The following is a 144,179-nucleotide window of genomic DNA, read 5'->3' on the forward strand; positions in this document are numbered from 1 at the left end:
GAGCCATAAGAGTCATAGAGAATCAGGGCCCCTTTCAAAACTGATGCCCACAACTTCATTCGTGTGAAAATGTAAAAAAAAATCTGGAACCTTGCTTTCCGAAATGAAAGCTTCTTATTGCTGTCTTCAGGATACAAGCTACCTATGGGTTCAATATCGTCAAAATCGATTCAGCAATCGAGTCGTGAAAAGGTTACAGACAGACAGATAGATAGTATTAAGCAGATGGATTAATTTTCTTTTAATGTTAATCATGATAAACTTTCCCCTCCAACTAAGCGTAAAAATTGTGCTAGGAGTAGGTATGTTAATAATGCAACGAGTGGGGTTTGAACCAAAACCTTTCGGATTTCAGTCCGCTCGTCAACGGTTGAGTTATTGTGGTTTAATTGTTGCAATCCAAATTGCATTAAGGGTTACCAAAAAGTTAAAACCTGATTCGCAAAACCCTCTTATCAGTGCCGGCGATGAAAATTAAGTATTGAAAAGGTGATAAATTCCTCGAGGCCAAAAATGAGATTGCGATCTCAACGGGTGTACACATATGGCGTGCAGTTGACATAACCGGCTGTAAAATTCATAAGTAAGGTAGTTAAACGCAAAAAAACGGTTAGCAGCGAGCAGACTCTCGTAAGCAGGGTTCCGTACAGTACCTACGTACATGTTATCAGAAAAGCATTGGTGATCTAAGAAAATTCATCCAATAAGCTTATTACCTTTTCAGGGCCCATCCGCCTAACTGATTTTGATGAAAGAAACAGAAAATATGTAGCATCCCGGAGAAAGACATGAGCTACTTTTAATCCATGAACATCAAAGAGTTCCTACGAGATTTTTAAAAGCCGAAATCAACGCGGATAAAGTCGCGGATATTATTTAAAAAAAGGTCAAATGCGAATCAGACTCGCAAACGAAAGATTGACTCGAGCTCGAATTTCATATGAAATAACACTGTTTTTGTGTTGTTACCATAAATTCACGGTTTTCAGATTTTTTCCTTTACTTGTGCTATAAGACATTGCTATCTGCCTTTCATGATCCTAGGTCATCGGGAAGTAAGTGCTCGATAGATTTTGATTCCCTTTAACGTTATTAATAAATAAATAAATAAATAAATAAACTTTTATTTCAGGCCATTAGACCCATAATTGTGTTAGTATGACAAATCACTTAAACTATGTTAGTAGGTACTTATTTCTAGCTTAACAACTAATATATCTATATATAATCTATAACTAAAACTATAACTAAAAAGCCCGAGGGAGCCTTTTGGCGCCTATGTGCGCACCCCCCCCCAGCACCTCCAGAGAGGACTATCTAGTTTTCTGGCCAATGCCAGCATTTTATTAACAGACAGCAAACGAATTGTCAAGTGATTCTAAAAGGGTTTATTTTTCTCTGGACCTATAAGGAATCCTAAAAAACGGGTGCATTGGGTGACGTATGACAGTGGTCAAGAATCAAAATGTAACTAAGGCGCTATTCCATAGACCAACATTACATCGGGGGACCGCGCTAAAGAAGAATGAATGGAAGAGTGCACTTAAATACTTCGGTTCTTCATATTGTAATACCGAACCCTAAAAACACCACCCAGCGATTACAAAAAACACCAGTCAAAGGGTTCAGTTGTTTTCAATAAAATTGAGTTTTGGGAACTCGTTTATTTAAAGATCCATATTATATCACGCGTTATCCCAAAGTAGGGAAGCGTGGCAAAAAATGACGTGAAATCCAAGCTTAATATTATAAAGAGAGAGGAGAAATGTTTTTGACATTATCCTTGGCACATAAGTTCAAGAAACGTACAAAGTAAGGGTTGAATTCTTTTTCGGGTAAGTATTAGGTTACTAATTTTTTTTTTAGGAAAGTTTATCGCGGGCATCAGACACGATTCTCAAAAGCGGTGATAGCCTAATGGTTAAGACGTCGGTTTCCTAACCATGGGGTCCGAGATTCGATCCTGCGCACGCACCTCTAACTTTCCGGGGTTATAGGCGTTTTAAGCAATTTAAAACCACTTGCTTTAATGGTGAAGAAAAAAAAACATCGTGAAGAAATGCTTGCCTCAGAGTTCTCCATAATGTTCTCAAAGTGTTTGAAGTCTCTAGCACATTCTGAGAGGAGAGCCATGCTTAGTAGTGAGCCGGCACTGGGTTGACCATGATGACTGAAAAGTACTAAATGTCCAAACACAAAGTCCTATACGCAGGCTAACATAATTAAGTATACATTTAAACCTAAATATTCATACTGTTGCGGTTTGAACAGACGTTCTAAACAAACAAGACACAAGCTGTGCCGACTTCACCGTTATCTAAATTTTAACATTTCACCAAAGATAATTAAGTGAAGTATAGAGTGACTTTCAAGAGCATTTTCATTTATTAAACCTCATACAAATACTATAAAAAGTCCTGACTCACTCACTAACTGACTCGTCAATGTCCAGCCCAGTTTTTTGGAGCTAAAAAGCTGAAATTTTGCAGGTTCCCTTTATGAAATAGTAAGGCTAGATTTTTCAAAATCCCCAAATGAGGGAAGTCACGGGCGCTGACTAGTTTAATAAAGTATCATGCTTTTACTAAAGCTATTTATTCAATGTTCAAATCACGAAAGTGAAAGCAAAATGCAGCATTATTTTCTAAGCTTTCGATTACTGATGCCAAGCATTTCGAGAAGCAAATTCTACTGAGAAGAGGTAGGAAGAAACTCAACCGTTTCCTCTTTTCGAAATTGATTGTCATAAGTTAGCGCATTTGAGAGAAGTGAAAAGTAGCCAAGAGGCTCTTTTTACATGGCTAATTATTATTATTTTTGTCACATTATTCTGTCTGTCACTAATATTAAGTTCAAATATCGTTGCATTTCACACTCCTCACGAGATAAGTGAAGGAACATTGGAGGAACATAGAGCCATTATAGACGACGCGCTGAGAGACGCCGATGACAGATGACGGCTAAACTCTCGGGCGTTGAGTAATGAACTGGAGTCCATTACTCATTACCATAGATATATGATACCTAGTACCTACTAGATACATACTTACAGTTTTCTATGTTGAATGAAAATAACTTCATGTACCGAAGTTCACCGAAGAAGAAAAAAGAAATGTGACCACTTATTTCATCAAAACATAACAACAATGATTTTAGCCCATTATTCAATACACTGATTTACTAAATACTAGATATACATTTACGTGAAAGCGTCTGAAATAAATAAGGTTTAGGAGTTATGAATTATGATCGTAGCTTATTCGGCTCTGAGAAAAATGTTCTAACAGCAATTTTTAACAAAAAATTAATAAATTTCACAAATGCTAAGTAATTACCAAAACAGTTGATAGGTAATTTAAAAAAAAATCCCAAAGGTAGCAACTGTTCCAAGAATCATAAACTCAATGCAAACTTAAATAATATTCAGTGGTAAAGTACTAACCAACTTTTGAAAGCTTTTAAAATATCTTTTTGGACACATTTACATTTCTAAGTAACTATGTATCTTTGGTTTTATATCATTACTCATTACCTTCCGTGACTTGCTTTGTGGCTTTTATTTCAAAGCACACACTACTGTTTGATGACTTATCGCCACGAGTGCTGAATACAGATTTTGTGGCCGTGTGTCTATTTATTATTGTTGTGTTGGTAGTCAGAAGCGTCATTTGTTTAATGTTTGCTACAAATATTTGAATAATGTAAATAAAATATTTAACAAGTATAAATTAAAACTTTATAACACCCCCGACAAGTGAAGGTTACAGTAACTAGAAAAGAGCTGATAACTTTCAAACGGCTGAACCGATTTTCTTGGATTATAGCTAAGAACACTCTCGATCAAGCCACCTTTCAAACAAAAGAAACTAAATTAAAATCGGTTTATTAGTTTAGGAGCTACGATACCACAGACAGATACACATATCTGTGTATCTGTGTACCATACGTCAAACTCTCCTCAAACACCCCTCTTTTTGGGTCGGTGGTTAAAAAAAGTTATGCATGTAACCTGTACGCATGGTTGAAGTAAAACTAAACGCAAGCGTGTTGAATTTTTTGAAAATGAGTGAGCAAAAGGTTTTGCTATACATAATATATATTTTATTTTATTCCTTTATTTGTAAACAACAGCGGTACAGTTATTATAATTTTACATTTTAAACTATATAAAAATAAGGCCAAATGGGTTTACAATACGAGTATGATTACAGTTAACATAAAAGTGATTATAAATTATAACAGAACTAAGCGTGTGTGTGTGTGATAATAATAAGAAAAAAAGTAGAGCTTTTAATATAGAGCTGAAAGTGACATTTGTAATAAAATTCATAGATTACAAACTATGTATAAATAACTAAGGTACATTAGTGTATAATAATTCAATGGTTTGAACTAAAATTTGTTGATATCTAAAATCTCTTATAACTATATTTATTTACAAGAGGACATGATGAAATAAGCATAGGTAGGTTCAAAAGTATTCATCAATACAAATAGTATTATTTGAAATCTTCATAACGGTACGCCCACAAAACATCTGTACTACAGAATTATTAGCAAAGAAATCCTCAAGTATAATGCATTTCGTATTGCTCGAAAGTGAGAGAATTATCGAACCGATAAACGATACGTTAATAACAGAAGCTGATCTGATCCTTTGTGCCCTTTTGTTACAGTGGAACACAATGCAGTTGTAAATTTTTGGGTTCTTAACTCCACAATGTTCTCGTCATCAATCTATGAATCCGTTGTAACTTGAAGCGGGGTTGGGAATGGGATCTTTTGTACCTGCTCGGCTCCTCAGCCCTTTGTGCTTTACTACCCCTGACATGTGCGGGGCTGCGACAAAAACTGCCTTGTGCAATATCTGCCCTCCGTTAGCTAAAATGCAGCTAAGTGTAAAAAAGTAAGTTTCGAGATTTGGACGAAAATGTTACTATCTGGGTTCTTATTCTAAGGTTCCTACAAATAGTTTAAAAGACTGAAAATTGAACAAGTGTAAATCAAAAATTTATAACACCCCCGACAAGTGAAGGTTACAGTGTCTAGAAAAAGCTGATAACTTTCAAACGGCTGAACTGATTTTCTTGGATTAGCTAAGAACACTCTCGATCGAGCCACCTTTCAAACAAAAAAACTGAATTAAAATCGGTTCATTAGTTTAGGAGCTACGATGCCACAGACAGATACACAGATACCCTCTTTTTGGGTCGGGGGTTAAAAAAGAAACGATCAATGTAATACTGCAATTGAAAAACAATAATGGAATAGAATATAAAAGAAACTAAGGACTAGTTTAAGTTAGAAAACTAGTAGGTACTCGTATATAACTGAAATTAGATAACTAAGACAACTTTTTTTAATTGTCCAACGGGTGTGATTACCTTTAACCTAAGGCCTAACTTTTAGCCCGAGCCTCTCCATTGTTGAGCTATTGATATTGTATTTGGCTGCAATATGTTTTTGAATTTTTTTGTTGATATTTTTCCAGTTTCGTATAGATATAGCATAAAATCATGCTGCACTAATAAACTGGAATGTAACGAACTGCCTAATATCGTCACTTATCTTAAAAAATACTACAAACTTTAGGAATGCAATTCAAAAATTAAGTTGTTTAAACATTTTCAACTTTAAAAATGGTGTCAAAATCTAAAAATTGACCGTGCGTGGCTTAGCTGCGTTTTTAGTAAACGGACGCAAAATATCTGCCTCGACGTCTGCGATGATGTGAAAATAATACGGAAGAATGTACATCGCAATATTACGTCTCGTATTCCCTCCAATATTCCAGACGGGAAGATTTTAATCTCGCCTAAAACCTTTTCGTAGTATCCCCAGATTTACGGCTAATCAATGGAAATTGGACTTTTTTATCCTAATGCTAGGTCTACGAGAGCGTACATGTTTAAAATTCTTGTTCCTTCACAAAAATTTGAAACAATATCGAGCTTTAAGCTAATTTTTAATGCAAATATTACAATAAAGCTTAAAGCTAGTTATTCTTATCTAATTACTGTATAAATCATACTCATGAATGTTGCCAAGAATATTGGCTCAATTAAGATTGTTTACATAGGTATAATTAAGCAATTTGAGAATTGTATGCTCCCTTATATGATGCTTGATACTCCAGTATGCATTAGTATAGAGAACCAGTTGGAGCATTAATATTAGGTCTAAAATCAGGAAAGTCTATGTTCCACAAACCCCATTCGCAGAGCCCAAAACTATTAAAGTTCCTAAGTATGAGAGTGTTATTAGGATCCAGACTCTTGATTTCTCATATTTCCTTAAAAGCTTTTCTAGTACCGCAGTTTTACGGCTAATCAGGCAGGAGCTTCAAGTTGTCAATAATTTGGGTTATTTTTGGAAATGTCACCCGCAACCTTCGTTCCACTTACTCCTAACACGTCGTTTCTCCCAAGCCCTTGACATGCATTAACACTTAACTGACGTGCACTTTTTTCTGTCTCTCCAGATGTGAGTGTGTCATTAAAATCTTCTATGGCTCCAAAAAGATCAAAAGTTATCTCCTCAGTTGGAGAGACTCCCTTGTCCCCTTCCCCTCCATTCCCAATTCCCCTCTGGGCTCTGTTTGGAACGGTTAAGGCAGTTGAATCGCGTCCACGGCGGGAGGAGGACGTGTCGGTACCACGGGAATTTTCGTTCTCGAACTCGCGTATTTGTGGAAACTGTTTTCATTGGTGTCATTTGCATACGTGAAGTGAAATCTGATTAAGTTACGGTGTGATGTGAATTTGTACTATTTACCTCACTAAATAAATGGGATTCGGTGAATAATTAGTGACTAATTTACTAGTGTTGATTACCATTTTGGATTTTGTTTCTATGGTGTAAGTTCTATTTTACATTTCTGTCTCTATGTAATTATTTATTTGTTAATGAATTAATCAGATAGACTCTTCATATTCACTTCACTGAATAATTGGGTTCGTTGACTTCTTTTTAAGTCAGTATATTGAACTGTTAAGAATGTTTTTTATTTTTAACCCCCGACCCAAAAAGAGGGGTGTTATAAGTTTGACGTGTGTATCTGTGTATCTGTGTGTCTGTGTATCTGTGTATCTGTGTATCTGTCTGTGGCATCGTAGCGCCTAAACGAATGAACCGATTTTAATTTACTTTTTTTGTTTGAAAGGTGGCTTGATCGAGAGTGTTCTTAGCTATAATCCAAAAAAATTGGTTCAGCCGTTTAAAAGTTATGAGCTATTTTCTAGTTTTCTTGTAGAAAAGAAGGTTAGATAACCCTTAGGTTCATAATATTCAAGTGTCAATTGACAAATGTCAAGCTGTCAAGATGGACGTTGCCTAGATATACATAATTATTTATTTGAAAATGATTTGTCGGGGGTGTTGAAAATTTTTAATTTACACTTGTTACGATTTAGGTATGAACTAGAAGCTTTCAAATTTCAATGTTGTGTTTCCTTACTTCGTCTCTACCTATATTGTCATCTATTTTCTCCCTTACTTTATGTATAACTAAGTAGCTGTTATTGATTATCCAATCTTGTATGAATATTATTATATAAATAGGATTCGGATTGTGTTAATAAGTTATTATTATTTAGTGATTTTGTCTAACTTTACGTTTTGTATTTCTCTACTTTCCATCTCTACAAATTACAATAGTTAAGTAATGGTTGTCTGATTGAATTGATTGAGTTGTTCGTAAGTCGTAACGGTTATTATCATTTCGTCGCGCCGTTTTTTATGTAGTTAACTAGGAAGTACCTACTTACTATCATGTTCAATAATATCGCTTGTGTGTTATTTTGTTTGTTACACTACTTTGACAAGTCTAAATTGCTTTGTTTGGTTATGAGCTGGTAAAGTTTCCAAAACGTCAACTCTCCCGGCTGAATTAAAATATTAGAATACCTATTATGTGTTTTTTATGATTGTAATCTCTGATTTTACTTGTGTTAGTCCTTAGGTCAAATACCTAAAACTGCTTTGTTTCACTTAGAGTCTCTTCATGTTTCCTGTTGAATAGAGGCTTCTTATTATGCCCATATTTGATCAACTACTAGTTTTCACACAAAGTGATTGCCATCTGAACTTTGCAACCGGTTGAGGGCAACAGTCCTGCTCTTCCAACTAAAGTTCACTATTATAACTATACCCAGGCCTGAATCCGGAAAGATGACCACAGCTCTCTACAGACGTAGGTAGATAGGTAGGTATTTGAGGCTGGGAATTTCAACCGGCAAACACGTGCTAGTTGGTAGGTATTTAGTGATTTAGGTCTCATTTCGTTTTAGTACGATGTCGCATATAAACTGATAAAGCATTTAATGATCCTAGCATGCCCTTTTCATCGTGACCAATGTTGTGGGGAAATCTGCATGCTTGAGAGTTCTCCATAATGTTTTCAAAGATGTGCAAAGTCAGTCAAAATGCAATTGACCAGTATGTGGAAGCCGTTTTTATTCTGAGGGGATACCCATGCTCAGTAGTTGCCCGGCGATGAGTTGAGATGATAATGATGAAGAAGAAGAGATGTTGAGATGATAAATGATAATGAAAAAGAAGAGATTAGTAGATCATCTTAGACTGCACCATCAGATAGGTAAGATCTCAGTCAGAGATAGCTAGGTAGAAGTACTAACTTGTCATTAAATAACTAAGAAGAGAGTAGTTTTTCTTTGAAACAGTTTCCTAGTAGGTACCTTATACCTACCTAACCAAACATAAAAAAACATCTCTCCGTTATAGGGCCTAAATTAAAGTATTGATTTCTTGAATAAAATTAAGTAAGATAACTTATTAACAATTCGTTTCTTAATAATACACGTGTTAATTTACACTCCAATTACGTACAAGCTATTAATATTTATGAGGCATCGTTAATTTAAATTCATAACAAAACAATAACAATCGAAATTTTTCGCTCAAAATATTACAAGAGCCGCTGACCCGAGGCAGAAGGCCGAAGCGCTAAATCATTCTTTTGTTCCCGTTTTAGATATTATTATAACACAATGTTATAACACTAAGATTTCGACAACGTACGTAAAATACTATGTCTTATTAACCCCCAACCCAAAAAGAGGGGTGTTATAAGTTTGACGTGTGCATCTGTGTATCTGTCTGTGGTATCCTATACTGATGAACCGATTTTAGTTGAGTTTTTTAGGGTTCTGTACCTCAAAAGGAAAAACGGAACCCTTATAGGATCACTTTGTTGTCTGTCTGTCTGTCTGTCGTGTCTGTCAAGAAACCGTTTTTAAAAAGGAAACCGAAGGGTCCGTTTTTCCTTTTGAGGTATGGAACCCTAAAAATCCAGCGTATGAATTATCATAGGCACAAAATGAGCTTCAAACATTTCAGTACAAAAATATTTACTTCTACTGTTCTATCGTTCTACTAACTTTTTACTTATTTCTTTTTACTTAGGTACCTACACCCTTTCGGATTACTTACAAAACATATTTTATTGAAATATTTAGTTCTTCGGTTCTTTCGGTATTTGGCTACCGGAGGGAATATCGAAAAAGATTTGGATAAAAGGGAAATCCTTAAGTTAATAAAAGATAAAATGTCGACTTAGACGCTTCTGAAGCCTGTCCTCGGCTTGGGAGGATTATATTGTGCGACATAGCCGATAAACGTAAAAAGTTAAAGTATTTTTTCGTTATCTGGGATAAAAGGTAAGCAAATTGCAGATAATTCCTCACTGAAACGGTAAGCAAGATACCTACCTAGCGTGTTATCTGAAACAAATAACAATTTAGATTTTAGTGTAATACCAGGTGTAATTAAATGAAAAAAAAAAAGAAAATTATAGAAGACAATTTATTGAGCTTTAATAGTAAAATCTTTAATCATTGGTTTGGAAAGCAAATTATATTGAGAATAATTAATTAAGTTAATTGAAATTGTACCTATACGTAATTACTATTTTAGAATTACTCAAAATGTAGGTATGTCGAAGCGCAATGGCATAAACTGGGAGTTGGCCATATCCCTTAGGAATATGGCTAACTCCCGCGATATGTTAAAAGAAGAACTCAATTAGACAATTTCACTAAACAAATCTAGTGGTATCATAGAATGCTGAGCATAGTTCAGTGACTATATAGTGTACCACCTGATAATATTAAGATACAATTTTAAAAAATCTTTCTTTAAGTAAAAAATAGTCTTTTACGATGGTATAATTTGCTTTTTAGTATAAATAATGAAAATAAACAACACAATAATTCTTAAGTATGGATTGATAACTTTGTGACCGAATTTCTTATCGTTGGCAGAACTCTATAAATCTTATTTTATCAAGAAATAGTTCTCCGTTACAATTCTTATTATCAACTAGCTTGTGCGGGCAATTTGATATTATATTATAATTATGAGGTACGGAATCCTAAAAATATCTACAATTTCATGTTATGTCAGCAATTTAAAAGGTAGTGCTAATTTTAGCGAATTCACAACATTCAGTTTCGTATCACAGGTCAGGCAGGTCGCAGTAATAGACGACCCAATTTGATTGCCACCGACCACCAACCATGCGACGACGTATTTGGTAATTTGATTATAAATGTCCCGTACTGGCCTACAGACTCCCAAACCTAGATATTCAGGTCCATAGTAGTACCACAGTACAAGGAGAGACAATACTCCGCCTTTGATCTCGGGGGTAAATGACGACCACAACCACTGCCACAAAAATGCCATACTCCTTCTAGGTTAGCCCGCTTCCATTTTAGACTGAATCATCACTAACCACCAGGCGAGACTGCAGTCAAGGGCTAACACGTATCTGAATAAAAAAAAAGAAAAAAGGACTTTCAGTATTGTATTGTAATTATATTACACTAGCTGATGCCCGAAACTTCATTCCCTCTAAGAATCCCGTTGGAAATCATTGATTTTCTGGGATAAAAAGTATCCAGGGTATAATCTATCTCCATTCCCAGACAAATCCCTCCAGTAGTTTTTGCGTGGAGTAACAAACATCCATACATGCATACATACAAACGTTTATAATATTAGTAAGATCAATCCCACCAAAAACATTTCATGTAAAAAGTTAGCCAAGACTCACAAGTTCATAATGTTTTCACTGTTAAAAAGTTATGAGATCTCTAGTAGAGCCAAGCCCCTAGCTGAGCTTAGATTTGTGCTGGCCATGGGACCTATCCCAAGTCCAAAGTAATATAGCTCTTAAATGTTCTTGACTATATCACATTTATAACAATAAATAACAAATCACTCTACTTACAAGCTCTGATTCTACAAACCCTATATTTTGGTAAAAAAAAGACGGCTTGGCCGTTTAATAACTTTTAACGTTTAATATGTTATGTCATGTAATAGTTTTACGAACATTAAACGGCCAAGCCGTACTTTTTTTACCAAGATATAGGGTTTGTAGAATCAGAGCTTGTAAGTAGAGTGATTTGTTATTTATTGTTATAAATGTGATATAGTCAAGAACATTTAAGAGCTATATTACTTTGGACTTGGGATAGGTCCCATGGCCAGCACAAATCTAAGCTCAGCTAGGGGCTTGGCTCTACTAGAGATCTCATAACTTTTTAACAGTGAAAACATTATGAACTTGTTAGTCTTGGCTAACTTTTTACATGAAATGTTTTTGGTGGGATTTCATTTCTTTTTGGCAGGTGCCTTAAATTTTTTTTGGATCTATTTCTTGTAGGTACATCATTTTCATGGCCCACTCTCTATCGTTACCTCTTTTTTAAAAGCTTTTATTCAACTTGCAATGTACTCGTATGTAAGTATATTTGTTCGGGTGGAATCTTGCAACTCAATTTTGAAGCAGATATACCAAATTTCAGTCTTTTAGGACTTCAGGAAACACAGAGATACTTGGTACGTTTGATAAATCTGCCACGGACATCTTATCCTGTAAACTTTAGTATTCGAGCAACAGATTTTACAGATATGCATCTCATATACGAGGGCATGAAGGGGGACCCGATTTCTTAATTTATCTGTTGTTCATAATTCTTGAAATACCTACTTAATGCCAAATTTCAGTCTTCTAGGACTTCAGAAAGTACCCTAGAATTTGTGACTAGAGGTTTTGAATGTCGATAAATCTGAAACTATAAAAGCTAGACAATTGATACTCAGTACGTTTAATGAATCTGCCAAGGACATCTTATCCTGAAAATATCAGCATTCTAGCGATAGAATTTACAGATTTGCTTTTCTCATAAGAGGCGTAGAAGGGAGGCATTGCCAATTTCTTAATTTTCCTGTAGTTTGTATGCAATTTCTAGTCTACATACCAAATTTCAGCCTTCTAGGACTTCGGGAAGTACCCCAGAATTACAGACTAGAAGTTTTGACTGTCAATAAATCTGAAACTATAAAAGCTAGACAATTGATACTCAATGCGTTTAATAAATCTGCCAAGGACATCTTATCCTGAAAATATCAGCATTCTAGCGATAGAATTTACAGATTTGCTTTTCTCATAAGAGGCGTAGAAGGGGGGCATTGCCAATTTCTTAATTTTCCTGTAGTTTGTATGCAATTTCTAGTCTACATACCAAATTTCAGCCTTCTAGGACTTCTGGAAGTACCCTAGAATTACAGACTATGAATAGTGATGATCATCAGTGAGGGACGAAAACGGCGTATTTTAGGTATCAATAAATCTGTAACCATAAAAGCTAGATATTTGATACTTAGTATATTTGGTACATTTGCTGAGGACACCTTATACTGAAAATTTCAGCTTTCTAGCGCCATCCAGACCGAAGTTATGACGGGTCGAAAATACGGCGAAACACTCGAGAAAAAGGTACTACGTAGCGCCCCGGCCGCCGTTTGGCTCGTCTTGGCGGGGGCACTGCCGTGCCCCCTGATATCATATTGTATTACATCAAAATTGTACTACTTACAGCTTTTTGTCGTGTTATTTTTATGTTTCTTTTATGATGGTGTACAAAAAAGCATATTTCAATTTCAGTCAGTCAGTCAGTCTTTTAACATCTAATATACATAGTAAATGATAATATAGCTTAGACTGCATTACCAAAACCCTTCCATACCAATTCGAGTAAAAAGCTTACCTAATCTAAATTCTACCTTTACTTTTTACGACTTACACAACCGCCTTTTGATGGGAGCTCCTCAGATCAGATAAAACGCACCCATTATGCGTTTGGAAATATAGGTTAATGCGGCACACACATTATATGCTTAGTCACGTGGCGATGTTTGCAGATAGGAGGAAAAACTCTAATAAGGCGCCTTCACGAGAGAAGATACGTGAGAGATATTTGATTGTCATTGCCGATGATTTTTTGTTGTTATTTTTTTGCTCGAATAAGACGATCTCACATAGTGAACAAGTGTAAATTAATAATTTATAACACCCCGACAGGTTAAGGTTGCAGTAACTAGAAAAGAGCTGATAACTTTTAAACGGCTGAACCGATTTTTTTGGATTATAGCTAAGAACACTCTCGATTAAGTCACCTTTCAAACAAAAAAAAACTAAATCAAAATCGGTTCATTAGTTTAGAGCTACGATGCCACAGACAGATACGCAGATACACACGTCAAACTTATAACATCCCTCTTTTTGGGCGTTAAAAAATATAAGTTACTGGATATTTACTGAAACTATTTAATTTGACTCAATGTTAGTCTAATGTAATTAATTTGAAACGGATAAAAGCTCTTTGTTTTTAAGATTCTTTCTAAAACTTTTCGTTTAAAACTTTCTCTTCTGTTTCTCCTTATCATCGGTTTATAATGATTCCATCATCCCATAAAAGAGTAATCAATACAATTTACATTTGCCATTAGAATTATGTGCGCTGTTGCTACATCATTATCACATCTTATACCTAGCTATTAAGAAACGAACAAAAATGTTTAAGAGGGGTCTCTCCGTCACTCGCTCCATACAAACGTAGTTCCAATTTCATTTGAATATTAAGCAACCAAAGTCGATGAAATTTTGCAGACATATTCAAGAAACTAATAACTATGTGTGTGGTTTTCCAGATTTCTGTTAAAATATTCGGTTTCAAAGTTACGCGTTCTTAAAAATTCACATACAAATCTTTGAACCCCGTAATTTTAAAACTACATATTTTTAGAAAAATCTAAAACACCACTGACACAGATATTAGTTTCTAGAATATGTCTGCAAAATTTCATGGACTTTGGTTGCTTAATATTCAAATGAAATTGGAACTACGATTGTATGGAGCAAGTGACGGAGAGAGCCCTGTTAAGTATTACTTAGTAGACACTAAACATGATTGGGCGCTTACAAAACTCCGAATGCCTTATTAAATTACCAATAAAACCTTGGATTATAAGTGCAGCCCTACAGCTCTAAGCTATTCCATTATTTCATACGAGTAACTCGTACGAGTAGAGTGGATCGCGCGCCGAAGGCTGTTTGATCGTATGTACGTACGGCCTTATTTGTCATGAACAAAGATTAATATCTTTTATGATTGTATTCTAGGCAATTTTATACGTTACGACTTATCGTTTCGTAAAGCTGTTTGATATAGTGGTGATAATTAATTAGGTAACTTAAAACTACAAGGGTTCCAAACGCGCGATGGTTCTGTATAGCGGCCAAAAATCGTGTAGTGTAGAAATCCTTACACAGGGCCTATGTCCAATTTGTGGGCATCCATCGTTTGAAATGACCACGCCAACTCGAATAGAGCATGGTAGAGAAACTTGAAGTGGGAATGTCTTCTATCGATGCCAGTGTAGAATTGGTTATTTCTTAAACTGACAAAATCGAAAACGAATTATAGATAGGCAGTCTTTTGAACCAAATAACTCTTATTCAATAATAATATTTTGCGTGAACTTTATTTTGCTTCCGTAATCACTTAGTATATTTTTATCATCTTCTAGCGTTTACAAACTCTTGCAGGACTAGGCAGGTGGGTAGACGATTTTTTGGCATATCAGTGATACTACGGCTTTATATCAAAATCTTGTCGTGTCTTGTAAAAATCTCAAAACTATACACAATGCATTTTTTGCTCATCCTTATTGAATGTTTATTATGTGCCACTAATTATGATTTTTATGCTTGATAATTTTGTTGCCTTGTCACTTGGATCAGTGCCTTTTCTTAACAAGCTTCATATCCACTAAGGATTAAAAATAAGTTCTTAATGAGGCAATTAGGTTGTAAAAAGTGGGTATTAATTACAATTTAGCTGTAAAGATCAAATAGAACTGATGCTTTGGATGGCGGTAATTTTTATAGGTCATTATTTACAAAATTTAAGATCAGGATGCATTTGGAATCCTTGTAGCCGTAGGTTTAAGTTAAAGCCACCTGAACCCCGCGGCTCCCTGCAACTCGTTTGAAGTCGTCCGTCCACCTTAGGGGGGTCTTCCAACGCTGTGCTTCCCAGGTCCTTCAGGCTGTGCGAGGTCTCTATTGAAATCTTGGGAGTTGGGACCTAGCCTAACCTAACGTCTATCGTTTTTTGAACAATGTGCCCTGCCTATTGCCACTTCAGGTTCAAAACCTACGTTTAGCTATGTCGGTTACTCTGATTCTCCTACTGATCTCCTTATTTCTGATTTGACGTAGAGAATCTCCAAGCGTAGCTCTCTCCTTCGCTCGCTGAGTGACTCTGAGCTTTCTTATTTTTATTTTATTTTATTTTATTCCTTTATTTGTAAACAACAGCGGTACAATTAATATAATTTTACATTTTAAACTATATAAAAATAAGGCCAAATGGGTTTACAATATATGAGTATGATTACAGTTAACATAAAAGAGATTATAAATTATAACAGAACTAAGCGAGTGTTAGTATGTATGTGTGTGTGTGTGTGTGTGTGTGTGTGTGTGTGTGCGCGCGCGCGCATGTGTGTGTGTGTGATTATAGATATTAACATAAATATTATAATTCATAAATAGTAGTTTTATAATATCATAAATACATAGTTACATATTATTATTTTTCTGATGCAGTTTAATTATTTCTTTTTTCAATTGTATTTTGGATAGGTGGAAAAGGTCAAAATCTGAGTAAGTTTTGTTGTTATAAAGTCCAGAGACTGTTAATTAGTAATGAATACCATCACTTCATATTATTATGCTAAACATACGCGTATGTACGTACATAATGAACCTTTGTAAAAGCGAGCAACAGTGCAGGTAACTCTGTTAGCAAAGATACATTTTGCGCATTCAAAGGAGTTATAATGCCTTTGACTGACACTAAACTAACGAGACGTTCTATGATAATTATAATGTGAGAACCAACATGAGAACATATTATTATCCTTTATGCTAGGATCTAGCTGAAAATTGCGAGTTATCATAAAATGAGTTTGACACAAAGTACAAAACATTATTATGGCGTAAAAATACATAGTACCTAGAAGTAATGTTTTGAAAGTAGGTATGTAAATATGTATATTGAAATTTTAACTAAGACAGTATATTATATTGAATAGGCATAGGTTGACGTGTGTATCTGTGTATATGTCTGTGGCATCGTAGCTCCATAATGAACCGATTTTAATTTAGTTTTTTTGTTTGAAAGGTGGATGGATCGAGAGTGTTCTTAGCTATAATCCAAGAAAATCGGTTCAGCCGTTTGCAAGTTATCAGCTCTTTTCTAGTTACTCTAACATTCACTTGTCGGGGGTGTTATAAATTTTTAATTTACACTTGTTTTCTTGTAGGAATTTCGAAACTTCATTAATCTTGTCAAAGATTTGTGAACTGTGAAGCCGCACTTGGCCAACGCTAAGACTATGGCTCAAAATCCTATCCTTCTCTGTCTGAGCTAGGTACTCTTGACCGCAGATGGCTTGAAGATGATGAGGATGATTGGTTTATTGTAAAACGGCAAAGAGTAAAGAAGAATTCCTTTGCCTTAAATCCCTCATCCAAAGGCACCTCATTAGCTTTAGTCGGTAATTTTGAGACGTTATAAAGCACGCAAAAGCTGGGAGGTTGTTTACGAAGGCCGATAAGGACGACGGAAGTTCGCCTTATCTCAAATAAAACAAGCCTTTGGGACATACTGCTCCCGTTGCTTATTATATATGAAGGCAAATAGGCAATAAAGTCGAGCATTTTTGCCTACATAGCTAAACAGCTTCAACACGAAGGCCAAAGAGTCTGTGAGATAAAAAAATGGGGTGGTGGCTGGCAATACAAACGTCACAGATAAAATAAAAAATAATTGTGTCATGAGTTGGAAAGCATTTGTATCTTAGAATTTTTCCTTACGCACACGAAGTTTTATTTTTAAGACTGAAATCTGGAAGAATAAAGATAATTGAAAAGCTTGTGTTAGGAGTGGCAACGACAGTAGTGCGACCGGTGGGGTTTGAACCGCCGACCTTTTGGAATTCAGTCCGTTCCTGAGGCTCTTATTACTGATTCACTTGGTGATTCACTTAATGATTCTGTATTTATATGAGAGCTTCTGGTTATTTTTACTGCTTTCGATAATATTCAATTTATTATCATGATCTGATAATATTGTCTTATGCAAATAATTAAGTACTTTTTTGTACTTTTAAAGATCTGCAAGTAGTTATCTTATTTGTTTTCTAGATAAAACTATTTTAAGTATACCTACTTAGTTTATTTGACATAAAATTCTAAAGCTGGCCGTTGCTTTTATTTTAAGTTTAATATTGTCGCTTGGTTGGTTCAAGTGGCATTTTTAAAACTTGCTACTTTTATTTCTATTAAGGAAACCGAGTTTTCCAAACTTGCAAGTTTAAGCCTGCGGGATTTAAATATTGAAAAGAACTTGCAATTTATACCAGAACTATTCTTTCTTTTTCCGTACTAGTAACTAGTATTAGTTTGGTAAAAGAATTAAAAGTTAAACTCTTGGGGGTTGAAGTTTTGAAACATGTACGGCAAAATATTAAAAAGTGGAACCTACGATAGTCTAGTGGTTAGGACGTCCACCTGCTAATCGGAAGTTGGGGGTTCGATCCCGGGCACGCACCTCTAACTTTTTGGAATTTTGTGCGGTTTATGACATTTAATAGGTATCACTTTAACGGTGAAGGAAAACATCTTAAGGTAACCTGCATGCCTGAGAGTTCTCCAAAATGTTCTCAGAGGCGTGTGAAGTTTTTCAATGCGCACTTGGCCAGCGTGGTGGACTATGGCCTAACCCTTATCATTGCCAGGCCTGGGGTAGAATAACAAAGATTTTGTATGAGATGATTACAAAGAAAAGGCGTGATATCCTAGTGGTTAGAACGTCCGGCCCTTAATCGAAAGTCGGAGATTCGATCCCGGACATGCACCTCTTTTCTTTTCAGTTTGTGCGTTTTAAGCAATTAAATATCACTTGCTTTAACGGTGAAGGAAAATATCGTGAGGAAACCTGCATGCCTGAGAGTTCTCCATGTACTCAAAGGTGTATGAAGTCTGCCAAACCGCATTGAGCCAGTGTGGCAGACATGGCCTAAATCCCTTCTCACTCTGAGAAGAGACCCGTGCTCAGTAGTGGGCTGGCAATGGGTTGATTATAATGATGATATGATGAATTACAAATATCATCCGTACAAGGTAACTAGGTAACGTTGAACTGCTGAACTTTAATATTTACAATTTGCAAGCTTTCAGTCTAGGTCCATAACTCGTTAGACTAATGACTAGAAAGTTAGGCAAACTAGATTTTACGGCTAATTCGATTTACAATGACTGTTAAAGTCAATAACTTAACAACGACTTAAATTAAGGAAGCGTTAAACTACTTTTGGCATCACTAAAATCACAGTCATTAACATAATAATTTTATTATTGTTATAAACATCGGTTAAACATTCATTGTTTCCAATTAAGTATCATCATTAACATGATCAACCCGTTGCCGGCTCACTACTGAGAACGGGTCTCCTTTAAGAATGAGAAGATTTTCGGCCACAGTCCGCGGGTTTATGCCATACCTAGTTCGCCACGCTATTCCAATTGTTTAGCTATACTACGTCTTTGCCTGTAGGGTGGTAACCTGCCACGGCCGAAGCCTCCCACCAGACCAGATCAGAACTTTAGAAATTATAAAATTCCAAACCTCTGCCGGGAATTGAACCCGGGAGCTCAGACTAATAGAACCACAAAGCTTACCACTCGCCAGGGAAGCAGGGAGGAAGGAGTTGGCTCAGAAATATCATGAAGTCAGTCAGTCAGTTATTCAGTCTTAAAACGAATAACTACAATCTATATAATCTATATATATAAATCTTTTTAAAAAATTCCTTGCGACTTGGTACTATCCAACCTCCTTCCTAGAACTTCTCCTTTCAGCAAAGGTTGCCTGGTAGAGATTGCTCCAAGCAATAAGGCCGCCTTTGCACACAATTGTTTTTTTTCTGTTTTCTTCTTACTGTGTTGTTATCCTTTACATGTATTTTTGTGTGCAATAAAGAGTTTCTATCTATCTATCTATCTACACAGGCACCTACAAGTGTTACATATCTTCGCACAAATTTCAGCCGGAACTTTATATAAAGCTCCATGAATCACTTTTAATGCTGGCAATATATTAATGGCGTTTACACGAGCATTAATCAGCGTAATCTTTCAACAGTGTTATCTGTGTCGTTATCGCTCGGGTAATTATGAAAGGCTTCGCTAGGTGCTACTGTGCTATGTGCTGTCTGATTAGAGATTACAGGACCGCCCACGTTTGCTTACACTTACATCAAATTGACTATACCTACTCATATTATGTCGTTTATTTTTTTGGCTATTCACATTTTTGAATCATAAGAAATAAAATTACAAGTGTAGGTAAATTAAAAATTTATAACACCCCCGACAAGTGAAGGTTACACTAACTAGAAAAGAGCTGATAACTTTCAAACGGTTGAACCGATTTTCTTGGATTATAGCAAAGAACACTCTCGATTAAGCCACCTTTCAAACAAAAAAAAACTAAATTAAAATCGGTTCATTAGTTTAGGCGCTACGGTGCCACAGACAGATACACAGATACACAGATACACAGACTCACTGATACACAGATACACACGTCAAACTTATAACACCCCTCTTTTTGGGTCGGGGGTTAAAAACAGTTTAGAATGAGTTGTCTTAACAGCTTTGATAGTTATAATAGAAGAATAGTTTAAATAATTTTTGAAGTGGTGATAAAGAAAAGAATATCCGGCTGAGTTTGTTGTGGGCATCTTCTCAGAGTACGGCACGTTTGGAACCTTCGTAGCTTCGGTTTAAAGTTTACGTAAAACTATAACATCATTACATTACATACTACAAATTCTTTTCTCAACTTTGCAATTGTGCATTGTAACATGCATTGTGCATTGTAAGATTGAATCTTCCTGAGGATGCTCCGGTGTCGGACCGAATTGTGCGTCAAATGTGTTCTGGTGAATTTAATTGGTGTTCGGTGGTAGGGTGGTACTTGGTACTTGCTTTTCCTGCATGCTTAGCAGTGGGAGGGCGGGTGATGCATGTTGTACCATACAGGTTTGCCATTTTCAGCGGATTATATCAAATTAAGCTTTTGATTCCTTGTATATATCATGGACTTCCGCAAAATAACGCCTGCTTCTATAGAATAATTCCACAATTGACAATCAAAAGTCCGAAGTCCTAGAGTTACATAGTTTACCTATTACCTATACAAAGAAAAAGACTAGCCACGTATTATCTGTCGGCCGTTCACCATAAAGAATTTTTGTATGCCACCACTCCGTAACTAATTGGTCCCTTTTGGAACTTTGGGAAAAAAATAAACGAACGTGGTTGTGGGCTCGAGCAAGAAATGTTGTAAAACCGCTTTGAAATCTGTCGAACGGTTAAATAATAGAGTTCGACACAAATCGGTCTGGGATAGACTGGTTTATGTTTCGCCGGTGAATAATTTTGACGCTACTGGTATATAATTCTCGCTGGAATTTATTAAACTGTACAATCATTAATGGTAATAAAACTGTTGGTAGTTAGTAAGCGTTGTGAGCAGATAATTTTCGCACTACTGATTTGTAACTCTTTTTATCTGAGGAAGATTTTTATGGTATCATAACTTAACCAATGTTAAACAGGTGCAACAAAATAATGCAGATTTTCTTTTGAGCATGTGATTCACGCAAGAAATACTTTGTGTGTTATTCCTCGTTCGATTAGTGTGGTGGGAGGCTTCGGCCGTGGCTAGTTACCACTCTACTGGCAAAGTCGTGCCGCCAAGCGATTCAGCGTTCCAGTACGATGCCGTGCAGAAACCAAAGGAGTATGGGTTTAATGAAAACTCCCATACCCCTTTCAGGTTAGCCCGCTTCCATCTTAGACTGCATCATCACTTACCAGCAGGTGAGATTGCAGTCAAGGGCCAACTTGTATCTGAATAAATAAATAAAATGTACAGATGATTTCGTTAACTACTCGTAGGTATGTGTATAGGTATTGACTTTGTATTTTACCGTAGATGAAAGTACGTTTTCGAGCATAATAATATTAAGTAGTTACTTAACTATAACAAATTCTTTATTTTTTCTTACAATTTTTGGTATAAAAATCAAATAAATAAATAATGTCCACTAGTCGATAGATAAATATAACATCTTCATTTCAACAAAACACAGAAGAATATAAAATCGAAGAGTCTATAAAAATGAGCCATAGTCGAAGTTGTATTTATCAAGTTAAAATGTATCCAAGCAAACAAAGACTTTCGAAACTACATTAGTTAGTTGCAAAGCTATAAACTATTTTCCCTACAGTCATGATTTACTATGACTCGAAAGGTTTTCACAACGTTTCGTGTCAAAAGAACGCTTGACAATGCGGCTAATAAAACACATAATGCCTTCAAGGGACATGGTGTAAGAGCTAGTTACTGGTTTATTCCAAGTGTTTAAACCGGTCAAACTTTACACAGAGGTTTGCGCAGAGTTCTAAAACAAAATTCCTGATAATAGGTCTTAGTAGTGCTGCTATCTTTGTTCACGAATAACGTTTTGAAAAGGATAGCAAGATGAGTACACCTTTTAGATTCTACTTTCGAGTTTAGAACCAGTATGTGTACATACACGTATCTGAAATAGCATTAAACTTAATAAACTCTAAAAAAATGTAAAAAAGTTATGATAAGCATAACGAATCCACAACTCAATAGTTACTACTAATAACTATTTCGATGGTTTAAATGTTGATTTAAAAAAATACATGGTTCGTTGAAAGAGAAAGACTAGTGGCTAGTCTGTCGGCCGTTCACTACAGAAAATGTTTGTATGCCACCACTCCGTGTTGCTTTAAAAAACTACATGTTTCTCTACTTAACTATTATGTTTTATCTACTTACAGTAATCATTAATTTCTACACAACGAGTATCTGAATTTTCACATTGTTTATGTTTTAAATACTGTTAGATAAAGCTTTTTTTCCATCACTGGATCGACTTTTATTTACATACCTGGAAAGTAATATAGATCACTTTTTATCCTAAAATAAATAAGTTTCCATGGCATTTTAAAGACAAAACCACGCGGACGAAGTTGCAGAAGTTGGAATTAGGAGGTGAAAAAGTTAGGTTGATACAAACGTGCTAAACAAATCGGTCGCTATCTCTCCGACTAACATTGTAGGCTAGCGCGGGCCGGTTCTGAAGTAAAAAGGAAATAGTGTCCTTACCGCATTCAACACAGAATAAACGACTGCTGAATGCTATCGTTGAAATATGATCAAACTCTACGCTAACTAAAGTTACTTTGTGTTTTGTTTAGACAACATTTTTTAGATACCCTCATGAATAAGCTGTTGAACTGTTTTACTTAAGAGGGCTCTCTCCGTCACTCGTTTCCACTCGTTTCATACAATCGTAGTTCCAATTTCATTTGAATACTAAGCAACCTAAGTCCATGAAATTTTGCAGACATATTCTAGAAACTAATATCTATGTCTGTGGTTTTCCAGATTTCTGTTAAAATATTCGGTTTCAAAGTTACGCGGTCTTAAAATTTTCATACAAATCTTGGAGCCCCTGTAATTTTAAAACTGCATATTTTTAGAAAAATTTAAAACACCACAGACACAGATATTAGTTTCTAGAATATGTCTGCAAAATTTCATGGACTTTGCTTGCTTAATATTCAAATGAAATTGGAACTACGATTGTATGAAACGAGTGGAAACGAGTGACGGAGAGAGCCCTGTTAAGGTGGATTATTAGCATTATCTAGTACCTGTCGACTAATTCTCACAAATTAGTCGATACTAGAGCTAATTTCTTAAACTGGACCCTTTCAAGTAAAGATTTTTATAAAAACCTGTGAGGATGATACTGCCATTGTCGCAATCAAAATACCATAAGCCTACGTTGTCGTATTAGTTTACGAATTGCGAAAAAACCAAATTAAATTTGAATTTCGCGGGCAGACCCGTCTCATGCCCCTTAAATACATGACTTTGTTCTATGATTTGTCTTTTTGTTGTTTCATTGTTATGTGGTACTTTGTTTTGTTGCAATAAACAAACCTACTACTTCTATAAAAATATGACCATAAAATAATCTTATTTATAAAAAGCTTGCTGTAAGGCCGCTATTACACCTGTAAGTTTTAGTACCGTAACTTAAGTAATTTATTGACAACAAAACTAATGTAAAATATGTACTTAAAAGAGAGTTTACATTAGTTAATAGCTGTTATATCGTAAGTTAATCATGTGAATTAGGTATTTACGTGAGTAAAACATACAAGTGTATCCTGTCTTATGCTTTGCTGAATATCTATTTACAAGGCTCGTTACAAGTCAAAATGTACAGGTCAGTTATTTATAATTCTTATGATTTCTATGAAAATTATTTGGAAATCTCTACTTATTTGGAAAGTACTAAAACTGAGATGTAAAAAAAGTGAATGTAAGTTATTGTTTACTCATGAAGCATTAAAGGCTTTACCTACAGGTAATTGTTTTATACCAGAATTTCTTTCAAAGTACTCCTGCATTTGAAGTAAATGAAGCGATTTAAAAAGTTAATAACCGTACAAAAAGGATTCTTCACTTTTACGGAAATGTCTTGGTACACAGCCAATCCTTGTCTTCGCCTTTTGAAATGCCTTTATGTTCGAGCAAACATCAAACAGTTCTGTACAAATATTGGTGACCGTTTCACGTACTCAAACAAGGCGTTATTGTTTTAGGTGATGCGCGCGCGCATGTGAGGCGATGGCGCGCGGGAGCGTGCTGCTCGTGCTATGGGTGGTCGCCGTCGTCGCGGATAAACATGGTAAGCTCTTTGACTATACTTTACCTTTTTAGAGTTCCGTACTAGAAGGGTTCTAACGGGACCCTAATATACTAAGCCTTCGCTGTCCGTCCTCCGTCCGTCTGTCTGCCTGTTTGTCAGCGGTCTGTATCTCGTGAACCGTACCTAATAGGTAGAGAGTTGAAATTTTCACGAAATGTTTATTTGATGACGTCCCGGGCTCAATGGTGAGCACTGTGTTAAGTAGGAGGTCCCGGGTTCGATTTCTGACAGGGACAATATATGAATTTACTTGGTATCGTAGGCATTTAAGTCTGTCTATCAATAATTGTAATGTAGAATAAACACAAAAAAGCATAAGCGCCTTAAGGCTTTTTTATAACGAGTTTTTTCATCACCAACCTCACTCAATATCTGAGGGTGGAAGTAATTTAAAGATGCCGAAATTTCACTTAAAGTCTTAGCACCTAATCTCGAGTAAGATAAGGAGGTCGCCCGGCAAAAAGTACCCAGAGATAATTCAAAGATTTCTCTCGAGCAAAAACTTCGTAAAGAAATCTTTTTAGAGGGTTCTGTGTACACGTTTTATCTTCTAGAATCTAGATGGTTTCATTTATGCGATTTCTTGACGCAGAGCATTTCTGTATTTTTGTATTTCTAAATTTCTCGTAAGATATTCGACATTGACTGATCGAAGAGTGAATTTAATAAACATCTACTAGGTTCTAACTTTGTGTTTTCCGGTAGGACTATTGAAGATAACACCAAGATTTTTTAATTAATACCTGATACCCGCGACGAACCACGCGGACAAAGTCGCGGGCATAAACTAGTGATAGATAAGAGTGAATAGGTATCTTCTTTGTAAACGCGTCCCATCTCAGGTCACATCATCACTTTCCATTAGATGTAATTGTGGTGTAGCGTAGAGTCAATAAAAAAAGTGGAAATTCCCTTTGAAAACAATCGATGTGCCTAATATTCAAGATTCCCAGGGAACCCTAAAAGGGAAGAAGACGGTTTTTAAAAAAGAATGGGAAGATAGCAAAAAGTCACTAAATCGTGACGACCCACCGGCGACTTCCGAACACGACTCTCGCATTAACCATCTATAGAAACACAATCACCTAACGAATTACATTTTATTGTGTGAATACAAACTTACCTTTAGCATTGTAAGTTGTAACTTAGCTATTTGATTTTACTATAAGAAGTTACTTGTATGTGCAACAGCTATAGCTGCGAACACAAAGTCAATTTATTTAAAATAATTGCGCAATTATGAATGAATAGATAAATAAATATAAACAAATGAATACATATAAAAGAATAAATTTTCAATGTGTTCAAGAAAAACTTATACAGAAATTTTACCCAAACAAATTTTTATAGGTAGGTCAGCAAGTTGATAGTCTAGTCTAATATTTGCATCGTTTTCTTCATTTCCGAGAGTCGTGACCCCTCTCTATCTTCTAAATACATATATAAAAGGAAAAGCTGACTGACTGACTGACTGACTAATCTGTCAACGCACAGCTCAATGTGCTAAACGGATCAGGCTGATAATAATTGGCATGTCGAATTATAGCTATTATGTATAAGCTTTTTTTTTTTTGAATATTCAACCCCTAAGGGTTAGAACAGGGGTTTGAAATTTATTTCGTCCACGGGGAAGTCGATAGCATAAGCTAACTGTAATTATAAACCTGTTAGATTAGCAACCAGTGCCTATAATTTAGTAATCAAGAGTATACTTAGTTAAAATTAGCCGTTTTCCGAAAGCTGATAATGGAAACGCATTTATCTCGCGGCGCTTTTGTGAGTGAAGCATAGTATCAAGTGCATTCGAGCTTCGGGAATACGTCCCGGACGTTGATGAAGTGTTCTCATCAATAAGCCCTTCTCTATCTGGAGCAGCATCGGTCAAGTGTGAGATGGAGTACAAAACAACCTTTGATCAATAGTTATTTTCATTCGCTTCATTCCTAACGGAATTATGCACTAGTCTTTTTTTTAACCCCCGACCCAAAAAGAGGGGTGTTATAAGTTTGACGTGTGTATCTGTGTATCTGTGTGTCTGTGTATCTGTGTATCTGTCTGTGGCATCGTAGCGCCTAAACGAACGAACCGATTTTAATTTAGTTTTTTTTTGTTTGAAAGGTGGCTTGATCGAGAGTGTTCTTAGCTATCATCCAAGAAAATCGGTTCAGCCCTTTGAAAGTTATCAGCTTTTTTCTAGTTACTGTAACCTTCACTTGTCGGGGGTGTTATAAATTTTTAATTAACACTTGTTTAAGTCAGATTGCTTTGCTTTATTAATTTATCGGATGAATCAACCATCAATTTGACAGTTCTTTTATAAACTTAAAAGCATCGGGATCCACAACTCAGATTGGAACTTTCATCATTAATTTTAACGAAGTGGAATACAGCTTATCCAAAATCTCCTTTGGGTAAATTTCTTTATGACGTATACTAAAATTTATAAGCACTTTCGTCTTATCAGAGAAAATGGTCCTCTTTTAAATCACCATTTGCTTATTGGTTAATAGATCCTCTTAAAAAATCTTTAATGGATTCACTCACACATTTTTATCATGGAACATAACACATGCAAGCAATAACAAGTAATGAGTGGTGCTTAAAATGAATATGGTCGAATAAAACATCAACAGTAATGTTGAAGATAGGAGTACTCGTATCGGTCGTTATACCCGCCTGCATTTTGAGTGCATCGATAAAGTATTGGAGCTTATTATAGTTTTGATGCAGCTTCTATTTGGACTTTTATTTTGATTAAGATTCGTGAGACTTTCCAGTAAGTTAAAAATTAGTAACAGTAACAAGTGTAAGTTAAAAATTTATAACACCCCCGACAAGTGAAGGTTACAGTAATAACTAGACAAGAGCTGATAACTTTCAAGCGGCTGAACCGATTTTTTTGGATTATAGCTAAGAACACTCTCGATCAAGCCACCTTTCAAACAAAAAAAAAACTAAATTAAAATCGGTCATTAGTTCAGGAGCTATGATGCCACAGACAGATACACAGATACACACGTCAAACTTATAACACCCCTCTTTTTGGGCCGGGGGTTAAAAATACAACAACGAAGCAGAGATCTCTACCAGCACTCTTGGCAATGAAAGAGGTTGTAAAGCAAGAGGTAGGTCAAGAGTTTGTGATTAGTAGTTGAATTTTGAATCTAATAAGCATAGGTACATGTCTCCCAGCTGATTCAGTTTATTGAAATCTACTTTTAGGAAAAATAGTTAAACACCCGTGTCTGTAACTTTGATATATCTTCTCAAAATGGAGCGTCATAAAACATTCAAGGATTCGTCCGCATCCGCTTGAAGACGCCTCAGCCCTCACTCAACTCCGTGCAGTTACTCGTAAATGCACTTAACTCTGAGACGTAAAAAGATTCGCTAGTTAATGGAAGTCTCGGCTATTTGCTCATAACGTTTGCGTAAATCAAACGTTAGGGGCATTCTGTTGCAGTTTATTACAGCTGCATGTATCGTGACTTAATGGATGTAATGTTCATATTAAATTAATGTTTTTCTGTCGCACTTCGTAATATAATTTACTAGATGACGCTCGCGACTTCATCTGCGTAAATCCCCTTTAAAAATCTATAAAGTAGCTTATGGGTGATTCACTAACTCAATTTCTTATCTTTGACATCGGTTGGTTTTACATTGCTGCTTCACTGATCAATATTAACATTGCTTTCATAGAAAACCTTGAATAGATTACAAATATATATATCAAATGAGCTCCGTGGCTTTCATTCAGTGTAAGGTTTCGGTTTACAATTTAGAAGTTGTAGTTAAAATATAAGTTAAGTAGAAGTGTATTCAACACATTAGCTAACATGTTCCCGAGAGATTTTAAATTTCACACAAAAGCAAGGGATAAGCTCACTTCAAATCTTCGCTTCTTCTAAAAACAAGTCGACAAGGTGCAAACCCAAATCCGAAATTACCTTCGAAAATCTTTTGAGCATCGGAACCGGCGGATTCTCACCAAGTTGCAGAAAAAAACATAAAAGCCGACCACACCCACAAAAACTGCTTCAATAGTCACCTTTACTTTGTAAATGTAACACGATATATACAAAGAGTAGTCGAGTGCCAGTCAAGAGGTTCCCAAACAAGATAATCCCTTTGTTAGTCGAGTTATAATGGCGTCTCCGGGGAGTCTTCTATTATTTTCTGTTCCGTTCACAGCAGCTGTGGCGTGTGGAGGTTCCTATTTCAATGTGAATCGAGTTTCAATTTCTGTGCGCTTAGTATGAGATTTCACATCTCAAGAACTCTGAAACTTGTCAAACTAAAATGGATCTAAAAGTGAAGGATTTCAAGTCAAATATTCGGTATTACCTATTTTGATTTCGCAATGTTTCCGTTTGGAGCGCTGGTTGTAGATATATTTTCAAACTTGAGCATTATGGCAAGGCCGTTAAAGTCTATTTCACTACAACGTTTATCACTCGATTCCTATCAACATTGTTACGGAGTAAGATCTCATACTAAGCTCAACTATTCCTGCATCATTGAAGAGCGGCAGGTTAACGTTAACGTGTTACAAATTGGTGGCAAATGTGAGATGTGATGTTTTGTTTACGTTGCTATGTTGTTTTGACTGAGCAAGTCATTAATTACATTTCCTCATTTACCTACTAAAGCAATAGTGCTATAGAAGTGGTATCTATGGTACTCCTATATAATACTGTTCTTTTGAATTTAATTTTTTGGCACTTGTTTTTTTTTTTGTTGAACTTACAATATTTTAATATAATAGATATCATTAGATAAAACGATTAATTTGAAAACTAAAAGTGATTGTGTTTAACTGTTTGAAGGAATTTAATAGAGCTATTCACTTACTACTAACTTAAGTACTTAAACGAATGCTTTAATATCAAATTAAGAAAATCTAGTGAAAAAACTAAGTTAGTTAGTAAAAAACTAACTAGTTTAGTAAGAATGTGAGAACTTTATCAATTTCTATTTCTAGAGCCAGATTTAGTGTGCGACTATAAAATCACGTTGAAAGTGACTTATTTTTAATCATTATTTTTCAGCTAAAAACCTAAGCACAAAATGCCTAAAGGCTTTAAAAATATTTTCTAACTACCAACTCTACGTATCTAAACATTAATCAGTCCAATTAGTAGTTAATTTGCAAAACCAAAAAGAAACCAAATAAGATTAGAATCAGTGCGGATGCATGAAATAGAAAGAGATTAAAAAATCCATTAACGTTCCGACCAAACTACCATTGCATTTCATTAGCTCCAAGGAACCCTAATAGCGTCGATCCCATTCTTAATTATCCGAATGCCGGACAAAATGACAGGAGGCGGTCCCTTTCAACTCGAGATGACTCTAATCTTTCAAGCTACACACCTAAAAGTAGTCTGTGCTCTCGTCTATTACCTATTTTTAACCTCCGACCCACAAAGAGGGGTGTTACAAGTTTGATGTGTGTATCTGTGTATTTGTGTGTCTGAGTATCTGTCTGTGGCATCGTAGCTCCTAAACAAATAACCCGATTTTAATTTAGTTTTTTTTTTGTTTGAAAGGTGGCTTGATCGCGAGTGTTCCTAGCTATAATCAAAGAAAATCGGTTTAGCCGTTGGAAAGTTAACAGCTCTTTTCTAGTTACTGTAACCTTCACTTGTCGGGGGTGTTATAAACTTTTAATTTACGCTTGTTAGACCAAGTGGTCTTATGTTTTGGTAAGAGAGAGAAATGCTGTGTAAAGCTTCTCCCAATCGTTGGTATGAACAGCGTTTCTTTTTGTTCGGATAAGATGAAAGTCAGTTTGTTTTTAGATCTCGTTAGGAGCCCGCGGAATCCGACCATTCATCAGACTAACATATTTCTCCTCGCGCTGCAGCAATAAGGAATTTCTCCATTTGCATTCATTTTCTCCTTCCTATTTGGTCTTGTTGGACGGAATTTTAAAACTATCAAAACATCTTCATTTCATTCATCCGATTTCACGAGCTCTGTTCAGACACGAAATCGAAAATCTCTCCCTTTTTTTTTTCTTTTTCTTTGTTGCAAAATGTAGGATAGATACCTTATCACTACAGTGATCTCTTCCTTTTGAAGTTGTTAATACTTAATGCTCTAAAATTTCCTCTGTATAACTTGTAATAGAATGTGTAGTCATTTTTACCCGAATTTAAGGTATCCCAAACGAATCTTATTGTTTTTCCGTCCGTTATAAAATCCATCCTTATGCTTTCAATAGGTACTATATATTGTGTTCATATCCGTCCAATAGAACTTTGAAGCACACACAGATAAACAGACAGACAGGCAAAAATTAAAAAAAAAAAAAACAATTTTGGGCTTTATATCGAAACTAGCCTGACTACACAAATTTTAAACCCCTATTTTACCCCCTATCCCTTGGGGGTAAAATAGGGGTTTAAAATTAATATGGGGTTGAATTTTCAAAAATACATCCTTAGCACATGTCTACGTCATAATAGCGATAGTTCCAGTAGTTTGAGCTATGCGTTGATAGATCAGTCAGTCAGTCCGGCATTTAGCTTTTCCTTTTATATATTTAAGATTTAGATACTTCATCATACCATACAAAGTAATAGTTCATCTGATAGAATGTTCATATTGAACATGATGGAGCGACTTGTTAAAATAACCGTAGCTGTTAACGTTTTGAAAGTAAACGGTGATTGATCTTATGAACCTTCTTTGACGTTTTGAAGTGTTCAAATATTTTTCTCCACGTTATTTTGAACTTTGGAAGTAGTTCACGTATATTTATTTCAAATAAATACAATTTAAAATGAGTTAGCATGTTAAATTTATTGAAAAACATGCTAGAAAAGTGCGTCTAGTATAGATAATATATCATTATAGATATAAAAATTCGGACTGACTGACTGATTCATCAACGCTCAGCCCAAAAGCCTTGGACCCAGAAAGTTTCCAGGAAAGTTTTCCAATAATTTCCTTTATAAAATAGATATGAAATAAAGCCGAATTTTCAAAATTGCCACGGGAACGGTACATTGGAGTAAATTCTCGTATATAGACATTCTTTGATTCAATATTTAAATATTTTACTATGCTTGACAAAAAAATGTAATTCATAATAAATAGTGACAATATAATATTAAGTTAGTTGTTGTTATAATTATGTTGATTACCTACAAATTACAATAAACTTACTATAGGAAAACTAATAAAAAAATTAAGTTTATTAATTTTTATTTACATATTATCATCACTTAAACATAATGTAAGTGTATAAAATTTACAGCATGGCTCTTTACGACATAGCAACTAGTAGAAAGACCACACAGAAGCATTCCCCAAACAATATTAATCTTGTTACAAAACACAAAATTGATTTCAAGATCACAGCTGGAAGCTTCGTCGTTGCGTTGTTTATGGGTTATGTATAAAATTAAAATCAATTTTCGAGGCGCGCAATGGATTACGAAACTTTGGTTTTAAATTTATACTTACTTACGCAAACAGCAATGGTTATGCAAGCTAACAATATTATAGGTACTAAACCAGATGATTTGATTATTCCTAGGTTGCTGGATAGGGTGTCAAAAAAGTTCTAAAAATCTCCTATTTGTTAAACTTGCAATTAAAAATTGTGATTCGTAATATTATAGTTTAAGTTGATTATAAAGACTAAAAAATTTAGTTTACAGGCTTATGTTATGTTTTGCACATAATTGCAGTACCTAAGTACCTTAATAAATTCAAATTCAAAGTATTTTTATTCAATTAAACTTTTACAAGTGCTTTTGAATCGTCAAAATAATCTACCACTGGTTCGGAATGCCGTTCCTACCGAGAAGAACCAGCAAGAAACTCGGCGGTTGCTCTTTTAAAAGCTTGATTAAACAGCATTTCATATACCTACATAAATCATGTCGCTAATGTGTACTAGAATATCGTGCAAGAGCATTCAATTATGGTCCCGTAAAATTCAAATTTGTCGCACGATACGAATATTAAAAAATTCTCTTGCTCGTCAGTCGTCTCTGGCAGAGACCAAGTGGCCATATTTATTTATTATATTCGATTCATAGCTACGCCTGCCTATAATTAGAATAAGCACTTCGTTCAGTAAAAAATCGATCAAGTGCGAGTCAGACTCGAACAGGAAGGGTTCCGTACAAGAAATTACTCTTTTTTTCAATTTTCGAGGCGGTGATTTTGAAATTTTAAGTATTTGCTATTATAGCAGGAATAGAATTACACATTCTGTAAAAGTTTCAGGTCTCTACTTATTCACTTAGGTTCACGAGATACAGTCCGCACACAGACAGACGAAGGGACAGTAGAGTCTTAAGTTGAAATCTATAGAGCGCACTTAGACTTTGCTTAGACGTGAAAACGAGACAGATTTATGCCAGCGGTATAACGCTGTCTCGTTTCAACAGTGTCTTAAGTCTGAGCAAAGTCAAAGAGATCTATCCTCTATAGATCTCAGCCTTAGTAATAGGGGCCCGTTGGTACCTTTTGGGTACGGAACCCTAAAAATGTTGATCCGAATGATGAAACCGTAAATGAGTGGTTTTGTAATTTGAATCACAAGCAGCTTCACACGATCCGATGTCGATAAGAAACGGAATGTTCATTAACTTTAAAATATATTATGCACCATAAAGATATTATATATTCTTGAAGAAATTAACTTAATAATGTTAATTGAGTTGAAAACTTAATTGGACAAATTAGTTATTAATGAAGTCACAGAATTTCAAGTGATAATTTAAAAGCTCTGTTCGGAATTTGAAATCTCAGAGTCATTCAGCGAGATAGAGAGATCTATGCTTGGATTTTCCCAACGTGATCAAATCAGAAATAAATTACTCGAAAGTACATCATATCATCGGCAATGCGATTCTTCAACTTGTCGGAACCTAGGAGCAGCATCCCAGACTACTCAATAGGACCAATGTAAACAATATATTCTTGAAGAAATTAACTTAAAAATGTTAATTGAGTTGAAAACTTAATTGGACAAATTAGTTATTAATGAAGTCACAGAATTTCAAGTGATAATTTAAAAGCTCTGTTCGGAATTTGAAATCTCAGAGTCATTCAGCGAGATAGAGAGATCTATGCTTGGATTTTCCCAACGTGATCAAATCAGAAATGAGGAGGTCCGTAGTAGAACCAGATTGACCAATATGACCAATAACCCAGCGGGTTGCGAAGCTGAAGTGGCAATGGGCAGGGCACATAATTCGACCGATAGACTTTGGGGTTTCAAGGTACTGGAATGGCGACCTTGCACTGGAAAGTGCAGCGTTTCAAGACTCGCCACTAGGTAGACAGATGACATCAAACTAGTGGTAGGGAGCCGCTGGATTCAGGCGGCGCAAGACCGTGGCATGTGGAAGTCCTTACAAGAGACCTACGATGATGATCATGATGATGGAATAAACGAGGCTCAGTCAAATTCTTGGACCCGACATTTAATAGCATATGAGGCTTACCTACATCAGAATAAATAAGTATGTGACATGGGCCGAAATTACAGGAATATCGATCCGAACTCATGATTATAAATAAAGCCGAGCCGCTTAAAGCCTTCGTAAATATTGATGGGCGTTCTATTCTTGGAGGTTGGAAGACAATAACTTGATGGCGGTGTTATTTTGTTCAAGCTTCATTGCAGCTTATTTATATTTATTTTATATCCAGCATTTAGTAGGTAGATGCAATATTTTTGAAAATATGCAACACATTTTACACACATAATAATTACCTATCTATACTTAGATCTATAGATTTGTGAAAAGATAATATTTTTGCTTATAACACAATTATTTACTTACGTCGAAATGAAATGAATTATTTAATTATTTAACAACTTCTTCAGGCTCAAAATGTTGAATTCTCATAATCAGCTTGCGACATACACTTATTACCACCACTTTAGCACCGATTTGGAAAGTAGATTCTAAAAAGAGCTAGCACAATATTTTCTAAATAAAAGTGTAACTAAGTCTAATAAAATAACTAAGTATATTGTTCGAAAAAAATTAGGAAGATTTTATTGAGTTTACCAGGCTATTAGAGAAACAGAAAAATAAATTCAAATTCAAATTATTTTTATTCAGTTAAACTTTTACAAGTGCTTTTGAATCGTCAAAGTAATCTACCACTGGTTCGGAATGCTGTTCCTACCGAGAAGAACCAGCAAGAAACCTGAGACACATCAGAGAATTAGAATATTTAATAACGTTGATACGGTCGCTGAAACCGCAGCATGCGGTAAGGATCCATCGAAACAAATCCCATTAAGGAAAAATAGAGTCGAGAAGAAAATAGCGTTCGGTCCCTACGAAATCGGAAATAGAAACACACTGAACGGAAGTGAAACTAATTAAGTTATCCTCGCTTCACTCGAGTTGCGGTTTATTTTTGTGCCATTCCCCGTTCCAAATAATAATACAGTCCTTGAGGAATTACTGTCAGCACTGTTGTAAGAGTAACATACACTTATGTACTGATAACAGTTTCTGAGCAAAATTTTGACGAGGGTGCATAAATTTTGAATCGTTAAAATTTCGCCTTTAGTGCTTGGATTTAAAGTTTAGTTTTGAAGGGTAATTGAGAAGATTGGAAATGTATACAGTATCCAAATATCAGCTATGTTTTGCGTGTAAACAGGCGCGAGTGAGGCGTCAAACCAGGTGCGGGCTTTTGGGAGAAATCGATGGCGCTACTTAGGGGACGTATTATTATGACAGTTGTCATTTATTTCGAGTATCGCTGAGTCTATTAACACTTATTCTGTAATTAGACAACCTGGACCTCGAAGAATATCCAAAATTATTGCATTATTGCATATCACACCGACTATGTTGACAACAGGTGCTCTCAGAAAAGAGCCCAAAACTTTATACAGTTTTCATAGTTCATAGTTCGGGCTGTCATACAGTTGCCCATTCCAAGTAAATCTTATTTAATCAATAAATATTAAAGAATCATTTTCCTTTTGTTACAGATGAGCCAAGCTCAACAGAACCAGAACATAGTACAGTCGCTCCAACACCACCAATACCACTAAGGCCTGAATACGCACATCCAGCTGGCGTAGAAGCATTAGATCCATATAATTCAGAGAAGAACAATCCTCCGCCACATCACAGAGATTATTTAGAAGAAGATTATGATCATGAGTCTCATAAAGAAGATGAACATGAGAATAGAGATGATGCAGATGAACTGCCTTCTTTATCAGGAGATCATTTACTGCAAAGTTCAACAGATGACCTTCCAATGTTCTTACTAGAACCGCAACACGCTTATGTAGTTCGTAACAAACCAGCAATGCTAAGGTGTCGTGCAGCGAACGCCTTGCAAGTTTACTTCAAATGTAATGATGTACGTTCGGTTGGAAGTACGCAATTTGAGTTTGTTGACCCTCAAAGCGGTGTGAGGATTGTTGAAGCGGAGTGTAATGTAACGAGGGATCATTTGGACGAATATTTTGGTGGAGATGGGTTCTCGTGTACTTGCCACGCGTGGAGCAGTCGAGGAGATATAAGAAGTCAACCGGCTATTGTAGAATTAGCATGTGAGTATTTTAAGAATTTATTTTTGTCATCATATACTGTAAGGTATTGCCAAGGTTTTCACCTGCACATAGTTAAATCCCATGGATATTCGACAGCGGAAGGTTTTGGGATCAATTGCCAGCAGGGGCAATTTGGGAATTTTTATCTAAACTGTCTCTGGTCTGGTCTCGTTAAAGGCTGTGGCCGTGACTGATTACTACAGTACCGGCAAAGACGTACCGCCAAGCTTTTTAGCGTTCCTGTACGATGCCGTGTAGAAACGGATAAGGAATATGCGTTTCATAAACTACCATACCCGTTCCAAGTTAGCCCGCTACTATCTTAGAGTGCATCATCATTTTACCACCAAGTTAGATCACAGTCAACGACTAACATTTTATGTAATAAAAAAAATTACGCTTGCACGCTTAAAATACGATGATTATTATTGACACCTTAATCATTCAGTACGATGACACCAAACACTTTTTTTTGGTTTATAATTAGAATTATGTTACCGATTACATCAAATTATATCATGTTTCTCCAAACATGAACAGCAATAAAACCGTCAATAAACTGTAATTAGATATCGGTGTAGCTCTAAAATTCATATTTCCGGTGCAAACGGGGCGTGCAGCAACATTTCATCAAAACTAATAATTTGAGAGTTTCCGTTCGTTATTTTGGGCTAACCTACTTTTATCGCGCGTTCCACTGCAGTCGTCTCTGAGCCATAAAGGAGCCTGCCGCATGAAATCCTCGTATATTTTGATAAAACTTCAGTATTTTTAAAGGATTTTTGAAAGAGAGCCGTACTAAAAGTCGTCTCTATTTTTATTTTTGAACGCGGTTTTATGTACTTATGTATGGCAGGCGGGGGGACGGACGCCCCGCACTTCCGCATGTCACCTGCGCTATCCCGCACCTTGCATTGCATTTAATTTCAATTGTGGAAGAACTATGCAAAGATGTTTAAGTAGTGTACAAATACTATTTTTGCAACTAAAATACTCCGTAGTTTAATTTGAAAACATTGTACGCTCTTAGAAAAACATCTAAGTATATCATTTTAACTCAGAACTCGATAAGCAAACTTATGCTGAATTTTATTTACATTTTTCATCCGAATCTGTAATCAAGTGAAAAGCCAATTGGTAGTCACAATTCCCTTCATTAATATTCATTTCAATATTGAAGAGAAAATAACTAGTTCACAACTCCAATAAAACATTTTCAATTAAGCTTACGAACTTATCTCCTAACGACGTTTATTAAATTTACAAGAAACTTGACATAATATTAAATTATTTTATTTTTATTTCATAATAATATTACATTATAGGCCTATTGCGTGCTATTACTAGGTACCAAGTACCAACCACATCTTTGCATACGGTGATTAGGCTATGGTCTATGGTTAACACATCGACCTCTTAGGTATATTATTTAAATTGATATACTGATTACTTATATTGATATTATTCTTGGTAGGTACACAGTACACACCTCACAACAACTACAAATTTTTGGAGTTATGTGCATTTTAAGAAAAGCAACGTGAGAATGCCTGAGAATTCTCCAAAGGTGTGTGAAGCCTGCTAATCCGCACTCGGCCAGTGTGGCGACTTATGGTATAAAGTATAAACCCTTCTTATTCTGAGAAGAGACCTGTGCTTAGTAGTGGGCTGGCGATGGGTTGATCATGATGATAATAATGACCACCTAGAATCTAGACTAAACTTTTGAAAAATTCATATACATAGGTAATAATATTGTGAAGACCTGATGAAGCTTTTGGTACATAAAGAACGGACTTAACAGTAGGTAAGTAAACCATTGGCGATCAGTCTGAGCTGTCAATAGTAAAATGGCAAAAAATATAACTCAAAATGTAAAAAAACCCCGACACAAAAACCTCTATAAGAAAACTAGAAAAGAGCTAATAAACTTTCAAACGGCTGAACCGATTTTCTTAGCTAAGAACACTCTCGATCAAGCCAGCTTTCAAACAAAAAACTAAATTAAAATCGGTTCATTCGTTTAGGAGCTACGATGCCACAGACAGATACACAGATACACACGTCAAACTTATAACACCCCTTTTTTTAGGTTGGGGGTTAATAAAACTAGAAATCATGTAGAACAAAGATTTGTAGTTATTATTTTAAATACGAAATCCATTAAGCCAAGCTTCAATTAAATTCAATCTAAAATGGAAATAAATCTTCCGCGCTTTATTAAATAAACGTCGAAGAAGCCATTACATAGATTTATGTCGATCATGATTTAATATACTCGTACATGGATGATATTTAACCGCTTATTTTTCTATGGATATTAATTAGTCGTAAAAAATATTTACTATTTAAACGATTTAATCGTAAACGGTTTGATATTAGATGATTCTTTTTTTATAGCATTACATTATTCAATTATATTTGTGTATTATTTATGTATTTTAATACTATACATTGATGTCTATACTTGCACCATCTGTTGAAGAGGAAGAGATTGCTAGGTAGGTACTTAGCGATAAGGAAGACAAATTGTACATGCTTATATTTTTATTTTACTTTGTATATGATTTTTCTGTATTAATTTTGTGGTGTACAATAAAACTATTTTCATTGATTCATTGAGACATTTGAGAAGTATGGACTATATTTTAACAGGGCTCTCTCCATCACTCGTTTCATACAACCGTAGTTCCAATTTCATTTGAATATTAAGCAACCAAGTCCATAAAATTTTGCAGAAATATTTTAGAAACTAATTTCTTTGTCTATGGTTTTCCAGATTTCTGTTAAAATATTCGGTTTCAAAGTTACGCGGTCTTAAAAATTTTCATACAAATGTTTGAGCCCCTGTAATTTTAAAACTACATATTTTTTGAAAAACAAACAGACACAGATATTAGTTTCTAGAGTATGTCTGCAAAATTTCATGGACTTTGGTTGCTTAATATTCAAATGAAATTGGAACTACGGTTGTATGAAACGAGTGATGGAGAGAGCCCTGTTAAAATATAGTCCATACTTCTCAAATGTCTACTTTTATAATTGTTTATAGATATATATTTTGCAGAAATATTTTTACGATAGCATATTATCACATAGTTGTCCAGTAAAAATGTTGCACTTTACAAATCAGACTAAGTACAAGCGAACATTATTTCTATCATAATTACAAGCATTTTACGAGTTAAAATAAATTATCGCGTCCTATTTTATAACTTGTATCGATAGTTAAGTGACTAGCCATTAAAATATTATTCTTGTTTGTCGTATTATTTCTGATACCAATATCAGTAAATATGAGTTTATTAACAGCAAGCAAGCAATACTTTATTTATTTAGTTACGGAGTCGGTCGGTATAAATAATTATTATTTATTTTTCATAATAATGGTAACAATGTTGAATGTATACGTTTTGAAAGATAAATAGATAAACTAAAGGGAAGATAGGTAAAATTAAACTGGTACCTGATAGAGAGAAATCTAAAATCTTCTGTTGTTACCGCTATAACAACACATAATAAAAATTTGAAATAGTGATGATGATGAAAATTAAAAAAAAACGTGCTCTTTCTTGTAAAATGGTACGGAACCCATTGTGGGCAAGTCTGACTTGCACTTGACCGGTTTTAATCAAATATCGTTCCTTACAGAGCATTTTAATTTATTAATTACGACTTATATCTATATTTGATAGGAAAACAAATTAACAAATGGTAAAAAATTATTTACTATCAACATACAGATTTAGGTATAATAATAATTGACAATTCTATACAATAAACTTAAATCTAAATTGAAACAAAAAAATACTAAATTAAATCTAAATCCTCATCGAGACCACCGCATTAACAAATTAACAGACAGAAGTTTTCGCTAACGTAGTGCGTATAATTCTAATTAGACTACCCAGTTAATCCTTTTGATTTATAGACCCGCAATAGATTTCCATATAAAGCAACCCAGGAGGCCGTGTTCCACTATATCTACACGGTTCACTTGGTGTGGATCTTATTCAGGAAATGAAACGTTGCTGGCTGGATTTATAGCGCTGTGCGAGGCCTCCGCCACCGGTGTTACTTGCCACTTATCATTTACGCCTATCAGGCTTAGCAGTTCTGAAATTATATGCTTAAAAGTTTCAAACGCAACTCAAAGAAAAGATAGATATTTTGTTTATTTTATTTCATTGATTTAATTAGAGACAGTGAAAATGAACATTTTACACCAAATTTTGTAGACCAAAGCACTAGATAAAAACTGAGACTGGCGTTTGCAATTCGCAGCCCAAATAGATAAATCGGCCTTAAAATATTAATTAGTATCGTTAAAAATAACCATAAACATTATAATATTTGGTCTTTAAACGATTGGGGGCGTAAAATTTGGGGCCAAAAATATTAGCCCAATCTAAAACGGATAGGAAAAATCAGACTATCATAACATTATTCATTCACACAATCCATCAAAAAGAATTATATCCATTAGTGCTCTAACATTTGTTACAATAAATAACATATTAATCCGACACAATAAAATAAATTGTCATTTCGGTGCCAGTACAAAATATATAGGCCTTTTATCTGTAACATGTGTGCCATTAAACTTCCAATGTACTCCGGAGATTGAGTAAAGTACGGCAGCTTGTAAATCTCCAACAAGGAGTCTTAGCTGCGACAATTTTACACGCACGATCCTGTAGGTACCATCATTAATAGCTACATGGATACCACTTGGGAGCGTATTTAAAGCTCTCGCGGAACAATTAAAACTGTCGAGATGGAAATTTAGAGACGTTTCTATTACACACGGTTGCCTCGCGCAATTAGGAGCAAGTGAGAATGTCTTAGTTGCTTCTGCTTCATGTATATTTAGACGTTTATGAGTTTCAACTGTGCGTGCTTATTCTGGCGATTCTGTCGCCAAATTCGCCACGTTTTTACTGCAACGCGTTAGAACTTTGAAGTCGTGTGCTGTTGAAACTTGATTTCAATGTACATTTAATTTGAAGTGTTTGGTATTCTGCCAAGCGTTAGAATCTCGTTCTTTTGCCTTTGGAAGTGTTTGTTGCTTTAGGAGATTGCCTTTCAGAGCTTCAAAAGAATTCAAATGAGGCATTTCACTATTTATAATTAGGAACATATGTAGAAATTTTAATACGTTTTGAAGTTCCTTTGTGCTTGATGTGTTTATCTATCTCTGAGGTTTCTTTTTGTATTGTGAACATTTGCGACTTTTTAGTATAATATTTATATTTAGGGTTCTATACCCGAAGAGTTCTAATGAGACCCTATTACTGAGTCTTCGATATCCGTCCGTCTGTCCGTCCACGGGTTGTATCTCATGAATCGTAATAAGTAGAGATTTAAAATGTGTCTATTGCCTCTATGAAAAACAAAATAGCCGCCATGTAAATTAATAAAAAGCACATAATTTTATACGGCAGTACGGAACCCTTGAGTTGCAATTGATCGGGGGGTTTTTTTAAATATCCAATGATGCTATTCTGCCCTATAACCCTTTATTTCACTTTATTGGTTTCTTTTGAGTTTAGACACGGACTCAAAATAACGAAAAGATCACAGAGAAGAATCGAAATATTTATTTTTAAATTTTTTCTATGAATGCTGTACAAATTCGTTCAAGTAGAACGTGAGAAAAATTTATACGAATTTTGTCTCAAAAGCGGCTAAGATAAAAGAATTTACGCCACCACTGCGTGGAGGCAGATGTTTGTTTTTGCGAATCGTAAGTGCTTCCAAAAAACAAAGTACACTTTGTGGTTAATAATTTATTGTGTCGAGGATTTATTTGTTTTGACTTGCGCGCTTTTAATAAAGTCCGCTTACAATTTATTACATCTGCCCTGTGCCATGTCTTTTACAACTGTGCGTAAAAGTATGTTTAAATTAATTGAGACTCTATTATCAAATATTTTGATAATAACTTTGCTTAGGATTTATGATACCTTTGTTTGCTTTTTATTTACCTCAACCTTTTATCTTTTTGGTCCATTTAGTATTAGTGATTTTATTACTAACTAGAGGATGCCCGCGGCTTCGCCCGCGTGGATTTCGGTTTTTTTTAAATCCCGTAGGAACTCTTAGATTTTTCGGGATAAAAAGTAGCCTATGTCCTTCCCCGGGTTGTATCCCGAGTCTGTACCAAATTTCATTAAAATCGGTTCTGCGGTTGAGCCCTGAAAACCTAACAGACAGACTGACAGACACACTTTCACATTTATAATATTATAAGTATGGATTTAAAAAAAAGCGTTCATTATTATCATCATCACCAACCGATAGATGTGGCGTACGTCTCGTACAGGGACTTCCACACGCCAGGGGCATGCGACGACGCCTGAATCCAGCAGTCCTCAGCGCCTCGTTTGATGTTGTCTGCCCACCTAGTGGTAGGTCTTCAAACGCTGTGCAGCCCCAATGCGAAAAATTATACACAATACTTATATCATTATCGGTAGATTCGTAAAGATTTATTTGTGAGAAGAAAGAAAAAGGATAGTCAAAACTATTCATGCAAATTCTTGTATTCTTGTTAATTGTCCGTCAAAAGCTGCCAAAGCTACCGAAGCTTACAAAACGATCGTTTAACCACAAAGCTGCGCTTAATACAAAAACTCCAGCTAGTTGAAAATGCATAGAGAACAAACAATAGACTTAGCAAATCTCTTTTAAAGCAACCACACTACAGAGGTCGACAGCTAGGCAAACATATCACACAGACGTACCAACGTGTAACAAGCACACAGTTTGGTAACGAATATGCCTGCCCAGGCAGACTATTTTTCACCCGACTACGGCAAATTCAAAAGGAAGGGTTATGACTTTAGCAGTCTATGTATGTATGTATGTAATGCCTAAACTAATGAGCCAATTTCGATGAATGAGGTGTTTTTATGGTCCGGGTGACATAGGCTATGTTTTATACAAAAAATTGACATGACAAATGTTACATCCAAAAAAGTGGGGGTCTCTAAAAATTTTGTTTAAACTATTGCAACTACAGCTTCACAATTTGTTGAGCCAGAGTAACTCTACTAGATATTTTCTCTATCTAGTAAACTCTTGTTCTGATACAAACTGAACTGTTCAGATGACTCTTGTTCTAATTTTCCGAACTGTACAGAACTCTTGTTCTAATACGAATTTCCAAATTGTACAGTTGACTCTTGTTCTAAAACGAATTTCCGAACTGTATAGTTAACTCTTGTTCTAATACAAATTTCCGAACTGTACAGTTGACTCTTGTTCTAATACGAATTTCCGAACTGTAAAGTTGACTCTTGTTCTAAAACGAATTCCCAAACTGTCCAGTTGACTCTTGTTCTAATACGAATTTCCGAACTGTCCAGTTGACTCTTGTTCTAATACGAATTTCCGAACTGTAAAGTTGACTCTTGTTCTAAAACGAATTCCCAAACTGTCCAGTTGACTCTTGTTCTAATACGAATTTCCGAACTGTCCAGTTGACTCTTGTTCTAATACGAATTTCCGAACTGTAAAGTTGACTCTTGTTCTAAAACGAATTCCCAAACTGTCCAGTTGACTCTTGTTCTAATACGAATTTCCGAACTGTCCAGTTGACTCTTGTTCTAATACGAATTTCCGAACTGTAAAGTTGACTCTTGTTCTAAAACGAATTCCCAAACTGTCCAGTTGACTCTTGTTCTAATACGAATTTCCGAACTGTCCAGTTGACTCTTGTTCTAATACGAATTTCCGAACTGTAAAGTTGACTCTTGTTCTAAAACGAATTCCCAAACTGTCCAGTTGACTCTTGTTCTAATACGAATTTCCGAACTGTCCAGTTGACTCTTGTTCTAATACGAATTTCCGAACTGTCCAGTTGACTCTTGTTCTAATACGAATTTCCGAACTGTAAAGTTGACTCTTGTTCTAAAACGAATTCCCAAACTGTCCAGTTGACTCTTGTTCTAATACGAATTTCCGAACTGTCCAGTTGACTCTTGTTCTAATACGAATTTCCGAACTGTCCAGTTGACTCTTGTTCTAATACGAATTTCCGAACTGTCCAGTTGACTCTTGTTCTAATACGAATTTCCGAACTGTCCAGTTGACTCTTGTTCTAATACGAATTTTCGAACTGCACGGAACTCTTGTACTAATACGAATTTCCGAACTGTACAGTTGACTCTTGTTCTAATACTTTCCGAACTGTACAGTTGACTCTTGTTCTAATACGAATTTCCGAACTATATGTACAGTTGACTCTTGTTCTAATATTAATTTCCGTCTGCACAGAACTCTTGTACTAATACGAATTTGCGAACTGTACAGTTGCTAAAGTGCGCTCTTACATCGGGACGCGGCCGAGTAATGGAGCGTACACTCACCAGATTTATAGCTCCGCTCCGCTTAAAGCACTCAAGAGTTGAAACGTTCATTTTGCACCAAGTGGACGTGAACTAGGGAATATTAGTTTCATTTCAAAACATTTGTTATTTATGTGACACTTCGCGAAACTTATCAAACTATTCTTGAATGCGCTTCCAAACGTACCTACTTTGTCATTCTGTTTTTGAAACTCATAATAAATTGCAATTTCTAGATTTCTTGAGTTTTTTTTTATGCGATTTCTTGCTTATTTAAGAATTCTATCTCTTCTTCATCTTTGTCGTCTTCTTTTTAAATCATTATTTTGTTTTTTATAAATAATATGAATGGAGACTTGCATTGTTAAACATTTCGTCGCTTAAATTTCTAACACCACCTTTTATTGAAAGGCCGGCAACGCATCGGCGGTACCTCTGGTGCTGCAAGTATTCATGGGCGACGGTAATCACTTAACATCAGGTGACCTACCTGCTCGTTTGCTCGCTATGCTTGTTTCTGCCAAAGAGAAACAAGTAAACGTCCAACTGTAACTCTTCAAGGAACTATAAGTAAAAGCACGGTATCCATCAGTATCCACCAAACAGTAGTAGGTAGGTACAATACAATCCAAAACTCTGGATACTAATAGCAAGTTTTATTGCCCTCTTTTGTAATTTTGACTGGCACTGGTGTTAGAACTGAAACGACGATTTTTTGCGAACTTTTTTTTAGGTATATACTCCGTAGTTCACCATTAATCTTTACTAATTCATTTTGTGAACATTTTTATATGTTTTTTATAGCTTACATCCCATCTGATCGATATAAACAAACAAAAAGTTAATTAAACCGTAAAAAATTAGCCTATTATATAAATAATATGACGGATTTCCACGAAATTGCTCCAATTTCGAAGGCGTCCGGGACCATCTGGCCAAATTTTATGAGAACATCCGGGCTTTCATGGTGCGGCAACTTCATAAGGAAATTCGTTACACAATGAAATCTTGACTACCTTATTATAGCTGTATTATTTTTAACCCACGACCCAAAAAGAGGGGTGTCATAAGTTTGACGAGTGTATCTGTGTATCTGTCTGTGGCATCGTACCTCCTAAACTAAAGAACCGATTTTAATTTAGTTTTTTTTTGTTTGAAAGGTGGCTTGATCGAAAGTGTTCTTAGCTATAACCCAAAAAAATCGGTTCAGCCGTTTGAAAGTTATCAGCTCTTTTCTAGTTACTGTAACCTTCACTTGTCGGGGGTGTTATAAATTCTTAATTAATATTTGTATTAATAGTTTTCGAGAAGTTGAATGAGATGAAATGAGGAGTTGGCGAACAAACAAACACTTCTGATCATTATCCTTCTGTAGCGTTCCGTACCCTATTACTAAGCCTTCGCTGTTCGTCCGTCTGTTCATCTGTCTGTAGTGGGCAGTATCTCAGGAACCGTAATAGGATAGAGTTAAAATTTTCACAGAGTGTGTATTTCTATTGTCGCTATAACAAATAATAAAAATTTCGAGATGGCCGTCATATATATTTAAGAACATTATTTCTTGTATGATGGTACTCGTACGGAACCTTTCGTGGCCGACTCGCACTTGACCGGTTATTTTCATTAGTTGCTCTCCTGACTAAGCGATTTTTGTGACCAACCCAATTTCCTTAGTTAATTAACTCCCGATCGCCTAGAACGCGCCAAAACAGCGGTTAATTGTTTAATGAAAAGCAATTATCGTCCGTTGGACGGAACGTGGTCTACATTATATAATCGGCGATCTTGTTAGACTTTTTTCATTAGGATTGACGTGGGAAGACTTTTGCTTGCACAATTAATAAGCGGAAGCGATTAATTTAATTTCAATTTCCTTGTTAACATTTTTTTAATGTCGGTTATCCTTATTAGTTTTATTTTATTTTATTTTATTTAATAGGAAGCCAACGGTATACAAAGAAAAGTAATTATGACGACTTATATAAACTTAGGACTATCAATGTATACTCACTTACAGGCTAACTCAACATGCTTAATCTACAACTTCTAAATAGTAAAACTTAACCTAGGACATTCTTTGCATAAAATCTATAATAATTAAATTAACTACTCAAAAAGCCAAAGTACAATAATTCTTAAAACTAACAATAAAAACTACAATTAAGACTAACAATAGTACCCTACAATTTCAAAATGAATCTTTAAACATTTTATATTAGACTTACTATGTTAATGTGATTATCATGATCAACCCGGCCAACTATTGAGCTCAGGTCTCCTCTCGGAATGAGAAGGGTGTAGGCCACAGTCAGGCTCTACGCTGGCCATGTAGGTACGTATATACCTTTGGGAACTGTATTGAGAACTCTCAGGCACATAGGTTTCTTCTACGATGGTACGGAAACCTTCGTGTGTGAGTCCGACTGATGTCCCGGCCACATTAACGGCCAACAACGCGATGTTCAACGGCGTTTCCTGTTAAGCGTAGATGTAGCCACGATCAACGTACAACGGCATTCACAATGCCGTTTGGCGTTAGAAGATTTTAACCCCAATTCAATTGGCATTAGAAGGTTAACCGTTCAAGAGTGGCCACACAATTTAACGCGTTGATTATGGCGGTGTTGGACATTGCTGTCATTAATGTAGCCGTAACATTAGTGAAACTTTATCTATTGATAATAATACTAGTAATTATAATGTTCTTAATTTAATTAGTATTAATTTTAAGTAGTATTTTGTTATTTCAATTAGCATTATTTTTACTAATAATACTAGTATTTTTATAGCTTGCACCATGTTACTAGGGAAGGCGTTACGCAATACGCGATCCATTGTACAAATAACATCAATTATTGAATTACGCGAGCTTCCAACGCTGTGAAGATATCACATGCCCCAATAAATTGATATTGACGTTTGATCTCCATATCGTGGATTATTTCGTTATTAATTTGGACACATGCGGGCTTTCGTATAATTACATTGATTGTACTGTAACTAATTCACAATCGCTGTCAATAATATTAACAGAGGACTCTCCGTCACTCATATCATACATACATTCATTTGTACCATCAGTTTTTGATTACAATACGCTTTTACGCACATACACACACACACATACACACGCGCGCGCGTTCACATACACAGATACGCACTGTAAAAGATTTGTCAAAAATAGGTTGTACGTATATTTTCTTTCCGATAACTACTTATGGGATTCCTTTGATTTTCCGAGATGGAAAGTAGCATAATATGTCACTCACCAAGTCTTTGCAACCTATGCGAAATAACCACGTTGTAGCGTGATTGAAGGACAAATCAAGAAACAAACTCTACTGGATTTACTACTTTTATTTCTGGTGATACCCAATTTACTGGTTTTAAATCCTAACATTTCTTCCCCCTAGATCTCAAGAAGCAGTTCGCGGTGTCACCATCCCCAACGTCAGTGGAAGCAGGGTCGGCTGCATCCCTCCGCTGCTCACCACCAGCCGCTGTCCCGCCCCCAAGAGTCTCCTGGCTGAAACATGGACAGCCATTGCAGCAAGATCACAATGTGCTCATATCTGCTGAAGGAAACTTGCTCATATCAAGAGCTACTTTACAGGCAAGTTAAGTTATTCATAAAAGTGACCAAACTTTCTAGCACGCTTTGAGTTTTAATAAAAAAATCGGTCAAGTGCGAGTCGGTTTTCGGATTTATTCCTTTACTTGTGCTATATAACTTACCTGCCAAATTTCATAATTCTAGGTCAACGGGAAGTACCCTATATGTTTTCTTGACAGACACGACGGACGGACGGACTGACAGACAAACAGAGAGACAGACAGACAGACAGACAACAACAATATCCTATAAGGGTTCCGTTTTTCCTTTTGAGGTACGGAATCCTAAAAAAAGTATGAATCTACTATAATTTCATGAATTGTTGCATATCATTATTATAGGCCAGTAAACTGCGAAATTCGCAGTGAACCTTTGTATTGAATACCGGATACTGATTAAAAAATATTTTTGCACTAGTTTTACGGGACCTTCCCTAGAATTACCTACTAAAAGATAGGCAGTGATAAAAGTTGCTAAGATACAGTCATTAGACATCATTCATCAATAATGGCTTCTACTTTCCTCTCGTCCTAATTGACACCCTCCTACTATGTATACCACCCCTTATAACTCTCGCATTCCCGGGGTTTCTTACTGTCGAAGTTAACGGTATTGTTCTAATTAAATTTAATTAGAGTTCGGAAGACGCTTAAATCGATATTGTGATTGTCTTTGACGAAAAATCTTTCGTCAATTTGACCCTGTTTGTAAATATGACTAATTAGAATAATGATCTCAATGATACCTTCATCCGCGAGGATTCATGAATTCCTCAAAATCTCGTGGGAACTCTCTGATTTTCTGAGATAAAAAGTAGTCTATGTTCATCTCCGTTATTCAATCTATCTCTGTACCAAATTTCGTCAAAATCGATGGGCCGTAAAAGGTAGCATACTTACAGACACACTTTTGCGTTTATAATATTAGTATAAAGTAGGTATTTATATTTTCTGGTTCAAAAATTGTTGAGTGTTATTAAACCAGTAATTAAGTATTAGGTATTTTATTTAGGTACTTTAAACTTCATATTAACTCTCTCTAGTGATTTGATTTTTTGCATCGCAGTAACCACAAAACGCTATTAAAAATGTACACGTAGGTACATATTATTATTTAGAAGAGCTTCTCAGTTCGCGTATGTCTTTACAAATTGAAGATTTATCATCAAAGGTGCAGGAAACAGCTACATTTTCATATCATCATGTGTTTCGAACATTCGCTGAGTGGGCTCTACACTCGCGGCGCGAACGGCCGTGAAAGCCCGCGACAACTGCGAATCACGAGTGTAGATGATGTTCACGCCTTCGCGCCTTTCCCCGATCAGTGTCGGTTTTTGGTCCGCGACAAAGGTCCATAGTCACGAACAAGACTGTGAAGATTTGCGAGTGTGGAGGGACACAGTTCACGCGTAGATCGCGGTATACATTGACGGCGTGAAATAACGGCGCGACTTCACGTGCGAGTGTAGAGCCGGCTTTATAACTTTCATGCGGCATTTTACCCGATACCGCATCGACTTTTGAAAATACATGACAGCATTGCGCATTTACTTTACACGACTTTCTGGAAATTAATATATTTACATTTTATTGAATTGCAAAACAACTTACGACCGCGCATATTGAAACTGCTTTTCCGCTAAATACGAATACCATTTGCATAAATTGCATTCAAATCACACCCATTCAAGAGATCGGGTATTTTCACGTTTACTGTTGTAACCAATGTTTCCTGTTCTCGACTCAATAGACTACAAGTCTCTATGTCCATAACATTTAACTCAATGAAATTCCAAATTATTGTAATACTAGACCGCCCGCGACTTCGTCCGCGTGGATGTAGGTTTTGGAAGATCCCGTGGGAACTGTTTGGTTTTCCGGGATAAAAAGTCAATAACATGGTCAATTTCATACAAATCGGTTGAGCAGATGGGTCTTTAGGAATCCCGTGGGAAGTCTTTGATTTTCCGGGATAAAAAGTAGCCTATGTCCGTCCCCGGGATATAAGCTAACTCTGTACCAAATTTCATCAGAATCGGTTAAACTGTTGGGCCGTGAAAAGGTAGCAGACAGACAGACAAACAGGCACACTTTCGAATTTATAATATTACTAGAGGATGCCCGCGACTTCGTCCGCGTGGATTTAGGTTTTTAAAGATCTCGTGGGAACTGTTTGATTTTCCGGGATAAAAATTTGCCTATATCAATAACATGGACGCAAGCTGGTACCGAGGTAGGTAACAAATTTCATACAAATCGATCAAGCGGATGAGTATTTAGGAATCCCGCAGATACTGTTTGTTTTTCCGGGATAAAAAGTAGCCTATGTCCTTCCCCAGAATGTATCCTAAGTCTGTACAAAATTTCATTAAAATCAGTTCAGTGATTGAGCCGTGAAAGCGTAGCAGACAGACAGACAGACAGACACACTTTCGCATTTATAATATTAGTATGGAAGTATGGATAGTATCTGTAATTCTATTTTTCGTTTTAGCTTTACTCTTAGAAAAGGTTATTCATTTTCCGTAAGTAGGTACCGATGTATTTCTATTACTTTCTCAACAAAAGTCTATCTTTTTGATTTTATTATCTGAAAGTTATTGTTAATGTGGTTGTTAAAATATTTTTTCCATAAAGAAAGAGGTTTTTTTTTTGTTAGCTCTAAACTTGTTTTCAACAAAATTATTTTTTTTGGTTACAAGTTTGAATGAGGGTCTTTTTTATATATATTTAGCTTTATTAATAACAGGTATACTTTCCTGTTTTTTGAAGAGGAAGTTATTAATTTTATTTGCTACAAAATTAATAGTTCTTTCCTAAATGGCTTTCTCTATCAATTAACTTAATAGTTTATTCATAATCGTCTTTAATTAAAATTTCTCTATGAGTTTTTAATTAATTGTCAGCCATAGACTATAGATAAAACTGTTGATAGCTTTATGCCTTAATACGTTGTGATTTCTTGATAAATCCTCATTTGCATTTTTGATTCGTTAATATCTACGAGTATTTTATGATAAACTTCTTATACTTAATAGTTATTCATATACAGAATGATGTTAATCTTCATTTTTTGTTTCGTCCGCTGTTTAATTGAGTCGTTAGTTAAAAGCAGCTTAAAACTGTAGTTGATTAAACCACAAAGGCTAACAAAACTTAATATTTCGAAATATAACCTGTGCTTACCTGTGCCTTTAATAACTCTGATATATTATATTTTAACTACAAATAAGATACAATAATGTGTTGAAGTCTCCCAAAAAAATACGCGAATTGAAGAAATGACGTAACTAGATCGATAATAGCTAAGGGAATTTTAAAAACATGTTTTTGGGAATATTTTTCTGTAATAAATTTATTTAACTAACTTTTATAACACTAACACACTATTTTTCTATTAGTTCAAAGATGAGTTTAATTTTTTTCTGTAGTTTTATGTGAATAATAATATCAAAGATAACTTAACAGTTTTTCAAATTAAATTAAGAAAAAATGTATATCGCGCTCCAACTTAGACCTCATCATTGCTTTCTTTAAAAAGCATGATTGTCGTCAAGCGCAAGCTATCCTGCAATTTTTTTTATTTAAGAACAAGGCAAATCACAGGGTCCCAATAAGATTATCTCTACATTAAAAAGTGTACAAATAATTTGACACAAGCTTATCATTAAAGTAAAAGATGAAAGAGCTGAAAATCCTAATTTAATCCCACTTGTACATTTGGTTACTCACGAGATGATGAGTCAGTCATTCTGACACACGTGTCTCTATCCTTTTTGCTCATTTCAACTTAGTTTGCATCTCTTATACCGGCTTCCCACGGTGCGTCATTCTGCGAATTATCACGCGTGGTCGGACGACCACGGGCACCCGTGGACCACGCACAAGGTTCTTCAAACTATGTGTATCAGTCTGTGTGGGTCTTGAGATTCGATGCCATTTAAAATTTACCAACTCTAAGGTGTCTGCGCAACAAGAGACGATATTCTTCCCATAGTGCATCGGTGCGGGTTGGTCCGCGTCCATCCGCAATATCACGCACCGTGGGAAGCACAGATTATTTCTAAATTATTTATTATGTCAATCATATCCTGGGTTTTTGAATACGTTTTTTGCGTTTGTGAAGAATAATGTTTTGCATTAATCAAAAATATGATTCACATAGCTACATGATCCTCTTTGAAAATTATTGTGTTGCTTTGCATATTTTTAACCTCCGACCCAAAAAAGGGGTGTTATAAGTTTGACGTGTGTATCTGTCTGTGGCATCGTAGCTCCTAAACTAATGAACCGATTTTAATTTAGTTTTTTTTTTTGCTTGAAAGGTGGCTTGATCGAGAGTGTTCTTAGCTATAATCGAAGAAAATCGGTCCAGCCGGTTGAAAGTTATCAATTCTTTTCTAGTTTTCTTATAGAGGTTTTTGTGTCGGGGGTTTTTTAAATTTTGAGTTATTGATATTTTATTTTTGGACTATTTTGTGTATAGCAAGGTATAAAGTCACAGTGATCTACAAAGGATAGTTTTAGCTAATTACTTGAATTTAGTAAAAACAACAAATTGCACTGAACTAAAAAGATACTTTGAGCATGGTCACACCATGCTCTTACGTCGCCTAAATCTAGCTGCTCTAAATACAATGTTATAATAATCAGCTTTTAATCTGTAGGTACGCAACATTGTTGAACAAAATTTATATTGAAAATGTAAATGGTTAACTAGCCTTTGGTCAGCTTTAGTTATTTAGTCCTTACAATTTGTTCCTGTCTCCATAAACAAGCAGAAAAGCCTTTACTTTAATTAAACTGCACTGATCTTGTCAGTTTAAGTATGCAGTGAATGTAACTAAATGGTCACAATTAAACATCGGGCTCTTTCTTCACTTGAGATAGAAACCTGATAAGAGGAACCCCTTCATTTATCTGAGTTGGTGTCGGAGTGCAGACAATCGCAGCATCTTGTCGCGAATGTTTATTTATCAGGACTGCGACTAATTAGTCGCCCGGGACGGACGTTTATTAATGGCGACACAAGTCGCTGTCGCCGGTCGCGATCGCCTTTTTGTCACGTTCTGGTGCGCTCCTTCAAAGCGCATGGACGGCACTTGATAAAACACTGAGAGCTGGAATAATTTAATTCCACATTTCACTGGAAAGGGACATTTGTCTTTATAATTAATTCAATTTTGTAAACCTTGTCGGTTTTAATAAAGTGCAATGCTCATGAATTTTTATCATGACGCTCATGTTGCAGTAATTAACCCCGACCTAAAAAGAGGGGTGTTATAAGTTTGACGTGTGTATCTGTGTATCTGTCTGTGGCATCGTAGCTCCTAAACTAATGAACTGATTTTAATTTAGTTTTTTTTTTGGTTTGAAAGGTGGCTTGTTCGAGAGTGTTCTTAGCTATATTCCAAGAAAATCGGTTCAGTCATTTGAAAGTTATCAGCTCTTTTCTAGTTACAATAACCTTCGCTTGTCGGGGGTGTTATAAATTTTTAATTTACACTTGTTTCCTAGTAACTTGTTTTCAGTTATTGTCAGTTTCTTTTAAGTCTACAATAATTTTCCTGTTAATAATAAAATCCAAAAAAATTGTTTGCTGGTTTTCTCGCGACTTGTTTAATTGCTTAAGACACAATTATGTAAATTATTAAAAAAAAATTACGACAAAACTTTTGAGTCTTTGTTTCATAAGTTAAATGGATTTTATTTTCTCCAGCGTTAGTTATTTCTTTAAAAATCGATATGGTTGCGTTCTTTTGCGTGAATGTAGAATTAAGTTAATAGTAATAACTCAAAATTTATCAAACCCCCCACACAAAAACTTCTATAAGAATACTATAAAAGAGCTGATAACTTTCAAACGGCTGAACCGATTTTCTTCCATTATAGCCAAGAACACTCGTCATCAAGCCACCTTTCAAACAATAAAACAAAATTAAAATCGATTCATTGCTTTAGGAGCTACGATGCCACAGACAGACACAGATACACACGTCAAACTTATAACACCCCTCTTTTTGGGTCGAGGGGTTAAAAACAATGTAATAAGTAAGAGTATTTTTTTTAATGCAAGAACCAAAAGTTTTTGCTTTAATAAAACAGTGGGTCACGATGCATCCACGATGCTTTTTGCCTGTACAGAATACATAAGCTGTAAACATTCAGTATTATTTCGATTACAGCTGTACTTGCGTACCACGTTCATAATTACAATCACGGTCCAGTGTCCACCGTAATCAACTCTAGCCGGGACCGTGACGACAAAATTGCAAATAACTCACACCATCTCCGGTTTCCTACACAGAACACTCACTAATTAGCCTTTGCGGCGAGGCATGGATTAATTGCAACCAGTGTTACCCCTCCCGTAACATTATCTCTGTAGGTGTTGGAGCCATTTTCTTAATTAAATGTAATGTTTATAGTCATGCGTTTACATCGTTCAGAGGTATCTTCATCTAATGTTACTCTAGAGTCTCTTTCAATGTAAACAGGTTGGAGAATGCTTTTGCTCCTTGCGAAATTCTGTTTTCTAAGGTAAATATACTAGTTTTTAGATCTTTTTACCGTATTTAAAGTAACTCGATCTCAAAACAAGTATGTAGGTAGATATTTGTACTTTAATTCCGACAGCATTTTTAAGATGTTATTAAAGTATTTCAGTAGACTGCTTAATCAATTTAAGATTTTAGACTGATGTTATTTGGTTTTGTATTTTTTTTTTGTTATTTTGCCTTCGCTCAGTTTTAACTCCTTTTATGAACTGTTAACTTTTTTCGTCCTTTCATCTAATAACGGTTTCCGTGTACTTAGTATGAGATTTTATTTCTAATCAACTCTGATATACAATTCGATCGACGATGAACTTTAGCTAACTGCCTTGTTTCAAAAGTCAAGTCCGTCTATGCATCTACAAAAAGCGCTGTAAGCGGAAATCTTACTAAGTTAGATTCAGTGGTACTTAGGCCTCATTCGCACGAGAACTTTTTTAACGTCCGTTAAAAAAGCGTTCAAATAGAACAAATGCATTCCCATTTCCCAAGTATCTGTTCACACGTCAACGCTTTTTTAACGCACACTTTGTATTTTCAGCGTAACGCCGGGTTTTAATTGCGAATTAAGGCTAACTGAATTTTTGTCTTTAAACTAAGAAGTATTAGGTTCATTTTATTCTGACATTATTGTGTTCCGATACTTGAATTCCATCTCAGTTGATAAGATAATATCTTCAATCTTCATATACTAAGCACAATGTTCTTGTAACCGTTTTTCATAAATTAAAATGTGCCTATACTCTATAGGTATACGGCCATTCACTTGTTTTGACGCCAAAGTTACGTTAATTAAAATTAATTGTTTCTTTCAACAGGACATGGCGAATTACAGTTGCGTGGCTGAAAACATAGCGGGCAAGAGAGTTTCAGAATCTGCTACACTGACCGTTTATGGTGAGCCTTTTATTTATAACCTAGTCCTAGTCCTAACTCAACCTTAGTCCTTTACTTTCTAGACCAAAACGCCTATTATGGTGTTGGTAGTGTGATTCTGGTCATGGAAGTTACTATGAGTGGTTTCAGATTAGCGTTTTTTTGAGCGCATACCCTCGTTTTTGTACGCGCCTTTACGAACGCCTTTTTATTTTAATTTACATCAACAACTTCCATACAAGTAAGATTATAAAATATACAAATTCACCGCATATGGTTACTTATGAGAGGAAATGTCCTAACATGCACTAACTAAAATTTAGTCACAATATGTGCATTTTGTACGAGCGTAGATGCGCTTATAAGACGTTTATTCATTGGAATATTGATACTGGTCCGAGCTAACACATCGGAAGTTGCGCGTGAACATTGCACGAGCGTGCGATTTTGAAGCGTGAAACTTAGCGCGCGTGTAAGCGTGTAAGTATGCCAAAGCGCGCAGAAAAACGGTAGTCTGAAACACCCTGAGATTTTACTATGCGTCGCATATTCAAAGTATGTATCCGCCCTTATATTCTAAACTCGTATTCGACCAGCGAACAATTACCTATAATAGTATTACACATGGAGCTATTGCCATCTTGTTCCACACAGAACATTATGAAAAAGATAGCACCAACAATAAGTCTAACAATAAGCTAATTTGTTTACTTTAAAAATTTTGTGTACAAAGGAATTAACACCACTATTTCACAATGCTTTAGTAATTAATTTTAAGACTTCATGTTCAAATGTAATTACGTGCGAGTGTTTAAATTATGGTTAGGAAAGTAGGTCATGTTAGCACCATGCATCTAAAGTTAACGCTGTAATGTAACTGTGTTTTACGAATAATAGGCGTATAAATTAAGTGGGTAGGTACCACCAGTAAAAGTGGTATATGTAAAAAAAAAATTTTGACGGTTTTAAAAACCCTTGGGAACTCAAAAGCGGTTCAGTAGGTCTCGAGATTACTTCCTAAAAACAAACTTACAAACTTTAACTCTTTATAATTATATTAGTATAGATATACCTACTGGGAAAATTATTCACGTTTAAGTAACAAATCCTCTTTAAGGTAATGTTAAAGGAATTTAATAAATCCTTCACCGGTTTTCCACTTGTAAGAAATAACTAATTCCTACGCCAGGCTACATGTACCAAAGCATATCATGCTAAATGATCACCATGTAACTGGCTGCATAGTGTGAGAGCCGGTCGCTGCTTTGATGAGCTGAATATCGAATAATGTGAATATGTACCTATAGTGAAAAAAACCTGCCAAGTGCGAGTCAGACTCGCGCACCAAGAGTTGAAATGAAATTAATGAAATGAAATATGAAACACAAAAAATAAGATTCCGACGAATTGAAAACCTCCTCCTTTTTTGAAGTCGGTTAAAAATAAACATTATTCAACTAAATAGTAAGTAGTACAATTTGGCGGCCTTATCGCTTTGAAGTGATCTCTACCAGGCAACGTTACAGAGGATATATATGACTAGTGGGAAAGGTTTCCGTACTACAGTCGTATTTTTTCGATACTTTTCACGATAAATCGAAAACTATTATGCATAAAAATAAATAAAAATCTGTTTTAGAATGAACATATTATAATATATTATGATGATTGATATGATACCCCACTTAGTATAGTGATGCTACTGTGAAATTTGAAAATACTAGTTATTTATTCATGAGCTGCATATTTTTTTGTGATGTAACCACAAATTCATGGTTTTCGGATTTTTCCCCTTATGTGTGGTATATTACCTATCTACCTGGTAAGTTTCATGATTCTAGGTCAACGGGAAGTACTCTATAGGTTTCTTGACAGACACGACAGACAGACAGGCAGAGTTTTATATTATTGTGATTTTTTACTTCGAGACACCATTAAGCTATAAACTTCATCCTTGCATCGGTTATGGTAAAACCAACTCTTCTGGTGCCAAGTATCGCTTGATATCCAGAACTTACCCACCTCCTAGAGTATTGGCGGCCTAGGTAACAAGGCGTCTAACACGTTTTATTATTTCATGTTCAATTTATCCGACAACCGACAATTCTCAATCCTCTTTAACGCTCATTTCACCCTCCCTTGTCTGTAATAACTATACTTTAGCGAGATCAAAGGGCACGCACCGATGGCTTGCAATTATTGCAAGCGCAAGCGCACGGGAGAGTCATTAGAGATGCTTCGCCCACGCCATCTTGAAAATATGGCGCCTGACTAACTGATTGTAATCAGTACCTCTGGTATGGCACGTCCAAAAACTCGAGGCTTAGTATATTTTATCTGTATTATTTATTATTAAATTATTTTAAAACTACAATGTTTGCGTAAATCTCGGGTTTTTAAAAACTCCTTGGGAACTCTTTGGTTTCCCGGGATAAAAAACTTTCTTCGGCCTACAAGCTATCTCTGTGCCAAATTTTGCTAAAATTGGTTAAACGGATGGGTCGTGAAAAGCTAACAGACAGACAGACTAATTATGCATTTATAATATTAGTATGGATAATGATTTTAAGTCAGATGAAATTTTATTATTATTAAACAGATTTTATTGAATAAAATATTATTTTCCACAATGAAAGCTTTGTCTAATGTTCGTCGATGATTAATTTCAAATAAGGAGCTATCATGAAAGTTCTTTGGATATCTGTTGTTATTTGAACCTGATTTAGTTAATATTATAAAAACGTCAAAATTGCTGTCCATCAAGGACACTATTTTGTTTCTTAATTTAAAAAAAAATTTAGATAAAAATTCTTCACTATATTTATTTGAAAAACTTAGTTTTGATTCCCAAAATACTTAACGGTTCAATTTTTGAAAAAACAAAAAAAGACAAAAAATCCAACTAACTTAAACGCTTATATTAAATCCCAATAAACCTAACACTAATTGAAAATCTCAAAAAGCGGTTCGACTAATCAAACACGGTAAACCAAACAAAGTTATTGGACACCCAACTTCCGAATTCCAATTTCGGCGACAAGTTTAGCCTACACGCAGACAACCAGTTTCGCTCTAAAAGCATTACGTTGATAAGTTTGTCGACGGAATTTTCATTAATTTCCCTTCTGGGTGCTTAGTATAAGATTTTGCATTTCTCACCAACGTTGATAGAATTCGAGCGTAGAAATATAATAACGTCAGTATAAGCCTTTTTAGGGATCCGTACGTCAAAAGGAAAAATGGAAGCCTTATAGGATCATTTTGTTGTCTGTCTATCTCTCTGTCCGTCTGTCCGTCTGTTTGTCAAGAAAAGCTATAGGGTACTTCCCGTTGACCTAGAATCATACAGGTAGGTAGGCCTTATACCATGTGGGGTATAATATGAAAGGGTTTTACCCATACATTCCAAAATAGATTTTAATCTATTTTTACGCATAATTTTTGATTTATCTGAATGGACTCGCCGCCATGCATGGTAGTAGTAGTCAAATCCGGTAATGCTCGCGTCGTCATCCTTATTGTCACTATCTTCACTAGTAAGGTAGTGGACGCCCGTTTGATGGTCTTTAGTCTGGTTAATTAAGCATCAGCGATTCTAATTTTATAAGGTTTCCGCTGTAGCGCTGGTAATAGATGTATGTATATTGAGCCTCAAAACAAGGTGGTTATGGTTAATTTTACTTTTACGCTGAAGTATTTCGACGCTCGAATTCTAGTAACGCTGGTGAGATGTGAAATCTCATACTAACCCTCTAGACGCCAACTCAAATAGTGCAGTTAGTGGTTTGTTGGTTACCTAGCGGGAAGTGACCGAATCCGCGGGAAATGACTTGTTTACTCTGTAAATTCCGCTTTGGAAACGTAGGTTCTAATTGGAATAGTTGTTCTGGATATAGTAGACTATTGTCTTTGCTTGGCAATCATACAGTTGCCTAACGAATAATATGCTATATGCACGGAATAGAACAGAATAGAAATATTTTTTAATCATTATAACTTTTACAAGCACTTTTGAATCGTCAGATGCATCTACCACTGGTTAGAAATGCCTTTGCTGAGCAAAAGAGGAAGTCATTGTTGTTTTTGGCACTATTGTCTTAGCTTAGCAATTGTAGAGGTATCTAATAGCCCTCTACACATAATAAATGTACAGAGTAAAACGTACATGGCACTACCCCCATCACACGCAATAGAATAGTTGAAAAGAATAGATTTTTATTTAAATAAACTTTGACAAGTGCTTTAGAATCGTCAAAATAATTAACTAATGGTTCGAAATGCCGTTCCTTCCGAGAAGAACCAGCAAGAAACTCGGCGGTTGCTCTTTCCAACTGTTCAATTTACAATAATATGCCATACTATACAAGTAATATACGAGTATGTAACTTTCCAATCTGTATGATCGTTAAAGTGTGATAGTCATTGTAGGAAATATTGCTATAGGATTTTGGTTTCTTTGTTCTATGCAGCAAAGGTCTAAACCTGGAGTGTTGGGTGAAGGCTGACCAATTAAGATTATTAGAGGGCAAAAGCCCTTTGTTTGGTAGGTACATGAACTTATGTTGTATGTATGGAATTGGTCGATATTGCTATCAAATTCGGTTCCGCTTGTGGTTTTATTGTTTCCTATGATTGTTTTTATATTATTTGGTTTATTTTGAACTACCGTTTTGTTTTCGTTTAAACAAATATGAATTTTGTGTGATTTATTGGTCGTAAGTGTAAAAAATAAAAAGAAAGAAAGAAAGGGATTTAATTTATCTGTTTAAGCTTATGAAATACAGATCTTACATCATCACCATCACGCTCAACCCACCAACGGCGCAAAACTAAGCACGGGTCTCCTCTCAAAATGAGAAGGGTTTAGAGTTTTAGACCACAGTCTGCCACGCTGGCCCAGTGCGGTTTGGTAGGCTTCACACACCTTTGAGAACATTATGGACATCAGGTCACATTAGCCGCAACAACACGATTTTCAGCGGCGTTTCTCGTTAAATGCAAATGTAGCCACGATCAACGTACAACTGCATTCAAAATGCCATTTAGCGTTAGATGATTTTAACCCCAATTCAATTGGCACTAAACGTTGACCGTTCAAGTGTGGCCAGTTAGTTTAACGCATAATTAAGTATGACGTTGTTTGGCATCGACGTTAACCTTACAGTCTCAACGAAATTAATTGTAAAACAGTATATAATACTCGTAGCAAATTAATAGGCTAGTCCTACTTAACTTTATCCAAACAACATAAGCCTTGCCCCGCATCGCATGACAATCCATCACCTGTTATAATTAAACACGCTTTGTATACGCGTTGAAATATTAAAAACTCTTAACTGAAAGTCGCCGTGTTATTGTGGTAAGCCTTTTATGGGGCTTGTTCACAAAATTAATACATTGTTGTGAACTTGTTTGTTATTTCGTCACGCACGGGCTAATTGATGGATGGCTTTCTGAGGGATTTTCGTTGGGAAAACACTGTGTGTTTAGGTAAAGTGCTCGTTTAATGAAAATGTCCGTTGCCTACTTTACTTTAGTTCGACATATAGAGTGGGTTTTAGAGTGTCCTGGCTTGTTTTTCTTTTCCTTCTATGGAACTCAGGGCTACTTAGGGCTGAATTAATTTTTTTATACAAGTTAGCCCTTGACTGCAATCGCACTTTCAAAATTCCAAACTCCTACCGGGAATCGAAGCTGGGACCTCTTACCCACAGCGCTCACCGAGTTGACTTGACCGGGTTTTTAACCCCCGACCCAAGAAAAGGGGTGTCATAAGTTTGACGTATGTATCTGTGTATCTGGGTATCTGTCTGTAGCATCGTAGCTCCTAAATTATTTTTTAATTTATTTTTTTTGATTGAAAGGTGGCTTGGCTTGATCGAGAGTGTTCTTAGCTATAATCCAAGGAAATCGGTTCAGCCGTTCGAAAGTTATCAGCTCTTTTCTAGTTACTGTAACCTTCACTTGTCGGGGGTGTTATTTTTTAATTTACACTTGTTTACTTTCCATACCTATCTCAAACAAATTCTATTAATAATATCTAATTCATTTAATTAAAGTAAAAGACAAAATTCAATAAATTCATTACTAAGTTTAGGTCTTCGCTTTGAATTTGTTTCCAGACCAGAAAAAAGTAAATCGATGACCATCTACTTTATATTCAAACCCATACTTGTCTTAACCATTATCATTAAGCCGAATACCGGACTTAATAGCTTTAATAGATTCCCAAAAATCCCCATTAGACCGAAGATCTTTATTTATATTAACTTTAATAAAGAGGAGTAATGGGCAATCAATTTTTATAGCTCGAAGAACGTTCATGTATAATCCACGGGTGGCCACTGGCTTTGAAATATTACGTTCTTGGCATGGATTTTGGGAATTGATTCTCAGCTAATCTTTGTTGAACGAGATCTGAGCCAAAGTTATAGAAGTGTAGGCACTTAATTGCTATTAATGAAAAGATAGATGACATTTTAATAAAGAAAAATCTTTTAGCAAACGGACATTGTGAATAAAAGTTTTCGAGCAATCAAGTGGTATAATACGATGCTGCTTTTTTATTACACCGAACGAATGCTATTGTAGAGCTGGGCTTACATTCCACTATTCATTATAAATAAATAATTAACCAAATCATAACTCTAATGGGGGGGGGGGGGGGGGGGCTTGGGGTTCAATTTCGGGCAAGTACCTACCTCTAACTTTTCGGAGTGATGTGCGTTCTAAGCAGTTAAAATATATCACTAGCTTTATCGGCGAAGGGCAATATCGTGAGGAAACATGCCCGAGAGTTCTCAAAGGTGTGTGAAGAGGTGGAATCTTTTTACAATTCAACGGTATAATGTGTAAAAGTTTATTTGAACAGAAAAGTAGGTGCCACAAAAGACAAAATAAGACGTCGCTGGCGTAGGTAACAAGAATATACAAGTAAAGCCTTTTCAAATGATCCCCCACTTGGTATAGTTATTTTACTCTGAAAATTAACGGTTTTCAGATTAATTCCTTTACTTGTGCTATAAGACCTACCTACCTGCCAAATTTCATGATTCTAGGTCAACGGGAAGTACCCTATAGGTTTTCGTGACAGACACGAGCGACGGGCGGACGGACAGATAACAAAGTAATCCTATAAGGGTTCCGTTTTCTTTTTGAGGTACGGAACCCTAAAAAGGTTGAAAGAAAAGCCCATGCTTAACATTGGGACACATCAAGCTTAAAATAAATATGAATGTATGCTGCATTTTACCAGAAAAAATATTCGTCATTCGCTTCGCTCTTAGCCACTTTCAAGAAGGGTAGTTAATAATTTAGCAGACCAAAAACGAAAGACATGCTCCCGCTGATAGCTACTTAGGTATAGCGAAATTTTTGGGAACATAAGGGGACCTTTTTGTGACAGACGGACAGACGGACGGACGTGCGGAAATTAGAAAATTAAAACGGCTTCCCTGAAGCCTCAGACATAGGAGGGTCTTTCTAAGGACCCTTCCTTTTTAGCTAACAAAAGATACTACGTAGATTAGTTGTCTTATTAGGATGGTTTTTTTTTCTTTTAATTATTATATTGCTCTTCAAGGAGTTGGGTTTTCTACCCTGTAAATTTTTTAAATAGGTACTAAATCATCACGAAGGAAATAGTATAAAAATGTGTACAGTTAATTTTTTAACACCTATTTTAATCGTAGTTTGTATGGTAGAAAAAGTAACATAAGGTTGAAGTTCGTAATAATTAAGTATACTTAACCTATTTAACATTCAAATATATTAGTATAGTCCTTGCTGAAATAGATATAAGAACTATAATCGCGTGGTGTAATTTCTCAAAATTTATGCTGAAAGTTTTGGGTAAACTCAAAGTTAGGTGCTCATAATATTATAACGTTCCCATGTTATATTATGGGTCTTAAGATATTGCACATGCATGGTCGAGTTTTGTTAGTATATTGTCAAAGTTTTGAACATCAGTAATTGAAGAAAAGCTCAATGTACTTTATGAAAAGTATAAGAACGTTAAAAGAACTATTTCCTTCTCCTATATTTTGACTGAGTGATGTGAGGTCTACTTGTTCTGTATTCTGATGGTCTACAAAACTATTGGGTGAATTTGTAGTTGTCCGTCCGTGCGTCTGTTCGTTAGTCCATCCATCTGTCAGAGCCTCATTACCATCATCAACCCACTCTCTTGGGAATGAAAAGGGCTAGGCTATAGCTTGCCTCGCCGCGCTGGCCGAGTGCGGATTGGCAGACATCATACAATATATCAACTCACAATACGGTATTTGCCTATGTCAAAAATAAATTATTTCTCACTGATTATTACAAAGAGGGTCTTCCAAAATACGTAAATTCCACGTCCTTTGTCAGTTTTAAGAGTAATAACCATTTTAAATTATCGATTAAACTAAAAAGCATGTCAAATCATTGTGACGTCACATACCAGTATTTCATAGAAGTTTTGACGTTTGAAAAAGGATACTGACTGACGAAGTCTATACTTATATAGTTTCAATAACTACAAACTTGACATTGGCTAATCTTTGTAAAGCCAGGCGAGAGAGAAAAAAAAACCCTAATTCCAACTCGCTCTACAGTGGCCGAAAACTGAAATGCCTCTCTCCTGAAGATGGACTCAGTATAAGAGGGGTTACAGTGAAAAGTAAAAAAAACGACACAAATTATTCATTCGTTAAATTATTTAGTGCGCTGCCTGGAAACAAAAAAGCATGCCCATTAATCCTGATTCCCAAAGAACATGTGTGTGGTGTGAAATCTGACAATTTATAACCGTTAAGATAATGTAACCCCCATTACGTGTAATTTGGGGAAGTATCAGCTATTACACGACGTTTTAGCTAAGCATCCTTCCACTTTCGATGTGAAAGGAAATTATGGTAATGTTTCTTGGGGAGCAATTTTTACGTAATCACCTTCTTTATTTTTGTTGCCTAATATTTTTATCTTGTCTTGTATCTATGTAATGTTGCCTTTGATTACTTTTGTATCTCATCGCTGTTCTGTTCTTTTATAAAATGCGATGATATTTTCACACCCATTTTCTTAAAGTTGCCTTCAAACTACGGAAATACAATCACACTTCACACTTATATTATAAAGGCGAAAGTTTGTATGTGTGTGTGTGTGTGTGTATGTTTGTTACTCCTTCACGCAAAAACCACCAGACGGATTTGGCTGAAATTTGGAATGGAGATAGATAATATCCTGGATTAGCACATAGGCTACTTTTTATGCCGGAAAATCAAAGAGTCCCCACGGGATTTCGAAAAACCCAAATCCACGCGGACGAAGTCGCGGGCATCAGCTAGTATATAATATAATATATAAATATCGCTCACCCTACTGTGTGAACAGTGACATTTCAAAGTAGTGTGAGCGATATTTATATATAATACTAGCCGATGCCCGCGACTTCGCCCGCGTGGATTTAGGTTTTTCGAAATCCCGTGGGAACTCTTTGATTTTCCGGGATAAAAAGTAGCCTATGTGCTAATCCAGGATATTATCTATCTCCATTCCAAACAGCCAAATCCGTTCAGTAGTTTTTGCGTGAAGGAGTAACAAACATACACACACACACACACACACACACACACACACACACACACACGCGCACACACACACACACACACACACACACGCACGCACACACACACACACACACACACACACACACACACACACACACACACACACACACACACACACACACACACACACACACACACACACATACAAACTTTCACCTTTATAATATTAGTGTGATTATATTTCCGTAGTTTGAAGGCAACTTCAGTCGTTCATCATCCAAACATAATAGCTACTGTGGGATGTGGTTAGTTCTGTTGCACACAATCCCTGAACAAAATATACAGGGTGTAACCAGAACGCTAGCAAAAACTTACCGTTATTATTATACTACCTTAACACAACCAATGCCAATAACCATTTACCTTATCTTGTAGTTTTAGTTATTTAATATTTTTCAAACCCGCATTGTACCTATGAGTACCTACAGTGCAAAGCTCGGATCAATGCCACACCTACGACGCAGCATTGACTTGCCTTTTTACGGAACGTTCGTTGACCTCTAGCGTTAGACAGATGTTTTATCCATACTAATATTATAAATGCGAAAGTGTGTCTGTCTGTCTGTCTGCTACGTTTTCACGGCCCTACCGCTGAACCGATTTGAATGAAATTTGGTACAGACTTGGGATACATCCCGGGGAAGGACAGGCTACTTTTTATCCCGGAAAATCAAAGAGTTCCTAAGGGATTTAAAAAATTCGAAATCCACGCGGGCGAAGCCGCGGGCATCCCCTAGTTTGCAATAATTGTGAACTTTTAAAAAAATGTAGGATTTTTTTAATGGTATTTTAGCAGTGATCATCGATACTATCACTTGTCTTCGTTTTTGCTAGTGTTTTGGTTACACCCTGTACATGTAGGTATTAATACACATAAAAAATCTTCCTAACCATAGAAACTCAAAGACATATTGTGCTAACCTTTAACAAAATAGACGTATCGTATAAAAATCTCTCAGAATTCGATGCTCAACGCACAAAACTCGCTCAAATAGAAAATATCCTACAAAAGGCGTTGTTCTAGCTAGGTCACCTGAGCACGCGACCTAGCATGTCCGTCTTACATGCGCGATCTTTGAAAAAGATATGAAGCTACACACTGGGCTGCGTTGCGTGCTGCCGACATTACATTTTATTTCGTTTCATGAAACCTTGCCTCTTGCTCGCTTTATAGGCCATTAAAATCTTATAGGTTTTTAAGCTTTAATTAAATGGCCATTTAGTATTTAGTATTTACCTATCGATTTTAATCCCAACGCAGCTTTCTCTTTGCTAATAAAGTTAGCAACTAAGTAACCTGCGGGTGTGCGGGGTTTCCCCCCGCCTCATACCCCGATTGCTATCTTGACCTGTCGCGTATTGTACATAACAACCTAGCCAAGACCATAAAAACCTTTCTATATATTTGATGACTAGCTGATGCCCGCAGCTTCGCCCGCGTGGATTGGTCAGATCCCCTGCAGCATCAGGATTAAGGAGTTGGAATCCAAATTTTTTATGAAACAATGTCGCAAAGTTCCTCTATCGATTAAAAAAGAAATGACGCAAATCGGTTCAGAAATCTCGGTGTACATAGGTAGAAAAACACAACTCCCTTTTTGAAAGTCGGTTAAAAAAGTAACCTATGTTACTCCCTGATCAATTCTCTACTTGTCTGTGAAAATCCCGTCAAAATCGGTTCAGCCGTTCCGAAGATTAGCCTTTTCAAACAGACAGACAGACAGACAGACAGACAAAAATTTAAAAAACGTGAGATTCAGTTATAGTATCGTTCAAATAACCATGTGACCTTAATATGCGGTAGTTATTTCGATATTACAGACAGACACTCCAATTTTATTTATTAGTATAGATTATGGTGATAGCAGTGTGGTTAAGATTTCGGTTTCCTATGCTTGAGGACTGGAGTTCGATCCTGAACACGCACTTTTGACTGTTTGGACTTATGTGCTTTTTAATAAATTGGTGATTACTTGCTTCGCTGGTGAAGGAAAACATCGTGAAGAATCTTTTAGAACCTTTGAGAACATTATGGAGAACTCCTGAGAGTTATGGACATTATGGAGAACTAAAACTCTCAGGAGTTCTCCATAATGTTCTCAAAGGTATGTGAAGTTCACCAATCTGCACTTGGCCTGTGTGTTGGACTATATTCCTTGATTCCTTCTCATTCTGAGAAGAGATTTTTACTCAAAAGTGGACCAGCGTGAGTTTCGCTGATGATGATACGTTTTTGGCTTTCAAAATTCTGAGCCATTCATTAAATATTATAATATATTAATCAAACAAAAATCTCTACCGAAGCCTGTACTTATAAATAATATACCCATAGGTTGAATGTGCAAAATATAGGTATTTTAGCATAAAATATTCGGCACTTCATATCGAATCGAAATTGGTTTTCCTTTATACACAAAAAATGTCACCGAAAAATATGAAAATTGTTTTGTACCTTTTTTTTCAATCTACTTCAAAAGCAAATTGGAATAGGTAAACAATGATTTCAGGAAAAATAAGCTCCATGTAGTTGTATTTATATTGAAAAAAGTTCGTATTTGCTTTGGGCTGAACGCATAGCTAGCCTCAAAGTGTAGTAGATGGGATTTTAAATTTATTTTCAGCCATTTTATAGACTAGCTCTTGGCTGCAATCATACTTGCTGGCATATTATCATGATTTTGACTTTAATGAGTTTAAATAATGTGAAATTGAGAGTAGATTTCAAACTAGAAAAAAAAAAGTCATAACGGCAGTTTGGTATGTTATGCCTTACTTGTATGATAAGACGTAATGATTTACTCATACTTGTTCATTATAGCGTTTTATTGTATGATGATGATTGTGGAGTCTAGTGGACGATGATAGAATGTTGGAGTGACCCTAACTCTCCCTTTTATTTCCCAGTAAACGGCGGTTGGAGCCAATGGGGTCCGTGGACGCAATGTAGGTGCAACGGCCGAGTGGCGGGGCAGCGTCGTTCAAGAACCTGTACGGAACCTCATCCCCTCAATGGGGGAGCGCCTTGCCAGGGGCAGAGCGTTCAGAAGACCGCTGATTGTGTTCTGTGTCAAAGTGGTATGTTTCTTGATATTATAGCAATATTAGAACTCTCTCTGGATTGCCGATGGATTGGACCTAAAATTGACTAACTTTTTTTTTTATACTAGTGCTTGGCTCCAAGCAGACCTGCTAACAAGTGATAATGTAGCTTAAGATGGAGCGCGCTTGCCTAGAAGTAACCGTAAACGTAATTAATATTATTAGATATAAAAGATAAGATAAGGCTAAGGATATTTCACTAATGTGCCTTATCAGTAATTTATACTTGCAGTTCTTTGGGAGTCTTATCCATTTTGGATTGATAAATTGAGCTTAGCGTAACTTCTCTTTTAAAGTATTTTTAACTCTCGGTTAAATAGTGTTTTAGAAGATTTAACGATGCTTGCTGATTCTGTAGCTTGAGATCATAATATTGTCCTGTACTTTAAGTCCATTTTTGTAACATATGATTAGTAAAATAAAAGTAAAACTGATGTCAGTCGCGTAGGTCGGTCGCAACTCGCATGTATTATTCGTACACAGTAGGTAATACCATACTATGTTACTCTGTGCACACAACAGAGTGACATAGTATGGCATTATTACTATAGGAATATAAGGCCTATATATATCTCTTTTACGATAAATAAAAGACGAGAAGTGCTTGAATGAGAAACAGCAAAAGAAAGTGTAGATTTAAAATGTACTGTAGGGTATAAAAAAAATGGAAAAAGAAACTGGAAATTCATTCCATTTTTCAACGTGATCAAGTTCACAAATACGAACGGAAACGGCTTTGCATCGCTGGCTTCTAGACCACTCGATATTTGACCTCGTTGCCGTAGGATCATCAAGTGCTGGGAAGTAGGACGAACGTTTTCAATTATTGAATACTTTTACAGGTGGATTTTACTGCAGTCTATTTTATAATAATGAATATACGATTATAAGGGTTTCGTACCTCAAACGGGAAAAATGAACACTTATAGGATCACTTTCTTGTCTGTCTGTCTGTCCGTCTGTCGTATCTAGATGTGACCTAGAATCATGAAATTTGGCAGGTAAGTCTTATAGCACAAGTAAAGGAAGAAATCCGAAAACCGTGAATTTGTAGCAGCTCAGCGTAAGTGCGTTTGGACCTTATAAGTTCATTTTTATACTATCCCATCTTAGACTCGGTGAGCAAGAAAGCAATTACAGATTAGCATCTGACTGTAAACTACCTAATAGTTACGCTCCAAAAATTTCTCATCACTTTTTTGTCTCAGGCCTTTGTCCTATAGCGTTTCATTTAAATAGCGCTTTTATTTGATTTCTTTCGTTCTGATAATCACGTCTTCTCGAAGAGCTTATTATCGAAAAAATTGTGTCGTAATCTTCCACGATCGAATTTTTATCAAACGAATTTGTAAGAGGAATAAAACAGATATTTCTGTGAAATTCCATACTATACAAGAAACAAGTTTCTTTTTGTTATAATTATTTATTTGCAATCTAGGTATGTCTCATATTGTCTAGGATTCGTCCGAGTCTCATCCATACTATATTATAAATGCAAATGTGTGTGTGTCTGTCTGTTTGCGAGCTTTTTTCAGCCCTACACTTTAAACGATTTTGATGTTTGGTACAGAATTCGCTCACATCCCGGGGACGGACATAGGCTACTTTTTATCCCGGGAAATCAAAGCGTTCCCACGGGATTCTTAAGTACGAAATTTGGTACAGAGGTAGCTTGCATCCCGGAAATTGACAAAGGCCACTTTTTATAACGGAAAAGCAAAGAGTTCCCACGGGATTTTTATGAAAACTTAAATCCACGCGGATGAAATCACGGGCATCATCTATCGTACCTGCAAAAATTTTAGTCAGTTAGTCAGAAGCTTTCTTTTTATAAGTATTTAGATAAAGTACATAGTTTATTCGATTATTCACGCCTTCACAAAATATTATGGTACATGACAAGACCTACAGGTTCTACAAGACCATTAATCGCGTAAGGCTGCCTTTACATTATTATTACGCCTCTTATATACTCCATTGACGAGTGATATCTTTTCATAGGTTCTTATGATGTAAAGGCGCCCTAATTACAGAGACCAGTATGAAATAGGAGCCAAGACTGAGTTATTAAGTCCTTTGATGGTGGTACAAAGAGTCCGTATAATTAGTATAAGATGGCGGCAATGTGTAGCAATGGCGGTGCATGATTTATGATACTATGAGGAATTTCTTGCTTTAGATATACGGCGAAAGATCAAAGAAGTAATTTATTGATGTGGCCATTTTTCTTAGTAATGTATTCATATTCAGGGAATACTCTTTAGATTATTATGATTTGTCGATTGAGTAGATACAGTACGCAGCAAGTTTACCCGCCCCGGCTTTGCTCAGTTAGTTCTTGTCTCAGACATAAAGCAAAAATCCTCTTTATTTTCTATTCCATGAGAAGTTTGAGAAATTCGGTTTTATTCTTTGTCTATAGTACATTATAAAGAGAACCCCTGTGCAAACTTTCAGTTTTTTAGGTCCAAGGGTTTGGGTTAGGCTTTGATGAATCAGTCAGTTAGTGAGCCAGGACTTTTCTTTTTAAGTGTGTTGAAGATTTACTTAAGCTCAACGCACACTCATAGAGTGAAGTGAAGCCAAGCGTTAGCGTCTCTCTAAACAAATAGGTATATCAAAGGTTTATAATGAGAATACTTTGGCTTATTCAGTACCACTGGTTTTAATTTTGCAAGGTTTCCGCTTAAAATAAGGCAGCGTCCATATCACTATGACGCTTAATATGTTTCGACTTTCGACGCTTGATTATGTCAACGCTGGTGTGAAAATCTCTTACTAGGGCTGTACTGGTTGTGTAGTCGGGCATCACAACTCAAACCACTGCATATAGTGTCCTTAGTGTGAGATTTTATATTTGACTAAGATATAAAATGTTCAACTTTTGTAGTCCTAACCTAGAAGATATTTTATTAAAATAGTTATCGTAAACAATAATATTATTCGTTATTATTTTTTAATGCTTACTCTGAAGATGGATACAACATGGATCTTCAAGTGTATGACAATACACAACAACTCTTAATTGGTAAGTTACTAAATAGAATTATGCACTAAGCTTAGCTGTAGAGTGGAGTGGAACTTTGTAATAAGGTACTTAACGCGCCGTGCCTTTTTACATAATATATTTTTTACAGCACCCAAATCAATTACCTACTTATCTAACGTTTTCAGGTTTCATGTATGTATGTTAGTTTCTTTAGCCCCATAACTTCTAAATGCTGGAATAAAGGATGTATGGGGTACCGTTAGAATCATTCCGAGTGACTCTGGCCGTAATTTTTTTTGAAAAAGTTCAATATCAGCAGGCAGGCTAGTCATAATGTTTTTTAAATTAATAATTATTTTTAAGTCTCTGTTTCTTATTCTTACTATACAAATTCCAAGTAGAAGAATTTGGTATCAAAAAAAGACGCTGGGCGGGCGGTCTGCCTCGACTCCCCTCCACTCTGTTAGTGTACTTTGCGCCTAAAAGACAGTATACACAGATAGCTTTATAGGTGCTTCAACTTTAAAAGTTCCTAGATGATTTTTACTTCATGTTCAATTTCTCTTTATTCGTGTACCATTTTGTTTCTTTGTTTCGTGAAAGTCAACGCTCGTACAAAAAACGAGTCAATAAAAACTCCCAATTAAAACAATACACGACCGGAACCACCCACTTACGCTTTGTATGAAAGATGTAAACATCAGAGCACGTGCTACGCTATTTGGCGTTCTCTATATCTCTGATCTGACCAGTGTTTCCCAAATTGTGAGTCGTAGCTCACGGTATGGTAACTCGTATATACGATCAAAAGGTAGGTAGATGAAAAATTGATAAATCGTATTTAAATGATGCTTAGGACTTCTGCGTGGGTTTTGGTTTTTTATGAGCGAATATCCTGTCAGTACGCAGAAGTTTACGCAATTTTCTTATTTACTCTGCATGCCAGATTTTTCATTTTAAACGTTTACCTACAAAGCTTTCCTAGACGCCATTGACATCAAAGCGGAAGGTTTGATCTCATTAGCGATCACATAGTTAAGTAATATGCTTTGTATTAAGCTTTGTCCATAGATCAGAATACAAAAAAAAAAACTGTGGTGGGCTACTAACGAAAAACATTTTTTTTTAATTTATAGACAATGCTTGCCTGCAATCAGACCTGGTGGCAAGTGATGATGCAGCCTAAGATGGAGCGTGCTCTCCTAGAAGATGCCTATTCTTCACTCTTGGCATGAAGGTGCCCATATTAATGAAAATAATGAAAATAAAAAATATAACTGTAACAAATGTCAAATGTCATATTATAATATGTGGGCAACGAAAGAAAAACTTTGGAAAACGCTGTTCTAAAACTATAAAAATCCCGCAGTTTAATACGTAAAGGCATAAACCGTATGCGGCTGGTCACATCAAAGGCTTAAGTGTTTCATAGCGATAGTAAAATTATAGCCAGCGAGAGAGGAAAGCTTAAGATTTCTGCTTTAATACACACGGCTTCGAAAAATGTCGAATCAGTGTTCACAGAAATTTTTTTTTTGCATCTTTTGTCACATCTCGTTTGCAAAAGTATTTCAAGGTAATGATGTTTGTCGGTATTGATGATCTGTATCATATCGACTCTTCATCCTCATGTTCAAAGCCATTTATTCAAAATAGAATATTATTCACTTTTTGATTATTATCAATTGTTGAATATGTAAGGTTTAATACATACTTACATAGGTTCATTAAGTAGATAAACTTTTTACTAAATAAAATTGACGGTTGACATAAAATCAAAGTAATTTATCTAAGTGGCTCGATTAGGAAAGCAAAAGCAGTGTGTGGTGACTCAATTTCAAAAGGTCAATCCAGTAAGTAGTGATGGATAAAAACACATGATAACGATGGTTTTGCAGTAAAACGCGCGAATATTAATTGCATTTAAAGTAGCAATTATTATTTTATTGCATTTATGAATCTGTAAGCTGTATAAAATATTACATTCACACTTAAACGAGAAAAAAGTCAAACCAATTATAATATCAACGGTCAACCTAAGGCCATGAACAATCAACACAAACCATAATCAAACTATTTGCAGGGATCAGCAGGCATCTTAGCCATCTAACCTAAGTAAATTAATAGCTCAACGTTAGTAATTACAGTGTGTAGTAACTAGACCAACCGGGTAGACAATAAAATCTAATCAAGAACGTTTATTTCAGTGGAACCCGGATCATTGTTCCCACTAATTGCTTACACATGTCCCATGTAGATGTAGTTACATGTAGGACGTGCATGTATTGATCTATACATATAGTAAAATTGTAGAAAAGTGGTGTCTGTACAATGGAAATATATAAAAAAAAGTCGCAGGGGTTGTTATTATATCGATGCCGAACCCGAAATTGTAATTAATTATTTTTTGTCTGTTTGTCTGTGTGTTTGTGCACGCTAATATCAAAAACGGCTTATTCGATTTAAATACGGTTTTCACTAATATATTGTAGTGAGCTTCACTTAACATTTAGTGTTTATTTCATGTCAATCGGTTCATAAATAAAAAAGTTATGTCAATTTAAAGAATCACGGCGAACATTTCTATTCCACGCGAACGAAGTCGCGGGCACAGCTAGTTATGACTAAAGTATGTTTGACTATTCCCGTGTGAGTTAGACCATGTTGTCACACGCTTATGTGCTTTTGTTTTAAACAACTGCCCAAAAGAAAAATTGTAATGTTTTCAGGGTCCGTATGGAATATGTTAAGTTAATTTGTATTTTCATATGTAAGTTTATTTATGCTGCTATAAATTCTGAATGCCTGAACAAATTTGAATGTATGGGCAAGACTAGATGATGCCCACGACTTTCCGCGTATGTTTCTAAAAATCCCGTGGAAACTCTTTGATTTTCCGAGATAAAAAGTGGTCTATGCTATAAGAAATCACGTCGATCCGTTGCAGCGTTATCGAAGGAAAACCCAACAAACAAACTTTCGCATTTAAGTATTAGTAGATTATATGTAGTAGGATTGAGAGTTAGGAAAATCTCTCAAAATCAGGCAAGTTGGAGCGTGTAGCCAGAGTGTTACGGCCAAAATCAATGATCAACCTATTTGTAATTCTTATCTGCCGATAAGTTACTCAGGTATAAAACGTACAAAGTAACAACGGACCTAAGATCGTATCGTCGAAATAAATGTTAATATAATTTTAAAAGTACAAAAAAAACCTAAATAAGTTAAAAAAGTTGTGAATGTCATTTATATTCTCCAATAAATCCCAATAAACGTCTTGTAAGCGCGGCTCAGTGTTTTAACGATTATGGTAATACCCAATTTATCTTGTTACCTCGGAGACGCAGGACGTCTCAAAAATGACTTCCGTGTTCTTGAGTATTTTAAGTATTTTCGTAAAAAATTGTCGGCTTTCTTTAAGATAGACAGAGACTTAAGACTTGTTTACTTAGGTTGGTGACTTTCTAAAGGTATATAATTTATGTATTATGCATAGCTACTCTTGGGAAAAAATCAATCAGTATTAAAATAGACGGGGTGAAACTGTTAAGGGGGTAGTTTAATAAACAATTGACAAATTCTTGATGACAAATGGACCCTGCGGTATGGGTTTGAAATTGGACTTTGGATGCAACGCGGGCATTACTTTTTATTAAACAATATGTAAAAAAACTCAAAAAAATATTTTCGAATGAAAAATTAATATGTATCTCAGTAATATTAATGCATTTAAGAGAAAAATGTTACGTATTTTTATTTTCTTGTCTGTTGTCTGAGCTTAGCCGGAACTCTACATTATGCGTTTAAAATTTATTTACATTCTTCACGCATCAATTTTTTTACGGGAGAAATGCATATGTGAAAGTCCACATTATTCCTCCTCTAACGAACCTCGACTGATTTATGTGTGCGCATTAATTAATAAGGAACGTCGCACACATAGTTTAATGTGTATGCACCCACGCGGGTGGGTGTTATTGATTGGTACAGGATATGAGCAAATTGCGTGATTTACTTGCCATTGTGGTAAATGCTGTAATATTTCTTAGGAGGAAGGGTGTGCCTTTATTGTTTAAAGTGTTCTTGTATGTAGATTATGAAGTGTAGGTTCATGGTATTTTTTTTAAAGTTTAACGACCTATATCTTTATAAAATTGTTTAAAAAATCCTTCTTGTGGTGGCACAAATAAAATAATAAATATTGTAGTGAAAGCCATAACTTTATCTTGTTTTAACTCTAAGTAAACTTTGAGCAATGTCAAAGTTCTCTTAGTGGTTGTCTAGATTGTAGAGAAAAGCTGCTTGCAAAAAATCTCTAATTTCTAGGCCTAAAAGTTTGGGCTATTCATTTATATATTAATAGTTTCTCCTTTTACAGTTTAAATACTTTTTTTTCTAATCTTAATTCAATGACTTGGACCACACACCAAGAGGACGAATTCAACTCTATTATTTCTTTTGTAAAAAACACATGTGATTTATCCGAACAGGGCCAACAGGGCGTCGCGTACTTTAATTTCAATTTATAGTGCTATACTTTATGAGTTAACGCCTTTATATTATTAGACACGAGTTATAACTTTACAATGATATGAATACGACAACTGTGTCCTTTTATAGTTAACATTTTTTTGAAAATATTTTGATCAAAAGTTTCTTCTATAATTTTTGTCTTTACCCATTTTGTTTATAAATACATTCGACTAACCCTTTCATCTTTTACGAGTTGTTTTATTCTTGTATTAGAATTAGATATACTAGTAATTTTTAACCTTTAGGCATAACGCACACCTGTAGAATGGAGTGAAGCCAAAGTTTAAAAATATTACTTTGCTACTCTCCATCACTCCATACAACGTAGTTTGGTTTTATTTGAAATTAACCAATCAAACTCGATGTTGTTTTGTATAAACGTTCTAGAAATTAGTTAAATGGGTTTAAAGATGTGTATTTAATTCTTGAGACCGTGACGGCGTTGGCGGTTCCTCTGGTGCTGTAAATGTTCAAGGGCGGCTATCACTTAACATCGAGTCATCTGATCGTTTCCTCGCTATTTTTATTTTTAAAAATACTGACTGGTTCACATAATATAATTCCAGATGCTGAATTTATGGGCCAGTGCATTCAGACGGAGTGTAGTAGGACCGAGTTTTTTTGATAACAATTTAAACTCAGATTTATATAGTACGATGACATACTGTTAAAATTGATATAAAGTTATAGATTATTTTATAGGGCGAACCTAAGCTTCTGGCGTACTGCCGCCACTACGCTCAAGTAAATAAGTTTAGATTGAGTTGTTATCAAGAAATAGAGGCCGCGTCTCGACTCTGTCGGTGTGCTGTCGGTGTGCCTTGCGGCTTATAAACTTTTTACTAAATTCCCTGTCAATATGATTCATAGTACTGAAAAATCGGTTGCCATTTTTATACCCATTTGGCGGAAGTGGCCTATTAGTGTCCCGGCAGGCGCAGGTATCGAATTTGCAAATTGTCAGATCGCATGTTACTCGGTATTAATAACATTGCATGGCCGACGTTACATATCAATTTCGTAATAGGTATTGTTTCATGTGGATAGTTATTCTGTAATAAAGGAATATTGGAATATAACTGCAGTGCTAGGGATGTGGCTTAGCTGTGATTTGTCATAAATAAACAATTTTAGGAACTTTCTGGTGAACTGAAAAATCTAAGAATTAAGTTGGATTCAAAACTCAAACTCAAAGCATTTATTCAAAATAGATATTAAGTTCCATTGTACACTTTTAGATGGTCAGTTATTGGGAGAACGGGTCTCTATTCAGAGTGAGAAGGGTTTAGGCCATAGTCCGCCACGCTGGCCCAATGCGGATTGGTAGACTTCACTCACCTTTGAGTACATGGAGGACTCTCAGGCATACAGGTTTTCTCAGGATGTTTTCCTTCACCGTTAAAGCAAGTGATATTCAATTGCTTAAAAAAGCACATAACTGAAAAGTTAGAGGTGCGTGCCCGGGATCGAACACCCGACTTCCGATTAGGAGCCGGATGTTCTAACCACTAGGCTATCACAGCTTGTCTGAATACTAAAACCCAATATTTCTTCCAGCTTCGCCTGGCCGTTGGGCAGTCTGGACGGAATGGTCGGTCTGCGGCTCCGACTGCAGGCAGACAAGACGACGCGCCTGTATGGGGGACGCGTGCTCTGGCGCTCAAGTCCAGCATGCAGACTGTGTTGGCGACTACTGCGGGGTGCATGGAGGTTTGTGTTTAACTAACTCGTCTAATGTTTTGAATCAGCCTGTACGCGTCTACTGCTGAACATAGGCCTTTCCAAGAGCGCGCCACCAAACACGATCCTTCGCTTTCCTTGTCTGATATATCTACCTACCCAATTATTATCTATGTACCTACCCGTTTTATCTCAAAAAGCTCTTAAAGAAAGAATTCCTACACTTTTTATTTTGGTAGAAAAGCAGAAGCAAAATTCATTTTCATTACTTAACTCAGAAAACTTTGCAACTTGCACAAACTATCGTCGATAACTCAAAGAAAATCGCAGGAGTGCCATTTATCAGATTTCTCTAAGAGTCTCGAGGAAGTTATGAAGACCCATCGAAATTCCGAGATCGCCGTTTCATAAACTCTACAACTTTATTACAAGTTCATTTCCTGCAACACGCGCAACTTTACGCAATACCACCTTGTTTATACAACTGTAATGGGAGAAATCTACATGTATGCTTAGCTTATATTATGAAAAAGTTAAATTCTTGGATTTGTTTGTTTGTATGATGTAATTAATCTCTGGATGCTGAAACGATTTTAAAATTGTTTTCCTAGAATGGAATCGTCTTATACTACGTTCATGAAATTTTAAAAAGTTGTTTGGGGGTTAAACATTTTGAAAAACTTCGATTGAGTTATAGAGTAGGTAATGCTGGTTTAAAAATTTGCCAAAAAAAACGAAAGAGAAAAGTGGACAAATTTTAGAGAACACTGCCCTAATCATAATTCGTAACAGATACATGAAAATTACGATGAATAGAATTGTAGTTAATACGAAAAGTTCTTAGCAAAAGGTAGATGATTTTAGGAATTAGTAACTCATAAAATAAAAAAAAAAAAATAAAAATAGAAAAAATCGGTCTTAAAGAACGGTGGTCTGGAAAACAATGAAAAAATAAGCCCCGGTCAGCTAATTTTTAAAAAATCGCTCTGTCCTGATGCCTATGGTCAACTGTCAGTAACTCCTCCAACTTATGAAACTGTTCCCAGCACGACATGTTAATTAAGTCGATTCCATGAAAAGCGTACGGCTCCGGTGAGCCAGATGCCATGACTAAAAATACACTTCCTTTTCCGCGCTCATAACTATGAAATGTTACACAGACTGGCCTCTTCATAACAGGCTATCGGTTGTAACTAGGAGATGGACCGTTTCACAGGTAGCATGTGAAAAATCATATTAAAAAAAAGCTTTCGTATGTAACACTTACAACCTTGCCTGTGAAAAATTACGGTTATATTGTTGCGAGCGAAAATTGGAGAATTTAATTCAGAAATCTATTAAGTTTTCATGGAAAGCTAATTTTCGCACTTTCAGTCATAATATCCGTTCCTTTCCGTTCTCTTTCGTGATAAAGAACAAAAATCACCTGTGAAATCTCTGTGAAGATAATTAATAATTTTGTCAAATGAAAATGATCTAAAAGTAGCAATAATACCCATCACTAGTTGTAACCCTAACCTACCAGTTTCACTAGACCCTCAGTACCTTCTAAAAGTCCTATAAGGTTAAGAGAATTTGATGGGCCAAAGCGTAGATAAGGAGCATAAAAGCTCCACTTTGGTTGGTCACGTTAAAAGATTGGAGATACTAAAATCGGGTGCCGTGACCATCTGGGTCGTATCATACCGTCTAAATATAGAAGAGGACCTAAAATTTTATGGTACACTTATGTAACATTGACTTAAATATTCATATCTTTATGGTCCGTGTCTAAATTGGATGGAGTAGTATTTTGAAGCGAAGCTTTGAGTAAATTATGGAAAACTCTCAGGCATGCAGGTTTCCTCACGATGTTTTCCTTCACTAAAAAGCAAGTGATACTTAGTTGTTTAAAAAGCCGGTCAAGTGCGATTTGGACTCACACTAGGTTCCGTACCATCGTGTAGGAAGTAATACTTTTTTTGTCATATAACCACAGATTCGCTGTTTTTGGATTTTGCCCTTTACTTGTGATATAAGACACTGCCTTTCAAGATTCTAGGTCAACGGGAAGTACCCCATAGAATTTATTCCCTTAGACAGACATACAATGCAGTGATTCCTCAAGGGTTTCTTTTTTTCTCTGAAGATACGGAATCCTAATATAGGTAAACTTTCCTATATTAGGATAGGATATTCCTTCCTTTCCTTTCGGTTCCTAAACTTCGAAAAGTAAGAGGTGCGTGGCCAAGATCGACCCCTGAGTGAGAAGCCGAGAGGCTATCAGCACTTCGCTTAGTATTCATCATCATCATCATCATCATCATGAGAAACCTATCGCCAGCTCACTAGCACTACAGAGCACGGGTCTTCTCTGTGAAAGGTGTTGCGCACAAAGTGGCGGGCAAAGGTAGTCAAGCTTTTAAAGAAAATACTATCTTAAATGAACAAGCTGTTTAAATGCAAACAAAACGAGTGTGCGTCCATAAAATAAAACACTACACAAATGAAAGCTTGAATCATCACAAAGCCGGTTGTTCTAAGCGCAAATTGTTTGCATTTATATGGAAAATGCTAGCGAAATTACACAAATAAGGCCTGTTCGCACTCAGTAAGGATATAAATAAAAGATACGCTGTATTCATTATGAAATGAATAAGTATCTCTGCATCGTATCTCATTGCAGACCCATTCATTTGATTAACTATACGTAATAGTAAACAAAGGCGAAAAACGGTGAAGGAAAACATCGTGAGGAGACCTGCATGCCTGAGAGTTCTCCATAATGTTCTCAAAGGTGTGTGAAGTCTGTTAATCCGTATAATAAATAGACAGCGTGGAGAAGGTAGGTGTGATGCACTATGGCTAAACCCTTCTCATTCTTTAAGGAAACCCATGGACAGTAGTGAGCTAACAATGGGTTAATGATGATGATTATGAGCCTTTTTTAACCCAAAAAGAGGGGTGTTATAAGTTTGACGTGTGTATCTGTCTGTGGCATCGTAGCTTCTAAACAAATGAACCGATTTTAATTAGTTTTCTTTTTGTTTGAAAGATGGCTTGATCGAGAGTGTTCTTAGCTATAATCCAAGAAAATCGGTTCAGCCGTTTGAAAGTTATCAGCTCTTTTCTAGTTACTGTAACCTTCACTTGTCGAGGGTGTTATAAATTTTTAATTTACACTAGACCACCCTTGTAGCTCACTTAATTGAGTAAAAAGATTTGATGTATACACGTTATAATCCCCGAACCAATCCAATATAGCAATTTAGCAAATGGGAAAATGATCAGTCGGATATTTTTGTTTATAATGGCAATAAATCACATTGGCCCCCGTTGACTCGGTTTCAATTTCCTATTCTGTTTATCGTGTGTTTTGATAAATAGCCGCGGGCGACCAATGTTTGGTTAAACGCTCTACACGACCGCTTTTCTTTCACGCTAAATAAATTTACAATCTGACATGTTTGCCTTTAGATTGCTTTTGTATTGCCCTTCAGCTAGAGCAACTTATGTTTTATCAATAGTGTCTATTTGTAAATGACTGAACTTAGGATGTTTATGACCCCTTCTTTTTGATTTCTTTCCCTTTTTAAGGTTCTATACGTCCAAATGTAAAACTGGAACCTTTATAGGAGGAATCACTATCTGTCACAGTCAATTTACTGCGAATCTACAAGACCTATTAGCTTAAAATTTGAGTCACATGTGATTATCTGTCACCTAAACATGGATGTGAAACGAAAATAAATGAATTTTGAATATGGGGTCACTTTTGGGGGCAAATTAGATAATTTAAAAGAGAAGTTTGGCAAACTGCAATGTGTAATACTACCTATATCAAACAAAAGGGTTTGTCTCAATTTGGAGGGTCTCAAATATTTTTCAATGGATGGAGGCACATAGTTTGAAACACCCATAGATGTCGGAGTCCCAAGGTGCTGGAATAATGAAATACCTATACACGATCTACCTACCTATCTTGGAATACTTATACATAATATACTCAAATCTGTATGTGTAAACCTGATGAATTCACAGATTAACCTTTAATATTACATCCTGTTTAGTACAAAATTGATGGTGCCATTATAATATAATATTTATGTCATTCAAATAACTTTCAAATACTTAAAACTTAATCAGGCTCATAGAACCCATTTGTGAAATACTTTCATAAATTATTCAAGAAATCTGAATACATCATAGAGAGGTTTTAGGTTAAAGCAATGCCCATTAAATAAGCTCTTTGAAAAGCAGTAAAAAGGTCAGTGGAAACTAGCTAATTCTAGTAAAACAGTACTTGACATTCTAGGGTTGTCGGTTGAAGGAAAATTAATTATTTATTTAGCTCTTTGGTTCTACTTTTCTTTATTAATGCAAACTTTGACTGAGGCGCATTGCCCACATAATATAGTACCTAGTAATAGTATAGTATTCTGGGTTTGTGGAGTGGAATGTAGTCAAAGTGCAATATTTTTACCCGACTGCGGCAAAGCCAAAAGGAAGGGTTATGATTTTAGCAGTCTATGTATGTATGTGGGTATGTATGTATGTGGGTATGTACTATGTTTGTATCCATATTCTGTGTGTTACACCGTAGCGCCTGAACTTCTGGGCCGATTTTGATGACCGAGTACAGCATTATTTCTGTAGAGTATCCTTCAAAACCTCACGACTTTTCACTTAACTAAATACATAAAAGGATAAGCTGACTGGCTGACTGACTGACTGATCTATCAACTCACAGCTCAAACTAGTGGACGGATCGGGCTGAAATTTGGCATGCAGATAGCTATAATGACGTAGACAAACGTTAAAAAAAGATTTTCTAAAATTCAACCCCTAAGGGAAAATAGAGGTTTCAAAGTGTAGTCCACGCGGACAAAATCGCGAGCACAAACTAGTGTAGGTATAAAGTTACACTAGCCTCTAGGTGACAACCCTAACAGCATCGGTAAATTACCCACATGAAAGGTGAACCATTGAACGCGAAGACCGTGCAGGAGTCATTCATTTGCACCGGCCTCTTCATTAGCCTAATTGCGAGCTCACAAAGGGGGAGAATGGCGGAATTTTATGGCTTTCCCATCTTTTGTTGCCTAAACATCGGAATAGTGGTCCGTTTGTTTCACAGGCACGTTTGCCACTTCAAAATTGGAACGAGGAAGCCTTTCGGAAATTCATTCGATTTGCAGGCACTTTTCTGTTTATACCTTTTCTGATACACCGATCTGTATTTCTTTTTTATTTAAGTAATTTCCAATTTCATCCATTATGGTGATGTAGTTTTACGAAGGAAATGGAAACGGAACACCTGGAAAAAGTTATGGTACCTTTGTATACCTATACCTTTTTATGAAATGCGTTCTCTTCAATGAAATTCACATACATTTTATAAAATTTAAAAAAAGACACGAATCAAAATGGTTCTCATAAGAAAAGCTCATTTTCTACTCATTACTACTTTTGTTGATTAATCATCATAATTATCACCAGCGCACTACTGAGCACGAACCTGTTCTCAGAATGAGAAGGGTTTAACTATAGTGTGTATATAATAATAAATTAAAGATTGTGTTTCAAAAATTCTATTGTTATAGTGTGACTGATGCTACGTCTGGAATTCTACCACCCGGTTTGGATTTTAGGGAGAAGAGCTGGCAAGAAACTTAGCAATTAGGTTAGGTACCTAACCTAATTGCTAAGTTTCTTGCGAGCTCTTCTACCTACTCTTTTAGGTAAAATTAAATTGTCCACAAGATACCTTAGAAAATCATTTCACAAAATACTTAAAAAAACATACAAACACCTGTTAATTTATTTCAACAAAACTTATTGGATTTTAATAAGTATCTTGATGGCTTTAACTTATAACCAGTTTTCGAAACTGAGTTCGGCATATTCATAGTAATTTTGAAATACATGTTAAGTGTTTTGTTAATCTGTTACAAGTGATTTACGATCCACATTAGGCTCTTTATCATTTATATTAGATATCGTAAAAATGCATGTTGTATTAAATTGATGGCACTAGAGGTTTTCAAATGCAAATACTATGCGTGTTAATCTTTGTATTCGACTGTGTTTACCTACTTTAAAGATTGATGAGTACAAGCTTACGAAAACACGAACTTTCTTTTCTTAATGTTAGTCAAGTGGTTTTTTATTGATGACAGATTTAGTGGTTCTAATTTGAATATTCATGGTTGGCAATAAAATTGGCCGGTAAACTAGAAATTCGTAAAAGCTCATGGCTGCTGTGCTACGCCTCAAATAAGAGTGGATAAAAATAGTTTTATAATACAGATTCTTAGTTCTTAGACAGAGTATGCGAATTTATTTATCACTTAACTAATTATATCGATTAAAAATAACACAAATCACTTATTTTGTAAAATTACCAACGATACAAAGATATCTTTTGGATATTCAAAATGTAACCATGACATTTCTTTCTGATATTTCTTGATTTCTTGAATAGGATGGTCTGTAGACTTTATACATTTTAAATTAGTGATATGCTGGTGAGAGATACTTTGGTAGTAATTATAAGATGAGCTTACTTCAAAAAGGATCCCTCAAGCATTATGGGGGATATATACCTATTATTTTGTTACATTTAGGTGATTAATACTTTAAAATAATTATCCAAAGGTTGTTTTTACAATGCAATGCTTAAGTATTTACCTACCTAATTAGTTTTTGGTTCTGCTGTAAACAAAGTAAAATAAAAACGACGCTTTCTGTCAGATTTTGTATGTAACTACATATGTACATTGTTACAAACGTGGCATAGGTACAGTACCTATTGTGGTTTTGTCTATCCTTAGATGAAGTAACGATAGAATAAGTTTATCCAAGGATAGATAAAACCACAGCACTATAAAATGCAACACACTACAGTTTTATTTTTATTTTTCTCTTGGATGTTCACATTCAGTTATAAATTCAATCAGCAACTTTTTCCAATACAAACACGTTACACGGCGTACCGAAAGGGATGCGCAATGCAATTCTCATTACAGAAGGTGGGCTCCATAAATGATTTGTTGTGATTTCGCTGAGAGAACGCAGCGGGAGATCGCAAACTGCACCCACACATCCACAGGATTATAACCTTAATCCTTAATAGGAATAGGGCTATATTCCCTTGAGCGGATATTGGAGAATTTAATTCAGAATGGCCTCCTACCACGTTATGGCTAAGCGACAAGGGTTCGTAGATTTCGATTGGATTCTGTATCTCAAATCTCTGCACTGGACTCGGATATACGGCTGGCACTGACAAATGTTTACACAGTGTACAAATTTCAACATAACCCTCGCCTGCGCAGCGGGGTGCATTTCATACCGTATCGTTTTATTTCGTACAAGACTTTTTAGTGTCAGTAATTTTCGCTTTAAATCATAATGATGGCAGACCCTTTCAATATTTCATCGTTAATAGTGCACAAAAAGGAAAATGATTCTCAAATTGTACTAACATGATTGCATTATGACTTGAAATTATTTGCTCTCGCATAGTGACAACCCACTATGTCATGATTAATGATATAATGTAATATAATATTTATATGTAAAAATAATCAGACACATTGCACACTAAATTAATTTTCACTTTAGATGCTTTTCACTTTTTCGCATTTCATTTTCAATTATTGAAAGTGAAAACTAACTCACTTGAGTCACATTTGTAGAGCGCTGTCTCTTCTACTCTCGTGAATTTTGTATCTTCCATTTTACTGTCATCGAGCACGCATTACTTGACTTTTACAACTTATAGTTTACATAATTTGAAAGTGTAGTAAGAAACTTGATATTTTATTCCAGTTAAATCACCTGTCCTAAAATTATGTAGTAGGCTACATAATTTTAAAACAGCTGAGGTGATGCAACGTTTAATGTATTTAACATTTTCCACCGTCAATGTTGTTATAGGTCGTAAAGACCCGTACGTGTCTAATACGTGGCTCTCCAGTCCCAAAGTCAGTGAAGGGTTAATCGGATAAGCGTAAACACGTATCACGCAAATTAATTCCGGCGACATCACGGTTTTCCGTTTTACGATATTTTAGTTAAGAGGGCTCTCTCCGTCACTCGTTTCATACAATCCTAGTTCCAATTTCATTTGAATATTAAGCAACCAAAGTCCATGAAATTTTGCAGACATATTCTAGAAACTAATATCTATGTCTGTGGTTTTCCAGATTTCTGTTAAAATATTCGGTTTCAAAGTTACGCGGTCAAAAAAATTTTCATACAAATCTTTGAGCCCCTGTAATTTTAAAACTACATATTTTTAGAAAAATCTAAAACACCACAGACACAGATATTAATTTCTAGAATATGTCTGCAAAATTTCATGGACTTTGGTTGCTTAATATTCAAATGAAATTGGAACTACGATTGTATGCAACGAGTGACGGAGAGAGCCCTGTTAACGGCCGGCTCAAGTAGCGGATGTGTGATTTATCGAGATAAAGATTGCCATAAAAGTTGTAGGCAGAACTTGATGGGAGATTTATGGTATCGATTAAAAGCAGACTCCAGTGAGGAATGATATATGACAGATCGAAGCTGGTTTAATATTTCTTGAGGTGGCATTTTAAGTCGTGGTGGTAGAGCATGTAAATCCTCTTGAAATATGCATTAACTTAGTGATGTTAGTGAAAGCCACGATAGCCTAGTGGTTAACACGGCCACCTTTAATTCGGGAGGTCGGGAGTTCAATCCCGGGTTGAGTGCGTTTTAAATATTTTTTGAATTATCGAAAAACTAATGGTCTAACAACCAAGATTTACCAACCAAAAGAACCAAGAGAACAATTATAATTATTTGTATTTTGGTCCTGCACTCTTTTTTAGAAAAATTAGTTGTGGCGACAAATCAAAAATTATTTTTTGCAGTAACTCCGGGTTTTTTAGTTAATTCCGTCCCGCTTTTTGCTTGTCCAAACACTCTTAGAAAATGTTATATCCTTTAGAAAACCAATAACCTTGTAACTCTAATTGAAAAATGTAGCAGATAACTCTGCCAAAGGAATGCCCTAAGATTTTCAATTTTCTAGCTCAGGAGAAAATTAAAATCGGTTCACGTAAGAGTGACCATACATCAGCTTAAGCAGCAATTTATCGTTTAACAATGTACACGGATTGCCGAGCAGTCGCTTTTAATTGCACGAGCAGTTGGAGATTCAACTGCAGAAGCAACATAGAAACTGAAGTCAAAATTTTATTCCAAGTGGATGCTCTGTACATTTTTTAATGTTAACAACCAAACAGAAATGTGGGAAAGAATGTTTATTATTCCTTACGCCAACTTTAAACTTAAGCTACGAGGGTTCCAATCGTTGTCTGAAAAAGAAAAAGATTAGTAATTTAGCTACGCCAAAGCAGTTATCAGCTTGAGCAGTGCATTCGACACAGTAGGTATGTATTGCAACTACTCCACTGCACCTAGGCAGGCGTCTTTTGTATGACAATGAATGCAGTTTTTTTTAGATCTAAGGTTTTATCCTTTCGGAACATGTCCTATGTTCGTAAGGCTTTCTTGTACTACTATAACAGAGGTTAAACCTCATCCGACAGAGGTTTGTAGTTACGTGCAGTTGCAGATTAAAGCGGTCAGTCATGAGTCATGACTGCTTCAAACTGCCGTGTGCGGTCATCCTAATGCATTAGAACTGCAATCTCTGCCTAGATCCAGGTCAAACGTGTCCTGCGCGACAATGCGGGGTATCTGTATCGGGTCCAGATTAAATGTAAGTGCTTAGACTTGTAGCCTTAATAAATAAATGTGCGAAGTTCAAACGTGATGTCGGTTGACTCACAATAAAGCTAGTTTAACTGCTATAGAAAATTAACTACAAACCAAAACACTAACTTATTACTTGAAGTCGTTGTAGATGCCTACATTATGTAATAACTTGTTTATTTAGCCTCATCTTCTACAATTTCAAAGACACATGAATGAATAGACGAAAACTGATAATAATCATTTTATGATCACAAGTGTAACTTTTTATCGTGCACTCTTTATCTTTATGGTTAGATAGTTTTAAAGATAATGATAAGTTTATTTTGGCCATGCCCTCATCTATCGAAGGTTTGCAATGGTTATTCGACGATTATCCATTCTACATGGCCAAGCCTAAAGTTCTGAATTCGAGTTCTTACGTTTCGCGTTCCTGTAATGGATCTATTCACCCAAAATAGTTAAACATCAAATATACAGCTATTCTTAAACGTTGTCACAAATTGAGAAAACTCATGCATTAATATAGAACCTTAATCAAGAATTCAAAATGGCTACTTCGTTTTCATACCCAGGCATTTATCACACCGAACGTTATCTCGATCGAATGGGATGACTTCATCGTAACTTTCGATTGGTTAAAAAGATAATTTTTCGGTGTAACGGGCGGACACTCCATCTATAAATTCTGTCGCTGTAATTGAACGTAATGGTATCGTATATCGCCTGAGGCACTTTCAAGTCGACCTGTAATAAAATAAGAAGAAAAGAAATCATTACCCTTCCTTTTTGCTTTGCCGCAGTCGGGTAAAAGGAGTTAACTTTTAAAGTCATCTTCTTTTCAGTCAGTAAGTATAGGTCAATGAAAAATGCTGTTGATGATTCATGCCTATTCATGCACCTAATAATAGATCGGTGGTGTTTGCTTGTTCAACCCTGCTAATGGGCTGCCATTTTATTGAAGCACGTTCGTAGGTGTCAAAAGGCACGGTAATATTATCTATACAGTATTCTAACTCGGCCGTATTTTTGAAATAGATACCTACAGTTGCGCGGTACGTAAACATGCGGTAGGGCTGCCCGCCTCCAGCAGTTTAATTACACTTGCCTACTTTGTGTTTCCATCTAGTTTTGTGATTGTAAATATACTTTTTTTATATAAACAAATAAAATACTTTGTGAATTGCATAGGAAATGTTCAATAAAAATGCGTGTTGTTTTTTGATTGGTAGATTTAATTAAAAAACCATGTTTATGATTGAATAACAAATCGGTCTTATACATTTGAGACCGAAAAATATTTGCGCCTCGACTGAGACGTAGGAAATTAAACGAACGTTACGAATTATTAAATTTTAAAGTTTAAAAAATCCGCATTCTAGTATAAAGCTTTTAATTAAAAATTGTTTTGGGAAACATGGACAAGATGGAAAAAAATGAATATCTTTTAATTGGTTATAGATACCTACAGCTACTTTACAATTTATATATTTGGTTTTAAATGAAGTTTGGAATATTTTCTCCACTTTTTCTATATATTCTACAAAATCATCGCTGGGTACAATCAAAAAATTTGCGAATTAATCTTATTGTAGTTCCGGTACCTTAAATACCGACATTCTGAGCTGAAATTGTGGCTTCTTTGATCGGGTTTCACATACAACGAAAAAATCGCGCGGTTATTGTTAGAAAAACAAAACACCGCCCGTTCGTCACTGCGGCACAGTCGCGACTGTCTGCGTGTCGAGCGCCTGCCGACATCGAGGTGCGTAGGTATAGCTCGTGTTTCATCCGTTTGTATGAAGTTGGAATACTGATACATAATATTACCGTGCAAAAGGTGTGTAAACCCCGCGCCAATATTTTATGTTAGTCTATGTCCCTACACACACATACAAGCATACGAATTTGTCGTAAGTTTTTAAAAAACAAATGTAGGTATGAGCTTTGCGTATCTGGAGTTTTATTTTATATTTGTAATATATTATTTATAATGTAATGTATTATTTTTATATTTGTAATGTATTTTATTTAATAATATATTTGTTTCGCTTCAAAAAGAGTAAGCAGGGACCTACCAAAGTTTTATACGACCTTCCAAACCCAGTAGACCAAAACGTTAAAAGCATTTCCCCAAACAAAACGGTTAACCAAAAACGTCCCTTAATTCGTCCCTTTCACGTCACCAAATTACACAAAAAATCGACCAAGTGCGAGTCCGACGCCCGCAGAAAGGTTCCGTGCCATTGGTGCCATCGAACAGGAAATAATTGTTTTTCATTTTAATGGCAGCCATTTTGAATTTTTATTATTTATTGCTATATCAGCAATAGAAATACACACTCTGGAACTTTCAACTCTTTATTACCTATCACAGTTCATGATATTATACCGCCCGCTGATAGACAGACAGACTGACGACGGACGGACGGACGGCCAGAGGAGGCTTAGTAGGCATTGGCACACTGCGGGTACGGAACCCTAAAAATAACTCGTTAAAATGCGCCGCGAGACTACTCGTAAAGTTTGGGACGCGCTGACATAAATAATATTAAGGCCCGTTGCCAGAAACTCGATGCCTATTTCATTTGAAAGCTATAAAACATGTTAGGCTAGCCACATATTGAATACTGCTCGTCGCTCGCGCTACAGTGGTAACTGAAGTGTGAACTGTACTCATTTAGTTGAGACTCCCTCGTCATTTAAAGCATCGCGGCATAAGCTATTAGAATCATAAAATGGTTTAGATAAAATAAGTATTTGTGGTTATTTATTTCTTTTATTTAATTAATCTAAGAGAACCAAACGCTGAAGTACGCAACGTATCGACTTAGTCACATAATATAATGCTTGTAGGTAGCAACTCCAAAGCGGTGGGTAAAAGTTGTTATACAAAGAACTGTATAAGCTGTGATGGGAACTGTGGCAGCGTCAAAGCTGCGCTGCTGCCGTCATGCTCCACAGGCTGACCTACAGACTTTATATGCCTACTAGCTGATGCCCGCGACTTCGTTTGCTTGGATATAGGTTTTTCCAGCATAAAAAGTAGTCTATGTGTTAATCCAGGGTAAAATCTACCTCCACTCTAAACAGCCAAATCCGTCCAGTAGTTTTGCGTGAAAGATTAACGGATATACACACATACACACAAACTTTCGCCTTTATAATATTAGTGTGATATGAAGAGTGATAGCGTGACTTCGCGTGACTTATACATAGCATAATTTGAAAGAGCTGTTGCCGCGATGCATTGCTTCGTCTCGCTGTAGTTCGACTACTGTCGTCATAAAGGTGTTCAAGTACGCAACCAATTCATAACCGGATAAAGCAACTGGTTGCTCGTATGATAGTAACCAATGTATGCCCAGCCTTACATTTTCATACAGTAAAGTATCATCTATTCCGATAATGCACCTTATACTGCAGGAACAACGTCAGGTTCGGCCGCGGTGGACCCTTTGGTTATTTTGGTCGAGCATATTTCACGTTTTATGGCCAAACTCGTAAAGCGTTAAAAGCTTATCATACAGGTGTACATTCGGTTTATGGATTTGCCTCATTTGAGAGCTGGTGGACGATTTTTGGAAAATAATGACAAAAAAAGCGGTAATAGTCCAGTGGTTAGACCTCTGGTCGGGAAGTCCAGGGTACGATCTCGGGCACGCACCTCTAACTTATCGGAGATATGTGCGTTATAAGTAATTAATTATCATTTGAGGCCACTATGGAGAACTCTCAGGCATGCAGGTTTCCTCACGATAATGTTTCCCTTCATCGTTAAAGCAAGTGATATTTAATTGCTTAAAATGCACAAAACTGAAAAGTTACAGGCCTAGAATAGAACCCTCGCCCTTCCGAATAGGAGGCGGATATTTAAACCACTAGGATATTACTACTACCTCGTAATTATAAGATTTTAATGACCAAAAGCAGTTCACCAGCTCTTGAACCATTCGTTTCATAGATTCGTTTCATTTTAATCCCTTGTAGGCATGTAGGCAAACCAAGTTCGCTGCCGAAAGTGACGCTGTAATATTTCCTTGTTATAAAAGTTCGCCAGTTTCGCGAGTGAAGAAGTTTGTAATTTATACTGCTTTTGTTGAGTTTCGGGGAACATTGGGAACTTGGTTCCCGCAAGAACAAGAATTCAATCGTGTTCCTGAATTCTGTTAGCTTTCTGCTTTGTTCTGACTTCTGAGGAATTTTCTTGGAACAGATTTAAACACGCGCAAAACGAATTAACGGTGAAAAGTGAGTTTTAACCTAGGAATGGTTAAACCTTTGTTTACTTACACTTAACACTTTCTGGACTTCTCGTTAAAAGAAAGCTGTGTGTAAAATGTAATGTACCTACTTCTTATAATTTTGTTTGTAGTCGGTTCAGACATTGATTGATTATTTTAAAATATATATATTTTAAAAAAGTGCTTTTTAGTTGTAACTTTTTACATATCCCGTAAGTAAGGAGATAAAAAGAAATAACCATCTGTTTTAGAATGTACCTACAGGTAAAAGGGCTTTACCTTTCATGTGATACCCCACTTGGTACAGTTATCTTACTTTGGAAATTGAAAATACTAATCATTTGTTCATGAACGCATTTTTTTTTGTGATGTAACCACAAATTCACGGTTTTCGGATTTTTCCTTTACTTGTGCTATAAGACCTACCTATACCTGCCTACCAAACATGATTCTAGGTCAATGAGAAGTACCCTATAGGTTTTCTTGACAGACACGCAACAGACAGACAGACAACGAAGTGATCCTACAAGGGTTCCTTTTTTCTTTTGAGGTAGGAAACCCTGAAAAGAAGACAGTCTAGTTTAATTCAATTTATTTTGTCAACAGTTGCTGCCCACAGTGATATTCCTCTATACATCGGCATAGCCGTTGCCGTGGTGGTGTTTTTGGCTGGTGCAGCTGTTGTGTACAAGTTACTGCAGAGGAAGACACGAGACCACTCGCTATATACTATGACTAGGACTGGTAAGTGTAATTCAAAATAATACATAGTCTTTTCCTGTCTTTTTGCCACTTATTTTATTTTTTATAGGTATACACAACTCCCGTAGGACAAACTATATATAAAAAGAATGAACGAAACTATTAAAGCTGTGTTTGTGTGTGTGTGCGTGGTTGTGTAGACGTGTACAGTCTACAACCATACGTCTTAAGGCCGATTCACACCAATTGCGTACACGTGACACGTGCGTAGTGACACTTGTAAACCCCTAACACACCGGGTTACGCATACGTCCACGCTTTACGCAAGCGGTGTGCTATGTTTCATACCGTTCCATACATTACAATGCAATGGTACGCGTCTACGCTTACGCAACGCTTACGCAGCCTGTGTGAACGAGCTATTAATCATTTAATTTTCATATTCTATTATATTCTAATTTATTTCCTAAAGATTTCCAACCGGAGATGTACCCGACTGTGGAGAAGCAATCCCTGTCACTGGCACCTGACCTGATGCAGCACCGGCCTCCGAGATACGAGCACCCACCGCCGGACCCCAGGACTGAACATCATTATGACGTTCCCCATCTTACCAATAGGTAGGAAGAGCCTCAATAACTCGATGGTTAAGGAGCGTATATTCAAAAGGCAGCCGGTTCAAATTTCACCCGTGGCACTATAATAAAATTATTGTCATACCTACTCTTAGCACAAGCTTTACTATAAGTTGCAGGGGAAAGAGGAGTATTAGTCATAATCAACAGGGCTAATATTCTTTTTAACCCCCGACCCAAAAAGAGGGGTGTTATAAGTTTGACGTGTGTATCTGTGTATCTGTGTATCTGTGTGTCTGTGTATCTGTGTATCTGTGTATCTGTGTATCTGTCTGTGGCCTCGTAGCGCCTAAACGAATGAACCGATTTTAATTTAGTTTTTTTTGTTTGAAAGGTGGCTTGATCGAGAGTGTTCTTAGCTATAATCCAAAAAAATTGGTTCAGCCGTTTGGAAGTTATCAGCTCTTTTCTGGTTTTCTTATTACTTTTATCCCAGGACCACCAGAGGTTACGTATTTTCTGACACAGGAAATATGTACGATTGAGTAGTGTTAGTAAGTACTAAGAAAGCCTACGTGCTAGCTTGCTTAGACGGCCAATTTTCAGGTATCTGATAATCAAGGTACATAAAAATATTACTTACCTCACGTGAATTCGCCAAACTGATTTTTACGTATATTTTAGGCAATATCCTTAAAAATATGTCGCCAATACTCCCAGACACTTCCCGCGTCGGCCGTATTGCTTTGCAGATGCTTTAAAGCTCCCAAAATAAGTAATTACTTAACTGCACGTAAATTCTGATGCTCCATTTTTATATATGCCCACCAGACAACTATTTTAAAACCTTTTACAAGAAGACAGACCGATCCAGAGGGCCAATCATCCCCTAAATTCAATTTTAATGCCTCTGTGGGTTTGAGCGCGAGGGCATCATTATCTACGCGCATGAGACTGAGTAAGACATGTATTAAGATATATTGACTTCTCTCTCACTCTCTTATAGTTTACTTATGTCAATTAATTATTAATATTAAAAAAAATCTGCTAAAAATTAAAAAAAATGGAGAATTTACGTGAGGTAAGTAATGTTTTTATGTACCTTGATTACCTGATAGCTGAAAATTGGCCATCTAAGCAAGCTAGCAGGTCTGTAGGCATGCGTTCTTAGTACATAGTAACACTACTCAATCGTCCACATTTCGTTCGTCAGAAAATAGGTGACGGCTGGTGGCCCTGGGATCTTTCACTATTGTAACAGAGGTTCATAATATTATGTCAATTGGCAAATGTCAAGTTGTCAAGATGGACGTTGCCTAGATACATAATTATTTATTTGAAAATAATGTTTTGGAAAACTCCGATACTTTGGATCGTAGGCGCGGAGTTTCTAATTTATAAAATATTATAATCACAGTTAAACGAGAAAACATCAATTCAATTATAATATCCAACAGTCAACCAAAGGCCAAGAACAATCAACCCAAACCCAAACCATAGTCAAACTAGTTTTAGGGTTCAGTAGGTATCTGTAGAAAAAAAAAGATGTTGTAGGTAGCCTCGACTGTTGTAGTCGCGTAGGTGTGCATGGCACCATTAAATATCGTAGGAGGCGATGACCCTCCGCGCGGCTGAGGTTCCCGCATCGTAGTCGCTTTGTCGCGCAGGTTTGGATGATGCATTAGGCGCACCTTCTTTTTATTTTATCTGCTTGAACTCACCTTATTTACTTTGACAAAATACGTTTAAAATTCATCATCATCAGGATCAACCCATCGCCGGCTCACTACTGAGCACAAGTCTCCTCTCAGAATGGAAAGCTACCACACTGGCCAAGCACGTATTGGCACACCTCACGCACCTTTGAGGGAGCATTATGGCCAACTCTCAAGCATGCAGGTTTCCTGACGGTGTTTTCCTTCACCATTTCGTTGTCTGTCTGTGTGTCATCTTTCAAGAGAATCAAAACTTATAAATTGGGTACTTCCCGTTTACGTAGAATCATGAAAGGCAGGTAGCAATATCTTATAGCCCAAGCACTCTACTCCTGTGGCCCAAGTAAAGAGAAAAATCCGACAACTGAATTGTCATTACATAAAAAAAAACTTGTACGGAACTCTTCATGTGTGAGGCAGACTCGCGCTTGACCGGTTTTTGAAAGATATGTCAAATAAAAATTTGACATGCAATAACAAACAAAATGAAATACAAGCCACTTTATTCCTTATTTCATCGGGTGAAAGTCGATTTCAATTTAATCGTAGGTATATCTTGAAAAGCGAACTATTATACGACTACGTAAAATGGGTACATTTTTAAAGCAACGACATGTTAGAAACAGATATTTCGTTTTGGTCATGTTAAACTATGTGAGCCATTCAGATAATTATTCTTGATTTAGTGATGTTCGGTCAAAAATATTTCATGGAACGTATAATTAACATAACATTGATGTTACTTTTGAAGAGATATTAGCTGCCTTATTGGATTTATATTATTATAGAAATTGGGTTTTAGAATGGCACAAATAAACGGTAATTTATGAATAAAGTTTAAAAAGCGTGAAATAAAAATTAAATTAAAAATTTAAAAAACCCCCGACACATAAACCTCTAAAAAGTAAAAAAATAATAGGTAAATATGTATGGGCCCTTTAAGAATAGTATAAATAGTAAAGTTTTATCCAAGCGCTCGTTGCGTCGGGGGACCGCTAAAGACTATTCTTTCTACAACAGATGACTTTCATAGTTTATGATAGGTAGCGGTCCCCTGGCGCAACGAGCGCTTGGATAAAACTTTACTATTTATACTATTCTTAAAGGGCCCATACATATTTACCTATTATTTTTTTACTTTTTAGAGGTTTATGTGTCGGGGGTTTTTTAAATTTTTAATTTAATTTTTATAAAAATTAGTTATTAGTTTTCCATAGGTGTGGGCGGGTATTTGGCTACGGTGGATTTCAAAATTATTTTTACACACTAAAATTAGTTTAAACTTTTTTTAATTATTTTTGTAAGCTTTGAAAATTGTTGTAAATACACTGGTTGTATAAAAATCGTATTTTTTTACTTACGGAAAATAAATATTTTATTTACCCTGATTATGTACGTTCATGCTGCAGCATCATTTTCATTCTCCCGAAATGCTTCACATCATTTTAAAGAATTTATGTTGTCAAGCAACAAATACTGCCCTAAAGGCAATAATCAGGCAAACATTACAATTATACGTCCATGAGAAATTGTAAAAAATAAAATTAGTATCTTGAACTACTATAATAGGCACTATTTAAATAAACAAAAATGTTAGAGGTTCACTTATTTACACATGAGGAATAATTAGGGTTGTCAAGCAACAAATGCTATTCTAAAGGCAATAACGAGGCAAACATTAAATAAAAATATGGGTGAAATTAGTGGAGATATTGGATTTTAATAAATTGTATGTTTATGTAATTTTACATGAAGAAATAATTAGGGTTGTCAAGCAACAAATTTGGTTCTGAAGGCATTCATTAAATAAAAATATTAATTACAATTACTTTCACCATATTTACTCCATGCACGAAGAACCTGCAAATCTGCAAAGGATATTAAATAAATAAAAATTGCATGTTCAAGTTATTTTAAAATTTATATGAAGGAATAATTAGGGTTGTCAATATTGACCTAAAGGCGTATGAAAGAAAAATGTTAAAACTACATATAATTTGCCCCGTAGTTACGCGTCTCCAGTGGACCATCAAGTGACTTCGTGCGCCTCGAGCAAGGGCCAAAGCGACGAGTATGACAGCAAGCCGTACACCGAGTCAGAACACTCGGCGTCCAGTTGCTTCACTAGTTGTAAGTACAGTCAAAGGCCGTAAGTCGTTTAGCACCTCAATGATCATATTCGCGTGGCACGGTTATGCACATGCGTTAGGTGTGTGTGACGGGTTTATAGTAAAAGGTCATAAGTGCGATAGGTTTGTCATGCAATAGTTTCGCAGAATCGCTACTCGATTTCTGAGGCCGACCGTACCTAGAGTTGTAACTTGCAAGTATTAGATTAATCCTTCTATGTTTATAGACAGGCCAAAAACGCGCTCATAAAATCAATCTAATTTGCAATTATCCAAATCGGTTCATTGCTCTTTGAGATAATCGCGGCCATACATACATACAAATAGGTCTCCATCTATGTACCTATATACAAGCAGGCTTGATAGAGCATAGCGCAGTTAAACTTTTATTATTAGATACAGCTTTAAAGCGATAAGCTTTTTTATACAGGAACTCTTTAAAATAAATAAATACAAAAGTTACAAGTAAAAATATTATCCAAAGCTGTACAAGGGCATGTGCCCAGAACGCTGGCTGCGTTAACTCGTTGAATGGCCAGAAGTAAATGTGGTGACAGAAGTACCTGCTAGCCCTCTGGTCACAAATTTTATTGTTTTTAAAAACCTCATGTCATTTTCACCTGACAGACCCATCCTTACTAAATAATTTTGTTCTAGCGGGATCAATGTACGACGCAGCAAATGAGTCAGTGACACTCCAACTAGCGGAACTCGTCTCGAACTCACCCATTTCGCAATCACTAGCAGTATCCAGCGCTGGAGCAAGACTCGCTCTACCGGCCGCTGGGGTGGCGTTATCCATACCAGAAGGAGCCCTGAGTAGGGGACGCAGGGAACAAATCTATTTGGCTGTTGTGAAAGACGATAGATACAGATCGAGATTCGGAAAAGGTAAATTGTAACTTAGGTACTTGTTGCTATTCTTAACAAGTTTGAATGATTTTTCATAGAATAAAGTCTAATTCCATGAACAACTACAAAAACTCAAGCTCAAAACAATTCAAAATGGGTACTTATGAGTACTATTATTCACTTTTTGATTGTCAGTTGTTGAATTTGTCAGATAATGATGTGATGGTAACAATCAATTATATAAACTTAACGCTACAAGGGTTCCAAACGCGCCCTGGTCTGAGAAGAAGCTTACAACAAGCTAAGCTGGGTATTCTTTTTACTATCACCATTTCACAATATTACATAACAAAAGCTTTCGCAAAAAACAGACGTTTTTTTAGATACAGGTGAAGCTTATTTTTTGCGTGTATTTTTAATTAAAACCCAATTGATATTTTTATTATTCATGAATAATTTTTAATCACTAGATAGTTAAGTACAATATTATGTAGTTTATAATTCACTCGTGTATAAGAAACCAAAATTGACGTCTCAATAAACTAAAATTGTTCTTAAATATAGCTTCAAGCTATATGATAAGTTTAGGAGATAAAATCTATAATATAAATAATGAAAATCTCGATACAACCTATAAATACGAACCATTAAAAACTTCTATGTAATTACACCGTGAAATCGTAACGGGTAATTTATGCAAAGTAATATCAAGCGAGCCTACGGCGGACGTCGCTAACATCGTAGCACATTTTGTTGAAACAGTTTTTTGCCCGCAGGTATCACGCAACTCAGCCCGGTAGTTAAGTGCGGCCCGCCTCGTCTCCAGCTTAATAAGTCGGTTATCCTTCAAATACCACACTGCGCTAGTCTCAAGCACGGCTTCTGGAACCTTGCCCTGTATGCCATAGACCACAACACAGCAAAGACAGACTTGCAACCACAATGGAAGAAAATTGTCAACCTGGGACAGGAAACGATCAACACGCCAGTTTTCACACAATTGGACACGGACAAAATATTCCTCGTAACAGACATGCTATCCACCTTTGTACTAGTCGGCGAAAGTTTTAATGGAAAAGCCGTAAAGACTCTCCAACTAGCCGTCTACGCACCTGCCTCATTAAACGACTCCTGTACGGAATACAGCATACGGCTATATGTGTTCGAGGACACGCCGTGCGCTCCGTATTATTGCCAGGAACAGGAGAAGAAGTTAGGCGGTGTGCTACTCGAACGCCCCAAAACTTTGTTGTTCCAAGACGGAGGATCGAATTTGTGTTTGAACTTAGACCATTTAAGCCCGGGCTGGAAAGCTAAACCGGGGATAGGTTACCAAGAAATCCCCTTCAACCACGTTTGGGGGTCGAACTACAACGCGCTGCATTGCAGTTTCATCCTCGAAAGGACATATGACTGCGATAATATCGACTTCACTATTTCAGCGTGTCAGAGAACTAATCCATCTTATAAACAGACATTCCGAATATTGGTAGATGATTTGCGAAGCCGATCTCCCCGAGGTCGATCCCCCCGGGAATCGCAGCGTAGTTTTAACATAACAGAGAATTTATTGGAGGCTCGAATGTGTAGAAGCGAGGACGGGAGCGATGGAAGCGGTAAAAGGAACGTGACTGTTAACGAAACTGGAGTGAACGAGTGCGCTGAGAGCCCATTTAAATTAAGCGTTCGGGTGAAGAGGCAGCTATGTGGTATATTGGATCCGCCGAACGCTCGCGGTAACGACTGGCGCGCGCTCGCCGCGAGGCTGGGAGTGGATCGTTATACGACGTGGTTCGCCACGAAGAGCTCGCCGACTGAAGCTATCTTGGAGTTGTGGGAATGCAGGGAGCGCGGCCCCGGCGCCACTGCGGGCCTCGCCGCCGCACTACGCCAAATGGACAGGCACGATGCGGCTGACTTACTGCAGGGGAGACCCTCCTGGTTATGAATTCCTAATCAGTTCGAGTAATCTACATAATACGTGAGTGTTTAATACGGAAATACTGATACAATGCATTTCTAAGGCCTGGACAGACAACGCGCGGTTGAAGCGCGACCGGAAATAAACGCGTGTATAATGTTTTGTAATATAAGGAATTGTATAAAGTGATTGACACTATAGGACGCTACGATGGCTCCATCAGCGTGGAAACTGGGTAGCTTCTTCATTCAGAATATAAACTTTAACAAGTGCTTTCGAATCGTCAAGCTGTCTGCACTTCCAGAAGAACCATCAAGAAGCTCTGTAGTTGCTCGTTTCAAAAATTATTTTATTTACAATATTATGACATGCACACAAGTATTATTAGTCTCGCGTGTTGCCGGAGCGAGTAATTCAACGCTCTTTCATATAATTTTTGATTGTGGTGGGATGAAAAATCCAAAAGTATAGATTCTTTGGACTTATACAGTTTCTTGTATTACAATATCTTAGACCGTGGTTAAAAACATTAATGTCGCATCTTATAGCGGTTTCAGAAGCTTTTTCTGCGCGTATACCGTTTATAAACCTTTTGTGACTCGCGCATTTCATATGAACTATGAATTTAGACGCGAGACGTGAAAAAAACCAATGCGTATCGCTTCTGACTGACCCTACTGGTTCTAGTAAACACGCTGGAATGAGCGCGTGTACACGCTTTTAGTTTATATTGAAGTCTAGCGCGCGTACGCTAAAACGCGCAGAAAAAACGATAGTCTGCAACCACCTTTATGTCTGTCTTATAAACGTTTGTTGATAATATGTGTAGTTTAAATGTTGTTTAGAGCAAAACGAAAAAGTTAGTTTCGTAGGCCGATGGCCTTTGTAAAATCGTGGGTATGTAGTTTATTTTGTATAGAGCCTATATTATATGTATGCTGTAGATACGCGGGAGAGTAAATTATATTATAGTAGCAATAATAGTGCCTATTTCTTATAAAGAACGACGCCAACGATTTTATTTGGTAAACACGGTTGGTTGAATTTTGTTATTTTTTATAAGTGTTTGAGTGTTCAAATGTAAACTATAATTACTATAATTATAAAGCTTGGTTCTTGTTTCTTTTGCTTATACGATGTATTCTTTGTGTTCGGTTATTATGATTTGAGCCATATAAATGCAATAATTCTCCAAGTAAGACCTTCCAAGTTTTATGCAAGTTGGGATTTTACTAGTTGTCTTTATTATTATGTAGGTAAGTATTTAATTATGTACAAATTATGATGAAAGTTCGCTCATATGCGATTGACTAAACTAAGCTAAATTACCATGTCTTAGGCCCTGTATCCACCAAACTGGAGATGAGTTTATTAGACCAATGAAATTATTGATAAATTACGTGATAATTTTTCCACGTCATCTTACAACAATCTGATTGGTCTGCTAAACAAATCTTTGCTCATTTCCGCTTTGGATGATACCGGGCGTAAAATAGTTCTTTTCTTTTAAGTTCATAATGTTCCCTAACGACAAAGGATAGTTTTAGCTATACTCCAAGACCTATCAGCATCAGATTTTTTATAAATAAAGGGAAAAAATATTATGTTTTATGGAAGATTTAACTCGTGTTCCTGACTACTTGCTACAACAAGTAGTATGGAATTTTTAAGAAATTCTTTACATGTTTCGAAATTATAGCAGGTTCTTTGACTTGGAATGTTACTGTATTAAATATGGTTACTTAAGTCTACGTGCCAAATTGATAATGCCGTAGCATTACCTTTGGCAATAATAAAATCGAATATGCACTATGCTGAGCTTAAAATTATAAAACTCGAGGTAGTTTAGTGTTTTTGTTTATTTTTTTACTGTAAAACGGAAAAGACTTGTGTCCAATGCATTTATGTAATAAACTAATCTATTAACTAATCCAGATTTGAGATGTAGTGCCGATTTAAATCATCATAACCATCATTGCCGGCTCACTACTGAGAACGGGTCTCCTTTCAGTATCAGAAAAGTTCCCGATTTGAATAATTTGACTGGAGTAAAAACCGATGGCATTTATTTGATAATATTTTACAAAATGATTAAATTATAGCTAAATCAAAACCATAATTTATTAGTTTAATCTAAAAAAGAGTTTTATATAGGAAAAAATGTAAGATTGATATCGGCACTATATCATGGATCAATCTTTAAATGTTCACTGCCCATAATGTCTCTGCCAAAAGTATTTATTTGTTCACCATTTATTTTTTGGAAAAAGGGAAGAACACGCAAATATAAAAAGGAAAGGAAAAGGAAGGAAACTGACTGACTGACATATCGTCGTACAGTTCAAACTGTCAGGTCTTGAAACTCAAAATTTTGCACATAAAGATTTTCTGCATAAAGTTGCCTCTAATGAAACAGGGTTTAACTAATACAAATACAAAGTTTGACTCATATCACAACACAAGATAGTTCAGATCAGTTAATATTAGACCAAAATTAGGTAACTCTGTCTATCTGTTACATTTTCACGGCCCATCCGCTTAACGAATTTTGACGAAAGGCAAGGCTTGCATCTCGGAGACGGGCATCTGTTTATCCCCGAAAATCAAAGTTTCCACGGGACTTTTAAAAACCTAAATTCACACGGACTAAGTCTATAGTAAATACTTTTTGGCTGCGACACTTATTTTACCTATTCTATGAATAACTACTAACATTTTTCTACTTAACGTCTGTATATAGGAGAATAATAGATTGTAAATACTTGTATCGCATTTAATACGTAGTTTGAAAAAAGGGCTAGTATGAGTTTTGAAAACGTTTACCCACTCGCTAGGATCAGGAAATTGGCAACTTCTCTGGGGAGCGTGTAAAAAATATTTTTTTTATATTCGTTTATGTATGATATATGCATAAAATAACATTTTATTTGGTGAACTATGTGCTTAGTATGACATTTTATGTCTCGCCAACGATGTTTGAATTCATGTAACAACAGTCGCTAGTCGGTGTAAAATGGACTTATAGGTTAAGACTAAAAATCAATACTATTGTATTTAATTTAGCAAAGTTTACGCTTGGAGCGCTTGCTCGAGATGTGAGCTTAAAAACAAGGTAGTTCTTTTTACTTTAACGCTAAGGTGTTTCGATTCTCGAAATCTATCAACGTTGTTGAGATGTAAAATCTTATACTAAGCACATAGACGGGTGAAGGTTGACGCTATCTCGTATCTACTATTAACGAAGAGGATAGTGAAAACGTTTCCAAACTCATATTAACCCTTCAGAATCAAGGCAACAATGATTTTGTATATGGACAGATGTCACCACTGCTAGTAGACTATATATATTTTTGTTAAAGTGATGACTATTAAAATAAATGGATCTGTGATAATTAAAATAATATGAAATAAATTATGTTTAACTGTGGACTTTGGTTTTTTATTTACGAAATAATCCTTTTTTTCTATATTTAATTTGGGCAACAAAAGAAAGCTCAATTCCTACTGACAAAGCTAATCAAGGCATATGAAAAGACAATCTAAACTTTACATATTTCTACTAAGAAAAAACTACGAAAAGACGTGCGTGCGTATTCGTAGACTACAATATGTCAAAATATACACGCATCTTTTTTTTCTCGGTAGAAAGTTCATTACGTTTTTGAGATACAGGTCAATATGCTATATGAAATTTTAGATTATCGCTTCGATTAGTTTTCGCTCTGCGTCACTGGGAATCGACCCTAAGCGAGTTCAATACCATTTTTGGGAACTTATTGATTTTTTCTGTCTAAAATTTGCATCATATTGATATTTTATAAAGACGAAAAAGTAGGTATGTGTTACTTTTATTCTTTTGTCTGTTTCGCGCAAAAACTACTCGATGGATTTGGCTGAAAGGATCTATCTCCATAGATTATTATTTATCATCCTGACTTAACACATCTACTTTTTATCCCAGAAAATCAAAGAGTTCCCGCGAGATTGAAACAGCTTACCTATATCCACGCGGATGAAGTCGCGGGTATCATCTAATTTAAAATTCGACAAACTACAAATTACAAACAAAAGAAAAAGCAAACAAAACAAGGTAAGTATTTAAGGAACATCAGTCTTCATATTTCACGCTTTGTACTTGTCCACATACCTAAGCTTCAATTTTAAACCATTCTAAACTCATGGACGCGACAAGCGTGGAAATTAAATCTACCGTGACCATTTGTAACACTTGTAAACGAAGGTTCCTATTATAATAGGACAGAAACCTTGGTTTAAATATTTGACTAAACTTTCTGGGGCAACTATAACAATAAGAGAGTTTTAACTTGAGCAAATCTATTTTTGAGGCATGTTTTCAATATAATTTGATGACCTCCTTGGCTCAGTGGTGAAAGTCATGGTCTTATAAGTGAAGTGAGAGGTCTCGGGCTCGATTATCGACAAGGACAATTTGGACAGGGGGAATTTTTTGACAGAAAATAGCAGTATTTTTTTGTCAGTTAACATTTACCAGCCAGTTAACTACTGAACACGGGTCTCCTCTCAGAATGTGAAAGATTTGAACCATCGATGTATCGATGGTTTGAACTAACTGCAAGAAACGCCATGTGATGGTCAATTAGTCACCTCTCTGACGGGTGAAATAACAGCGACACCTGCCCACTGCAACACATTGGCGCATTTAAGGCTGTCTATAGATAGGGCTCCCAAAAATCTAATTATCTTTTAGTATAAACTAGGTGCAAGTACGCCATGTGATGCCCAACTAATTATCTCTCTTATATGTGAACTAATAGCGATACACGTGCCCTCAGCAGCTAGCCCTTTGGAGTCCTATTAATTCCTATAGTTAAAAATATTTAAAAATTGGTAATCTGTCGTCCCAGCCCTGCGTGAGCGAAGCTTTTTGACTCGAAAATTAAATTACTTCATCGCGGAGCGTGGAACGGTGCATCGATATGTAACTTAATGCAATAATCTCGAATACTCATTCAAAAATAATAAGAGAAATAACAGGAACCTGAGCAAATACCTACATAACATTTAACAGAATTTAAGCGCTAGAGCAAATTGCAGCAAAGACAGAAATATCGTTATTTTTTGGAACATTTTAAAGTACTGTACGTACTTACTATGGTAAGTAGGTATGCGAAAGGATCTAGAGAACACAACATTACCTCAGTTTTTTGGCAGTATTAAAGTTAAAAAGTTCTTTTATTTATTATGATAAAAACTTCAAGTTATTTTTAAGAGAGCTCTCTCCGTCACTCGTTTCATACAATCGTAGTTCCAATTTCATTTGAATATTAAGCAACCAAAGTCCATGAAATTTTGCAGACATATTCTAGAAACTAATATCTATGTCTGTGGTTTTCCAGATTTCTGTTAAAATATTCGGTTTCAAAGTTACGCGGTCTTAAAAATTTTCATACAAATTTTTGAACCCCTGTAATTTTAAAACTACATATTTTTAGAAAAATCTGAAACACCACAGACACAGATATTAGCTTCTAGAATATGTCTGCAAAATTTCATGGACTTTGGTTGCTTAATATTCAAATGAAATTGGAACTACGATTGTATGAAACGAGTGACGGAGAGAGCCCTGTTAACCTCCAACCAAACGAAAAAGTTAAAACCGGTCTGTCCGTCTATCTCTCTGAGTTCGTCTGTCCGTTGTTTCATCGCACTTTAACGGATTTTTGTGTGTGTTTCTTTTTATTCTAAGTAGAGCCTTATACCAATGAACATTTAAATTAGGACACTACCATTTTGCTTTTAACTAATTCTTCTCATTTAAAATGCAAACACACTTTTACTTGCATAGACACTGGGGGATTCATTTGAATACATTATTGTAACATTTGGGCATTTATATGAAAGGGTCAATAAATAAGTATGCAGGTGGTGATAAAAAAGTCGGCCAATCGCTACTGTTAATCACTTTTACTTTACAAATTCATGTAAGTATGTAAATAAAAGTAAGATTCTTTCATTTTTAGGCAACTGTCCATTAATCGACACCTTTAATTTACGTTTACTTTGTCAAATTAAATATTATATAATAGGGATAGATTTTTATTTATTTTTATGCATAATAGTTTTTGGTTTATCGTGCAAAATGTCGGAAAAAATACCCGAGGTTTGTTTTTGCCTTTTCATTAGGTAGATATAGTGTTAACAGTTTCTTGAAAATCAGCTTCTAATAATTCCTCTCTAATAACCTTTATAATAGAACCCAACTTTGTAACAGAGGAAACCTCATAATAGACTCCAAAGTATACCACTATAACTAAAATGTAAACCCTCATTTCCACAAGTCATTTATCAAAGTGAACTTTGTAAAATGTCCCTTACAATAATCCTCCCTTCAATGCACACCGCAGCCAGGGTCGTGCATTATACCGGCTTCTTCCAAGACGCCATACAAATGAAAGGCACCGAAATGTCGGCTAATCAATCGAAAAGGGCAGCCCTTATCGAAGGCGACAAAGGGCTAAGGAGGGTAATTCATCAACGGAAGGTCAGGAGGGACTTTCGGGAGCCCTTTTTGTAGGTGGCGAATTAATTATGGTGTCGATTCCTGGGGCATCGAGTGTTGGCACTTTCTTTAAGGGCAATAGGACGCAATTTGTTTCCCATGACACGGTTACTTATTGTCATCATCATCAACCCATTGCCGGCTCACTACTGAGCACGCGTCCCTCTCAGAATGAAAACGGTTGGTCCACCAAGCTGGCCAAATGCGGATTGGCAAACTTTACACACGTTTGAGAACATTACAGAGAACTCTTAGGCATGCCGGATTCCTCCCCATGTTTTCTTTAAGCATGTGAAACTTACATAATTACCTAAACACATAATTCAGAAAAGTTGTTTGGTGTGTTGGTGCGTGCCCAAAATCGAGCTGTGGAACCCCTCTACCCATCTCCTCCCCCCTCACTCCCCCAAATAGGAATCTGACTAGACTTTTATAACCTCTTGGTTCGAAATAACTAATAAAACTAGTAAAATTGGCTGGTCAAAATGAAAAATCACCAAAATCATTTTCTAAAACTATCCAGCAGGGACTCGAATTAGGTTGATTCTGTCAAAGCATTGGCCAATATTTGTGCTAAATTATTTAGAAGCCCCTAATGAATTTGGAAAATTAAGCCAAACAGTTTTAGCAAACAATGCGAAAATTAGTTGGCCGAAATTGTGGTTGTATTCATTGTGTCACGGCTGTGTACAAAATTTCCATGTAACAATATTTTGTTACTTTACATGAGCCTCAATAGCTCAACCGGTAAAGGAGTGGACTGAAAACCGAAAGGTCGACGGTTCAAACCCCGCCCGTTGCACTATTGTCGTACCTACTCCTAGCACAAGCCTGACGCTTAGTTGGAGAGGAAAGGGGAATATTAGTCATTTAACATGGCTAATATTCTTTAAAAAAAAGGTCTTAAGACTACAATACTAAACTTAAAATCAGAAAATACAAACAAGTGTAAATTAAAAATTTATAACACCTCCGACAAGTGAAGGTTACAGTAACTAGAAAAGAGCTGATAACTTTCAAACGGCTGAACCGATTTTCTTGGATTATAGCTTAGAACACTCTCGATCAAGCCACCTTTCAAACAAAAAAAAAACTAAATTCAAATCGGTTCATTCGTTTAGGAGCTACGATGCCACAGACAGATAAACAGATACCACACGTCAAACTTATAATACCCCTCTTTTTGGGTCGGGGGTTAATATACACAATGCTGCAGCACACAGCATAATGCTGCAGTATGCGAATACTGCAGCGCTGATTTTATTCATTATTTATTGATTATTATTACTTTGATTTTGTAACTCATCATCATAATCATAATCAACCAATCACCGGTTAACTACTGAGCACGGGTCTCCACACAAAATGAGCAAGGTTTGCCCAAATTCCACTACGCTAACCAAGTGCTGATTGGTAGACTTCACACACCTTTGAGAACACTATGGAGAACTGCAGGCACTGAGAGAAATGCAGGTTTCTTCCTCCTGACCTTATTTTAATTAACTTTTTAATTTTGGTCCCGGCACCCATCACGGTTCACTACTGAGCACGGGTCTTCTCTCAGAATTAGAAGGGAACATCTAGTTTTTTTCTTAAATTCTAATATTTTTAAGTGGTTTTTATATGTGACCTATATGCCAACCCCATCGGTACAAGAACATAAAGTTATATTATAAGATTATTTCACAAATTAGTAAGGGAATAGTCAAACAATTAAACCACAAAACGTAGGCAAATACGGGACAGAGCCGAATAGCGTTCAAAGGTCCAACGGGTCAAATGGAAAACGGGAACGATATTATCAAATGTCGCTTTTGGCTCGGTGGCCGGTCGTGACTTACCTTACACGTTTTATACAGTGCTCAAGTCATAAGCAATAAGCGTTTTTGTTAAAGACGTTAGCGGTTAAAACTGCAAGTTAAGTGGAAAAGCGTGTTCACCAAAGACGTGGGTGATTAAAACTGCAAGACAAATGGAAAACGGGATGATATTATCAAATGTAGTTTTTGGCTCGGTGGACGGTCGTGACTTACCTTACACTGTCGTACACTTCATTGCTCGAGTCATAAGCGATCAGCGTTTTGATCAAAGACCTAAGTGCTAAAAATGCAAGTTAAGTGGAAAAGCGTTTTCACCAAAGACGGGGTGGGTAAGTGATTAAAACTGCAAGACAAATGGAAAACGGGATGATATTATCAAATGTCGCTTTTGGCTCGGTGGACGGTCATGACTTACCTTACACTTTCGTACACTTCATTGCTCGATTCATAAGTAACGAGCGTTTTAATCAAATACTTCGGTAAAAGTGATTAAAACTGCAAGTCAAATAGAAAAAGGAGCGATTAAAACGCAGCTTTCGGCGGCGTCACGCTTTTGGCTTTTGGTCGTGATTTACACAATATAGGGTTCAAGTTATGAGCAGCAAGCGTATTTGGTATTTGGTATTTTATTTACAGAAGGAGACTAAAAAAAGTAAACAAAACAAAATAGTTGGAAGTATTACGTGGAAACTGGAAAAAGTGAAAATAGAATTCCAATTAAATTTTATTACAGTAGGTACCTATCAGGCAGGAAAAATTATTCATCGCACTTTAGAAAGAGATAATCAGCAGCTTCAGTTTTATAGTGCGTTGTCTCTGACATTGATACTAACAAGTCAATGTCAAAATGTACAGGCATGAGTGACAAAATATGACGTCCCATGAAGCCAAAATAACCGAATCTCTTTCTAAAGTTCGATATGTAACTTTTACTGTCGGGTACTGTACAACATGGGTTACGATGTAACGGGTAACCCTTATTATATTAATATACGCTTCCGCTTATAACTTTTACATTATCATCCACGCTTGCGCTTCTAACTCGAGCTACTATCCCAAATAGCTCGGACAAAGGAGTGGGCGAAGAATGATGCGAATGGCTCTACAATTGTTAATTTAAGAATGGATACTGTTTGTTTTGGGTTTAATGAGCGGGAGATATGCATCTTGATTGAAAATTCCAGCTCAGAACACGGTGTAATGGCCAGATATTGCATATTATGTCGTCGTTAGAGTCGTTGGACAAAGTTGGAATAATCAAATGAGCTGTCTCTATTTCTATTGAGGTAGGATCATGTTAGGATGGCTGGTGGCCAGTTTGCCAGCATTTAAACAACTTTTCTTTTTTTTTTGCTTAGCAAGCGATTATGTGACCATACTGCTTTTACCATTAAGTAAACACCAATACCTAAACCTAGGTTTTGTCAAACATGACCCTTTCTTTAATATGATATATTGATACTTATAAGGAAAGATTAATGTAATTAGTTTTAAAGCTCATTGTGATCAAATAAATAAGTTTTCTGTCTTTCTTTCAATCTACTAATTATTATTTTTTGTCTTCCACTAATCTTATCTTATCATTTTTATCTACTCCACAAAACAAAGCAATCCGGGGATATACGTATGTTTACGATCATCCTCCCTCTCCGATGCTATAGAGATAAGACGAGAGATTTTTACCACACACAGCATAATCAAACATGGTTTAATGATTGGGGACCGCGATCTTGTTTGATAAGGTTGACCACCAACGGAGCTACATGGAGATGGTATTAATTCAGTAATATCTGGAAAATATATATAAAAACTGGTAAAGACACCTAATTTCTCCACTAGCATAATTTTAATGTTCTTACTTGTTTGTCAATTACTAGTTTTTTTTTTAGTTTTCTTGTATATATTAATTATATACTTAATATATTAAGTAAACGCTTCCCGACGGTAAAAAAAGTGCACAGTATAACCGACTGTGGTTTTTGTGGCACTGAATTTATGAAAATTTATTAATCAAAAACTTTTATATGCGAGTTTCATGAAATATAACAAAAATAATTCCATATAGGTACATTCATTTCATAAGATTAATAATATATAACAATAATAATGTAAGTTACTTATTGTATTAATCTGTCTTTAGTCTTACTTACTTGCTCATAAATACTTAACTATTTTCTGAAGGAAATGGCTTACAAATGTAGCAGAAAAACAGCGGCGCAGCCTTATCGGTGACTCACGTCGCATTGTTTGCGTGACTCTTGCTAAAGGAAGCGGACAATCGTGTGCCAACAGACGGCATGGCGATGTTAACCGAAATTCGCTTTTATTCTACAAATTTCTACAAACAAAAGTCCGAACTTTTGATCAGAGAAATGAAAAAATCCGAAAAAAAAACAGAAAAAACCCTACTCCAAAACGCAACCTTAATCAGGCTTCACATACAACTAGTAGTACTTACATATTTACTTTTTAACCCCCCTCCCAAAAAGAGGGGTTTTATAAGTTTGACGTGTGTATCTGTGTATCTGTCTGTGGCATCGTAGCGCCTAAACGAATGAACCGATTTTAATTTAGTTTTTTGTTTGTCTGAAAGGTGGCTTGATCGAGAGTGTTCTTAGCTATAATCCAAGAAAATCGGTTCTTTATCAGCTCTTATCAGCTCTTTTCTAGTTACTGTAACCTTCACTTGTCGGGGGTGTTATAAATTTTTAATTTACACTTGTTACACCATAGTACCCAAATTCATTCAACTTACAAATATAGCCAATCCCGAGCATGTACCTAGACCTTTTCGGAGTTATACCTATGTGTTTTTTGCATTTAAATATCACTATCGAGGAACTCTGCATGCTTGAGAGTTCTCCATAATATTCTCAAAAAGTGTATGAAGTCTGCACTGGGCCAGCGTCGCAGACTATGTCCTAAACTTCTCATTCTAAAGCTAAGCAAAGTCAAAGTGTCCTCTATAGATTTCAACCTAAGAGGAAACCTGTGCTTAGTGTGGACGGAGAATGGCCTTATTACGTTTATACCAAAACCATGCTTAATCCTTCTTTGATCTGTTCCTGGAATCCAATATAATTGCCATAATATCCACTGTATCATTTTGTCACCCGCTGAGAGAACAGCGCGCTTACAACATATAAGTACAAACAAACACACGGAACAAAATCATAAAACCACCTGCTCCAGGAATTTGTTATACTATGTCGACAGGTGAATCAGATAAGGTGGGAACTTATACAAAGTTAGGGCGCGTTCACACAATTAATTATGCTTTTATTTTACTAGACTCTTCTTTCATTTATTTTCTGCTCGCGAGTTCGTCTGCGTGGATTTAGGTTCTTGAATATCCCGTGGGAACCCCGAAGTCCTCGCCGACCTGGATGGGCTACTAAGATTTTGGAATGGGTTTGGCTAGCTCGAGTGATACGCTGGAGAGCCGCAGGGGTACGCACAACGGATGGCTACGTCTAAGTGGAAAAATAAACCCAGGAAAATAGATGGCGGTCTCCGGGATGCAAGCTATTTTTGTACCAAGTCTCGTCAAAATCTACTCGGTATTGTGCCAGAACCCAAAATTGCTTGATGGCACGGCTTTGCTGATAAAGTGGTATTAGCTACGGCCGAAGCCTCCCAATAGACCAGACCGGAGACAATTTCAAAATTATAAATTCCCAAATTGCCCTTGTCGAGAATCTTATTCGGGACCTCTCACGTATAAAACCACAGCACTTGCTACTGCAGGGAGGTCGTCAAAATTGCCTGTTTTATCAAAATGAAAGGAAAAAAAAAAGTAAAAATATTTTTAATTTGTAACTTACAAATATATATCAAAACAACACTTCATAAGGGTCCCAATGGATAATGAAATGGATTGAAACTTTATAAAACCAGCGTTATAAACGTACCCTTAGGCGATCAATACAGATAAAAATTTGGACTTTTATTAAGACGAGGGTTTTGAAGCGGATTCGGCTCCACGATTTTAGAACTGATTAATTTTCTTCTTGTAAAAAAGGATTTCATTTTGAAAGTCAATTTTAATTAGACGGCTTCGGTACAAAAAATAAAAAATAATAAAGCGGTGTTTAAGAATTAGTTAGAAGCTTTTCCTTGTGCCTACCAAATTTTTATAAACGGAATAAAATTAAGTAAGTAATAAAAAGTTAATGTTGATCTAATATCGGATTGCCTTTGACTACGATTTCATCTTTCTACAAGTGACTTTCTATAAAATCCTTTTTATTCCCTATTCCGTGAGAATTAAAAAATCCTAGTATCCCGACGGCATTTCTTAAAATTCTTCATTCCTTGTCTACATTATAATGGGTACCTCTATTTTTTCAGCACTCCCCGACTAGGACAAGTGACGCCTTAACCATTAGGCTGTCACCTATTTTACTAACCCCAAACCCAAAAAGAGAGGTGTTATAAGTTTGACGTGTGTATCTCTGTATCAATGTATCTGTCTATGGCATTGTAGCTCCTAAACTAATGAACCGATTTTATTTTAGTTTTTTTTATTTGAAAGGTGGCTTGATCGAGAGTGTTCTTAACTATAATCCAAGAAAATCGAATCAGCCGTTTGAAAGTTATCAGCTCTCTTCTAATTACTGTAACCTTCACTTGTCAACAACTAACTAACAATTATAAATTTTTAATTTACACTTGTAAATCATACAATTTAGAAATAACATATTCATAGTGCCCTTCAACGGCTCATCGATCCAGAGTACACCAGTTTATTAAACTTGCATGTTAATCGAGTATTAAAGACCAAGTAATTATTATTTTTAATGACCGGCACTCGATGAAGATGTCCTCATCAGAAATTCAAGAGTTCGACATTTATGATTCTTTATGGAGTCGTAAATTGAGACGTTTAAAGCGCACGATGTCGCACTAATCTGAAATGTCGGTTTTCATTTTTTTAAAGATGACTCTAACTTTGGAATTTAACTTGATTGTCAATCAATGATTGCAGCAATTGATTGAGACAAATAACACGACAACCTGCCTCACATTTACTTTACAACCATTTACTTAACATTTACCTAGTTGTAAACCACGCATATACCTTAACAGGGCTTTCTCCGTCACTTACTCCATACAATCGTAGTTCCAATTTCATTTGAATATTAAGCAACCAAAGTCCATGAAATTTTGCAGACATGTTCTAGAAACTAATATCTGTGCCTGTGGTGTTTTAGATTTTTCTAAAAATATGTAGTTTTAAAATTACAGGGGCTCAAAGATTTATATGAAATTTTTTAAGACCGCGTAACTTTGAAACCGAATATTGTAACAGAAATCTGGAAAACCACAGGCATAGATATTAGTTTCTAGATTAGTCTGCAAAATTTCATGGACTTTGGTTGCTTAATATTCAAATGAAATTTGAACTACGATTATATGAAACGAGTGACGGAGAGAGCCCTCTTAACGCTTATACCTAGTAGAGATGCAGAACTAGCATGAATAATTTCCCTGCACCCCACGAAAATACCAGTTCCCGTGCCGTGCTCTAGGATAGTACAAAGCCTGGAGTCTACTGGAGGCGACTGCAGGCTTGAGGAAACGCATTGATTGTTCCTATGTCAAACAATTCAATTCGGCGCACTACGGAGCGTCGCTAATCGATGCAATTGATTAGTGAATATCATTCTTCTTCTTCTTCTTCTTCTCTCTGGGCTGGTTTCCGCACTTAAACGTTTCCGTCTGTTGTGCGTGCGTTGCCCCTCTCCGCCGAAGTCTTCACTCCAGCCATCCAAGCTCGCTCCAGAAGCCAAGTAGACCGCCCAGGTTGCCGAGGACTTCATGGAGTGAGGTTGGGGAACCCAAATGGCGTTCTCGTTGTTCTGCCACGACCATGCACTCCAGGAGCACGTGTGTCGGTGTTTCATCGACCTCCATGCAGGCCCTGCACAGAGGACTGTCGGTAACACCTATAACGAAAAGGTGTTTGTTTAGTGGGCTATGCCCTGTTATGAGTCCCACCACCTTCCTAAGTTTACCTTTGTCCAGGCGGAGTAGTTTGTTAGTTTGTCGTATATCTATGTTAGGGAAAGCCTCTTTGGCTTGCCTGCAGTCAGTTGCGTTTGCCCATAATTGGGAATGCTCCTTAAGTGTTAGTTCATGCAACCAAGTTTTATACTCACTGAAGGGTATGGGTACAATAGGCTGAGGCCCTGTCACCTTCAGCGTCGTGGCCTTGCGTGCTAATGCGTCCGCTGCCTCGTTTCCCTGGTCCCCATCATGTCCTTTGACCCACCGTAGGGTGATAACATTCGACATGGCGAGTGTTTCCAGAGCCTTATGGCAGTCTTGTATGAGTTCGGAGGTTGTCCAGAATTTAGCCAAAGCTTTGAGAACAGCTTGGCTATCTGAGTTAATGTTAATCTTAAAGTTTTTTACCTGTCGATTTGCCATTGCTATGGCTGTGGTTGTAATGCCTACATACTCTGCTTGGAAGACAGAGTTGTCCTTACCGAGTGCGTGACTTATTTTCATGTTTAGTTCTTGGCAGTAGGCCCCTGCTCCTGTGCCAGTTTTTGTTTTGGATCCATCGGTGTACACTTCTATTGCATCCCGTGTTGACTTCGTATCTATGTTTATCTCTGGATATATTTTGTATGGTTTGTCCAGTATGTGTTGTTTCCTGGTTCTGTCACATTTCCACTCCAGGCGTGGTTCTTTGGTTATGCTTTGCACTAGAATTTTAGTGTGCCTTGTGTTCTGTTCTTTCCATAGACCTGAGGTTTTCAGTCTCAAGGCTGCGAGCGTTGCTTCTTCTCTGATTTGTAAGTGTAGGGGCGGGATCCCCAGTATGATTTCAAGTGCTGTTGTTGGTGTGGTACTCATGCAGCCTGTAATGGCGAGGCATGCTTGTCGTTGAAATTTCTGTAGTTCTTGCTGGGCGGTCGTAAGAAGAGTTCTCGGCCACCATATCAAAGCGGCGTATGTTAATGAGCTTCTTACTACCGCTAGGTATAACCACTTTATTATCTTTGGTTTAAGCCCCCATTTTTTCCCCAGCATGCGTTTACATTGGTTTAGTATCGTAAGCGATTTATTAGTTTTATCTTCTGTATGCCTTTTCCAGCTGAGCTTGCTGTCCAGAGTCACACCAAGGTATTTTACCTCAGTTGACAGTTTGAGGCTTGTGTTGAACAGAGTTGGTGGTTTGGTTAGCTCTATTTTCCTTTTGTTGGTAAACAGAATCATCTCTGTTTTCTTTGGATTTACGGTGAGTTCATTTTCATTGCACCATCTTTCGATTACGCGCAATGCCCGTTGCATGACTTCATATAATGTGTTCTCTAGTTTTCCACTGATTAAGATGGTGAGATCATCAGCATAACCAATGGTGTAAAATCCGCTTGTGTTTAGTTTGTTTATCAAGTCGTCAACTACAAGGTTCCACAAGATTGGTGATAGGACACCTCCTTGAGGGCAGCCTCTCGCTACTATGCCTTTTGTGACTCCGTTGATATCTAGTTGTATGATTCTTAGTTCTAATAATGCTCTTATCCAGCTGCGTATAGTTCTTGGCGCCCCGTATCGTCCCAAGGCCCTGTCTATGCTATTAAAGGTTGTCTTGTCGAAAGCTCCTTCAATATCAATGAAGACACCCAGTGTTGATAGTTTGTTTTCTAGATCATGTTCAATTTTGCCAACAACGGAATGCAGAGCGGTTTCCGTTGACTTGCCAGTGCTGTAAGCATGTTGGTGTGAGTGTAGGGGTACATGTCTTAGGGTTCCATCCCTGAGATACCGATCAACCAGTCTCTCGAGTGTTTTTAGTAGAAATGATGTAAGGCTGATAGGCCTGAAGGACTTTGGTAAAGTGTAGTCACTCTTTCCAGGTTTTGGTAGAAAGACTACCTTTACTTCTCTCCAGGCTGTTGGGATATATTTGTATGCTATACAGGCCTTATATATTATTTCCAGCCATGGTGTCAGTTGAAGTTTTCCCCATTGTAAAAGTGCAGGGAAAATTTTGTCGGTCCCCCCTGATTTAAAAGGGTGAAAGGTGTCAATAGCCCAGCTGATTCTATCTCGCGTGACTGTGTTGTTAGCAAGATCCCAATCCTCATCTGTGGGATGGTGTCCTAGGTTGTGTTCCCAGTCTGCTGAGTCTACTATTCTACAGCCAGGGAAATGCGTTTCAATGAGCGTTTCGCTTATTTCTTTGTCATCCTTCGTGTATGTTCCGTCAGCTTTCCTCAGCGAGCCGAGTGTGCGGGTGTTGTCGTCTGCTAGAATCTTACGTATGCGGGCTGCAGTGTCGTTCGACTCTATGCTTGTACAAAACTTTTGCCACGCGGTTTTGTCTTTTTCTCTGACGCGTTTGTTGTATTTGTATTGGGCTTCCTTGTAGTTGTCCCAATCTTGTTCTTGTCTGGTGTTTTTTGCTCTGTTGAAAAGATGTCTGAGGTTTTTCCTCATTCTTTCCAGATCTGGGCCCCACCAGCTGTTTTTTGGCAGTCGATTTGTGTTGATTTTCTTCAGAGGACAAGCTTGTTCATAACTTGTCTTAATGCACTCCGTTAGTTTGTTTACGTTTTGTTCGATGTTGTCGATATCGTCGATGTCGTTAGGTTTGTTTGTACCTATCCGATGCGTTAGCAAGGTTTTGTATTTTAGTCTGTTAGTTTTCCTTGGATTTCTCTTTGGTGCGTGTTGGGTTATCATCAGATCTAGCTCATAGCATATCCGCCTGTGGTCGGAGAGCGAAGGCTCGTCGCTGACATGCCAGTTCGTTACTTGGTCTGCAGCTCTGGTTGACGCTAAGGTTAGATCGATTATGGTTTGGTACCTACTCGACACGAAAGTCGGTTCAGTGCCCTTGTTAGTAATTGTTAGGTTGGTTGTTAGTAGAAAGTCCATGAGATTCTCACCTCTTTTGTTGTTGGCTGTGCATCCCCACAGGTTGTGATGTGCGTTGCTATCGACAGAGATAATTAGATCTATGTCGTTGTCCTCACAATGTGTTGTGAGGTCCACCAGTTCTTTTGTTGGTATTCGGTCTTCTATGGGCATGTAGAGTGAGACTAGGACCACTGGTCTTGGTGGTAGTCCCACGCCCTGTTGTATTCCATTTTTTATTTTTACTGCTGTCAGATCTCTGGAACAGTATTGTGTTAGTAGTGACGCTGTAATGCAGCGCGGAATGTAAATGCATGTTCTTGGTGCTTCGTCATTGCAATGTGAAAAGATCTTACCATTGCAGCTTCCGAAACCGCATATGGTTTTACCCCTGACCCACGGCTCCTGGATCAGTGCGATGGTCTCGGGTTCAACCTCCAGCTGCCTTCGTAGCGTGGCCGTGGCGAGATGTTTGTGCTGGAGGTTGGTCTGGATGATTTTTATTTTGTCGCCCTCTGCGCCGGTGGTTGTTCGGCGGGGGCTGTTGCGTCTGGAGCGTTGTGTGTCGCCTTCCTCTCCCGTGATTTCGTATTGGTCCGGGAGTCCGCCAGCACTTCCTCGATATTGTCTAGGACAGCACTCACGGAAGGCTCAGGTGTCACTGGGAGCTGGCCGGTTGGTCCATCCACATCCATGTCCCGATCCGCATCAGGCTCCTCTCGAGTTTCAGGCGCTGAGTCATGCCCGGGCGGTACATCACTCAGTCCTTCACTCGTGAAGAACCTGATGTAGATGGAGCCCGTGGAATAGGCGACCTTCCTGCCGCGCGCCAGAATCGTTGGCAGCTCTACATTGGGGATTCCTAATATTAGGAACACCCCAGGAGGGCTGCTGGTTGTTCTACGGTAGCTGAACAGGGTCCACTGTGACACTCCGTACCATGGGTTTTGGTGAGATAGGACCTGGTGTAGCTGGCCTATCTCCCCGTCGTAGTCAGGGACATAAAGTCCCGACCTAACCCTGACTGGGATTTCGGTCTGTTTTATCACAGTGAGCCCTGTTCCGCTCCTGGGTGATGTTAGTTTTGGCACCACGTTTATGAGCCAGTTACAGGCTTGGTCATCGTGGCACCACATTTTTAGTACACCCTCGCTGAGGAAGGCCTTACCCTCAAACGCCGGGGCGTATCGGGTTTGGCCTGGTGCCAGAGGCTCGATACAGGCCGCGAAAATCGCCTTCTGTATCTGGGCCTGAATGGCATTCGCCTCATCTTGGGTAAGGTCAACTCTGGGGGTGGTGGTTACAGCGACGCTCAGATGCGATTGGGCTGCTGTGGCATAGGAGCCCTTCGCATCTCGGGTGTGTCTGTCGTCAGTCCGTGCGCGTTTGTGTTCCCCCCTGGGTGAAATCGTGTCGTCAAGTCTGTCTCTTTTCTTGTTCGTCTGACTCGATGACGTCCCGGGGTCCTGTCTGTCTTTTGTCTGTCCCCTGTTCCGCTTCCTAAAGCGCGGGCGTGCCCTCGCTTTAGGTGGGTTCAAGGTCTTTGTTGCGTCTGTTTTATCTGTTGGTTTGTTGGATGTTGTTTTTGTTGTTGTTGTAGTTGGGGGTCGAGCGGTGTTGGAACCGCCAGGGCCCGTTGCGCCCCGCGCCTGGATTGGGTTCCCGTCGGGGTCAGTGTGACCACCATCGTTCCCCCTGTCCTCGACTGCGGTTTGCCCAGCCCCGACAGTGGTGGTGCTCGACTTCCCCGAGGCATTAGGGTTGCGATCGGGGGCCGATACCTGCCCGCTCGCCTGTTCGCCTGCGGAACAGCCAGGGGTTGCGCCAGTGTCCGCAAAAGCCCGGCCGCCACTTAGTGGGGGTCGTCCCTCGCTTCCACCTTTGCTTCCTCCGGCCAAGTTGCTGGCGTCCGCGCTTGGGCAGTCGGGTTCCTTTCGCTTCCCGCCTCCGTTTTCCCTACCGTCCGTCGGTCGAGTTTTCAATTCGTCCGTCTGTTCGTCTGCCTGTGTGTCCGTTTGTTTCCGTGTCCGTCTGTCAGTCCTGTTCCCCTTGTTTTTCCGTTTTTGCTTGGGGGCCACAAGCGTCCATGTGCTTGCACTGGCAGGCACAGGGATCGCTGCAGCTAGGGAGGACATATCCATGTTACTAGCCGAGGTCGTTGTTTCCATCATTGTCGAACCGATGGTTTGCGGGTCTTTGCCCCCTCCTGATACGGTGGGGCAGCCTGGGCCCTGGGCGCCGTCGGTAGACGTCGCCTGGGTGCCAGGGTGGGATTTGGGCACTGAGCCGCTACCCACCAGGAGACCGAAATTAGTTTTAAGATCCGCCATTTGTTTCTAATATTTGTGTGTTATCTGAGTAGTGTTTGTGTGTGTCTCTGTGTGTAAGTGAGTGTGGAGTGTGCGGGAGTTTAGGATTAATTGAGGGACTTTTATGATAAGACATTTGGTTTAGGAGTAGGCTGGGGGAACACGGGAAAGGGTTACTTGGACACTGCTCGGTGTTGGGAGTGGTACCGTAGCAGTCCTTCTTGTCCAGGGTCCTGGGGACGCCGGCGATCCGCAACCCCGCCGACCCGCCCGGTTGCATGAAGGGTGCCTCGTATAGCCGAACCAGCGAATGTCTAGGAGCCGCCTGGTATAGGCTACAACCCAGATCATTCGCTAGTTCAGCCACGCCGGGGCATATAGTGAATATCATTATCATCATCATTATCAACCGATAGACGTTCACAGCTGGACACACAGAAATATAATTATAACAAAATAGATGTTTGTACAATAATTATACAGGGTGTTTGGTAATTAGTATATAATGACGACACGTACCCATGCTACTTTAATCTAATAAACACAAAGCTGAAGTATAATGACGAAATAAAATTATAAAAATTTCCATACAAAATTTAAAAAAAAAATTATGTCAAAGTTTTCATGGCCCTAATGTGCCCTAACTCACTGAGATCGTTGGCTATCTTTAGATAGGCCGAGTCCAACGATCTCAGTGAGTTAGGGCACATTAGGGCCATGAAAACTTGGTCATAAAAAAATAAAATAAAATTGTATGGAAATTTTTATAATTTTATTTCGTCATTTTAGTTCAGCATTGTATTTATCAGATCAAAGTAGCATGGGTACGTGTCGTCATTATATACTAATTACCAAACACCCTGTATAGACGGCCTTATCGCTAAAAAGCGATGTCTTCCAGGCAACCTTAGGCAAGATCATGAAACGTAAGCTTTTATTTCATAACAAAAACCTTTACCATCATCGCATTTATTATTCCATTCCAAACTAACCGGAAAAACATAATAAAGCCGATATTTTTATGATACATTCCATTTTTTGTGTAGATACAAGCGCTGTCCGTAATTAAGCTGTGAATTGGAGCGCGCATTGAAATATTTATTCACTTCATTGTTTTTGGCTTTATTGTTTTACTTGTATCATAAAAGGGTTCTTTTTTAGATAAGCCGCATCGTAGAAGTAGCGAGTGGCTACCCAAGAGGTCAAAGGTTCAATGTACCTACCTACTAGTTGACCTTTTGTGAAATACCTACTAAGAAATTAATGGAAAGTCTATCATACTGATTGTTTGCCTGGCTTTTTTTGTTCCATTATAAGCTCTTGACTGTGCCTAGTGGTGTGGGACGATGCAGTCTAAGGTGAAAGCGGAAAAACCAGGACCTTTATTAAAATGCTTTTTGGTTGCTTTATTAAAATCATATTCCATATCCGATTCCGTTTCCGATAAAGGGTGCTAAGTGATTTTAATAATTTTTATAGGTAGATTTCTAAAGGAGGACATTCATTGATTGAGGTTATCATGTATAACTAAGCTTAGTATGTTGTATGGTGTTCCCACTAGATTACAATATGGGGTTATTCAAGGGGCGGACCAACAAAATCCTGAAAAGCCGGCAACGCAACGCCTTGGCGGTTTCTCTGGTACTGCTAATATTCATAGGCGGCGATAATCACTTAACACAATATGACCTTATGTTCCTGCTCTTTTGCTCGCAATTTTTATTAAAAAAAAGTATTTATGTTCTACTAAGAAAATATATTGAGAGTTAGTTTCAAAAGGTATTCTATAAAACTTTAATCACTAGTCAAAGCTATATTTAATAAGTAATTAGTACAGTTCACTCATCTATCTACATTTTGCATTCGCTCGATTAAAACAAAATGAAAAAAATGTGGAGAAACGCCGTATCATTAAAATGCATTTTATTCACACACGCTAAAAGATACTCGTCAACTTTATTACCCCAGACATCCTCACGTATGTGCTTTATTACCGTCCCTATTAGGACTGCTATACACATAGTTGAATCGACATAATCAGCTATCTTTATTCAATTGCAACATTGACCCGATGTAAGTTCTTCATAGGTTTGGCTTCTGATAGGTTCGGCTTTGAGTGGTTAAGGTGGATGTGACGGGTCTGCCCGCGAAATTCAAATTTTATTTGGTTTTTCGCAATTTGTAAACTAATACCTCAAAGTAGGCTTATGGCATCCTATTTGTGACAATAACAGTATCATCTTCTAAAAATCTTTACTTGAAAGAGTCCAGTTTAAGGAATTAGCTCTAGTATCGACTGTAACTCACAAATTAGTCGATACTAGAGCTAATTTTTTAAACTGGACCTTATCAAGTAAAGATTTTTATATAAATACGTGGAAATGACACTGCCATTGTCGCAATTAGAATACCATAAGCCTACTTTGTTGTATTAGTTTACAAATTGCGAAAAACCAAATAAAATTTGAATTTCGCCGGCAGACCCGTCTCTTGCCCCTTAACGTATTTACGTTTAATTCCTCGTTAGGCTATGCTAGTGAAAGCCAAACAAAGTGTGCGTATACATGGACATGAATGAATGAAAGAAAGAAAACTAATTCACTCATCTTGTGTATAAAGTATAAACTGACTTAAATTGGTGGTTAGTACAGTAGTTAAATATAAAATACTGAATAATTACTTAAAAATAAGTTCTCACACCCACACAGCACAAGATGAAATGGCCCCGGCTCATATGAAGGCTTACGTGCTGACAAATCAAGCAACATTTTTGGCGAACATTCATCTACAATCTATATTATCCATATATCCAACTAGTTGATGCGACTTTGTCAGCGTAGACAACATAAATTTCAAACCCCTATTTTACCCCCTTAGGGGCGCAATTTTCCAAAATCCTTTCTTAGCGGATGTCGACGTCATATTAACCATCTGCATGCCAATTTCAGCCCGATCTGTCCAGCAGTTTGAGCTGTGCGTTGATAGATTAGTCAGTCAATCAGTCAGTCAGATTCTACCACCACTGTGCCGCGCCGACTATGTGTATAGCAACCCTTACCGGCCAGCTTGTGCCGTGTTACCGTTCCCGTATGGCATTATAAAGTGGCCTTTATCTAAATACTTAATTGCACGTAGGCGGGCAACACTGCCATCTTCACCTTAACAAAGCGTATTTATCGGGCTCACGGCTTAAAGGCTCTAGCAAACAAACTGTGGATTCCAAATAATCTATTTCAGACTCTTTTAGTTTCCGGTTGACTAGATTTAGACTTATTTTTCTTTAAAATTAATAAGGTAAACTAATTACTTTCAAAATATAATATTCAAAGACACTATTCAAAGGCAATATTGTAAAATTGTTTATTTGAATAAAACAATCTTTCTATTTTATCTATATTTTTGCCCTTTTTCTTCTCACGAAGCTAAAAGCTTGTGCTAAGACTAATACTATGTCAATCATGAATGATCAAATCAAGTAATATTATGTTTTATTAATTATTACTGAAGATCAAACATAAATTTAAATCTTTCTGTTTTGTCTTTGATCTTTTGGATTTTATTCAACTTGAACATATTAAACTTTAAAAAAAATTGTTTTCCGCCTGTCACTCGTAACCTCACAGGTCCTGTCCTCGTAGGTCTCACAGTACAAGTAAAGGAATAAATAGGAATAAATCCAAAAACCGTGAAATTGTGGTTACATCATTTAAAAAAAAATTAAAATGTGTTTAAATTTTCAAAGTTTTTATTTTTCTGGTCAGAATACACATTTGAAAATCGAATCGCTTGTGAATTTCCCGCTCTCTATTGGGCCTTGCCTAGAGCCAATCAGGGTGAACAAGGCTTTAACTGCAAACAAATCGGTTTTAAGCAGTTAATGAGCTCGTTATTTGTCGATCGCGGCAGACGATGACGCGACTCAAATATACGGTATCTACTTTACAATAAATAAGCTCAGGCAATATTGTGTTCAAAGTATAGGACTTTGTTTCGTCTTGTATAGACTGCCTATACAGGGTGTGCTAGCACAAACGAAGAGAGGTGATAGTACAGATGATTACTGATAAGATACTGTATTTTTGAAAAGTTCACAATATTATATTGCAAATAAAACATCTGACTGACGCTAAAGGTCATCGAACATTGCGTAAGTAGGTCACTCGGAACCAATGCTGCGTCGTAGGTAGGGCATTGACTCGAATTTTGCACGCTATACATTGCGGGTATGAAAAATACTAAATACTAACCTGATTGGTTCCTAGACGATACCCAACTTTTTTCGCACGCCTAAATTTTTTCACCAGTCTTTATCACTGATTCAAGAAAGTCTAGATATACACAATACAAAACTGCCGGCATAAAAGAAATTAAAATAAAAAGTTAATAACACGAGGAAAATCGATTCCAGGATCGTGTTTCAAAAATTACCGAACGAAATTTATTGTCTGCCGTCACGCGTATTATTTTATCATATTACTTTAGCGGTCTCGCTCCAAAAATTCGTTAAAATTTACTGACACGCGCGGGTTTTTATTATAGCGACAGAATTTTCAATCCGTCACATACCTGATGAATGATGCAGCTACATCGATGTACATAGATATAAGCCTTATATATAAAAAACTGGCCAAGTGCGAGTCAGACTCGCGCACTGAGGGTTCCGTACTCGGGTATTTTTTCCAACATTTTGCACGATAAATCAAAAACTATTAGACATAAAAATAAACAAAAATCTGTTTTAGAATGTACAAATAAAGCCTTTTCATATTATTCAGGTACCCCATTTGGTATAGTTATCTTACTTTGAAAATTGAAAAACATAGCAGTCATAAAGTCTATCTGATTTGTAAAATTGGATTTATTTGATCGATATTCAGATAGGTGCTCCCATTCTAAATGTCTGGAACGGTGGTTGTTTCTGTTATTTTTGATGATAATATTTTATAAGCTCGACAAAAAATTACGAATTATGAATGAAACAATATCAAATCGAAATATTACTATCAACGTTCCTACAGCCTAAACCTAAGTATAGGTCTAGAAACTTTAAACTTTTCATGTGCTCTTCTCATTCTTAACTTATTGCTGTCCTACTACTAAAAACGGGTATCCTCTCAAAATAATGAAGGTTTAGAAAATAGTCTACCACTCTGGTCAAGTATGTATTGGGTGCTTTGTATGCAGATTTTCAAAATTTCCACTCGAGCAAAGTCTCAAAGTAAAATCACACTAATATTATAAAGGCGAAAGTTTATGTGTATGTTTGTTGCTCTTTCACGCAAAATCTACTGGACCGATTTGGCTGAAATTTAGAATGGACATAGATTATACCCTGGGATAAAACATAGGCTACTTTTTATCCCGGAAAATCAAAGGGTTCCCACGGGATTTTTAAAAACCTATATCCACGCGAACGAAGTCGCGGGGATCAGCTAGTGATACATAAAAATATATTTGAGCGTATGTAGTGACCTCAGTGTACCCTCCAATTAGTTTTAATGAGACTAAATAGCTTATACAAAATCCTCTTAATCGCTTTAATCAGAAATCAAACCATTAAAATGCAAAGTGGACTAATTTCGTCGTGTCTGGGAACTGGTAGCGAATTTTAAACACGAGATTGTGATTCTAAATTAGTTTTGTTGGTTCAATGTCTATGTCCTTTTTAATAGATTTTTGTATACCATCGATGTTGTGTACTAGTCTGATTTTTAATTCTTGAAATTCTGACAGATGATATTTTAGACATTCCGTGGGATAGTAATTTGTATGAAAAACAGAGTTACCATAGATTTTTCCCCAAATTACCCCGAATCCCTGTTAACATAAAAAGTCATAATATAAAGCCGTTTCGTATAATTGTGAAAAGTGGAAATCCTTAAAATGTTTGCTACAAGCATCCTACATTGGTCTGCCTATTGTGGAACTCTTTGATTTTCTGGTACGAAAATAACATATTATGTCCTTCTCCAGGATGCAAGCCAAATATACTAAATATTGGCACTAAATAATGGTAATATAATCATACCAAAATATCAAAATCGGTCAAAATGATTAGCCATGTAATGCTAGCAGACATACATACTTTTGAATTTTTTCGCTTTAATTATAATACCAAGCATAGATTAAAAAAATAATACTATTAGAGTTTTGTGAAGGTTTTAGGATATTCTATTCTATCATACTCGTACATACCATTCGAGATCTTACCTCGAACTGCAGCTAGGATTTTTTACAAACGAAGTGAACAACATTTTTTACGAACAGAGGAGTTTATGAGTTAAATCTGGATGTAGAAAAATAAACAGTACTGCTTACGGGCCTCAGAGTGGTAAAGGTCAAAGGGGACCAAAATGATTAGGGACCTCTCATGTTATAATAATTGATTTTTAACCGACTTCAAAATAGGAGGAGGTTCTCAATTCGTCGGAATCATTTTTTTTATCTACATATTATTACAAGTCACAACCAACGATCTCCACAATGGCCACGATAGAAACTTAGCACTTAGATGGCCCCTACTGTGGAAAGTCTTTGTTTTCTCATAAGGTGGAATTCTGATCCACACTCCAATGTCCAAAGCATCATTAACACAGAATTTAATATGCTATATAATTTGTATGCATAGTATTTTTATTTTTATTCTTTTTTTGTGATTTTGTTGAGCTGAATAAACTTTTATTTATTTATTTTAATTCATTTTGTTTTTTATTTTATTTGTATTCCTTACTTGAAAGAGAATTAATGAATTGCTTGAAAAAATTAAAACATTTATATTTTTATTTAATTTCCATAGTATTTCGCGAATTCTAATATTCACGCTCATGTTGTTGTATCAATGATATTCTGAAGCGATAACAACGTAAAGTTCTATTCAAATCTAATAATATTTTGGTGATAACCCATATACATGAATCATACCTAATGTTAATAAATTAAACATATAATAATTAAATTGTTGGACATTGTCTAGACTCTAGTACTTACTTTCTCTGCGGCAATGGCAGCAATGCTTGGGATCTTATGAAGATCATTAATAGAGATTCTCCAATAGAGAGCTTTAAAGCTATAATATTACACTTTCCTTTGTGTATTTAATAATGCAACTAAGCAATTTTTCTGTCATCAAGACTATCGCAAATGACTGTCGCATAATACCTAAAGAAACTTCACCCTAAACAAGGTAAAGCACACAATTTAAAAACCGAACATATCAATCTACCCCACGCACTTTCTCAGAAACGCCTCAAACGCCAAACGCCCAAAGCCATAAATCTGTGTACCCCATAATTACACGCCGACACTCATTATTAATGCATGGTTCGATCAAATATAATCGAATAACAACTATGCAATTTTTCTATCACCAAGACTATCGCAGATGACTGTCGCTTAATACCTAAAGAAACTTCACCCTAAGCAAGGTAAAGCACACAATTTAAAAACCGAACATATCAATCTACCCCACGCACTTCCTCAGAAACGCCTCAAAGGCCAAACGCCCAAAGCCATAAATCTGTGTACCTCATAATTACTCGCCGACACTCATTAATAATGCATGGCTCGATCAAATATAATCGAATAACAACAATGCAATTTTTCTATCACCAAGACTATCGCAGATGACTGTTACTTAATACCTAAAGAAACTTCACCCTAAACAAGGTAAAGCACACAATTTAAAAATCGAACATATCAATCCACCCCACGCACTTTCTCAGAAACGCCTCAAACGCCAAACGCCCAAAGCCATAAATCTGTGTACCCCATAATTACTCGCCAACACTCATTAATAATGCATGGCTCGATCAAACGCCGGATTGAGAGGTATCCACATGGATGTGACGCGTTTTGTACTGGTCGAGCACAAAGTATTTAAATATTAATAACGTTATTAGACAGATGACACGAATGGTGGAAAATAATGGGATTTCAAAAAAATTAAATGCCTGTGCTTTTGAGTATTACTACTACTAATTTAGGCTGTTGTTGGTTTGGAGCCTTTTCACTCCAATTATCTTCATCAGGTCTTTCACTGGTTTACAAAGGACGAAATATCAATCATAAACTTTTCATAAATTTAATAAAAAGTAACGTTAAAATCGGTTCATCAAATCATCAAAAAAAGCAACAAAACAAAAAAAAATAAACATAGATCGCATACATATGATTGCATTAATCACACTAATATTATAAAGGAGAAAGTTTGTATGTGTGTGTGTGTGTGTGTGTGTGTGTGTGTGTATGTTTGTTACTTCTTCATGCAAAAACTACTGGACGGATTGGGCTGAAATTTAAAATAGAGATTATACCCTGGATTAGCACATAGGATACTTTTTATCCCGGAAAATCAAAGAGTTCCCACGGGAATTTCAAAAAACCTACATCCACGCGAATGAAGTCGCGGGCATCAGCTAGTATTTTACTAATTTTTAAATATTTTTACCGGAAATCACAGCGTTGAAAGACGTCACAACTGGAGACAACAACCGAGTCGCAAGGTGCCGCTGGATTCAGGTGCCAAAACCGTGGGGCACATGAAAGTTCCTACAAGAGATCTATTATCTAGCAGTGGACGACTATCGATTGATATTGATGATGATGATTAAGAATTCATAAATTTGGTTTAAAATATGAATCAAAATTTTAATTGAGGCAAAACTATGCGCGAGTAAACGCTAGAACAAAATAGCTAGTGAAGCGGAAAAAAAAAATAACCAAATTCCACTGAAAAACATTTAGAGCAGCGATGTGGAAATAACTTAAATCGATTATCCAATGCGGACAAAGCGGTATTATTCGATAAATTAAAAGCTTCGCACGCATAATTGACTGAATAAATATTGATACAGTACCATTGGTTAACGAAAATGTTTCATTAATTCTAAAACTTCCTTTATTTTATAACAATATTCTCAGTAGAATCTGCTTTCCTAACCGGATGGTAGAGTCTTGACATATATGTGGTACCTACATGCTATCTACCTACCAACGTAACATAAGTAAACTATGTAATTCGATTTCAACTTAGCGATTTCCTGCCATCTTACGAGAAGGAATAGTTCTGTGTTAGCTGTAAGGTAAAATTAATAGGTTAACTCTCATTTATAGTTCTACGACGTAGCATTTTAACAAAGTTCTATTAGAAACAATGTGAACCAATAAAAAATATCCTTAAGTCCAAACTAAACAAATCAGGCATCCGAAAACCTTGGATATTAAAACGCACCCAGCAAGATTCTCCACTAAAGTTCATTTCAGGCTTTACAACTTTTTGATATTAAAACATTTTAACTTTTATTATTACCTTTGTCCGAGTGAAATAATTCAAGTCAAGTTCTACTTCAAGCAAATGATAAAATAACTGTCGGTAACGTTGACTTTATTTTGTGCGATAGACGCAACAGTCAAACTTTCAGACTATTTTCGGTAGAAATTGCAAAAGATTTCAACGTTCGAGAATCTAAAACAGTAAGCATTTGGTAGGGGCTATAATTGATTCGCATTTAAAATGTTAATTAGATTCTTAACTCCGAGTCTACAGTACTTTCTGAGGACAATGGCAAGACACGATGTCGATTTTATCTTAGCATTATTTGCCGGCACTCTCACAACTAACGCGTGATGAGGCATGGATACTTGCGATTTGAATGTTAGATTTTATTTAGATTAGCGAGAAGTGTTTAGGAGAAATTAGCACGATAAAGGTTAGTGGTTAATTGCTTCGGCTGGCCTTTGGGATGGTCCTGTAATTATAAGTACTTATGTGTCTTTGTACATGACGACATTTACATGTGCAGTAAGCGCGTCAGACGTCATCAATACCAAAACGCGTGGCGAGCGGTAGACTTCTGTAATTGAAGGACAAATCAACAAACAAACATAATCTCACAAAAGTAAGAATCTGTAGGATACAAAATACGTATGTTAATATACGGCATTATTAGTAAGAATAAAAAAGCTGGACCGTTTTTGAATGAAGACAGCATAATCATGGTAGCCCTGCATCAGTAAGTCCAGGGTCAGGTAGACCCCTAATCCCAAGAATTAGGGAAAGCCGATAATGACCTATTTTAATTGTGGAAACCTCCGGGTCGAAGACCCTAGCTTAGAAGGGATAAAGGGCGTTATTTTATGTAAATACTGGCTGCACGCGATTTTGCCCAGCGACCAGCCCTTTTAGAGAATAGTATTTATATATTTATGTATTTAGGTTTGTATATTTTACGTCCGGAAAGGGGTTTGGATATTTATTTTAATTACATAAAGTATTTATTTATTTAAAGCCTTATGTGTCTCAAGGCTGGGCAAAGGCAACCCTTACATTCAAACCGATTCATGAATTATTCCCATTTTGAGTCCATGCTATTGCCAATGAATGGCTAATATTACAATACTTTTCAGGAAGTTATCAAAAAGTTAGGGATGAATCAGAAATGGATTTTTTTAAGTTTCTAAAAATGTATTTCTATTTCAGGCAGAACCGATGGAAAAATAGGAAAAACCCAAAAATAAATGCCGCTTTGTTTTTTATTTAAGCTTTGACTCCTTAATTAAATACTATCGTCCGATTTCGCCATAAAACCTTTTCAATAGCTACACAATGGAAGAGAAATAGTTTCCCAAAGTGATTTATAGAAAATATTTCCCTCGTTAGTGACTAGTGAGACATTCCGAACTATTATGTTATTGGTCTCCCCGATTCGGGGCGGCTTTGTGATAAAATTAATTGCATTTTCCCCCTTGCGCCTCGTAGGCTGCTACGAGTATGGTCTGTAAAAACAGCTTACAGAGATACAAGTGTAAATTAAAAATTTATAACACCCCCGACAATCCAAAGTATTTGAGTTTTCCAAAACATCATTTTCAAATAAATAATTATGTATTTAGGCAACGTCCATCTTGACAGCTTGACATTTGTCAATTGACATAATATTATGAACCTAACGGTTATCTAACCTTCTTTTCTACAAGAAAACTAGAAAAGAGCTGATAACTCTTAAACGGCTGAACCAATTTTTTTAGATTATAGCTAAGAACACTCTCGATCAAGCCACCTTTCAAACAAAAAAAACTAAATTAAAATCGGTTCATTCGTTTAGGCGCTACGATGCCACAGACAGATACACAGATACACAGATACACAGACACACAGATACACACGTCAAACTTATAACACCCCTCTTTTTGGGTCGGGGGTTAAAAAGTAAAATGTCCTGAGAAGTATCGTCTGTCCAATGTCATATATATGTAATGACTAACTGATGCCCGCGACTTCGTTCGCGTGGTTATAAGTTTCCGTGGGATCTCTTTGGTTTTCCGGGAAAAAAAGTAGCCTATGTGCTAATCCAGGATATTATCTATCTCCATTCCAAATTTCAGCCAAATCCGTCCAGTAGTTTTTGCGTGAAGGAGTAACAAACATACACACACACACACACACACACACATACAAACTTTCGCCTTTATAATATTAGTGTGATGACTAACTGATGCCCGCGACTTCGTTCGCGTGGTTACAAGTTTCCGTGGGATCTCTTTGGTTTTTCGGGATAGAAAGTAGCATATGTGTTAATATTCATGGTATAATCTACCTTCATTCTAAATTTCAATCAAATCTGTCTAGTGGTTTTTGCGTGAAATAGTAACAAACATACACTCATACACACATAAATACACACACAAACTTTCGTCTTTATAATATTAATGTGATAGTGTGATGTGATTGTATGCAAGTAGGCACGTTTCACAGAATATGGTTGGTCCACTCTGATATAGATTTCAAATCCTCCATTCAATTAGAGAAGGTATCAGAGTGTACCATAAATACGGCACCCGGCAGGAAATATTGCACATCGAGTTTCAGAAGAGATTTCGGCTTCGTAGAGCGTCATCTCTGTCACTCATACCTGTGTGACGTTGTGTCAATCTCAACGACAGAGACAACGCTCTACAAAATCATTATCTCTTTCTAAAGTTCGATGAATATTTTCTGCTGCGTACTGTAAATATTTTTGATGTGACCTAAGTGATTTAATTGGATTTAATTTTTGTGTTTTATGGACTTTTCCTCTATTATCGAAGAAATGTTTTGTGTAAGTCTGTATTTAGGTATTAATACATAGAGTATGACTTATCGCATTAAAAAAAATCCAACCAGCAAAACAAGCTTACAATAAACTGCCAAAGGCTTGCAAAAACATTAACATTGATCAAAAATTAAAAAATCCAGATTATTATAAACACTATTTGGACATTCCCATGTCAAAAACTCATATGTATTTGTTTTGCCAACACCTGTGAAAGTAGAAGATAAGTAAAATAAATAAACTCTCTCATCTGTTGATGAAATTAAAAAAATAACCCGGTGTTTATTTTCGTTAAATAAAAAAAAAAATCGCGTTATTATTTTTTTAAGCTTCAAAAAGTCGGGGTAAAAAAGGCCCAATTGTATATTAATAACCGCTACGGACTAGCATGTGGTAAACGCCGGTTTTATAAAAGTTTAATTTTTCATCACTCAGCACTCTTACCCCCATTGACATAAGTGCGTATATCCTTTGCACTGATTTATGTTGTATCGATGTTAAGGTATGTGGAGACTATAAATTCTGCTGCTTGATGCTATTTTATCTGCGTACACCTTGGTCTTTATTGTTAAATGAAATAGAGTTGGTTTTTGTGAATCTGAGTATGATTTTAAAGTTGTCGAGTTTTGCAGTAACAGATGTTGTAATCGACCCCAAATATTAGAAGGGTACTTCAGAATTGATTACGGTATTGTAGGTATATCCGTAAGCGGATTTCTTTTTAATGGTATTTCCCTTTGAAAGGCTTTGGGAAGATCGGTCAGTTGCAAGATAAGAACGTATTGTGTGAGTTGATTGAGTTGCAAGTTGCAGTGAAAATTACTATATACATATTTGATTGTAGCACGCGATATAGTTGATGAAAACTTTTATTATATTACAGCTTATAAGTGGCACCAGCTTTATAAAAGCTTTTTATTAGTTTGACTTGTTTGTATGGTATAACTGATTTTTCAGCTACTTCCAACTGGCCAATTATTTATTATTTTTTGCAAACACTTTTAGTTAGTATAAGAATAAATTATTATATGTAGTGCCTTTGAGATCTATGATGAATGATGATAGAGGTGGATAGAATAGAATAGATTGTTATAAACTAAACAAAAAAACAATAAATGAACTTTTTACAAGTGCTTTTGGATCGCCAAAATAATTTACCACTGGTTCAGAATGCCGTTACTACCGAGACGAACCAGCAAGAAACTCGGCAGTTGCTCTTTTCAAGTGTTCAATTTACAATAATATGCCATACTGTACTATTCGATATTCTTCTAGTTTTGGTCTTTGGACTCATTTGCTTTGTTTTCATGAGTTCTTTTCAAAAATATAATGACAAGAGCCTGATGGTGGCGATGGAAGATGGGCACTGGAACTCTCTAATGGCATATGATTGGACAGTCGTGTTTGGACTTATATATTTTGTTTTCTTATATAAGTTTCATTGCTTATTAGTGCACTAAAAAGATCTTCAAAAGGTAATTTTAAAACGTTTTCACGTCACATACTCGTAAAAGTCTTCTTTACGTTGACTTTAAGCGGACTAAAACTGCTTTTTATGCTCTTGGACATAAAATGGTTGTACGGAAACTTGTCCTTTGTTCCTAAGCTTCCATGTTACTTTATTTATGAGGGCTACTGGCAGCTGGTGTCACGTCAAAAGGTCTCTAATCTTGAACTTGCGCAGTGGATCATATTATAAATGTATCGTCTATATATTTGGCATCTTGTTAAAAGTCCTCTGACCTTGTACCTGCGCAGTGGGTGATTTATCGTTGCATGAATAGAGCATGCGGAACGACCAGAAGAGGTAAAGTATGAACTCACCCACAGGTTGTGGTCATCACTGTTTCATTTCATCGCAATCGAAGTGAAACTTGATTAACTCCGGGACTAAAACCCATTCATACTAGATTCTATAATCTAAACATCTTGTATGAAATGGCTCGTTTTAGTCCCTTGTTGAACAATCTACTGTTATCACTTTTACCTTATTTTTCACAAACAGATAGACATGCTTTGTGGCTCCGCACGTGTTTGCGTTGGTATAAACTGAAATATTATGAATACGAAAATCGGTCAAACATTCTGCGTAGGTATGCAAGGTCAGAACGAAAACAATTTGCACAATTTGCACTCCCAAATCCAACGCGTTAAATCACACGTTCGTTTACTATTCCATTTTACGATTTCGTTCACAATGTTAGACTTTTCCACTATAAGGAATTTTGATCATGTAAGGTTATTTTTAAAAAGTTGATTTGAGTTGTCATTAATAATATAAAATTATTAATTTATCTAATGCAGGTAGGTTGATAAAATCGATATTTCGCTCATTCGATGTCATACAATCTGTTACTAGGAGGCCAACAAGATTGAACTTGCATAAATACGGGTGTTTTGAAGGTTTTAGTTCAGTCTCCTACTGAGATTCGGAGCGATATCGCATATTTTCGGTATTTGGGTTGTGAACTGGATAATTAGATGTTGTGATAGCAATCACGCTCTAATTAAATTATTTATTTTGGCATTAGTTTGTTTAGATTAAAACTCTCGGATAACCTTGCACATTAAACTTGTGTTTTTTTGTGTTGGTTTTGGAGAGGACATTTCAATAATTCGATAAAAATATTTAAATAATACCTGCTTTTCTGAGTGACGCCAATAATCAGGATCAAAACTAGTACCACTAGCTGATGCCACGACTTTATCCGTGTGAACGTAGGATTTTAAAAATCCCGTGGCGTCTTTGATTTTCAGCGATAAGAAGCATAGGGTCTATATTGTCAACTCTGCAGGTCTTTAAGGTATATCCAACTTTAACTTAATTCTCGCACCATCCCGCGCTCTGGTTAAATTAAACCCTTTCACCAAAAGTTTTCTGTAAGAGATTGCTTTAGCAAAGGCCGCCCTCGGAAGATATAGGTAACACAATCGCCTCGTATAGTTTCTTCTGTGTCTTGTATTGTTTTCCTGAATGTATATGTGTGTGTGTGCAATAAAGATTTCTAAATAAAATAAAATCCAAGCAAAGCATCACGTCAATCACACTTTCCTCTTAAAATAAAAAGTTAATAAATACATAGTTGTCCTCTCGCTTGAGCAAAGCGATTTCGCACTTTCTTTCCCATAAATCCATAAATACATGTTATTATAATGTGAAAGTGTATCTGTCTGTCCGTCAACTTTTTCACTTCCCATCTTTTCAACCGATTTCGACCGAACCGAGATAGGCAGCTTGACAAGCTTGCATCTCGGAGAGGACATAGACGAGCTTTTATGCCGGAAAAGTTTAGGTTGGATTTTTTTTAATTCTAGGCCCACGCAGACGAAATCACGGATATTACCTAGTCTAAGTATACAGTCATATGTACCAGAGTCAAACCATTTTTTGTCATACAAGTGTAAATTAAAAATTTATAACACCCCCGACAAGTGAAGGTTACAGTAACTAGGAAAGAGCTGATAGCTTTCAAACGGCTGAACCGATTTCCTTGGATTATAGCTAAGAACACTCTCGATCAAGCCACCTTTCAAACAAAAAAAAAACTAAATTAGAATCGGTTCATCAGTTTAGGAGCTACGATGCCACAGACAGATACACAGATACACACGTCAAACTTATAACGCCCCTTTTTTTGGGTCGGGGGTTAAAAAACTAAAATTACTTTTCGATTCGCGCTCGAGCAAAAGCAATTTGGCACTCCAAAATCTAAACCATTTGAAACAGTAAAGTTGTCATTGGATACGTGAATCTCAATTGGGCGATATGAATGCATGGCGGACGCCTCACATGCCGTGTTTGCTATTCCATTTACGATCTCCAAGTAAAGTTATACGGGGATGTTTTATTCAAATCTGCCTACCGAATGCACAACATCTAGCGAATACGGCATTTGCCTATGTCAAAATAAATTATTTCTAAGTGATTATCTAATAGCGGATCTTACAAAATACGTAAAATCCACGTCCTTTGTTAGTTTCGGGTGTAATAACCATTTGTAACCCCCGACCCAAAAAGAGGGGTGTTATAAGTTTGACGTGTGTATCTGTGTATTTGTCTGTGGCTTCGTAGCTCCTAAACTAATGAACCGATTTTAATTTAGTTTTTTTGTTTGAAAGGTGGCTTGATCGATAGTGTTCTTAGCTATAATCTAAGAAAATTGGTTCAGCCGTTTGAAAGTTATCAGCTCTTTTCTAGTTACTGTAACCTTCACTTGTCGGGGGTGCTATAAATTATTGATTTACACGTCCAACAATTTGCGTCTTTAGTGACCTTGAGCTCTTTTGCCTGCAATCTACCTTCCAACACTAATCTTGGAAATGAGAATTGGGATCCCAACGTCTCTCGGTGAACTATGTGCCTTAATTAAAATTGAGTATTTTAATTCTAAAATATTTTTGGTACATATATGTGCGACCTTCCATAAAACAATTAAACCAGTGCTATATTTTCGTCTGTTTGTTTGTTTTTTATTTATTTTTAAGTCAGACCGTTTGATGTGACGCTCGCACGTTTATTTATTTTGTCTGACACTTCAAAACAAACTGGCACGGGTTAAAAATAACTGCATTAAAAACGAGGGTCAGGTCACTGTTTTGTTGGCAGTGTTTTTTTTAGCTTCTTGATAAATCTGTCATCATCATCATCATGACTAACCCATCGCTGGCCCACTACTGATCTCGACTCTCCTCTCATGCTGAGGTCTATGGAGCGTATTTTTACTTTGCTCAGACTTAAGACACTCTTAAAACGAGATAGCGTTATACCGTTGGCATAAATCTGTCTCGTTTTAACTGAAACTTAAGTTTAAGTAAAATCTAAGAGCGCGTTATAGATTTCAACCTCAGAATGAAAAAGATTATAGTCGTGGCAATTTACCCTGTTTACGAGAGGTGATTGAAGAATAAGAAATTAAGGTTAGGTAGGTAGGCAGGCTTTTATTTGAATTTTACTGCTTCCAAAGAAAGTCCATTAATAAAACTTAATTAAGTTCACATTAAGTACGTCAGAGCGGATTTACTGAACGTCACTTAAACGAATTAATGAGGATCTGGAGAGATTAAAGGGAACACCTTTGTGGGTGCATACGGGGGGTAATAACACGTTAGAACGTTTATTTAGAAACCTCCCTGGCATAGTGATGAAGTATAAGTAGGAGGTCCCGGGTTCGATTCTCGGCAGTCACAATTTGGTAATTTGTTATTTCTGAATTGTCTGTGGTCTGGTCTGGTGGGAGACTAAAGTCTTAGCTACCATCCTGCTGCCAAGCGATTTAGCGTTCCGGTACGATACCATTCCGGTACGAAACCAATAAGGGGTATGGGTTTAAAAAAACTGACATACCCCTTCCAAATTAGCCCGCTACTATCTCGTAAATGGAATTGCATCATCACTTAGGTGCTACCAGTTGAAATTGCAGTCAATGGCTTACTTGTAATGAAATAAAAAACCGTAGCAGTTTCAAAGACATGATTTATTCTAATACCGAGGTGAAATAATGAAGTCCTAATTCATTATTTCATATTGGTTTTAAGTTTTTAATTTTTTGTAGCAGAAATCAAATAATTTAAAAATACATCAAGTTATTTGAGACATCTTGAAAAATCTCGTAGTAATGATTTTGTTGCGCTACCTATAGAAAAAAAATCCGTCCCAGGTTTGAGAAAAGGATTATCGATCTTCAATTGTATTTAGTGTGCTGAGAATGCAAGGACACAATATTATGAATTTTATTCAAGAGCCAGTATTTTTTTTTTTCAATATTTCCACGAAAATAGAAATGTAAATTAACGTGCGTTTTCGGACAATTTACGCTGTCATGTGTTTACAACGTAAGTAGCGTTTTCTCTTCGAGTTCGGAGGTGCTTCTGACCGCCTGTTTTCGTGAGATTAAATCTGTAATGTTAATGGGTTTCCTCTGATGCTAAACGTTAATCACACTAATATTATAAAGGTGAAAGTTTGTATGTGTGTGTGTGTGTGTGTGTGTGTGTGTATGTTTGTTACTCCTTCACGCAAAAACCACTAGACGGATTTGGTTGAAATTCAGAATGGAGATAGATAATATCCTGGATTAGCACATAGAGTACTTTTTATCCCGGAAAATCAAAGAGTTCCCACGGGATTTCAAAAAACCTAAATCCACGCAGACGAAGTCGCGGGCGTCAGCTAGTTAATAATATAATTAACGCTGATTAACCAGTTAAAGGAAAATAAGAATGGCATGATTAGAAAAATCATTTCTATCAATCACACTAAATATTATAAAGGCGAAAGTTTGTATGTGTGTGTGTGTGTGTGTGTGTGTATGTTTGTTACTCCTTCACGCAAAAACTACTGGACGGATTGGGTTGAAATTTAGAATGGAGATAGATTATACTCTGGATTAGCACATAGGCTACTTTTTATCCCGGAAAATCAAAGAGTTCCCACGGGATTTTTAAAAAACTGCATCCACGCGAACGAAGTCGCGGGCATCAGCTAGTTATCTATAAATACAAAAATGGTCAAGTGTGAGTTGGACTCGCACACGAATGGTTCCGTACTCTCGTACAAGAAAACATACCTATGCTTCCAACAGCTGTTTCTAGGTCAATGGGAAGTACCTACTTACCCTATAGATAGATTTTGATTCCCTTGCATTGACAGACACGACAAATAGACAGATAACATAGTAATCCTATAACGGTTCCTTTTTTCCTTTTTTAACCCCCGACCCAAAAAGAGGGGTGTTATAAATTTGACGTGTGTATCTGTGTATCTGTGTATCTGTCTGTGGCATCGTAGCTCCTAAACGAATGGACCGATTTTAATTTAGTTTTTTTGTTTGAAAGGTGGCTTGATCGAGAGTGTTCTTAGCTATATTCGAAGAAAATCGGTTCAGCCGTTTGAAAGTTATCCGCTCGTTTCTAGTTTTCTTAAAGAGGTTTTTGTGTCGGGGGTTTTTAAAATTTTAAGTTACTAACCCAAAAAACAGCCAACCTCGGTGGAGTTTCCAGTATGATTCACGCAATAGGTATCAGCTAATATTATGTATCGGCACCCTGTCACAATACGTCCTCGGGGCGCGCGCGGTAGTCATACGGTAGGCGAATAAAATACCAACATCTTTTATTACGATAAGGAATTGAAAGGGCACACGCCATCTTATCTTGCGATGAACACTGCAGGGCGTCGTGTAGAGTCTACATAAACTCTAGTCTAGTTTCAAATGAAAACAAAGCCTCGGTCATGTCAAAAACAGCCCAAGTGCGAGTCAGATTCACGCACCGAGGGTTCCGTACTCAGGTATTTTTTTCCACATTTTCCACGATAAATCAAAAACTGTTACGCATAAAAATAAATCAAAATCTCTTTTAGAATGTACAGATAAAAGCCCTTTCATAATATGATACCCACTTGGTATCGTTATCTTAGTTTGAAAATTGAAACATATTTTTTTTGTGATGTAACCACAAATTCACGGTTTTCAGATTTATTCCTTTACTTGTGCTATAAGATCTAGGTACCTACCTGCCAAATTTTATGATTCTAGGTCAACGGGAAGTACCCGATAAGTTTTTTTGACAGATACGACAGACGGACAGACATCAAAGTTATCCTATAAGGGTTCCGTTTTCCCTTTTAAGGCACGGAACTCTAAAAATGCTTGCTGGACACCTTTTTTCTATCGCTGCTCTATTTATTTAGGTTCTACTCGAACCTACCATATACTGAAGGTACTCTATAGGTAGCCTGTACAAAAATGACATCTTACAAATAAATAATGTATGAAAATTCACACATTTTCAACCACAATCCCCTATCATAATTCATACGTACGAGACGCATATTTCAACAGGCGTCTGCGAATTCTTCATATCATTATATCCTTTGCAGAGCTAAAAATATTTCGCAGTGCGCTTTTGTTATCGACAGGCAGTCAGGCGAGTGTCAATTTTTTGGAGCTGGTACAAGTTTTCAATGTTTTCACAAGGTTTTCGGTGCCGAGAGACCGTAGGCAATTTTGTGGAGGTGTTTGATAATAAAAAGATAAAAATTGGAATGGTAGTTCCTCGTTGGCTGAAAGAGAGTGAAATATATTGACGACCCATGTGTTTTTGAATTCCAGTGCGTCGTAACTCACGCGGGCGTAAAAACGCGTCTACAAGATGCGAATGTGACAAAAAGGACGTATACCAAAAAGAAGCTTATACGCACAAAGTAACGCCAAATTGCAACTCTAGGAATGGATTTTTAAAAATTCCATTCGAACCAAGACGCAGTGCAATGTGCATGTAACATGCATGAAGTCGTTCACAGTGACACGCATTATTACGTCATGTCATACCATTTAGCTCTCTAGTGTGGGTACTGCAGAATAATCATTATGATTATCTTCAAGATTTCATTGCAAATATCAAAGAGCGATCACTGTGTACATATTACATCAAATACACAATAAATGTAAGCACATTTTATCATCATCATCAAAAATTACACGCAAGCGAAGCCGGGGTGGGTTCAGCTAGTTATTTACATACAACCCTAGTATAATAGTAAAAGCGAGTCCAACTGCAATGTGCATGTAACACGCATGACAGGCATTGTCCGTGCGGAAGTCGTTCGCGGTGACATGCATTGTTACATGTTCCGACGCTGCGGATATACCATACAGCTCTCTGGTGTGGGGGCTATAATCATAATTATCTCTAAGATTTCATTCAAGTATCAAGGAGCAATGTCTAGATAAATACACGCAATACAAATAATCGTAAGCACATACATTACATAAGGTGTAAGCAGAACGCTAGCAATAACTTAGCTAACTAAAAAAAGCTAGCTAGCTAGCAAAAATCAGTTGATGTTAAGTGATTACCGCCGCCCATGAATGAACATTTGCAGCACCAGAGGAACCGCCGATGCGTTGACGACCTTTCAGGAGTTTGTTGGTTTGCACTTGAATTAAACCCATGTTATAGTGGGAACTGGGAACCTCGAGACTCGGAAAGCACGATAATAATAATATGAGTAACCATAAAAAATTATTGAGCATTAAATCTAGAGCCGATACGTTGTAGGTATCTACTCCTAGTCAAGGAGTTCGGAAGGACCTTTGAGCCAACAGCAAATTCAAATTCAAATTCAAAATTCAAATTATTTTTATTCAATTAATCTTTTACAAGTGCTTTTGAATCGTCAAAATAATCTACCACTGGTTCGGAATGCTGAAAAAGCACTCAAGAAACCTCCAGTTTGATTTATGGTAGAGGTCACTATGAGGAATACAACGCAAAGAGACTTCCTAATAATCCCCGTCAAATACCTCCATCGTGACAAAAGTCACGCGTTTCATTTGCCCGCCTTCATTGCAGAATTGAAACAAATTGGAATGGAAACCTGGCGAATTGCTTCCTTTGAAATGCACTCTTCGTTCCTCTGTTTGATGGAAATTGTTTTATAGTTGACTGCATTTCTATCGCTTCTATTTATATTGTCAACTGTATGCTTTATAAAACTTGTATTACTTTGGATCGCAGTCATTGTTGTTTCTCAACTCATTTTCAGAGTTCCGTCAACGAAGGATGCCAACGGGACCCTAAGCCTCCGCTGTCCGTCCGACTGTCTGTCATGAACCGTAATAGGTAGAAAGACGAAATTTTTTCGAAGTGTATGTAATAACTAATAAGTACCTAACAACAAGTATAAATTAAAAATTTATAACACCCCTGACAAGTGAAGGTTACAGTAATAACTAGAAAAGAGCTGATAACTTTCAAACAGCTGAGCCGATTTTCTTGGTTTATAGCTAAGAACGCTCTCGATCAAGACACCTTTCAAACAAAAAACTATATTAAAATCGGTTCATAAGTTTAGGAGCTACGATGCCACAGACAGATACACAGATACACACGTCAAACTTATAACACCCCTCTTTTTGGGACGGGGGTTAAAAAATTCTAAAATTGCTGCCATGCAAATTAAAAAATGCTTATATACCTACTTATTTCTTGTACGATGGTACGAAACCCTTCTTTGGCGAATAGGGTAATAGTAAACCATGGAGCCTTTATCGTTTCGTCCAGTACGTTTATAGGTACATATTCTGCGTGTCTATCACAGTTATTTAATAAAAAAATTATGAGGAGAAAGTAATTTCTAATCATTACCTAAGTATTTAAGACTAGCTGTGCCCGCGACTTCGTTCGCGTGGAATAGTGACTTTTCGGGCAGCATATTTTGAATTACATATACCGTCGTTTGGGTAGTACGTTAAAAATATTCGCCGTGATTCTTTAAATTGACATAACTTTTTTATTTATGAACCGATTGACATGAAATAAACACTAAATGTTAAGTGAAGCTTACCACAATATATTAGTGAAAACCGTATCTAAATCGAATAAGCTGTTTCTGATATTAGCGTGCACAAACACACTAAAATTAAATACAATTTCGGGTTCGTCATCGATATAATAACAACCCCTGCTACTTTTTTTTATATATTTCCATTGTACAGACACCACTTTTCTACAATTTTATTATATGTATAGATAGATAGATTTGAATTCAAGAAGCACAAGTCTTTACACTACACTATAGCGATTTAAGCTTAACTGAGTAGGGCCTAGTTGCACGACAGGTGGTTTACGGTGAGCGTTAAACTTTGAACACCAATAAAAAGCAAGGAGGTATGGTGTCAGAAACATCCATGATTAAAATTAAAGGTGAAACTTTGACCCAAAATTAACAAATCTAGACTTGTACTACCCCTATTTAGCTTGTATTGCATAGCATGAAAACGGTCGGCTTTATATTTAGCAGGCTAGAAGGTAATAGTTACATTGCTTTTGTAATGCATATTTACATAGTGTACCTAAAGTTTTGTTGAAAAAGAGCAACTGCTGAGTTTCTTACCGGCTCTTCGCAGTATAATCTGCTTTTCAAACCGATAGTAGAGTCTTGACATATTATATAAGTAGTACATGCTGTCCTACATGAAAACTATAAATTCATTAATTTGATTGATGGTCAAAGTTTAACGGTGATAACGTAACTTTAACCACCTGTCAAGCAACCGGATCTAAGTAAGTAACGAGTACACCACACACAAAGCTGTGAAAAGCTGTAAAACTGCAATAAACTAATATCAGTCGATCTAACCCGCGTCTAACTCTGCGGCGGTACCGCGGAACAACTTTATCAGCCTCACAGAAGTTTTTCCATTACGATTCCCGGGGGAACTCTATTACGTGATAATAAGGGTCATTTTGCAATGATCACGTTTCTTTTATGGACGGTATAGTCAAAGAGTCATCACTTAAATCTTTAATTCTTGTTTGAAATGTATTTTTTTTTTTCACTTTTTCACTCTAATTTATTTTTAATAACTTATGAATTTCACAGAATGTTTTAAATTTCTGTTTACCTAAGTATTGATTAACGATATTTAAGTTCTTAACAAGCTGCAAAGACCCAAGAAGAGGGGTGTTATAAGTTTGACGTGTGTATCTGTGTATTTGTCTGTGGCATCGTAGCTCCTAAACTAATGAACCGATTTTAATGTAGTTTTTTTTTGTTTGAAAGGTGGCTTTATCGAGGGTGTTCTTAGCTATAATCTAAGAAAATCAGTTTAGCTGTTGGAAAGTTATCAGCTCTTTTCTAGTTACTGTTACCTTCACTTATCGGGGGTGTTATAAATTTTTAATTTACACTTGTATGGCAAAAAATGGTTTGACTCTGGTACATGTGACTGTAGCGGTCATAGCCAAGTGGTTAAGATTTTAGCCTCTTGTTAGGGAGGTTCCGGGATTCGATATCATGCTCCTCATATGTACTTGTATGTTACTACTTTGCAGCCTCTGCTATTATGTTCCTACTATATAGCCTCGAGTGATTTCCTGGGGTGGTCTCTCAGACTAGTCTTACATAGTGACGCGGGAATGACGCAGCCAGCCACCCGTGAAACCTCGATAGCGATGCTGCGATAAAACTAATAGAGTTTTGGACTAACGTGCCGTTAATATACTGACGTTTTCACTAAAAATAAGTCAACCGGAAACTGGTGGCTTAAATAAATTATTATCAACATGTGTGAGTTACTGTGTCATTACTGCACTTCTTTATAGTGTGGTTATATATCTATCCTCTGAAGATTATGAAGTCTTATCTATTTTTTTAACACAAATACATAGGTAGGTATATTAAGTTTTCAAAACACTCTGTATTTTGTAAATTACGTAGATTCTTGGTAAGCCAAGTAGATTTCAAAATGGGGTTATTCAAGGGCGGGTCAACAAATAATAAATAATTGAAAGGCCGGCAACGTACTGTCGTTTCTCTGAAGCTACAAATATTCATGGCACATATAATTATATTATCTACTTAGGTAAGACTGAAAATAACGTAAAAATAGTAATTTTAGCGCCCTATTTTCACCCAGCACGAAACTGTGGTAGTTTGATATGGTATTCAGTATTCAGTCAGTTTCCCTTTTCATTTGATGTAGGTACCTCCTAGCTGAATCCCGCGACTACGTCCCAGTGGATTTTGGTTTTTAGAAATCCCATGGAAACTCTTAAAAACTAGCCTATGCCACTTTTCAGGTCTTTAAATATAATATAATGTAAGCTTGGCCCATATTAATTATCTATAAAACATAGTTGGCGCCACTCAAATCATAACAAATCATAACATCATATTAGAAGGCGTCATTGATTGGCTGAAGTTGTTCAACATCTGATCGATAAACGTACTGTATATAAAATTCTTATAGTTTTTAGTTGATGAATTGTAGCATAATAAAGGATAATATTTGTAATCAATATATAAGATGAAAACATCTTTATTACTTAGATGATTTGTGAAACGAGCTTGATGATTTGTATATTAGTCACTAAGTTTATTCATTGTACAATTTGGATTGGCCGATAACGATAAGATAAAAAGGGGAGTGGCTAATAAACGTGGAGAGGTTACCTGTAAGAGTGGTTTTAAAACGACGACATTCGAAAATATACTAACGTAAGAGGAACAACATTTATTTGACACAAAATGTAAAAGTTAATAAATTTAAATATGAAATAAAAGTATAATAATTTATCATAACGATTGTGTTTGTGATTTCGTCAGACCTTACCCTAAAGGTCAGAAGAGGGACATCAAGAAAATATAATATTTTCTTGTCACGCTCACGACTCAGAGAAACAAGTGGAAATATACAGAGGAACGAGAAAGAAGTGGAGGTCTAGTAGACCACAGACATTTTGGAGCACAAGGCCAATATTTGGGCCTCAATATATCAAAGTACCTAGTCATGGCATCAAAGGATTTCTGGATAAACGGGTAGGATCTTTCCATGATTTTATTTTTATTGATACCTATTAATGGTAATTTTTTTTTTATTTGTGTGGGTTTTCGTTTTGTTTGTTCTACATTTAGTTATCATTTTGTTAGAAAGCTTTGCTCCGAGTTGGAATGGAAATTATATAACGTTATGATACCTAGAATTACCCACATGTTTATAATTCATCTTGTATATTGGTTATACAAATGCGATCGA

General features: G+C 36.5%; 1 protein-coding gene across 2 annotated transcripts; it reads left to right on the forward strand.

Moving 5' to 3' along the window:
• Positions 1-6,634: 6,634 nt before the first annotated feature.
• LOC123867262 (netrin receptor UNC5B-like) lies at positions 6,635-102,429 on the forward strand. 2 transcript variants are annotated; one of them, XM_045909241.1, is made up of 13 exons: positions 6,635-6,857; positions 24,161-24,246; positions 35,258-35,830; positions 47,595-47,794; positions 55,166-55,244; positions 67,739-67,909; positions 70,908-70,961; positions 77,013-77,165; positions 91,721-91,858; positions 92,289-92,436; positions 96,115-96,236; positions 96,893-97,126; positions 97,864-102,429. In XM_045909241.1, the coding sequence occupies exons 2-13, from the start codon at positions 24,186-24,188 to the stop codon at positions 99,033-99,035; spliced, it is 3,105 nt and encodes a 1,034-aa protein (XP_045765197.1). In that variant the 5' UTR covers positions 6,635-6,857; positions 24,161-24,185; the 3' UTR covers positions 99,036-102,429. The 2 variants fall into 2 exon arrangements, with proteins under 2 accessions (XP_045765197.1, XP_045765198.1); XM_045909242.1 differs by lacking the exon at positions 70,908-70,961.
• The last annotated feature ends 41,750 nt before the right edge of the window (positions 102,430-144,179 follow it).

The sequence above is a fragment of the Maniola jurtina genome, chromosome 7 (genome assembly GCF_905333055.1).
Source record: "Maniola jurtina chromosome 7, ilManJurt1.1, whole genome shotgun sequence".
Lineage (NCBI taxonomy): Eukaryota > Metazoa > Arthropoda > Insecta > Lepidoptera > Nymphalidae > Maniola > Maniola jurtina.

Bases quoted from the DNA above. Each gene is read 5' to 3' on its own strand.
- LOC123867262 (XM_045909241.1), top strand. From the start codon at position 24,186: ATGGCGCGCGGGAGCGTGCTGCTCGTGCTATGGGTGGTCGCCGTCGTC. The intron at 24,247-35,257 runs GTAAGCTCTTTG...CTTTTGTTACAG, and splicing joins CGTCGTCGCGGATAAACATG to ATGAGCCAAGCTCAACAGAA. The intron at 47,795-55,165 runs GCAAGTTAAGTT...TTCTTTCAACAG, and splicing joins TATCAAGAGCTACTTTACAG to GACATGGCGAATTACAGTTG.